Here is a 144,179-nt window from a genome sequence, read left to right as displayed (position 1 = left end):
ACAAGGGCCTTGAATTTCTTTTGAAATATAGGAATACACACAAATACACATCTTGCAAACAGCTTTATAAATTTAGGTGCAGAAAATCTCCGATGTAAAAACACCACACGTGAAAGCAACACTCAATTTCGAAAGGAATACAAGCAAAGAATAAACAAACAGATCCTTTTATTTCCCTATTTTATCACTCCCTGGTGTGTTTACTATTGTTATGGAATTACTGTGGAAAATCTCAGTTCTTTTAGAGAATATCCATGCTGCAGACCTGAAAAGCTTGCTTTGTGAGCCTTCATGAAAAGGGTATATATAAAGATGGCAAAGTGAGTTTCATCTGTTTAAAACGGTTCTCCAAAATCAACAGTGTACCCAAGAAGGATTTGACAAGTCTTCTCCTTTTCCCCATCTGTCTCTCCTTCCTACTCCCTACTCTTCCTCCTCCTTCTTTCTCCTAAACAAGCCAGCTTTCAGGGTCAAGAACTACGGCATGCAGTATCAATATTATCTTTTAGTGAATTTTTAGAGCAACAGGTATTAAAGACTACCCCCAACAAATTAGCTACTGGCAGAACTTTATTCCAATGAGAACATGCATTCTAAAATATACATGAAATATTCATCCTCTAGATATCCAGTGACAACTCAGCATTGTCAAACTCAGTACTAAATTGTTTTAATTTACTATTCCGTCTCATCCCCACAATAACCTTAATCTGGAACAGATTATTCGGATCCCTTTATAAAGATGAGGAAAGTGAGAATTTAGAGAATTTAACCCCATACTCAAAACCATGCTAACACAATGGAAAAGCCAAGAGTGTGAGGACAAGAATACAGATCTATCTGACTTTGAAGCTGGTGATGTTTGATGTTGTGCTACACTGAAATGCTTAGATGAAGCAGAGACAGTTTATCCATGTATAGAGTTTTATACACACACATACGTGTATGTGTGTGTCTCACCTTGAAATTTAAAAAAAATTTCTATTACAAGGAAAACATTTGTGGAAGTTAATTCTTTTGTTATTTTATCAAGTGTCATTTTTCTTTCCACAAAAAGACCAAACTGACATGTGTAGGTAAATTTGAATTTCCACATTACTTGTGCTTAGAGATTATTTCATAATATTCATAGTTTAGATTTTCAGAAACAGTGTTACAATAGTATAATGAAACCAATAAATTGCCATTTTCTCCACCAACATTTGTAGGTGTTTATTAAACAACCACCCTTTATGGGCATCACCGTACAACAAGAGGCTCATTTAAGAAGGTATAAGTCTCCACTTTTGCTTATAAGGTACACTAGAGGTGCTTAATAAATATTTTGACTGAACAAATGATAAACCATCTTTGAATATGGCAAGCATAGAGGATTTAGCTGCAGATGCTGATGGCAGCCATGAAATTAAAAGACGCTTGCTCCTTGGAAGGAAAGTTATGACCAACCTTGATAGTATATTAAAAAGCAGAGACATTCCTTTGCCAACCAAGGTCCGTCTAGTCAAGGGAATGGTTTTTCCCGTGGTCATGTATGGATGTGAGAGTTGGACTGTGAAGAAAGCTGATCGCCGAAGAATTGATGCTTTTGAACTGTGGTGTTGGAGAAGACTCTTGAGAGTCCCTTATACTGCAAGGAGATCCAACCAGTCCATTCTAAGGGAGATCAATCCTGGGTGTTCATTGGAAGGACTGATGCTAAAGCTGAAACTGCAATACTCTGGCTACCTCATGCGACGAGTTGACTCACTGGAAAAGACTCTGATGCTGGGAAGGGTTGGGGGCAGGAGGAGAAGGGGACGACGGAGAATGAGATGGCTGGATGGCATCACTGACTCTGTGGACATGAGTTTGAGTGAGTTCCGGGAGTTGGTGATGGACAGGGAGGCCTGGCATGCTGTGATTCATGGGGTCGCGGAGAGTCGGACATGACTGAGCAACTGAACTGAACTGAACTGAACTGAGAGGATTTAGCAGTAAAACAATATATCCAAGTTTAAACTTAATGTCTCTGCTATTTCTCGTAATGCTTAAATGTTAAAGGATAATGGGTTAAATCAGGCTTCCCTGGTAGCTAAGTGGTAAAGAACCCCACTGACCAATGCAGGAGATGTGGGTTCCATCCCTGAGTCAAAAAGATCCCTTGAAGAAAGAAATGGCAACCCACTCCAGGATTCTTACCTGGAAAATCCCACAGACAGAGGAGCCTGGCAGGATACAGTCCAAGCCTTGGCAGGTTGCCAAGAGTCAGACATTTCAGCAACTAAAATACAACAATCATGGGTTGAAAATGGTAAAACTAATAACCAGGCTCAGTAAGACAGCTTCACCAGTACACTGAACAAAAACTGAAAGGAAATAGTCCTCTCCCTCTTCCTTTTTTGCCCTAATTACATTTCATAGAAGAAACCATGTTTTATCAGGTTCAGTTTTATCTTTTCTGGTGGTCACCTTCAAAATTCTACGGAATAGGCTGCTATACTTGTTCCTTGACTAACAGCAGTAACCGTTTGCATGCTGACGATTTGTGCTAAGGGATAGTGCTAAGCACGTTGCCTATGTTGTCTCAATTAGTGCTCCCTGGAGAAGGAAATGACAACCCTCTCCAGTGTTCTTGCCTGGAGAATCCCAGGGATGGGGGAGCCTGGTGGGCTGCCGTCTATGGGGTCGCACAGAGTCGGACACGACTAAAGCGACTTAGCAGCAGCAACAGCAGCGGAGTAACAAACAGACAAAACAGTGACGTTGAGGGTGCAGCAGAGGAAATTCTGATAATATTATTCACCATGATAAACCAATTTTTCTTTCCATTAATTGATTTATATGGAAATAATTCTAGAAATAATTTATTAAAATTCAGCTGGGGGTCTTTAAGGGAAAAGATACTTTATTCTTTAAAAGAGACACAGAGTAAAGCATAGTCTCTTCCTCAATGGACATGCTTGTGGCATTCAGGTAATAGTTATGCTGCAGGCATACTATGACTACATGTGAGGGAAGGTTGCTCCCCCAGGGTGGCTTAGCTCCACTCCCCAAGGGTGGCGAAGTGATGGAAAGGGTATAAGTTTTTGAAAACATGAGGTGTTGAAATCAATTCATCCACCACTCTTGACAAGTTCATATCTAAGCATGTTCCCAAAAAATTCCATTTACTTTTTACTTATAATCAGCAAACAATAGGCTTCATATTACTCACAAGCTAATATGACTGGGTGAAAAAGATCCAAACTCTGGAGCTAACAACCTGGTTTACTGTACTCAAACATTTAAATTCTTTGTCATTTCCACTGCAATGTAAGTATATTGAAACAATGCTATGTAGCCTATGGAATTCTGTCACTTAGGAAGACAGTTTGGATTTCATAAAAATTAAAAATTGATAGCCTAGTACTACCATCAAGTAAGTACGTATTAGAAAGTTCACAGATTTAGAATCTGTAAGTTTTGACTTTATATTTCCAACTTTTACCTGATGGAATTTCTTGAAACAATAAAGAAGCCTCTCTAAGCCTATGTTTCCTTATGGTGATAAAACAGGTATTATAATATACATTTTATAGGATCAAAAGGGATAATGTACATAGAAATGTTTAATGGAATTTCATTCATTCATTCATTAAGGAATACTTATACTGTCTATATATATGTGTCAGGAGCTGTCCTAAGCTCTAGCCAAACAGTAAACAAAACACATCAATAGGTATAAAAGAATTCATTATTGACCCATGATTAGTTCTAATTTGGTTTATGAGTTATAAAAGCAAAATTAACCTTTTAGACATGAGTTGATGACATTGCACTATAAATATCTGGTATACAGAACTGAAATGTCACAAGAGAACATATTCTGAGTTCTTTTAAGTATATGGCCACAGAGATCAAGGATTAAAATTTACATTTTTTTAAAAAAATTGTCTACAGTAGCCTATACTTGTTTAATTGAACAATATAACAGTTGTGAAAGATTCTTGATGAATCAGCTGTGTTCTCATTTGCCCTCACTGCCAACAGCATACATTTTTAGAAAAGATTGCACACTTCTCTCAGTGTCCATAATACAAAAATTAGGAGAAAATGTGTGATCGTATTATTGAATTCTTGACTAATGTAACTAAGCTTTCCAGTTTCCATTGCATAGCTTCCTGGAAGTGCATAGCCCCTTTCCCAATTTATCCCTCCCACCTCAGAAACCTACCAGAATCTTTATAATTGCCCATTCTTGCTCTGAATTTTAGCTAAAGTGACAAAAAGATTATCTAGTTAAATCACACAGGGAGAAGTCTAGTTAGTCTTTAACATTCCCCTAGTTTTATTAAGCCATTTAATTCTGCTCTCCCTCTAACAACTCCAGTTCTAGAGCTTCAACCCTTTCTTCAGAGAAGGACATGCCCAATTGTATAGGCAAGCTGAAGTAGGATATAGTGGGCCTCTGGGCTGGACACTTGGTATTCGTCAAGTGAAGTAAAATTCAAGCTTTGTTCTCACCCAGACACTCCAAGGACAAGGTCTAGTTGTCAAAACTGAGTTCTGTTAAAGCAAAGAGATAAGGTACCCACTCCTGAGGTCAAGGAAGACTTCCCTGTCTGCACATGTGCAGGAACACTTCTTGGAGATCAAAAAGGGAAAGGACCTCACCCCATAAAATGTGTGGGCATGTACCGTTAGGCCTCTATAGAGGGATCCATCTTAGAAAAAAGTTGCACCTGTATCCTGGGGAGGGTCCATGGACCTTCAGGTGTGAAGAAATAAACAAAATAATTGGCCAATGGTAAACAAAGATCTGGAAGCACTGTCCTATATAAGTGATTTACATCACCTCCTACTGTACTCCCTACTTAGGATGCCTGTACTCCTCTCTGAGTGTGTATCTCTGCTTGGCTCCTGACTTACCACACTCCTCATTAGAGAGGATGCCCCCACCTTTTCTTTCTGGATGTGAATTTCTGCCCTGCATGTGAGTTGGATAAACAAACAGTTTTCCTTTGTGTTTTCCCATAGATTGTGCTGTGTCTCTAACAGTAAACTTTGTGCCTATTTTTGCCTCCTTGAAACATTCTTGCTTTCACACAGGGGCAAGAGCCAGGGCCACTTAGCTTCTCACCTCTAGCCCCTGGTGGTCCAGTGGCTAGGACTCTTGGTTTTCATCCAGGTTCAGTTCAGTTCAGTTCAGTCGCTTAGTCATGTCCGGCTCTTTGCGACCCCATGAACCACAGCACGCCAGGCCTCCCTGTCCATCACCAACTCCCAGAGTTCACTCAAACTCATGGGTTTAATTCCTGGACAGGGAATTAAGGTCTCTCTTCAGTACCATTCACTGCTGTCCCTCAGAGATCAAGGCTACTCAAAAGGGCTGTTCCCTTGCTCTCTGTATAACCCCTGCTTGACCAGTGCCTGCCTCACCTGCACCCCACTCACATTTACTATCTTTCCTACATTCTTGCCCCAGGCCCTAGCTAGCAATTGTTTTAGAGTTAGATCAGAACTCTCTCTCCACTATGTTTATCAAAGGGGTAGCGAGGAGTGTGCCCCTCTACTGGTAACCAATGAGGCAGCTTGCTGTCAATTCTCCCTATAATTGGCAATCTCCCCTTCCTACTCCCTGCACAGGAGTAAAGACTGCTACCTTGTGCTGCCCTGCACATGGTGGGATGTCACTCCAGGACCTTGCTTCAGATATATAAGTTCCTCCTACCCATTACACCACTGACGTCTCTGTCGCTGACTCTGGGCTCTTTATTCAGTCTTGAACCTGGTGTGCGTGGTGAAGACCAACTTTTACATGCAGTTATGTAAGTTGAGCCTTGTTCAGCAACTGCGAGCCAGAGTGAGAGATGAAGGTGAATCTAGACCTGTGCCCAGCCAGTCATGAACCTAGAACCTGAATTCTATTTTCTACCCAAATCCCATGTAATAGCGTTTACCTTCTCCTTCCTATATTTAAAAAGGAGAAAGGAAATATGTGTACATAGTTATTTTTACAAATCAGGTCAGAAAAGTGTTGAGTTGTTACCTATCACAAAATTCTGGCTAGCCAATAATGTGTTTCTGGATGTTTGCCTCCTGGGTAATATACCAACCTGAGGGCCTGGTTACTCAACTTGGGTAACATATCAACCTCAACTATTGCTCGTCAGATGGGAATCAAGGAAGGATTGAGATATGTTTATTTTTGCTGCCAGTTTAGCTTTGCAAACTAATTACAAGAGTTCCATAAATTCATTAAGTGTTATTTTCCTGGCCATGATTCAACTTGTCAGGATACAGAAATAGCTCTGTGCCATCTCATGCCAGGTGCAGCATTTTCTCTGCCTCTCTTTTGGCAAGACTGGCCTGGAAGAGCAGGGAATGTGTTCTCCCAGGACAGAACAAGAACTAGAAAAGCCCCGCCTCTAACTGTCATATTGATTTGCAGATAGTTTACCTTTCTGCCTTCATTTAATGGTTTAGGGGTTGGGGGTGAAAAGTGGGAGGGAATAGGAATAAAAAATAAATATAAGTAGATTTCAGTATTTTTCTTTTCAGTCTCTGCACTTAGAATTATTGAACTGAATTCAGAGAGAATGGCTCATAGTACAAGTAAGTGCCTGGCCCTTTGCCTAAAGCATTTTATAACAGTTGATTTAAAAGGTAAAGAACTTTGATCCGTGGAAGCAACCTGTGTCCACCGACAGGTGAATAAATAAATAAGGTGTGTTATATGAATATATATATATATATACACATATACCACATTGTGTGTGTGTGTGGTGTGTATATATATATATATATATATAATATTACTCAGCTATAAAAAAGAATGAAATAATGCCATTTGAGCAGCTTGAATAGGCCTAGAGAGTATTATACTAAGTGAAGTAAGTTAGAGAAAGGCAAATACCGTATGATATCACTTATATGTGGAATCTAAAACATGACTTATCTAAAAAATAGAAATAGACCGAAAGAAATAGAAAACAGAGTTATGGTTACTAAATGGGAAAGGTAAGGGAGTGATAATTAAGATTTGGGGATTAATAAGATATGCACTACTATCTATGAAATAGACAACAAGGATTTACTATATAGCACAGGCAATTAGATTCAATAACATGTAATAACCTACAATGAAAAAGAAACTGAAAAAGAATAATATATATGTATATTATCACTGAATCACTGTGCTGTATACCCAAAACTAATGCAACATTGTAAATCAACTATACAATTAAAATTAATTAAAAATAAATAAAAAGTAACTAGAAAGTTTTTAAAAAGAAATTCTGTTAGTCTGTGAGGAATTGTGTCATAGTTTGTATTTTCTGGGTCCTGGGGTACAATTACAGGGACATGTGCCAGTCCACAGAGTCAGAATTATCATTGATCTTTATTCTGGATTCCCCAAAATCATAGACTAACAATTAAATAGGTATTAATAAAATAAATCACAATATTAACAATAACAACAACATTCACTATCTCATGGAATACTCAACACAGCTCTGTGAGGTAGACACACTTATTGTGCCATTTTAAAGAGGAATAAACTGAAGCTGGGATAAACAAATACCCAAGATTTTACAACCAGAAAGAAAAGGAGTTGAGATTTGAGTTCAGATCAGAAATTGGTAGCTCAAACAGTAAAGAATCTTCCTGCAATGCAGGAGACCTGGATTCAATCCCTGGGTCAGCAAGATCCTCTGGAGAAGGAAATGGCTACCCACTCTAGTATTCTTGCCTGGAAAATTCTGTAGAAAGAGGAGCCTGGCAGGCTACAGTCCATGGGGTTGCAAAGAGTTGGACATGACTGAGCGACTAACACACACTCCCCCCCGCCCCGCCCAGAAACACAGGATTCATGGTTTCACCTATGTTTTTATATATGTTTTGGTAACAAAGAAAACAACAACAACAACAAAAAAACACAGGTAAAGAGATACCTCTGATATTTGGTAATAATTACCAAATTACTGAGTTTCCCAGGTGGCTCAGTGGGTAAAGAATCTGCATGCAATGCAGGAGACACAAGAGACGCAGGTTCAATCCCTGGGTCAGGAAGATCCCTTGGAGGAGAGCATGGCAATCCGCTCCAGTATTCTTGCCTGGGAAATCCCAGGGACAGAGGAGCCTGGCAGGCTACAGTCCATAAAGTCTCAAAGAGTCAGACATGACTCAAGAGACTGAGCACACAGCATAGCAAATTATTACCAGTGGTACACTCAATGTCTTGTACATTTCTACCTAGTGGACACCACAATTTGTTAACAAAGAAAAGGAAGTATATCTATTCACTTTAGAGAAGCTTATCTTCTTACCATTAAAAGCTTTCTAAGAGAGTTGGCTTTCCCCAGAGTCAATGTCACTGCTTTCCAAGGAGAATTTTAGAGTGCAATAAAAGGCTTTTAATTAAGCTGTGATATTATGTCTAGTATGCTTTATTTACACTGAACACTGTTGATGTGGCAGAATGTTTCTCTTTTCTTTTCCCTGCTAGCTTCTCAGTGAGAGTGAAAGCACACAGGGAAACAGAACACGAGTAAATAAAGAGATAGCTGCTTTTTGCCGGATTATATTCCCAGGATTCTAGTTCATGCAAATTGGAGGTGGCTTGAGTTGTCCCTCTGAGTTTCTTTATTTGCATCTTTCAAGGATCTGCTCTTTGCCCTTTGGTGCCCCTGTGGATACTCTAGCACACATCTGGTGGAATTACTCCCCTCTGCTCCAATGTGCTGACACCTACACAGACTTCCTCTGCTGACAGAAATGGCTTTTTAAAGAGTTCCACACTCTTGGTAATGAGTTTAAACACTGAATGTAAACAAGACTTACTCTATACAGATAAACTGTGCTTACTTATTCAAGAGGAATATTATAAATAACACTTTGTTTGTGTGCTCCAGAAACTAAGCCGTTTTTAGTTGTTGGACTAGGAATCCTTCTGCCTTAAGTTTACTGGAGAAAGGACAAACAACAGATCTCCAGTGACAAAGCTGTCTCTAGTCCCGGTCTGTTTCCTCACTCAGGGACTCTGAGAATTCTCTAAGTCCATGAAGTATATTTTAGAGTCAAAATAATAGTAATAATAATTTGAGGTTCTGAATTCCAGTGCTATCTCTATCATTTGTTAGCAATGTGAACTTCAGCAAATCATTGAAAATATTTTCTCTTCTGTAAATGTGGTCAAGTAACGTGTGTGTGTTTGTTATATGTGCGCACACTCAGTTGTGCCCAACTCTTTGTGACCCCATGGACTGTAGCCAGTCAGGCTCCTCTATCCATAGAATTTTCCAGGCAAGAATACTGGAGTGGGTTGCCATTTCCTACTCCAGTGGATCTTCCTGACCCGGGGATCAAACCCCTGTCTCTTACATATCCTGCATTGGCAGACAGATTCTTAACCACTGTGCCACCTGGGAAGTGGTCAAATAATAACTTGTCAGATAACCCTTGGGGGCCATTGAAGGTAACAAACAAGAACAATATGTGAAAATATTTCTAAACTATTATAATACATAAAAATATGAATTTGCTATTTGTTATCCAAAATATGTGCAAAAATGTGATGTGAGATTAAGAAGGAAATCCTGGACTTGTAAAGGAGGAGTGAATTGTGATACATAACCAATTTTGGCTCAAGTTTTAGGATCTTATAAATCTTATTCATTGGTGTGAGCAAAATAATCACCAGGGATAAGTTAATTATTCTAAAAGCTAAAGGGTTCAGTTCTAGTAGTCAGTATTGAGTAAAACTGGGGCAGTATAAATGTCAGAACAGAGTGCATGTAACTCCATTGCCAGTGCATGTTACCCCTAAGCATTCCATGTGCATTATAAAGGCTTTAATTAGTGGAGCTGAACGTACTGGTCAGCTGGGGTGATGAACTAATTAATATTTCTATAAAATTGGCTGAAGAGTGTAGAGAGTTTCATACCTGGTTGAGTTTGAGAACATGTTAGAAAACAGACTTTAGAATACTAACAGCTAACATCAGCTCTAGCTTCCAGAGTATTAAGAGCCTGTTAGGATGCCTAACAGACTGTTCGCCTAGTAACAACTTACATGTCCTTCTACTAATTGCTAAAGTACCCTTGACTTAATCAAACTCTATAGTACTATTTAAAATGGATTTGGAATTTAGTATTAATCATACTGTTTGTTTTGCCCCACAATCCAATCCAAATATTTAGCAGTAATAATTAGAAATTTTAATATAATAATTTAATAAAATGAATTACTGAGCACCCTTGTTCAAATTTAGACACTTAAAAAAACTGTCTTTAATGAAAATAACATACAGTTTATTCCTTTCCATTAGATAAACCACTGGATTACCTATTCAACAGCTTATTGTCTAAATCTTACTTTAAAATATCCAATAATCTATAGATAAGAGTTATCCAAGATATTTGTTAACAAAATAAGAGGAAAAATATTTTCTTTCTTTAATTCATGTCTTTAAAATGTACAAGGAGGTAGGTCAAATCAAATGTAATTGTCTGGGCCTCATTCTCTAATGGATAGACTTTTACACCTTAGACCTAATGTGTATACATAGGCCTCTGGGAAATAGCATGGTTTGTGAGCTAATGATGTGCGTTGTTAAATATTTTTACATCAGGGTGACATTTATAAATTATATTTTAATATTACAATTATTTTAGATGATTGCCCCCAAAGCCCTTTTATTTTTAGAAAATATAAAGCATCCTTGGCCCACAGACACTCAAAACCCAAGATGTTCCAAATTGGACTCATTATCTCTCCACCCCCCGCCCTAAAGCTGCTACTCCTCTGTGTTCTCTTGCTCCAGTAATGGGGCCACTCTCCTCCCAGTCACACAGCGAGCAAACTTCCATCATCTTTGGCTCCGACCTCTCCTGACCCTTTAAATCTAATCAACCAAGCCCTCTCAAATTTATCTTTGAAATGTCTTTGGAATTTGTCCTCTGTGCTTCATCCTCACCAATTCTTTTGTGATTCAGGCCCTGATTATCAAATGCCAGAAGTTATTCCAAGGGTCTATCTATGAAGCTCACAGGAACTAGTTCATTCCAGCTTCAAAATGCCCTCCATACATTGCTAGCATGATTCTTTTAAAATACAGATATGAAGATGTAACCACTTGGATGCTGGAAAACAGGTTCAGCAATAGCATTTTATAGACAATGGAATCTAAACTCCTTAGCAAGTCACCAATCCCTCCTTTTATTGCCCCATTGGGTTATTTTTCCCCACTACCTTATGTTCTAGCCCACCTACACTGTTGATCATCTCCAAATATTCTATATATTTCATTGACAATTTCCTTTGAATGAGTAACCATTGTTATCTTCTACTCATTAGGAACACCCAATTATTTTTAAATCACAAGTAATCTCCTTTGTGTCCTTGGGAAGAATTAATTACTTTTGTCTAGCAGTTTGCATATTTCTCTCTTATAATACTTACCACAATCTAAATAAGAGTTAAAATTTGTCAGACATGTATTAGTTAAAACCAGTAAGCAGAGAGCTCTTTGAATGCAGGGGCCTTATCTTTTTAATGGTTATATGCTTTATGCTGCCTTTTCCATAAGAAGTCCCAGTTACATGTTTATTATTAAACTTTCTAAATTGTTTTGCAAATTACTATTGATGTTGTTCATATTGCATCATGAAAATAGCATTTTCTGAGCAGCATATCTATGTTACCTTTGAAGAGATAATACAAATCAAGCCTTTGGAGAAAATACTCAAACCTTCTGATATGACATATAATATTTTTCATCATATCTTTGCATTAGGATAATCCTTACACTTTTAAAAAGCCAAAGGAGCATATACATGTTGCAAAAATATTATGTTTCCTCAAAAACCTAATGAGAAAAGATAGAGACAGATGGAGTTAAATTAGTTAATTTTCTGCCCAGCTGCCTAGATGAAAAATAAAGATGCACTGACCCTATGCTTCTGCATGCTAAACTGCTCAAATGTCATGTCTCTGTTAGTTAACCATTATGCCTAGGCTGAGTGGCCAGTATCTGGATTAGTGAGACTATTCAATTTACTGTTCCTTTTGTTCTCAGTTTTTAATGCAAAGGAATAGAAATCTAAAAATAATACAAACCCTTGAAACTGATTTGCATTTCTGAATATACAATTATATCACTGTAAAGTGACAAAATAATATCACATTTATTTGAAATGGCTCAAAAATAATAGATATATTTTTTAAGTTGCTTGTACTTTTTTTTCCCCTTCTAGCTCTTCCCAATCTTTAAAACTCAGCTGCAAAAAAAAAAAAAAAAAAGTGCCAATCTGCCCTTTAAAAACTAGGCAGCCTCAAGATTTTTCTCATGTTAAAGTGAAATGAGAACTCATTTCCATTTTCACAGGTAATTCAAGCCTCAAATGACAACTTCAATTCCATATCGTTTTAGTATTGTATGTGTGTGTGTGTGTGTCTACACACACATTTTGTGGAATTCCTTAACAGTATTTCTAGTGGCAATAATTTTTTGTGTGTGTGAGAGAAAACTTTCTTCTTTCTAACTTGCTCCTAAAATCATATTAAAAAGCCAGATCCTCCCAATCCCTCTGCTTTAATGGGTCATTTTTATGGGATGTCATTTACTCTCTTCTACCTGTTCTATGACTCTACATTCACCTATATGCTTCCTCATTTGTCTTTAGTAGATTAGAAAATTGTCAAATTTACAAAATATTTTGTGCACACTGTGATTTTTAAATGTTTCCAAAATATACCATTAAAAGATTCCACAGAAAACATCCCAGCTCCCATGAAAATCGGAATATCTAATAACATGCAGTCTACCAAGCAATTGTCAGTTGGAGTTAATGAGAAGTGTATCATTCAGGGGTGAGTCAGGAGAGAGGAATTACACTGTTCTTCACACAGGAAAAAAATTGATATAAAAATTATTAACTAGGCAAGGGTACATTATTAGGGGGCAAAGAGAAACCTAAAGCATATAAGAATAGCATCCAAAGGTGTTTAAGTTTAATTAGGTCTGAAAAAATGATAAAAATTAACTTACTTATAAAACAGAAACAGACAGACCTTGAAAACAAATTTATAGTTATCAAAGAGGAAACAATGTGGGGGGATAAATTAGGAGTTTGGGATTAACATATACACACTGCTTTATATAAAACTGATAACCAATAAGGACCTACTGTGTAGCACAGGGAACTCCATATTCTGTAATAATCTATATGGGAAAAGAATCTGAAAAAGAATAAATATATGTGTATATATACGCTGCTTCTGCTGCTGCTAAGTCACTTCAGTCTTGCCCGACTCTGTATGACCCCATAGACGGTTCCCCAGCCCACCAGGTTCCCCCATCCCTGGGATTCTCCAGGCAAGAACACTGGAATGGGTTGCCATTTCCTTCTCCAATGTGTGAAAGTGAAAAGTGAAAGTGAAGTCACTCAGTTGTGTCTGACTCTCAGCGACTCCATGGACTGCAGCCTACCAGGCTCCTCCATCCATGGGATTTTTCAGGCAAGAGTACTGGAGTGGCTTGCCATTGCATATGTATATATACATATATATATATAACTGAATCACTGGGTCATACACATAAAACTAACACAACATTGCAAATCAACAATACTTCAATAAAATTAAAAAAAAAATAACATTCATATGAATCAATCATTGACCGGGTGCTGAGGCAGATTTTACCCAGAGGAGAAACTTATCTGGACAAGAGCACCCTTACTTCCACGTGATTTTTCATTGGGGAGGGTGTGACCATGGCATACTGTGTGGGGAAGTTTGCTGAAGTGACAAGAAAGGGACTGGAAACAAAATAAACTGCCTGCAGGGCTGCCAGCAAGACTCACTAGAAAGCTGCCCAGTGGGCCGCCAGAAAAAGCTTGTTGGAGAATGGATTCCATTGAGTTCCTGCATACTGCTGGCTGTCACATTGCATGAGCAAGAAAAAATTTCCACACTAGAACCTGAAAGAGATACCTCTTCCTCTTACAGTGTTCCTTCAGTGACCCCTCCTATAAAGTTTAGCATCATGCCAGTTGGCAAAGGAGATAATGAGAACCAGCCCCAGGTTTTCTAGAACAAAGAAGGATGGATGTAAAGCTGAGATGTAAATACATTGGTAACGGGCATAGACCATGTACTATAATTGATCATAATTCCTCCTCTGATTCCTGCTGGCATTTGAGTTGATGGCCAATATTCCAAAATATGTAGCAGCTCAGAGAATATGCATTTCATGTCACACAGAAAGACTTTTAGAAACTGGAGACTGTGAGACTCGATTAGTAAACATATGGACTTACCAACAGTGCTGACAAGTACAATTTCACCTAAGATAAGGCAAAAATAGTACAGAAAACATGAACCTTCTATATATCGACCTAAAATTAATACCTTACCGTTGCATATGAAGATAACCAATGTGAAATAAATATATTAAAATGAAATATGCCTTTATGATCTGACCATAGTTCTATGTCATCTAGAAGGACACTGTCAACTCTTTCTGACATACTTGGACAGATTTCCAGAAAGTTTTTGAAGCTTGAATTTTTGTTTTAAAAGTTGTTTTAAATACCTTAATTAAAAATATTCATTTCATCTTTACTTCAGTTTGTTGCTATACCATTTGCTTACAAATCTTATCAAATGTTCCCTGGCACTGGTAAGGTATAAGAAATAAGAGTTTTTGATATTGCTTTCTCTTTCCTTGGAATCTTTGGATGAAAGGAGACACTAATTAAAATTGATATTTAAAAAGAATAACTGATTTTGGGGAACTGCTTTCGACCTTCAAGAAAATGAAATGTGAAGTCTTTGAAAATATTCTGAGGTGAAGGTTTTGCCTCTGGCTTCGAACCACTGTTTATAGACTTTTGAACGTAGGCAAGCAATGACCCTGTTTCTTCTGTATATTCAGAAAAGTTAACTGGATTGATTTTTAATAAATATTAACTTTTGCCTATGCCTCTAGAGAATCTTGCAGGTACTGATAACAACTTGGCAAGACATCTGTCATTTATACAGAGCAAGTCAAAATAATACCAGGGTATCATACTTTCCTAAAGAAAACTAAAATCTCTAAGGAAGTTAACTAAGATGTTTAACTCACAGCTACAGTCAATACTGACTTCTGACTGCCCTTTGACAGATTTAACATGTGAAGGAAGTGTTTTAATGAAGTAGAGATCCCAGGTGTAAGAATTTTTGTCCCGAAGTTAAATTTAAAATTTTATTTATTTCTCTTCCATTCCCTAAGTTGTATTGACACATACTAGATAAGTTCCTTCTGAAAGATAATATTTGTTTTATGCATTTATTTATGTATAATTTAAAATAATATATGTAATTATATATATGCATATAGTTTGCTTTTGTTTTTCTTTTAGACACACAGGATAATATCTGGAATGACTTTTCCTAAGTATCATTATACCAGCTTTGAAAGATGAAACACTGAAGCATTGAAAACTGTAAGTATATATGATAATCTCTGTTTTCTCTCATTTCTCAATGTAAGTGAGCTCTGAAAATATGTAGTGTCAGTAGCTCCTTATGAAAGAAAGCAGATATAATAAGAGCATTATTTTTTGTGAAAGAAAAATAATATATGTAGCTCTAAGAAATATACTCTGCAATATTCTCTACATGCTGTTGGGAACCTAGTGTTTTTAAGAGCATAAACAGGAGTATAAAAATATAACTAAACTTCAAAAGCCCTTGTGACAGCATGATTCGTATTGTATAATGTGAATAATAGCCTCCCTTGATCTCCTATTAATAAAGAATCATTTCTGCAAACCTTAGAGCTGAGAGCTTCAAGATATATATTTTAAAAGCATTTATTTTAATGAAAACTCTGAAAAAAAATGAAAGTGTTAAGGCTGACGGGAAATTTGGCTTATTTTGCACTCTGGTGCTAGAGTTGTAGGTTCCTACCATTGGATAAAGAGCATCTCTCAGGTATTTATTTAGTTAAAACATTCTAACCATTATTTAGCTCATTTATTAAGTATCTTAGAAGGTCTCTGGGGATGCATGAGACAATTTAAAAACTAATGTCACAGTAATGGTTGTCAATGGAAATTCAATGATTGAAGGAAGCTGCAGTGTAACATCCCTGAACCTCTTTAATGGGTTTCTTTGAGGACTTGTAAATCTCCCTTTGTATAAACTACTTGCATTAACCTATGAAGAGAAATGTTCATCTTGCATCACTCAAAAAAAGTTGTATGGAGGGCAAATTTAGATGCTGTTATAAATTGAGGTCATTCAGTTAGACAGATAATGATGTGGATATTATCATTTTGCAATTACTTGAGATTGTAAGGATTACTGAAAATAAAGAGATGAGAGAAAGAGAAATCAAGAGATGTTGCAGAAATGGTATCTGGTATGCAGGCTTCTTACTATTGGGTTTTTTTTTTTTCTTTTTTCTTTCCTTCAATTAGTTTACATCCAATTTTCTCTATATAAAATGCATAAACATAAAGAGTTACAATTTAGATATAGGCTATCCACTTGAGTTTATAAACCAGCTCTGTAGCAATCAGATTTAAACACATGTTTAGAAAATATGCTAAAACAGAAAAATATATTTTTATTTCAACATTTATAGATGTCCATTTAATATTCAATTTATTTTTCAACTGCAAATGTTAACTTGTCCAGTTTATATTGTTTAAAAAAGGTATAATAAATAGTAATATAAAATGAATGTCATTATACATTATTTAGTGTAGAAATGGAGTTTAATCCTATATGCAACTTAAAAACTTAATTAAAACATATATATTTTTTAGTATCTGTTTAAATCAGGATTTCTTAAAACCCTAAACTGAGCAAGTAAATTACATTTTCTCTCAAAATTTCCTCTATTAATGATTCTTAGTAAATAACCATAAAGGAGACTTCCTGTAACAGGCCAACAGTGAAAATGGACAGCAGATGGATTTAAAAGACCAATAAGAGCTTGACTATGAAAATCAAATATTTAGCAATTTTGCTTTTTCAGGCGCACTTAGATGGTGTGTCTATTTGCTTAACAGTTAGGCAAGGATTCCTGGTGGAATTCCCTGGTGGCTTCCCTGGTGGCTCAGAGGGTAAAGCATCTGCCTGCAACACGGGAGACCTGGGTTTGATCCCTGGAGAAGGAAGATCGCCTAGAGAAGGAAATGGTAACCCACTCCAGTACTCTTGCCTGGAAAATTCCATGGATGGAGGAGCCTGGTAGACTACAGTCCATGGGGTCCCAAAGAGTTGGACACGACTGAGCGACTTCACTTTCACTAGGCAAGGATTGAGCTGTGTGCTTTTGGGTGTGTTAGTGAATAAATATGTCTTATTAGGTTTGTGAAACCTTGTGTTTCCTATATATTTGACTTAACATATTGAGGTGGGTTCTACTCCGATACAATTGAACTATTGCTTAGTGTGAACTGACAGAATGTCATCTCTAGAACGTTTTATTTTAGCAACTAACCTGTAATGCTGTGTCTAAACTGTAATGAATACTCACAAATGCAACAACAAATAGACATATCAAAACAGCTGTTTTCCATTTTTAATGTTCTTTCACTTTGGTACTTCTTTAATTTATAAGAAGGAAGTGCTTTCAGATTCTTTCCAGTTATTATATTATCTGATTTTCTGAACTTTAAAAGTGTTTTCCATGGTGTTTTCAGTCATTTCAATAGTTTTATTAACTTCTATTCCCCTGTTTTTAATTCCTCCCAGCATGAAACACCTAGGGAGATTTCTGTCTTCCTGACAAAACCCCAACTTAATCAATTATTTTCAAGTAAAAATAATCCTTCAGTCATCAGATACTCCTAGAGTAATATGATTAATAAAATATTTATTCCACCCCATCTCTCTACCATCCCATCCCAGCTGGTAAAGAATCTACCTGCAGTGCAGGATAACCAGGTTGGATTCCTGGGTCAGGAATTTCCCCTCAAGGGTTAGGCTACCCATTCCTGTGTTCTTGGGCTTCCCTGGTGGCTAAGATAGTAAAGAATCCACCTGCAATGCAGAAGTCCTGGATTCGATCCCTAGGATGGGAAGATTCCCTGGAGGAGGGCATGGCAACCCACTCCAGTATTCTTGTCTAGATAATCCCATGGACAGAGGAGCCTGCTGGGCTACAGTCCATGAGGTCACAAAGAGTTGGACATGATGAGTGACTTAGCATAATAATTTATAAATACTATCCAAATTCACGAGAGCATTGATCATGCAATTTTTGTCTCAGATAATGCCAATACCACTACCTGCCCACTTCGCTTATTGCCTCTTATAAAATAAAAATCATATATCTTTAGTCTCATGTTAGTTTTGCCCCATGAACTTGCTTTTTCAGTACTATTTCCCATTCCTTTCTTTTACATATCTTATTCATGAGCCAATTTTAATGTTGAAGATTTACAATTCACAACAGCAGTGTTTAAAAATTTCAGTACCATTGTTTCTACCATTTATTCAACTGAAACTTTCATCTCAACTGCCAAAAGTCATCAACCATATCAAAAAGGGTTCCTCTCATATAATTTCCCAAAGTAGTTGCTCTATGGTTCTCATTTCACGTTTCCAGAAGTGACGAGAACTGTCCTTATTCCTTGTGTCCTCTGTTCTTATTCTGAGTTCTTATAGGACATATCATACACTTAAGTAATAATTGTTTTTTGTTTACCTTGTCTCCCTAAACCTGAATGCCTGGTACATAGTTAATGCTTAATCTGTTTTCATTGAAAGAATAAAACACAAATAAAGCAACATATGGCTGCCTCTGCTGCTTAGTCCCATCGATTGTGTCTGACTCTGTGAGACCCCATGGACTGTAGCCCTCCAGGCTCCTCTGCCCATGGAATTCTCCAGGCAAGAATACTGGGGTGGGTTGCTATGTCCTCCTCCAGGGGATCTTCCTAACCCAGGGATTGAACCCGGGTCTCCTGCATTGCAGTCAGATTCTTTACTGCTGAGCCACCTGGGAAGTCCAAACAACATACTAGATATAATTAGACCCAGCAATCCCACTGCTGGGCATACATATGGAGGAAACCAGAATTGAAACAGACACATGTACCCCAGTGTTCATCGCAGCACTGTTTATAATAGCCAGGACATGGAAGCAACCTAGATGTCCATCAGCAGATGAATGGATAAGAAAGCTGTGGTACGTATACACAATGCAATATTACTCAGCCATTAAAAAGAATACATTTGAATCAGTTCTAATGAGGTGGATGAAACTGGAGCCTATTATACAGAGTGAAGTAAGCCAGAAAGAAAAACATCAATACAGTATACTAACGCATATATATGGAATTTAGAAAGGTGGTAACGATAACCTTACATGTGAGACAGCAAAAGAGACACAGATGTATAGAACAGTCTTTTGGACTTTGTGGGAGAGGGTGAGGGTGGGATGATTTGGGAGAATGGCATTGAAACATGTATATTATCATATATGAAAAGGATCACCAGTCCAGGTTTGATGCATGAGACAGGGTGCTCAGGGCTGGTGCACTGGGATGACCCAGAGGGATGGGATGGGGATGGGGGTTCATGATGGGGAACACATGTAAACCCATGGCGGATCCATGTCAATGTATGGCAAAACCACTACAATACTGTTAAATAATTAGCCTCCAATTAAAATAAATAAAATTATATTTTAAAAAAATCTCAAATGCTTTAAAAACTTTAAAAAATCACTTTCAAATAAATATTTTCAAATGCTGGCTATTATAGAAAAATCAATTTTTAAATAATATAACTAATAACCATAAATTAAGGGACACCCTGCCAAGAGAAAACCAAGAGCTATGGAAAACTGAATCAAAAGAACTTAAAGTTATATCAGACTCTGACAGTAATAAAAGCTATCTCATAGTTAGAACTTAAACCCCAAATTTTCAAAAACAAAATAAGAAAAAAATGCTGGGAATCAGCAGAAAAAATAAAAAGCTACATTATAGCATCAAAAAATTTTGGCATTGAAATGTCAACTAAATGGTATACAACAAGCTTTATTTTATCATATACGAATTAAAAAAAAATTCAAAGCACCAAAAAGCATAAGATTTAAAAGTTGAAATGTTTACCATTCAGGCCCTAGTTAAGACATTCTAAATGATATGCATATATGGACATACTTAACTTATATGCAGAGTACATCATGCGAAATGCCAGGCTGGATTTAGCTGGAATCAAGATTGCCAGGAGAAATATCAATAACCTCAGATATGGAGGTGACACCACTCTCATGGCAGACAGTGAAGAAAAACTAAAGAGCCTCTTGATGAAAGTGAAAGAGAAGAGTGAGAAAGTTGGCTTAAAACTCAACATTCAAAAAACTATGATCATGGCATCCAGTCCCAACACTTCATGGCAAATAAATGGGGAAACAATGGAAATAGTGAAAGACTTTATTTTTGGGGGCTCCAAAATTACTGCAGATGGTGACTGCAGCCATGGAATTAAAATACTTGCTCCTTGGAAGAAAAGCTATGACCAACATAGACAGCATATTAAAAAGCGCAGGCATTACCTTGCCAACAAAAGTCCATCTAGTCAAAGCTATGGTTTTTCCAGTAGTCATGTATGAATATGAGAATTGGACTATAAAGAAAACTGAGTGTGGCAAAACTGATGCTTTTGAATGGTGGTGTTGGAGAAGATTCTTGAGATTCCCTTGGACTGCAAGAAGATCCAACCACTCCATCCTAAAGGAGATCAGTCCTGGGTGTTCACTGGAAGGACTGATGCTAAAGCTGAAACTCCAATACTCTGGCCACCTGATGCAAAGAACTGACTCACTGGAAAAGACCCTGATGCTGGGAAAGATTGAATGCGGGAGGAATAGGAGATGACAGAGAATGAGATGGTTGGATGGCATCACTGACTCAATGGACATGAGTTTGAATAAACTCTGGGAGTTGGTGATGGACAGAGAGACGGCATGCCGTAGTCCATGGGGTCACAGAGTCAGACACTACTGAGTGACTGAACTGACTGATTCAATGACTGTTTACAGAATAAATTTTAATCTGATCAAACTTCTATCAACTCTTTTACTTGTATTTGTGTATTTCAGTTTGTCCTTTTGGAATCTACTCCTTCTTTCTGATGTATATCATTTCAGTTCAGTTCAGTCACTCAGTCATGTGCAACTCTTTGCAACCCCATGGACTGCAGCACGCCAGGTTTCCCTATCCATCACAGATGCCAGTACTTTATTCAAATTCAAGTCCATAGAGTCGGCGATGCCATCCAACTATCTCATCCTCTGTCATCTCCTACTCCTCCTGCATTCAATCTTTCCCAGCATCAGGGTCTTTTCCAGTGAGTCAGTTCTTTGCATCAGGTGGCCAAAGTTTGGAGTTTCAGCTTCAATATCAGTCCTTTCCATGAACATTCAGGAATGATTTCATTTAGGATGTACTGGTTGGATCTCCTTGCAGTACAAGGGACTCTCAAGAGTCTTCTCCAATTCCACAGTTCAAAAGCATCAATTCTTTGGCTCTCAGTTTTCTTTATATCCCTACTCTCACATCCATACACGATTACTGGATAAAACATAGCTTTGACTAGACAAACTTTTGTTGGCAAAGTAGTGTCTCTGCTTTTTAATATGCTGTCTTAGTTGGTTATGGCCTTTCTTCCAAGGAGCAAGCATCTTTTAATTTCATGGCTGCAATCACCATCTGCAGTGATTTTGGAGCCCCCCAAAATAAAGTCTGTCACTGTTCCCACTGTTTCCCCATCTATTTACTATGAAATGATGGGACCGGATGCCATGATCTAGTTTTGTGAATGTTAAGCTTTAAGCCAACTTTTTCACTCTCCTCTTTCACTTTCATCAAGAGGCTTTCTAGTTCTTCTTCACTTCCTGCCATGAGGGTGGTGTCACCTGCATATCTGAGTTTATTCATATTTCTCCCAGCAATCTTGATTCCAGCTTGTGCTTCATCCAGTCCAGCATTTCTCATGATGTACTCTGCATGTAAGTTAAATAAGCAGACTGACAATATATGTTCTCCTTGACATACTCCTTTCCTGATTTGGAACCAGTCTGTTGTTCCATGTGCAGTTCTAACTGTTGCTTCTTGACCTGCCTACAGATTTCTCATGAGGCAGGTCAGGTAGTCTGGTATTCCCATCTTTTTAAGAATTTTCCATTTTGTTGTGATAGTCAAAGGCTTTGGCATACTCAATAAAGCAGAAGTAGATGTTTTTCTGGAACTCTCTTGCTTTTTTGATGATCCAACAGATGTTGGCAATTTGATCTTTGGTTCCTCTTCCTTTTCTAAGTCCAGCTTGAACATCTGGAAGTTCATGGTTCATGTACTGTTGATGACTGGCTTGGGGAATTTTGAGCATTAATTTACTAGCATATGAGATGAATAAGCAGTAGTAAAGCCTAATTTGAAGATAAATTTTTTAAATATATTAAAATTAAAATACCAGAAATAATGGTGTGTGCTTGATCTGTCACTTCAACCGTGTCCAACTCTGTGTGACCATAAGGACTCCAATATTCTTGCCTGGAGAATTTCGTGAACAGAGGAGCCTGGTGGGCTACAGTCCATGGGGTCGCAAACAGTAGTACATAACTGAGTGATTAACATTTCACTTTCTTTACCAGTAGTGCCACATAGGATGGAGAAGGCAATGGCACCCCACTCCAGTACTCTTGCCTGGAAAATCCCATGGACGGAGGCGCCTGGTAGGCTGCAGTCCTTGAGGTCACTAAGAGTCGGACACGACTGAGCATCTCCACTTTCACTTTCATGCATTGGAGAAAGAAATGGAAACCCACTCCAGTGTTCTTGCCTGGAGAATCCCGGAGATGGGGGAGTCTGATAGGCCGCTGTCTATGGGGTCGCACAGAGTCGGACATGATTGAAGCGACTTAGCAGCAGCAGCAGCAGCAGCCACATCGGAAGCCCCATAAACAATGGTACTCGAGACAAAAGAGTGGTCAGAATTCCCAAGAACACTTAGAGGAGAGATTTTTATTAATTTAAATGTATACATTTAAGTATGTTTATCAAAGTACAAAGAAAAGCCAATTAAAGAACTGAAAAGAATTAAGTGCATAAATTCCAAAACATCAGGGAAACACAGAATTAACAAAGCTATGAAAAGAGAAAAATAAAAGCATTGAAAATGTGATACTAATTTAATAAACCAAATTGGATGGTAGAAACAAACCCAAATCTATTAGTAATCACAATAAAATAAAAATAGACTGCACATACTCATACCAAACTAGTCGGAATAATTTTTTAAAATCTTATGTGATCTTTAAAGAGAAATATAGAAATATTAAAACACCAGGTTATAGAAAAGTGGTATCAGGACAATACTATACAAAATAAAGATGATTTAGCTCTGTCAATATCAGATATATTAGACTTTAAGACAATAATATAATAATGTCTAAAGAAAAGCAAAGTTGTTGTACAATGACTCCAAATATATCATGGTGGAAAAAAGACAGAAACAGGCTAATTTTCCAAGTATATCAGTAAAACGGGCACATTTTAAGACAAATTTTGGTTATTATTAAATTAGTCAAATTTAATAAAAAATATTTAAACAATGCAATTAATAAACATAATTTAGCTGATGAATATATAGCCCTTTGCACTGAAGAATATAATAAAGCATGTTTTCTCAGATGCATTCATAAAACAAGGATAAAAATTAAATAAATACCAGCCTCACCTAATTAGTATTATATTGTATCATATTATAGGCGATCAGGTTATATACACCTGGGAGGCATGTACATAGTGTTAGAAATGCAAAAATATATTTTCAAAATACATTTGGAAATGGAGTAAATAAATCTTACTGCCTGCAATCAATATTTAACTTGCCAATATTTTTTCCATTCTTTTTTTCAAATCCTTTTCCTATTTAGGATATTACAGAATATTGAACAGAGTTCCTGTTTTCATTATGTACATATTTATGTTGTCTTCTGTGGGAGCATGATCAGTATACTTCAATCCTCTGTTTAGATCATGACGCTAATATCAGGTCACTGCATTCACTTCCACTGGAAGTGACTCATTGCAAAGTACTTCATACGTAACAGTCACTCAATAAGTATATGTGATTGATGAGAAGAGGGAATCCACAAATAGCATGGGTTGGGTGAGACCCAAGACTCTAAATCTATTTCATAATCATGTATTTACCTGTAACCTAGGCCATTATAATTAGTTCTTAAATTCAAATTGTCCAAAAAATGCATCATTATTTTCCCCTTCATGCACGTTTCTCTCCTGCTTTTTTCTTCTCTGATACCAGTGAATAGTATTGTAAACTCCCAGTGAAAAATGATATCCAGCTTAGAAACTAGAGGGAGGCTTCATCTTCCTTTTCAATTTTCACCATTTAAATTTCCGGTTTAGATGTAATCTCTCATCATTTCTTATCTTGATTACTGCATTAGCAGCTAATAATTCTTTCTGACTTCTAGTTTGTTTTCTTCTAATACTTTCTCTATTATATAACCAAAATAATCTTTCAGGAGTACAAATCAAGGTATGACATACTCCTTAAATATTTCTTTTAATTCTCATCACTTGCAAGATAAATTCTAAACTCATTTGTGCAATATGTGAATCCTTTCAAGAGTTGACCCTTTCTCAATTTTCTAGCACTAAATCTTTCCTTTCACTCATAGTCATTCAGTTCAGTTCAGTCCAGTCGCTCAATTGTGTCCGACTCTTCCGTGACCCCATGAATCACAGCACGCCAGGCCTCCCTGTCCATCACCAACTCCTGGAGTTCACTTAAACTCATGTCCATAGAGTAGGTGATGCCATCCAGCCATCTCATTCTCTGTTGTCCCCTTCTCCTCCCGCCCCCAACCTTTCCCAGCATCAGAGTCTTTTCCAGTGAGTCAATTCGTTGCATGAGGTGGCCAAAGTATTGCAGTTTCAGCTTTAGCATCAGTCCTTCCAGTGAACACCCAGGATTGATCATAGTCATTAAATAAGCCTATAACACTACACATTTTTATACCATCCCTGTTGCAAAAGGCATTCTCCTGACTTAGGGCACCTAGTAAAAATGGTTACTTACAATCTGACTCTACCAAGATTAAGTCACTAGCAGCTGCAGTTGCTGACCTCCAACACACCCTCCATTATTTTAGGATGGAGATCAGGAATGAGGCATTCTGTGCTCTGGTAAAAACTAGCAGATTAGGTTTCAGATACTTAGATATTTCAGGAGAAGATGTTATAAGCCTAATTTCTTACATCTTCTCATATCTAGAACAGCACTAAAATCATTAACAGAGGCATCTGTTCCTCCTAACTGGTAGCGATGCTCTCATTACTAGCAGTAACCTTCTGCCAAAATGTGTGCCTGTACATGTATCTCCCTTCAACAATACCACATATATACTGACACCCCCCACCACCACCACCACAGAGCAGTTCCTTGGAAGTATCTGAGAGGCTGTTCCCAGGCCATAGTTCTTATTTTGCCCTAAATAAAACTTAGAACAATGCTAACATTGTGCAAATTTTCAATCAACATGGACCATTTATCAGATAGTCTCTTCTACTTGGAAACCATTCTTGCTTCTTATTCTACTCAACCTTGCTAATTTCTCCACCATGAGAGCTCGTCATCAATTTGAAGGAATGTGTTTGTAACTTCTAATTCAGGGTGTTTGCCTGTGCTATTTCAGCATTGTAGCCATAGTTCTACAGTAATTCTCATCCTTGGATTGATTATTTTCTCTTGCATATATTCACCTCTAGATTGCAAGCACTTTTAGCATAGAGACAGAGCTAGTCACATGTGTATCTTATCCCTGATGCTTATCATTAATTGGCATGTAGGACTCACACTTTTCCCAGCAAAAGTGTGGCGGAGGTAGAACAGAAAGGAATGAAGAGAGGAAGGAAGGATGAAAAGGAATGTGGAAAGGAGAGAAGTAGCTTCTGTTTATTTGTTATTTGAATAAAATGATTTGAATATATTACACTTAATACAATTATTTTATTGATGGACCAGTTGAGGCTTTTATCCATATATCCAAAAATTTCCCCAAATCCTGTAATGAACACCTTGAAAATAATATATTTATTTCTATCATACATAGCATCCATCCCTCTTTTATAATTTTAGTCATATTAAAAACATTATTCTCTCACTTGTAATAAGAAATAATAATGAATGATATTTCTGTTTCAAAGACAAGGAGCTGAGTTGCACACAACCTTCCTAAGTAGTTAAAACCAGATATTGCTTAATACACAGTTTTGCATTCTCTCAGCTCTCACTTTTTTCTTTCCTCTCCAACTTTCACCATAAAACCTCCCATTCTATGTAGTCACATTTATTTTATAGTAATAACATTAACAGAAAAAATAAAATTAACATGTACTGAGGACCCACTCTATCACAATCACAATACTAATTTCTTTGTAAGCATGACCTCATTAAAAAATACTCACAAAAATCCTATGAGATAAGTAGTATTATCAGTATTTGAGTAATGAGGGGAAATCTAATTACTGTGTTAACCACTCCAGAATTCCACTTATGAAGGCAACTTACTTTTAGGAAAAAAGAACTTAAGCTAAGAGACCCTAAGGGAATGGGTAGTGTCAGAAGCCCAGGTAACAATATCTTAGATAGAGTAGAACTTTTTCTCATAAGAGAAAGAAAGTGGTAATAATAAGTCCATTTGGGCTGTTATAAACAAACTCAGAGGCTTATAAATATCAGAAACATCTCTCACAGTTCTGGATGCTGGAAGTCTGCGATTGGGAAGCCAGCATTGTTGGGTAAATGCTCTCTTTCGTGTGTGTGTGTGTGTGTGTGTGTATGTGTGTGCACGTGTGTGTTTTGAATTGTTACCTGTTTAAACCACCTTGATAATCATTAGTGTTTTAAGAGGTACAAGTTTATTATAATTAATATATATTTGAAATTAAGGTTACTGACCTATTTTTATTGCTTATATACATATATATTTTTAAGATGACTGAGAAAAGAGAACCAGTTTATTATACAGAAGAGTTTCTGTGACGAAGGGCAAATGAAATCTAGCAGACTTGTGTTCTCCCAACATTTCTCAAAAAATCAATACATACATTCACACATTGTCACGAAATTCATGAGGACTCAAAAACTTTGGTAAATTAATAGGAATCAGTAAGACATGTCCACCAGACAAAAACTAACAAGGGAGGGGGGTTCAAGATAGGGAACACATGTACACCCGGGGCAGATTCATGTCAATGTATGGCAAAACCAATACAATAATGTAAAGTAGTTAGCCTCCAATTAAAATAAATACATTAAAATAAATAAATAAAGAAGTCACCCAGAAATGAACACAAATTTAGATATGCTTCAATAGATGAAGTCTTAGATCTTGCTTATATTTTTTATATGCCTTTCCTGTGGACTGAATTTTGTTCTCCCCAAATTCATAGGTTGAAGCCCTCATCTCCACAGTGATGGGTTTCCCAGATGGTGTAGAGATAAATAATCCATTTTCCAATGTAGGAGATGCAAGAGATGTGGGTTCCATTCCTGGGTCAGAAAGATCCCCTAGAAGAAGGAATGGCAACCCATTCCAGTATTCTTGCCTGGAAAATCCCATGGATAGAGGAGGTTGGTAGACTACCGTCCATGGGGTCACAAAGAGTAAGACACAACTGAGCATGCACACGCACACTCCAATATGATGCTATTTAAAGGTGGACTCTTTAGTGAAATTAATGATCTTATAAAACTCTCTCTCTCACACTTCCCTTTTCTCCTCCCCCACGAGGGGTAATGTGAACACATTACAAAAAGAAGGTCATCTTCAAATGAGCAACAAGATCCTTATAGACACCCAATCTATCAGCCTCTGGATCTTGGACTTCCTAGCCTGTAGAACTATGAGAAAGAGATATTTGTTCTTTAAATCACTCAGTCTATAGCAGTCTGATCTAAGATAGCCTTGATATATCAGGCATTTGTACAGATTCTACTCTTTAAATGCTTAGATTGACTCCAAAAATGCAATCCATTAAAATTAGACAATTGTGAGCTATGATTGTGCCTTTCCTGCTTTAGTCTTTAGTATTACATATCTTAAGAGAAAATAAAAATTTAAGTATTTTGAAAAATTCGTAGAGAGACAAGATGTGATATGCTTTAAAAAGAATGATCAAAAAATCAACTCAACAAAAATAAATATATGTACACTAAATAATAATCATAGGGCACTTAGTATTTCAAACAAGTTGGAGAAGTAAGATTATTTAAAGGTAAGGTAGGAACTCCCTAATGTGTAGCTGCTACAATCTACCATTATTATCTTATTGATTCCTATTGTAAAAAGGTTTTGTGTTTAATCTTGAACTATCTTTCACTGTCTTAACATTTTGGCTGAGGATGAGGATTCTTGCTGTTAATCAAGAATCTCCAGAGAAATGGGACCAATAGGTTTGGATCAGTTCAGTTCAGTTGCTCAGTTGTGTCTGACTCTTTGCAACCCTATGGACTGCAGCAAACCGGGCTTCCCTGTCCATCACCAACTCCTGGAGTTTACTGAAACTCATCTCCATTGAGTCAGTGATGCCATCCAACCATCTCATCCTCTGTTGCCCCTTCTCCTCCCGCCTTCAATCTTTCCAAGCATATAATATTATATACATATATATATATGTATATATTTCTAAATATATAAATAAAGAGATTGATCTTAAGAAATTAGCTAATGAGAATGTAGAGGCTAACAAGTCCAAAATCTTCAGGTTTGACTGGCTGGTTGAAGTTCCAGGAAAGAGCTGATGTTTTAAGTTCAAAGACTGTCTACTTTAGAATCCCCTCTTACTTGGAGGAGGTCATTCTTTTGTTCTATTCATGCCTTCAACTGACTGAATGAGGCCCACTCACTTTTTGGAGTGTGATTGGCTTTACTCAAAGTCCATCAGTTTAATGTAAATCTCATCTAAAAACATTTCACAGAAACATCCAGGGTAATGTTGGACCACATATCTGGACACTGTGGCCCAGCCTAAAGTGTTATTCACTCAGTGATGCTTGGCTCTTTAAGAACTCCATGGACTGTAGCCCACCAGGCTCCTCTATCCATGGAATTTTCCAGGCAAGAATACTGGAGTGGGTAGCCATTCCCTTCTCCAGGGGATCTTCCCAACCCTAGGATCAAACCTGGTCTCCTGCATTGCAGGGAAATTCTTTACCATGTGAGGTATCAGGGAAGCCCAGCCAAGCTGACACATAAAACTAAACTGCAAAGGTTGACACCATTTGTATAGTGACTCTTTTGTAAATTATAGTAAAACTGAAACACGAATTTACTAAATAATGATTTCTTGATATGTGTCAAGAAAACACAATTAGCCATATAGTAAACATGGCTAACTGTATTTTATGCTAATATAGGTGTTTCATTTGATTCACCTAATTAACTCTATAATATAATCCAGACATCATTTTCCTACAGAAATCATTTAGGAAGTCCTTTGAATAAACTTTGAGTGTCTAAGAGAGGCAAATGAATAACAAATAATTGAATACCAAGGAAATCAAAGAATTAGTTTTTTTTCTAGAATGAGAAATTTGTGATATTAAGATCAGCGATTCTATAATATTATCTATTTATTTACATGCATTCATGTGTATATTCTGCAGTCTTCCTAGGTGAACTAAATCATTGAAAGATATAATAACCATTAGATGGAAATGTATTGCCATGTCATAGACAAAGCAAGCAAAGTGTTTTATCAGTAGTTTATCACAAAGCAGATTGGATGGATCAATCAGTGACTCCTTAATAACCCAGTTGCTAGGATTTGGAGGGATAGGTTGTTTTGAAGTATTTGAAATTTCATTTTTTGAAACTTCTTGCTAGAATATTTCAAACACATATAAAGGTAAAAACTGGTATAATAAATCCCCATATATTCATTACCCAGATTCAACAGAATTCAAAAGACTGAGTTCATAATTAGTCTTATCTCAGCTATACCCTTCCTCCTTCTTTCATCAACTCAGACGTCGTACCATCCATAAGTACATCTCAAAAAGACAAAAATGGAGCAAAGAGATCATAATTCAATTATTGTAGTTAAAATTAACATTAATTCTCTAATATCTTCAAAAAAACAGTTCAACTTTCCATTTTCATCTTGTCTAGTTGTTTGTTTGATTGAATTAGGATCCAAACTCCTCAGTTTGCATTTGATTGACTTGCCTCTTAGGTCTTTTTTCATCTTCAGTTTCGCCTTTCTCTTCATTTTGCAACTTATTTGTTACACTGGCCATTTCTCCTGTAGAAATCTTATGTTCTCAAATTTGGTGCTTGAATCCCCATGATATTTAACTTCTTTTCATTCTTTATATTTTTGGTAATTGAATTTTAAGACTTGAACTGCTTCAGGTTCAGTGTTAGGCAAGAATATTTCATTGAAGATATTGTACACTTCCAACAGGAGGCTTATAATGCCTCCCCCCTTTTTTTTTCCTCCCTTGCGTTTTCTTGTGTTTGAAGCTACCGATGATCATGGACTGAATTCAGTATTTTCTTCGGGGCAAAGTATTCTGTTGATTTAACTTACCTCTACTCATAGGAGACTTAATTTTTATCTGCAAGCTCTTTTATCCATACTAGAAATCATATACTATTAAGATATGGTAACTTGTTCATTTATGAAACAAAATTCATTGAAATCTCACTAAATAGAGGGCACTGTGCTAAATATTGAGTTTACAGTCTCAGTTCTAAATTAGTCAGCAGGTTGACAAATGAACTGGACAACAAACAAATGTATGCAAATGTGATAATCATTGTTTTGATACATGTAAAAGGAGAAAGGGTGACTTAATGAAGCAGTAACCAAATGATAGGCAATTTTAGAGATTTTGCTCTGTATCCCAGACTCATTGGATGCTCTTTATTTCATTGCTCTTGTGGTTTATTTACTAAGTCCTGTCAAACTCTTTGTGACCCCATGGACTGTAGCCCACCAGGCTCCTTTGTCCATAGGATTTTCCAGGCAAGAATACTAGAGTGGGTTGCCATTTCATTCTTCAGGGAATCTTCCCAACCCATGGATAAAACTCATGTCTCTTGCTTAGCAGAGAAAAATAGTTTTAAATTTTCAAAAGTAATTTGTCCACATTATAAAAAAAAAATTATTTAAATGACTATATATTAGCCCGACAGTACAACTATTGTCATTTTATTGACTGTTTACTATATTTCTGTTTTTACACAATTAAAATCTTAATACATGTATTTTTATATCCATTTTCTCCAGAAAAAAATATTATTACCTCCTTCAAGGGGTATATTTAGCAATCGCAATGTAAATAACTAATTTATATTCATTTCAATGGGTTAATTATATTTTAATCAATATTTATTATTGGATATGTATGTTGATTCCAATCACTCAATTTTATAAATGATTTTTAAATTAATCATTGTACATTTCCATATGTAATTGTTTTTACATTTTATCATTTCCTTTTGAGAGATAACCAGCAAAAAACTCTTAAAGTGAATATTTTAAATTTTATTATATTTCATGATATATATTTCCATATAGATTTAGGAAAGTAAGTCTTTCTTTCATCACTGTCTTTTATCATTTCTTTCATCAATGTCAGTTTCACTTCAGTATATTTAGTTGCAGATACTATTATATTTCAAAGAATTTGCTAATTCAGAAGACAAGAACAGTATAAAAATAAATAAAAAATATTGTTCACTCAATTTCTACTGTGTTTTGGAGGAAAGCCTCCATGCCAGTGTTTCTCAAAGTAATTCCCTCTTTGAAATCCATTTCCTCTTTTAAAAAATACAAACAAAGAAAGTTGAAGTTCAACCATATCATCCTTTTGTTAAGGAAACACTACTACTGAGTTGAGAAAATATTTCTTGAATTGTACTGTCTGTTTATAGCATAAACATTTTTTATATTTCAAATATAAAATTCAAGTGTAATACTCAATTAGCTTTCTCAAGTAGTATTCACACAACTGCACACATATTTACTCCCAAGATAGAGCTTGGAGTTTTAACATGGCTTTTGATTTTTTTTTTTTAATATAGGCAACCTAATTTAAGTCTCAGTCTGCTACTTGATAAGGATTTGACCTTGAACAAATTGCTTAACATCATCAGTTTCTGAATCTGTAAAATGGAAATGACAATATACCTAATGTCTAGGTTTGTAAAAGCTAAATGAAACATTTTAAGTTGCCCAGCATATCTTGCACTGAATAAATGACAGCTTTTATTTTTCTAGAAGCAGAATCATTTGCTTTTTAAAGATAAAAATAAGAAAGGAAAAGGTTATAGTAAACTGCCTTAAAGTATAAAATCTTCTTCTATTGAAAATTTCTAACTCTGCTTCACTAACTCCGTCTACCAGCTATCTTTTAACATATATCTTCCTTTTCAGGATTATTTTTAGCGGGAAAGAAAATATGAGACACTAACCACTGTTGTATGTACAATTTGAGCCACCAAATATATTTTTACTTAATTTAATCCTACAACAACTTGGAGAAGGAATTATGTTTTATGACTTTTGACAAATAAGAAAGCTAGGATTCAGAGTTCACACAATTTGCGTGTTTCCCTGGTTAGTAAAACTAGATCCAGCCTATGTGACCAAAGGTCTTCTCATTTGCTCTGTCACTTCCCAGAATAATAATGGAATGGGATACAATTGATTGACCTGAGTAGACACTGAATAGGGCTGCATTAGGGGACAAGTGTTCAGACCACTTCTCTGGTTTATTGCTCTTAAGGGTGCTGTGCATGGCCTCTGTCTGGCTAGCATTCCTCTCTTCCAGTTTTAACTTAAATGCCCCTTTCTCAGTGAGGCCTCTCATTACCCAGACTTTCAACCCACACCTTCATGAGAATATGGTTCAACTCTGTTACACCCTTGCTTTATCTTTTCTAATTAGCACTGTCTATAATTAAACAACTATTTTAATGATTGTCTGTCTAAACTCCAATACTTTGGCCACCTCATGAGACGAGCTGACTCACTGGAAAAGACTCTGATGCTGGGAAGGATTGGGGGCAGGAGGAGAAGGGGACGACAGAGAATGAGATGGCTGGATGGCATCACCAACTCTATAGACATGAGTTTGAATGAACTCCAGGATTTGGTGATGGACAGGGAGGCCTGGCGTGCTGTGATTCATGGGGTCGCAAAGAGTCGGACACAACTGAGCGACTGAACTGAACTGAAAGCCTGTATCAACCACCAGATTATAAAATCCATGATAGAAGAGAGAATATCTACCTTCCTCTACCTTCCTTAGCACTGCATCCCTGTCCTTTGACTTGTGCTAGGTGAGATATATATAGATATATAGATATAGATATATAGATAGATATAGATATATATTTATATATATATAAAATTGTGGAATAAATATACACATAGATACAGAATTGCATACACTTTTTAAATTGTGCATTTTTTTTAATTGTGGGGAACTATTTGGTCACGAATGTCCTATAGTATTCACTTAGCTATACATAGTGGAGAAGGCAATGGCAACCCATTCCAGTACTCTTGCCTGGAAAATCCTATGGGTGGAGGAGCCTGGTAGGCTGCAGTCCATGGGGTCACTAAGAGTCGGACATGACTGAGCTTCACTTTCACGCATTGGAGATGGAAATGGCATCCCACTCCAGTGTTCTTGCCTGGAGAATCCCAGGGAGAGGGGAGCCTGCTGGGCTGCTGTCTATGGGGTCGCACAGGGTCGGATATGACTGAAGCGACTTAGCAGCAGCAGCAGCTATACATAGATTCTATGAAATAGATAATAGATGAAAGAAAATGAAAACTAAGGAGTAATAGCCCTAAATTGATCAACAGACTTGTTTTAGCAGTGCTTTAAGAATGCTGGTATTTTTTTTTCCATGTTCTTGATACTGTTAATGTGTTGTGAGTTAAATAAATTATGTTTTCTTTCTTCTTCTCATTGTTTGGTTTCAGAGCAGCTACAAAGCAGGGCCATAACCAGATTCAGTGTTATCTGTCTCATTTAAATCTGCGAAAGAAAAAAAAAAAAAAAGACTACCTCCCAATGGCTGGCGGGGGCTTCCCCGGTGGCCCTAGTCATCAAAAACCTGCTTGCCAATGCAGAAGACCTAAGAGAGATGGGTTTGATCCCTGGGTCCAGAAGATCCCCTGTAGGAGGGCATGGCAACTCACTCCAGTATTTTTGTTTGGAGAATCCCATGGACAGAGGTGACCGGCGGGCTACAGTTCATAAGGTCACACAGAGTCTAAAACAACTGAAGTAACTTAGCAGGCATTCAGTGGCTGATGAGGGGAAAATGTGAGCGAAAATAAAACATTCACTATTATCTGGCTTAGAAAGAAGCCACTTATTGACCTCCAAACATATCTCAGAATTTAACACATGGAAACACATGGGCATGGCACGTGGCATAGTAGTTTTAAAAATATTTAAACCCCTACGTTTATTTTGAAGTGTTTGGTATTGTCTCTAATAATATGCCCACTATTTTCCCTGAATTAATGAGTGAACTTTGATACCATAGGTTGTATATACTCTTAAGTGCACATCATTTGAAAAAAAAAACAACTTTACTAGTGAAAGCCCAACACAGTAGATTAAGCACTAGCCTATCATCCAGGAAATAAGGCTCTGATAGCCTACTGTGTACTTTGTAACTTCAGGCAAGTTTCTGACTTGGGCATCAGATTTCTTTTCCATTAAATGAGGAGTGTTGGCTTCTTAAGGACAAACACTTATAAGTTTGATGCAGTTCCAGTTCAAAAGTTGAAAACCGCATCCTCTGGGTCAAAATCAGTCTCCAAATGTGTTCTGTCTGACCTACACAGTATTTTCACCTGTTTGTTTTTTTGTTGTAACAGCTGCCAAGGAAGGATGTGTGGGGGTGGAGGGAGAACTGCTTATAAAAGTCTGGATTTAAGACTTCTTATGAAAACCCAAAAGACATAGCAACACTGAGTCAGCAGTCATATGGGTAACTGTAACTGAAACTGAGGACCTGAATAGCCCCCTTTTAGATGGGGCATTTGCTTTTGTCTCCACTAATCTCTATTTCCCTCCTGATACAAAATCCAAGTGTCAGGTAGCAATCATCAAACCACTTTTTCCTTTGTTTTATTGCTTTTCTTGGAAAACCCCCTGACTTCTAAACCATTAACATTGCTTACCTTTCAGTTTTCTACCCCTGTTTTAATTAAATGACTAAAGAACATAAAACAATCAAACTTGACTGGAAATATAATTCCATTTGCAGAGAAAAGCTAAGTTTTCCCCAGAGTATATACATTCATTGATAAAACATGTCTCTTTGCAATATCATCAATTTGTGTATACCTCAAACACTTTGAGACACAGAGTTCCTAAAGCTTCTTTTCCAAGTATTCAGTTCAGTTCAGTTCAGTTCAGTCGCTCAGTCGTGTCCGACTCTCCGTGACCCCATGAATCATAGCACGCCAGGCCTCCCTGTCCATCACCAACTCCCGGAGTTCACTCAAACTCATGTCCACAGAGTCAGTGATGCCATCCAGCCATCTCATTCTCCGTTACTAATGTCTATTTATCTGCACCACAGTACCCCTGATCAATCTTAACTCTTCATCCAAATCCTCTCTACTGGACTCCAGAACAGGGGTTCCCAGTTAGATGACTGAAAAAAAAAATGTATTTGCACTTTAGTACTGACCTTCCTTTGACTGTGTAGATCACAACAAGCTATGGAAAATTCTTAAAGAGAAGGAAATACCAGACTATATTACCTGTCTCCTGAGAAAACTGTACACAGTTCAGGAAGCAACAGTCAGAACCAAACTTGGAACAATGGACTGGTTCCAAATTAGGAAAGGAGTACATCAAGGCTGTATACTGTCACCCTGCTTATTTAACTTATATGCAGAGAACATCATGTGTGAAATACTGAGCTGGATGAAGCACAAGCTGGAATTAAGATTACTGGGAGAAGTATCAATAATCTCAGATACGCAGATGACACCACACTTATGCCAGAAAGTGAAGAGGAATTAAAGAGCCTCCTGATGAAGGTGAAAGAGGAGAGTGAAAAAGTTGGTTTAAAACTCAACAGTCAAAAAACAAAGATCATGGCATCCAGTCCCATCACTTCATGGTAAATAGATGGGGAAACAATGGAAACAGTGACATTTTATTGGTCTCCAAAATCACTATGGATGGTGACTGCAGCCATGAAATTAAAAGACGCTTGCTCCTTGGAAGAAAAGCTATGACAAACCTAGACAGCCTATAAAAAAGCAGAGACATAACATTATCTACAAAGGTACACATTGTCAAAGCTATGGTTTTTCCAGTAGTCATGTAAGGATGTGAGAGCTGGACAATAAAAAAGGCTGAATGCTGAAGAATTGATGCCTTTGAATTGTGGTGCTGTTGAAGACTCTTAAGAGTCCCTCGGATAGCAAAATCAAACCAATCAATCCTAAAGGAAATCAACCCTGAATATTCATTGGAAGGACTGATGCAGAAGCTGAAACTCCAATACTTTGGCCACCTGATGTAAAGAGCTAATTCATTGGAAAAGACTCTGGTGCTGGGAAAGATTGAAGGCAGGAGGATAAAGGGATGACAGAGGATGAGATGGTTTGATGGCATCACCAACTCAACGGACATAAGTTTGACCAAGCTCCAGGAGATGGTGAAGGACAAGGAAGTCTGGAATGCTGCAGTTCATGGGGTCGCAGAGAGTCGAACACAGCTAAGCAACTCAACAACAACAATTGACTTTCATAATAAGAATTCATCTTTCTAGTTTGACAAAACCAATAGCAGACCAACTTCAGGTTCAAGACCTACAGAAAAATGCTGCCATCTATGCATGAGAGAGTGATTCTAAAGCTGAAAACTTTTAAGTCTTTAGTGATTTATAGGTTTTAAGGGTGTATGTAGGCACATACCTCTTCTATTTAGATGTTGGGCTTTTTGTGTCTTTCAGTTCAGTTCAGTTCAGTCGCTCGGTCAGGTCTGACTCTTTGCGACCCCACGAACCACAGCACACCAGGCTTCCCTGTCCATCACCAACTGCCGGAGTCTACCCAAACCCATGTCCATTGAGTCGGTGATACCATCCAACCATCTCATTTTCTGTCATCCCCTTCTCCTCCTGCCCTCAATCTTTTCCAGCATCAGGGTCTTTTCAAATGAGTCAGCTTTTCCCATCAGGTGGCCAAAATATTGGAGTTTCAGCTTCAACATCAGTCCTTCCAATGAACACCCAGGATTGATCTCCTTTAGAATGGACTGGTTGGATCTCCTTGCAGTCCAAGGGACTCTCAAGAGTCTTCTCCAGCACCACAGTTCAAAAGCATCAATTCTTTGGTGCTCAGCTTTCTTTATAGTCAATTCTCACATCCATACATAACTACTGGAAAAACCATAGCCTTGACTAAACGGAGCTTTGTTGACAAAGTAATGTCTCTGCTTTTTTAATATGCTGTCTAGGTTGGTCATAACAATTCTTCCAAGGAGTAAGCGTCTTTTAATTTCATGGCTGCAATCAGCATCTGCAGTGATTTTGGAACCCCAAAAAATAAAGTCAGCCACTGTTTCCACTGTTTCGCCATCTATTTGCCATGAAGTGATGGGACCGAATGCCATGATCTTAGTTTTCTGAATGTTGAGCTTTAAGCCAACTTTTTCACTCTCCTCTTGTCTTTCAAGTGAAATGGAAAAGTGAGACAAAATATTTTGCTTGAAACATTTATATCATTGAGATGAGCAGTGCTGAATGGCCAGAATTATCTAAAGAAAGGAATCAATTCACTTCTTTGTATATTCATTGCTTTATAGAATGAAAGAACTATTGAATTGAAAGAGACACCTTAGATGCCGTCTGGCCAAGCCTCTCATTTTATAGATGAGGCAACTGGGGTTCACAGAGGTTAAGTGCTTTGCTGACAGTCACTTATTCTTGCAGAAACCAAGGTCCTGACTTCCTGCCTTGTGTCCCTTACATTATGCTACACAGCTTCTTAATGAATGTGAAGAAAGATGTACATAGTTTAATCATCTCTCCATTGACAGAGTGGCATCACGTAAAGAGAGAAGGCTGCACTGCACATTCTTGGTGGAGAGTCTGGCTCATGTATACCTTTAAAACGTGCTACCGTCAAGGGAAATATTGGTCACTTTGAAATTATAGTAGGAGATCTCATCTTACTCTACCTCTTCTTCCATTATTATAAATGAATGAGAACTTCAGATTAGTTTAATTCAGGTTTGCTTTAATTGAGTAAGAACAGGATTAAAGCTTACCCCTGCAAAGGAAAAAAAAAAAAAAACATTCTTTGGCAATTGCCCTGTGTTTTTCCTAGAGAATTCTGTTTCTTGCAGTTAATAAGAGGCAGGGAACTATTTTCCAGGACTAGTAACAGGAACAGATGTGCTTTTCAAGGTTAGTGCTTTCCTAAACTCTTCAAATAAAAGCTGAAAATTCATATGAATCTCATTAAGTGTAAATATGCTTGTCTTAAACAAACTTTCAGCTGTTACCTTGAAGTCAGAATAGACCTCTTAGGGCAACTAGTTAATAAGGGCTTGATTGGGATAACTTAGATTTTAATTCTAAGGTTATAAAAATGTGAAGTATCAGCTTCATATTTAATTGGATCCTTCAACATGCCCATGCTGACTAGTCTGCTATTTGATTCATTTTCTTTGAAAATCCATTGTATTTGGAGATGGATGTTTGGTTTTGTTGTTTTGCAGTGTGTCTTTCCTGTGTGTGTGTGTGTGTGTGTGTGTGTGTGTTTTAACCACCTTGCTTGTTTTATGCTATTAACATGGTGCAATACCATTCCTATTAGTGTTTGCAAGTTGAAGCACATGTCACAAATTCTGACAGTAAATAATTAAAGTATTTAATAAACTTGTGTATATGTTACAGTTCCTTATTTGAACAAATTTGTAGATCAAGATTTGAGATACCATTTCACACCAGTCAGAATGGCTGCTATCCAAAAGTCTACATGCAATAAGTGCTGGAGAGGGTGTGGAGAGAAGGGAACCCTCTTACACTGTTGGTGGGAATGCAAACTAGTACAGCCACTATGGAGAACAGTGTGGAGATTCCTCAGAAAACTGGAAATAGAACTGCCATATGATCCAGCGATCGCACTCCTGGGCATACACACCGAGGAAACCAGAATTGAAAGAGACACATGTACTCCAATGTTCATTGCAGCACTGTTTATAATAGCCAGGACATGGAAGAAACCTAGATGTCCATCTGCAGATGAATGGATAAGAAAGCTTTGGTACATATACACAATGGAGTATTTCTCAGCCATCAAAAAGAATGCATTTGAATCAGTTTTAATGAGGTGGATGAAATTGGAGCCAATTATACAGAGTGAAGTAAGCCAGAAAGAAGAACATCAATACCGTATATTAACGCATATATATGGAATTTAGAAAAATGGTAACCTGAACCCTGTATAAGAGACTGCAAAAGAGACATAGGCATTTAGAACAGTCTTTGGGACTCTGTGGGAGAGGGTGAAGGTGGAATGATTGGAGAGAATGGAATTGTAGCATGTATATTATCATAAGTGACCAGTCCAGGTTCGACACATAAATTTTCCTCTGTTCATTTCTTTGCATTTGTGCTTTTTTAATAAAATTCTTTTTTAGAAATAAAAAAAAAGAAAATAAAAAAAAAAAAGATTTTATACTTATCTATAATTATATCTGCCAGTGACTGGCATGATCCTTACTGAGTCAGATTAATTAACACATTAAGCAGCCATCTGTAGGAATTTTCGTAGTACCTTGTCTTCAGTGGTATATATCACATGGGAATTCTGAAAATACCCTGGCCATTAGGGAGCTTTTAATACCATGGTTGTAGACTTACAGCTATGAACAAATTGTTTCAGACATTTAAATTTAAATCTTCCTATTACAAGGTTGCCTAATGATCCAAAAAATGTGTACAACACTTTGGACTCTTAATGATAGAACAATTGATAAACTGAGACCATTCTTTTTATTTTCTTAAGGAAATGTCCTTGATCCTATGTTGAATAACTTAACAAGGATTATGGAGCAGAACAGAGTCACTATCATTTCCTTTTAAAAGTATAAATACCCTTGGTATTTGGACCATAGTTGCAAACTACACTGTAAATCTATCAGCATGCTTTCTTGAAGAGAAATAAAATGATACTCTGTTATTGCTATATAAGACTGATATAATAAAGGTAAATTTATCTTTATGTCTGCAACAGAGATGTTATAAAGAGGGTAAAAGGTTGTGTAGGGCACAGATTGTTAGTTTTTAAAATGTTACTTAAATTAAAAGCAACATCTATGCAAAAATTATTTAAAAATTAGAAGTGAACATTGCATTATTTTTAGTAATAGTTTATGAGACATTAAATAATTGGGAAAAACTAGCTCAAATTATTCAGTACCACTCAAATGTCACTGATTTAAAGTGCTCTTTAAATATAAAAACTTCAGCCTCTGTAGTGAACACTGGTTTCCTGCAAAGTTCATGGCTGAGGAACATATTTCAAATTTGTGATTTATTCATTCTTCCTTCAGTTAGAGACACTGTAACATATTTATAAATAAAGAGAGAAGGAAAGAACATACTGGGCAGAAAGTTCATTAATAGCACCACAAGGAAATAGTAATAATATTAACTGTTTAGTTGAGAGATATAATGGAGAAGGAAATGGCAACCCACTCCAGTATTCTTGCCTGGAGAATCCCAGGATGGGGGAGCCTGGTGGGCTTCTGTCTATGGGGTCACACAGAGGCGGACACGACTGAAGTGACGCAGCAGCAGCAGCAGCAGCAGTGAGAGATATAAAATACAGAATAGAGGGAATTAAAATTTTAACTTTTAAAATTTTACAGAGAGATTTCTCATTTGCATAATGCTCTTTCCTACAAATTCTTTCACTAAATGATCAACTCCAAGTACTTCCATAAAGAAATGATCAGTCTAACACAGAAAAGGGAACAAAAGGGTTCCCAAAGAAAAACACTTGGATGAAAAGACAGAACTCTCACAGAATGTCTCCACTACCTAATTTTACCAGAAGAGAATATGAGTAATAACATTTATCTGTACTTAGTCATGAATTGCTTTTACAATATATACCTTAATGATACCATAGCAGGTAGAAGTAAATACTTCTGATGATACAGATGATTCTTATTTCTCCTGGAGCACAGGTTGTTCAGATTCCAGAACAGTCTGCTCCATCACCACACTGGTTTTCTATATAGCTTTTCATGCCTCACAGGAGAAGCAGACACATAGAGCTGATTTTTTTGTAGTATCCATTTAATATTGGAAATAGATGTTGAACCTCAAGTAAATTGGCCTATTGATTAGTTATACCCAAGAAAACAAAATGTATGATTTTTTTTTTATATTTCATATACTGAGGGTCTTTCATATACTTGAAAGTCATCTGGTTCAGCTTATAAATTACTGATACAGAAGAAGCACAAAATAGAAATAAGGTCCATGATCTGTCAATGCTATATATACTCAAGTACATTTGAAATAAATTTTACTTTTCACTCTGTTTCAAGGTAGAATTAAGTCAAGTGAATTAATGTATTAATTAAACTTTGTTTGTAGGCACAAACAAAGTTTGTGCTTGGAAAGTATTATTTTCCAAAGTTTATTACTTGGAAAGCATCAGAATCTTGGTGAAATTAACCATTTTAAATAAGTAATAGTTTACAAGCAACAAATGTGAAATGTTGAGTAATTAAACCATGAACTTCATGTTGACTTATAGTCATTGTACTATTTTTCATTATATTCCCTATCCTCCAGGAAAATTGTTTCACTCTATGACATAGCTAAATTTAAGTAGTATGGAGGATGTCTCTATTCTTATTTAAAAAAAATAGATTTCCAATCTTAAAGCTGAAGAATTAAGTTTAAGTAATCCACCAGTATAATATGCTAATCAAATGAAGACATATATGTGGTCAATTTGGCCTGTTGAGTTCAAATAATTCTCTGGAACAGAGAAGAGAAAACCCAATAAGGCATTTGACTGCCTTCCCATATTAGAAAATGAAAATAATTCCTCATCATCATGGACAGGAGGAAAACCCCCTCTAAAGGACACAGATTTTCATCAATCTTTTCATTATATTTTCTCCTAGCACTGATAAAGTTCTTAGCAAAGTATAAAACATTCAAAGAAATAATAATACTGTGTTTGTATGATTTTATTTGTAATAGTGTGTGTTATATCTGTGTGTTGTTCTTTTGATCAGAGTGTAAATTGTGGTAAAGCTCTTGGGCATATTGATATATTCCTCTAGATTTTAAAGTAGACCTAGAAAAAAATGACAAGAAAACAAATGTGTAGAATCTAATATGATCTCTTCCTAAAACAGGTATTTGAGTTCAACAACTTAGGAATTTCACCAATAGCAGGTCAGAATAATATTTTAGAAAACAATATATATTCATATTTCTTATTTACTGCCACTATAAAAGCTTTTGGTACAACAGAAGTCCCAGATTTGCTAGTTATAAGATTTAGCTTAAATCTTTCAGATTTACCTTCAATGTTGGCTTAAATCCAACATTCAGAAAACTAAGATCATGGCATCCGGTCCCAACACTTCAAGGCAAATAGATGGGGAAAACAATGGAAACAGTGACAGACTTAATTTGGAGGGGGGGGGGTGATCCAAAATCACTGCAGATGGTGATTGCAGCCATGAAATTAAAAGACGCTTGTTCCTTGGAAGAAAAACTATGACCAACCTAGACAGCATATTAAAAAGCAGAGACATTACTTTGCCAACAAAGGTCCATCTAGTCAAAGCTATGGTTTTTCAAGTAAACATGTATGGATGTGAAAGTTGGACTATAAAGAGAGCTGAGCACCGAAGAATTGATGCTTTTGAACTGTGGTGTTGGAGAAGACTCTTGAGAGTACCTTGGACTGCAAGGAGATCCAACCAGTCCATTCTAAAGGAAATCAGTCCTGAATATTCATTGGAAGGACTGATGCTGAAGCTGAAACTCCAATACTTTGGCCACCTGATGCGAACAACTAACTCATTGGAAATGACCCTGATGCTGGGAAAGATTGAAGGTGGGAGGAGAAGAGGATGACAGAGGATGAGATCGTTGGATGGCACCACTGACACAATGGACACGAGTTTGAGTAGGCTCCAGGAGTTGGTGATGGACAGGGAAGCCTGGTGTGCTGCAGTCCATGGGGTCACAGAGTTGGACACAACTGAGTGATTGAACTGAACTGAACTGAAGATTTAGTGCCCAGAACAAAAGTAGGAAATGTGCTACAATTTTAGTGTGTAGCAGGTGTATTTATAATTTGCAACATTGTATCTACTTTCCTATACTTCCATATCCTTCCCTAGTGTCTCAGATGGTAAAGGATCTGCCTGCAATGAGGGAGAACTGGGTATGATCCCTGGGTCAGGAACAGCCTCTGGAGAAGGAAATGGCAACCCACTCAGACAGAGGGTTGACTGTCTGTCTCAGTCAAGAGATATGGAGAGAGGAGTCTGGCAGTATACAGTCCATGGGGCTACAAAAAGTCAGACAGGATGGAGTGACGTTCACTTCCTTTCCTATACAAGGTTGCTCCATTATAAATAATTAATCCTGGGCTTTATTTTACCAACTTGAAGTAATAATTTTATGAAAATTCAACAGATATTACATTTGATCAAAAGTTAGAAGTGGTTGCACAGTTTCATGCCCAAGAATTCATGGAGGATGGATAGAATCATGGGAGAATAAGAACATTGCAGTAACTATCCTAGTGAGTGAAAAAGGAGCAATGGCTATCTCCAGAATTTATACTCTCAAGATGGTAAAGATGCCATCTCTCTTCTCCAAACCATAAATAAATTCTAAAAAAAAAAAAGCACACACACAAAAAAACCAACAAAATTCTAGGGATATTTGTTTAATTGTGCTTAAAATTGAGGTTAAAAATCACAATGGGCAAAGGAGCCCCTACGATGGGGAAAACAAACATCACCAATAATAACCTGATGTTACATGACACCAAGAAGGATCTAGGACCAGCTATGTAAGCTTCTTAACATGAATGTTTAATTTGAATTAAATCACAAGACAACAATTAGACAAATATAAATATTATAACACAAAAGCAGCTAACTTGGATTCTTCAAAATTTTCATTATTGTAAAAGTTTTTTGTTTTTGTCTTTGTTTTAATGACTGGGCACTATTTTAGTTGAAATAAGACTAAAGAGTTATGGCATTTAACTATAATGTGTGATCTTTGAATCTTGGTTCAACACAACAAAATGGTTACAAAGGACATATTTGGGACAATTAAGGCCATTTGGTAATGGATTTTATATGAGGTAAGATTTTTATCTGTTAAAAATCTTTGAGAGTTATAGATATGTAATTTTCATGATTATACGAGAAAATATCCTCATTTTTTTAAAAAAATTCTAACTTTGAGAGCTACATACAGAAGTAGTTAGAGTCATGGTTTATGCAACTTATTTAAAAATGGCTCAACAAAAATGTGTGTGTGGGTGGGTGTGTAAGGAGAGTTAAAGTGGTAAAATATTAATCATTAGTAGATACAGCTGGAGAAATATGAGTTTTTATGTTTATATATATGTTCTGTTCTGTTCTGTTCTGTTCAGTCGCTCAGTCGTGTCCAACTCTTTGCGACACCATGGATTGTAGCCTACCAGGCTTTTCCATCCATGGGATATATCAGTTTTTCAACTTTGAGTGTTGGTTTGAAATTTCTCAAAACAGAAATTTGGGTAAAAAGAGAGTTTTTTCCATGCAACTGTAAATTGTGAGGTCAGTTCACCTCTAAGTTCTAATCTTTTTTCCAGAGAAGTATTATTGAACACATACATTCTTGAGCAATGTCTTCAGTGCCAACTATGAGTTTTAATTAATATCATATGACAAGATAGAGTCATTTACAATCAACTTGACCAGTTTTGAAGCTGTGCTCACTGCATCTCAAAGGTCAAGCTCTAGAGAATGCAGAAACAACATGGGAAACAAAGTATACAGAGAGCTTATGTGTTAGTAACAAACAAGGTGGAATAAATAAATCTTTTAAGGATTTGAGAATAGCAATAAAGGTGACATTACATGGTGTGACCATTGAGAAAAAGCAATAGATAGCACATGCTAAAGTGAAGATGCCAGAGAATAGTATTTCTGTTCAGTTAAAAATACTGAACAGACAGGTCTAACGTGTGAACTGACCCAAGTTAGAGTGCTATTCCTGGTACATAGCAAGTTGTCAGTTGGTGTTTCCTGAATACATTCAGTTCAGTTTAGTTCAGTTCAGTCGCTCAGTCGTGTCCGACTCTCCGCGACCCCATGAATCACAGCACGCCAGGCCTCCCTGTCCATCACCAACTCCCGGAGTTCACTCAAACTCATGTCCACAGAGTCGGTGATGCCATCCAGCCATCTCATTCTCTGTCGTCCCCTTCTCCTCCCGCCCCCAACCTTTCCCAGAATCAGAGTCTTTTCCAGTGAGTCAACTCGTCGCATGAGGTGGCCAAAGTATTGCAGTTTCAGCTTTAGCATCAGTCCTTCCAATGAACACCCAGGATTGATCTCCCTTAGAATGGACTGGTTGGATCTCCTTGCAGTCCAAGGGACTCTCAAGAGTCTTCTCCAGCACCACAGTTCAAAAGCATCAATTCTTCGGCGATCAGCTTTCTTCACAGTCCAACTCTCACATCCATACATGACCACGGGAAAAACCATTGCCTTGACTAGATGGACCTTGGTTGGCAAAGTAATGTCTCTGCTTTTTAATATATTATCAAGGTTGGTCATAACTTTCCTTCCAAGGAGCAAACGTCTTTTAATTTCATGGCTGCAATCAGCATCTGCAGTGATTTTGGAGCCCAAAAAAATAAAGTCTGACACTGTTTCCACTGTTTTTCCATCTATTTCCCATGAAGTGATGGGACCAGATGCCATGATCTTCGTTTTCTGAATCTTGAGCTTCAAGCCAACCTTTTCACTCTCCTCTTTCACTTTCATCAAGAGGCTTTTGAGTTCCTCTTCACTTTCTGCCATAAGGGTAGTGTCATCTGCATATCTGAGGTTATTGATATTTCTCCCAGCAATCTTGATTCCAGCTTGTGCTTCTTCCGGCCTAGCGTGCCTCATGATGTACTCTGCATATAAGTTAAATAAGCAAGGTGACAATATACAACCTTGATGTACACCTTTTCCCATTTGGAACCAGTCTGTTGTTCCACGTACAGTTCTGACTGTTGCTTCCTGACCTGCATACAGGTTTCTCAAGAGGCAGGTCAGGTGGTCTGGGATTCCCATCTCTTTCAGAATGTTCTACAGTTTATTGTGATCGACACAGTCAAAGGCTTTGGCATAGTCAATGAAGCAGAAATAGATGAATACATTAGTGACCCTCTAAAAGAAAATACAACAATTACACACCATCACTCTGAGTTACTGAGAACTATTAGTGTGGAGACTGTTGATTTCCCAGAGAAAAATAAGCATAAGGACACTTTATCAAGAGTTAGTAACTGTCAAGTCACTTCAATCATGTCTGACTCTGTGCGACCCTATGGACAGAGATACACCACCCTACCCATGTGGTAGCCCACCAGATTCCTCTGTCCATGGGATTCTCCAGGCAAGAATATGGGAGTGAGTTGCCATGTCCTCCTCCAACATTTTAGAATACCTACTATCAACTCAATCTGAACTGTACCAGGATGCTTTAGTATGTTTTCTTGGGTGAGGGAGAATTCCCTGAAAGAACAATATTGGGAGAATTGGTTCAAAATGGAACTGCTGTTACTTTCTTCATTAATCTCTAGCATATTGCTTTTATGTCCATTTATTCAAAACTTTCTGATGCTCAGATAAATAATTAATACAATATTCATTGTTAACTTTATAGCTATCAGATTTTTTCTTTGGTTTGGAATAAACAGAAAATATCTTGAGGAATAGATATTGAAAGTTTTGCAAAACTTTTACTGTAGTTTTATCAAGAGTTGTTCAAAATATTGAAATGGACAAAGTAATTAGAAGCAAAATATATAAATAAGCCAATATCATCTGACAGACCCATCAAAAGTGATTTCACAGGGAATTCAGTGAAAATGCCTGCTGTTGGATACTGCTGGCAACTGTGTTTTATACTATCTTGAAAGGAAATTCTGTAAACATAATTGAATTGCCTCTAAGTTGATATTTTGAGCTCTGTTACAATCAGGTGTCTTCTCCACTGACTGCAAATTATCAGGATGATATCTGTGTGTTTGCCTAACTTTTAATGAGCTGCTTAAGAAAAAAAAAAAAAATCCATTCCCACCAATTGCCATCTAATTCCAGGAAGGCATCAGAAAATATCCATAGAAATTTGTAGCTTAAAACATACTAGCAAATGATGTGGTTTATTTTCTTATTTTTCAGATATGAGGGTTTAGGCATAGAAAAGTAAAATGATTAGCCTAGGACCTAGCTAATGGCAGATTCAGGTCAAGTTTTTGGTAACTTAGTTCAATGCCTTTTTGGTGATTTAGTTGCTAAGTCGTGTCCCACTCTTGCAACCCCATGGACTATAGCCTGCCAGGCTCCTCTGTCCATGGGATTCTCCAGGCAAGAATACTAGAGTGGGTTGCCATTTCCTTCTCCAGGGGAATCTTTCACACCCAGGAATTGAACTTGGGTCTCCTGAATCACAGGCAGATTGTTGACCAACTGAGATATGAGGGAATTTAGAGCAGTGTTTCTCAACTACCAATGAGATTTGGAGCTAATAAATCTTTGTTTTGGGAAGTTGTCTGTCCATAGTAGGATGCTGAACAGCACTACTGCTCACTATGGCCTCTGCTCACTGGATATCAAAAATTTTGTGCTAGTTTTGACAATCAGAAAGACCCCCAGATGTTTCTTAGATATAAGCAAATCATCCCCAAGTTGAGATCCATTTGCACTGAGTGAAAATTAAAGCTTACACCTTGACTCTGCTTTCTAGGGAAATATCCATTTTACAGGCACACATACTGTGACTTACACACATCAACAAACATCTAGTAGTCAGTAGCATTAGTAATCTTTCTAAATTCTGTGTGGTCAGAAATTAAGTAATTTGTGAATGATAGAGGAAAGCAGTTAGTCAGAGGAAAGCAGTCTCCTAGTCAGTGCATTAAACTGTCTTGCATTAATACCTTTGCTCTCTGGAGGTCAAAATAACCCTCTTTTGCTAAAAAATGTTTTATTGCTTCAATCATTAAGTTTTCCAAGTACCAAAAAAGAGAGAGAGAGAGTATAAAATGATAAAATGTTACCACTGACTTTGATTAAGCAATGTGAGAGGAACCTTAGCAATGATGATTGCAGGGGAAAAAAATAAGGGGATTACCAATTATGGAAATTTCCAAGCATGCAATCAAGATGGAAAACTCAAATCTTAGTTTTAATAAGAAAAAGCATGAAGCAATATTAGCAGGTACACACTATCAGATTCTGGCAATACTCTGAAGGTGAAATGAGAGTCACTGATTAATTTTTAAAACACTTAACTCCCTCAGAGATGCTAATTTGGAAGCATTTCTAGTCAGAAAAAATCCTGGTATGAGTTAACAGGAAGTTTAGAGGGGTCCCTGAGTAGTCATACTCCAAGGCAAGTTGTGGAACAAAAATATAAAATGGGATACATAGTCTGTGACAATTTATTAGGCTAAAAAGAAAAAAAAAACCTCTAGAACCTAGCAACAAGTTTGGTGAATACCAAAAAAAAATTGTAGAACTAGTTTTTCTTTTACCAACTAGTATCTGAAGACCAAGTACTATGAATTTCTCTTCCTGATTTCTTGTAGATCCCACCATGCTCTTCGCAATGGTGTGTATGTTTATTTTACTTTTTTTTTTTGCACTTGACAATTTTCAAAAACATTGCATTTCATCTCACAACAAAATTGTATGCCAGTATCATTTGACAAGTAAAGGAATTGATTCTTGATAAGGTTAAATAATTAGTTTTAGGAAACATTGCTCATAAGTTAACAAAGCTGGAATTTAAAAACAACTATATTGAATCCAAGCCTGAGGGAATTCCTAGGTGATACAGAGGTTAGGGCTACATGCTTTCACTGCCAAGAGCCTGGGTTCAACTCCTGACCAAGGAACTATTGAGTTTGACAAAATTCTCCTTGGGGACCTGCACATGAGGTTGAGAAAAAACCCAAACGAAATTTTTGGCCAAGTCAGTAAGATCCCACAAGCTATGGCCAGTAAATAAATAAATAATAAAAAGAGTATCCAAGCCTGAGTAAATTTTTTCTTCTTATTCTCCCCACAGGGACACACTGTTCCAAACACAACACAACAGTCAGAATCCTTGTCCTTATAGAACTCCACTCTACTTCCAGAGCAAGTAATTGTGCTCATAGTAAGAGCTGAGATTCAAAGTAACCAGACTCAAGTGGACAATAGTTTCATAGCAAAGAAAGCAAGAGCGGTAGTTTGAACTAGACATAAATTAGAAAATGATCTATTTTTCCCTTAAATTCATTCAAGAAGGCAGATGAGAATTTGAAGTCCTCTCTCTTTCTCTCTCTTCCAAGGTAGAACTATAAAACATTTATCAGACATTAAAGAAATGACAATGCATATTTGTATAACCAGCAGTTATAAGAGAATATTTAAAATTTTAACTTGTGCATAATTTATTTTATACAGTTTCTATGTGGTTTTAAAATTAATATTAGAAATAAGAGGATAATGTCAGCTAATAGCACTCTTATCCAGTAATTCAAACAAGCTAGAGAAATGAGTCAGATCCTGGTCTTTATGACCAGATTAAACCAGTCCCACCCACAACTCCAGTGAAATTCATCTTAAAAGTCTTCACTCCAACAATTCACCTGTCCATAACTTATTGTCAAGGATCTCATCGTTTCATTCATCAAAAAAAAACCCAACTAATATCAAGACCCTCTTTGCAGCAATGTTCTAGGCACTTTGGGATACACTACTAAACAAAATAGAGGATCCCTACCTTAAATTCTAGCAAAGAAGGAGGACAATAAGCATAATTTAAAAAGTAGATTATATAATACATTAGACTGTAACGAATGCTTTGGAGTATAAAAGGAGAACAGGATGGAAGAGATTGTGAATCCTAGGTGGAAACAGATATTTCCAATTTTAAACAGGATGACCAAGAAAGTCCTGCATAAGAAGGTGACAGTTGAGCCAAGATTTAAAAGCAGTGAGGGAATCAACCTTGCATTTATGTAGCAAAGTCCTAGGATGGCAGCATATCTGGCATGTATGACGATCAGCAAGGCCAGTGGGGTTGGAATGTGACAGAAACATGTGTGCTACGGATTACAAGGATTTTACCCTGAATGATTTAGAGAATCAATTACAAGTGCTGAGCAGAAAAGTGACATGACCTGATTTGTTTCTTTTTTTAAAGAATAGCTTTGGCTGTTGTGGTGTTGTGATTATGAGAGTCAGTGATGAAGACAGTTAAGAATTTGTTGCAGAAATCTAAAATCTCATTGTTTATCTATAAAAATACATATTAGTAAGATTTAGCCGGTATGCCTTTCAGTTTATCCATCAGCCTGACATCAGTTACTTTCTAAACTACAGGCTTGACCATGTGACTGGCCTATTTCAAAATTTCAATGATTACTCCTTGCCTTTAAAATTATGTGCAACCTCTTCATACAAATCCCTTCAAAATCTGACCCCAATCTATTTTTCCAGATTAATCTTCAACTCCTTTCCCAACTCCTGACGGTTTTGCTTTAGTTATAAAAGGTCAGTTGCTATTTCCTGAACATGCCATGCTCCACCATGCCTCTGTGCCTATGTGCTTGTCATTCCCACTGGTAAGAAAATGCATTTCTTTTTTCTGCCTAGTGAACTTTAAATTTTCTTATTGAGATTCAACTCAAACCTGATCACTTCTGTGAAGACTTCCCTGACTCCATCACAAGGCTAACCTTCGTTCACTACAATTCATTGTCCTTCCCATTTGTCTCTCCTATAGCTCTATTACATCAAAGTTATTTCTTCATGTATTGAGCCTCCTGAATAGACCATGAGCTTTGCGAGGGTAGAGAATGACTTGGCTGAGTTATACTCTATGTCTTGAGTTACAACCCCTTAGAGATTAGAACTGCATAATTGCTTCCTTTTAAATAAGTAAGCAAATATCATTTATAACATGAGGTATACAATATTACAGATCACAAGCTTCATAGTTATTCAAATATAAAACTGCAGAGTTCAGCTCTAAAGAAATTTAGAGTGGCATTGTGGAAAACTGAATAGTTTACATTTTTATTTACTTTCATACATATTTGCTAAATCAAATTAAGTGAAAACCTATGCTCTTGGTAAATTATAAATTTTCTGTCAAGTTCTGGTTCAAATGGCATCTCTTTTTATAAATACTTCTCTGTTAGCTGGCCCATGCAATTACTATGGAAACAAAGATAAATTATATTGTCTGCCCATAAAAACTTCATAAACAAAAGGATCAGTCACACATAAAACAGCAACCTGGGTAACTGAGGGGTAGCATTGCAAATCACTTGGGGAAGGGTCCTTCAACAACTTGAATCTTGTTACAGAGACAACATCTCCACATGGGGAGGAATACTGTGCATGTGTTACAGTTTTCAGGCTCTTAGTGCAAGTAATTTCTATTTACTCCAGTATTTCTTTGTTGCAGAAACTAAGACGCCGGCTCCTGCGGCGAAGACGCGAGAGACGCCGGGGCGCAACTGACCACGCGCAGAAGCGTGCCAGAGAGGAGCTACCCCACGTACAAGGTAAGGTACAGCAGCTGTGCTTTGCTGGAGCAGCTGTGAAGAGATATTCCACGACCAAGGTAAGAGAAACCCAAATAAGACGGTAGGTATTGCGAGGGGGCATCAGAGGGAAGACACACTGAAATCATAATCACAGAAAACTAGTTGATCTGATCACATGGACCACAGCCCTGTGTAACTCAATGAAACTAAGCCATGCCGTGTGGGGCCACCCAAGACGGACGGGTCATGGTGGAGAGGTCTGACAAAATGTGGTCCACTGGAGAAGGGAATGGCAAACCACTTCAGTATACTTGCCTTGAGAACCCCATGAACAGTATCAAAAGGCAAAATATAGGATACTAAATGAGGAATTCCCCAAGTTGGTAGGTGCCCAGTATGCTACTGGAGATCAGTGGAGAAATAACTCCAGAAAGAATGAAGGGATAGAGCCAAAGCAAAACAAATACCCAGTTGTGGATGTGACTGCTGATAGAAGCAAGGTCCGATGCTGTAAAGAGCAATATTGCATAGGAACCTGGAATGTTAGGTCCATGAATCAAGGCAAATTGAAAGTGGTCAAACAGGAGATGGCAAGAGTGAACGTCGACATTCTAGGAATCAGTGAACTAAAATGGACTGGAATGGGTGAATTTAACTCAGATGACCATTATATCTACTACTGTGGGCAGGAATCCCTTAGAAGAAATGGAGTAGCCATCATGGTCAACAAAATAATACGAAATGCAGTACTTGGATGCAATCTTAAAAATGACAGAATGATTTCTGTTCGTTTCCAAGGCAAACCATTCCAGTAATCCAAGCCTATGCTCCAACCAGTAATGCTGAAGAAGCCGAAGTTGCACGGTTCTATGAAGACCTACAAGATCTTTTAGAACTAACACCCAAAAAAGATGTCCTTTCCATTATAGGGGACTGGAATACAAAATTAGGAAATCAAGAAACACCTGGAGTAACAGGCAAATTTGGCTTTGGAGCACGAAATGAAGCAGGGCAAAGGCTAATAGAGTTTTGCCAAGAGAACGCACTGGTGATAGCAAACATCCGCTTCCAACAACACAAGAGAAGACTCTACACATGGACATCACCAGATGGTCAACACTGAAATCAGATTGATTATATTCTTTGCAGCCAAAGATGGAGAAGCTCTATACAGTTAGCAAAAACAAGACCAGGAGCTGACTGTGGCTCAGATCATGAACTCCTTATTGCCAAATTCAGACTGAAATTGAAGAAAGTAGGAAAACCACTAGACCATGCAGATATGTCCTAAATCAAATCCCTTATGATTATACAGTGGAAGTAAGAAATAGATTTAAGGGACTAGATCTGATAGATAGAGTGACTGATGAACTCTGGACAGAGGTTCGTGACATTGTACGGGAGACAGGAACCAAGACCATCCCCATGGAAAAGAAATGCAAAAAAGCAAAATGGCTATCTGAGGAGGCCTTACAAATAGCTGTGAAAAGAAGAGAAGCGAAAAGTAAAGGAGAAAAGGAAAGATATAAGCATCTGAATGCAGAGTTCCAAAGAATAGCAAGGAGAGATAAGAAAGCCTTCCTCAGTGATCAATGCAAAGAAATAGAGGAAAACAACAGAACAGGAAAAACAAGAGGTCTCTTCAAGAAAATTAGAGATTTCAAGGAAAAGTTTCATGCAAAGATGGGCTCAATAAAGGACAGAAATGGTATGGACCTAACAGAAGCAGAAGATATTAAGAAGAGGTGGCAAGAATACATAGAAGAACTATACAAAAAAGATCTTCACGACCAAGATAATCATGATGGCGTGATCACTCACCTGGAGTCAGTCATCTTGGAATGTGAAGTCAAGTGGGCCTTAGAGAGCATCACTACGAACAAAGCTAGTGGAGGTAATGGAATTCCAGTTGAGCTACTTCAAATCCTGAAAGATGATGCTGTGAAAGTGCTGCACTCAATATGCCAGCAAATTTGGAAAACTCAGCCATGGCCACAGGAATGGAAAAGGTCAGTCTTCATTCCAATCCCAAAGAAAGGGAATGCCAAAGAATACTCAAACTACTGCACAATTACGCTCATCTCACACGCTAGTAAAGTCATGCTCAAAATTCTCCAAGCCAGGCTTCAGCAATATGTGAACCGTGAACTCCCAGATGTTCAAGCACGTTTCAGAAAAGGCAGAGGCACCAGAGATCAAATTGCCAACATCCGCTGGATCATGGAGAAAGCAAGAGAGTCCAGAAAACATCTATTTCTGCTTCATTGACTATGCCAAAGCCTTTGACTGTGTGGATCACAATAAACTGTGGAACATTCTGAAAGAGATGGAAATACCAGATCACCCGACCTGCCTCTTTAGAAACCTGTATGCAGGTCAGGAAGCAACAGTTAGAACTGGACATGGAACAACAGACTGGTTCCAAATAGGAAAAGGAGTACGTCAAGGTTGTATGTTGTCACCCTGCTTATTTAACTTATGTGCAGAGTACATCATGAGGAACGCTGGGCTGGAAGAAGCACAAGCTGGAATCAAGATTGCTGGGAGAAAAATCAATAACCTCAGATATGCAGATGACTCCACCCTTATGGAAGAAAGTGAAGAGGAACTAAATAACCTCTTGATGAAAGTGAAAGAGGAGAGTGAAAATGTTGGTTTAAAGCTTAACATTCAGAAAACAAAGATCATGGCATCTGGTCCCATCACTTCATGGGAAATAGATGGGGAAACAGTGGAAACAGTGTCAGACTTTATTTTTGGGGGCTCCAAAATCACTGCAGATGATGATTGTAGCCATGAAATTAAAAGACGCTTGCTCCTTGGAAGGAAAGTTATGACCAACCTAGATAGTATATTAAAAAGCAGAGACATTACTTTGCCAACCAAGGTCTGTCTAATCAAAGCTGTGGTTTTTCCATTGGTCATGTATGTTAGAGTTGGACTGTGAAGAAAGTTGATCGCCGAAGAATTGATGCTTTTGAACTGTGGTGCTGGAGAAGACTCTTGAGAGTCCCTTGGACTGCAAGGAGATCCAACCAGTCCATTCTAAAGGAGATCAATCCTGGGTGTTCATTGGAAGGACTGATGCTAAAGCTGAAACTGCAATATTTTGGCCACCTCATGTGACGAGTTGACTCACTGGAAAAACTCTGATGCTTGGAGGGATTGGGGGCAGGAGGAGAAGGGGATGACTAGGGGACCAGCCTCGATATGGCCCAGGGTATCCTCGGGATGAACGGCGTTGGCGTCAGAGAGAGAGAGAGAGAAAGAGAGAGACAGGAGCTGATGATTCCTTGGTTTACGCTGGAAACCAATAAAACCCCAGCACGGGGTTTGCTCTGTTTACGTAGGCCGCATGCGCCCTCTCGAATCACTGGAGGCACCCCACCAGTGCACCCCCTCGAGTGGGTCTTAGAAGCCCAGGCAGTTAAGTAAACGCAGAGGGCCCAGGGCTCCAAGGATCTCAACCAGAAAAAGGAGAATATAGAAAAGGATGGAAAAAGAGAAAGAACGACACGGGGAGACCAAGCTTCAGTGAGCAAGGCCCAAAACTTTATTTTCCAGTGCTGCTTTTATACCCTAAGTTATGCGCATAAGAAACAGAGAAAGGGAGGTATGGAGTCATGCCAAAATCAAGTGGGGTCAGCAGTCTTGATCCTTGTCAGGATCAGGGCTTATTTTTGTGTGTCTCGTGATAAAAGTTTTAGGTGGTTTACATCATCTTCTGGCCAGGGGGCCTGCTAACAGTTTTATGGCCCTCTCTCCTAACAATAGGTTAGTTAGCAAGTAAAAGGCTTATATTCTTTTAAGGTGACTTTCCTAAAGTTAGGTGCTAGACACATAACAAAGTTACATTCCTATAAGGCACCGGTCTAGTGAGCTGCAAGAAAGGAATTTATTAACTTAAGATCTGATGTGGTTAAATCAAAGGCTACTACTTATATTCTCTATATGTGATTAATGTATTTCCAAGGATACAATGGATAGAGGAAACTTTGCAGCAAGCATTGATTCAACAATGAAATCTTTTTTAGTACTATTCTAATGATTTTAACTTCTTCAACAGATTCCTGTATTTTAGAATATTAGGCTTTCTGTCCTTGCATGGCTGGGAGGCTATAAACAGTCACACTCATAGTTGTAAGAGCCCGGACCAACTTGTCATGCAAGTTAGAAAGCTATCAGAGGGGCTTGGATTGGAACACTCCTATTAAGCCGAGGAGAACTTTTAAACTACAGCTCTGAATTAATGTTTTCAGAGAAAGGTGGTTGGGGGGAAGCCCCCATAAGTATTAGAGGACTTGATAAGAGGCGTAAGATAGTAAAGCAGTCAGACTCCAGTTTTCTTTGGGGTAGATGCTCAGGTAAGTCCAGGGGGTTCCTCGAGTCCTGATTAGCCTTTGCCCGTCAGGCCTCTTCCCCAGTTGACCTTTGCCACAGGTAGGATTTCCCTCGCTGGCTCCCGGCAGATGACAGAGAATGAGATGGCTGGATGGCATCACTGACTCGATGGACATGAGTTTGAGTGAAGTCCAGGAGTTGGTGATGGACAGGGAGGCCTGGCGTGCTGTGATTCATGGGGTCGCAAAGAGCCGGACACGACTGAGCAACTGAAATGAACTGAACTGAACTGAATTGAACTCAAAGCAGAAAGATCTTAAATAAAAGTTTTACCTTATTAATATGAATTGTGGTTTTTTACATATGCAAGTATTATATTACATGTATTACACATTTTGTTACATTACTTAAACTCAGTGGACAGAGTTTCAGCAAATTCCAGGAGATAGTGAAACCTGGTGTGCTTCAGTTCAGGGAGTCTCAAAGAGTTGGATACTTCTGAGCAACTGAACAATAAGTATTTTATATAAGGTTATATACAAACACATCTATATACTATTTCAAGATATAGAAATATTAAAACAAAAATGGAGATGAGAAATGTACTCAACAAATCATGATTGTGATTGCCTCAAGAAAGAGGAAGGGACTAGAGCTGGACATGAGGGTTACTGTAAAAATCTAAGAGCATATCACTCCATTTCATTTAGAGTAAAGTCAAAGACTTAGGAAAGATTGCAAGACCTGAGTTACTAGTAATCTCTCTATCCTCTTTCCACTGTGTCTCTCTAGTGACCAGCTCTACTCTAGACACACTACCCTCCTCCCTGATCTTAGAATACACCCACCTCTGGCCAGCTCACTGGCTCTTTGTTCTTCCTGGAGTATTCTTCCAAATGATTTACATGGCCAGTTCTCTTACTTCATGGGCCCACCATCACTCTCTCCCCTCATTTAAAACAGCAGGCCAACTCGCACCCCGAATTCTCAATCCTTCTCTTTCTATCTGATAAGACTTAGACTTCTAGGATACTAGGTATGTGGTTATTACCCTATTGCTTATTTTTTGTCTCTCCTCACTAGAAATAGGTTCCAAAAAGAAAAGATTTTTGTCTATGCCATTCACATATGTAGCCTCAATACCCAGCACAGTGTCCTCCACTTGCATGCATGCATGCTCAATCACTCAGTCGTGTCCAACTCTGTGCCACCCCATGGACTGCAGCCCACCAGGCTCCTCTGTCCACAGGATTATCTAGGCAAGAATAATGGAGGGGGTTGCTATTTCCTACTCTAGGGGATCTTCCTGACTGATGGAGTGAACCCACATTTCTGGCATCTTCTTCACTGGCAGGGAGATTCTTTACCACCTGTGAAGAACTGGTGCTTAACAAATACCTCTTGAAGTGATATATCTATATATACATTTGTACATAATATTTATATTTATATTATATATATAATGCTTTACTAAAAGCATAAAGAAACTATGACACAATTTATGGTTGTTAATCCTAGATAGTCTGTATGTGAGTGATTATTTTTCATTGTATTTTCTAATATTTTTACTTTCAATAAAAGAACTAGATAAATATAAAACATTTGAAAACTATAAATTATGTAAATGAATTTATTTTCTATTGTTGGTGCTTAAATTATAAAAACAAAAGCCTAAAGTTATCTTAACAGAATATTAAATTGCTAAGCAGTTTTGTTTTGCTAACATGAAGGTCCAGCTAGCTTTCCTTTTTACTGAATTTATATATTATTTATGCTACACATTCTATTATGCAACTTACGGGTTTGAAAAATAGGAAAGTATATAAATTTTAGTAGAAAGTAATTTGGTTTTTTAACTTAGATATGCTCCCTTAACTTGATAACTTAAAGAATCATCTAAAATAAAAGCTCTAAAGAAATGTGTGTATTTTTTCTCTTCTCCTCCACTTAGAATGATTTTTGGATGAATAAATAGAGGGAAATAGTTATCTTCAATTTAAAGAATTAATGAAGTACCTGTATAACATATATAGTAGAGAATTCTTACCAGACTATCAATTCAGTTCAGTTCAGTTGCTCAGTTGTGTCCAAATCTTTGCAACCCCATGGACTACAGCACGCCAGGCCTCCTTGTCCATCACCAACTCCCAGAGTTTACTCAAACTCATGTCCATTGAGTCGGTGATACCATCCAACCATCTCATCCTCTGTTGTCCCCTTTTCCTCCCGCTTTCAATCTTTCCCAGCATCAGGGTCTTTTCCAATGAGTCAGTTCTTTGCATCAGGTGGCCAAAGTATTGGAGTTTCAGCTTCAGCATCAGTCCTTCCAATGAATATTCAGGACTGATTTCCTTTAGGATGGACTGGTGGGATCTTCTTGCAGTCCAAGGGACTCTCAAGAGTCTTCTCCAACACCGCAGTTCAAAGCATCAATTCATTTCAGTTCAGTTCAGTCGCTCAATCGTGTCTGACTCTTTGCGACCCCATGAATCACAGCACGCCAGGCCTCCCTGTCCATCACCAACTCCCGGAGCTCACTCAAACTCATGTCCACAGAGTCGGTGATGCCATCCAGCCATCTCATTCTCTGTCGCCCCCGTCTCCTCCCGCCCCCAATCCTTCCTAGCATCAGAGTCTTTTCCAGTGAGTCAACTCTTCTCATGAGGTGGCCAAAGTACTGGAGTTTCAGCGTTAGCATCAGTCCTTCCAATGAACACCCAGGACTGATCTCCTTTAGAATGGACTAGTTGGATCTCCTTGCAGTCCAAGGGACTCTCAAGAGTTTTCTCCAGCACCACAGTTCAAAAGCATCAATTCTTCGGCGATCAGCTTTCTTCACAGTCCAACTCTCACATCCATACATGACCACGGGAAAAACCATAATTATAACCGACAGAAAAAAAAAAAAAAAGAGGGATAAACCACAAAGTCAAACCAGTTTCCAGCAAAAAAAGTAACTTTTCTGAAAATTGCACTATGTCCCAACCTATTTGTGTGAACAAACTATAGATATGCACACTTCATTATGAGGCCTAGTATACAGATATATAACTTGAAAACTATGAACCACATTATAGCCACATCAGCAGGGAGGTTACTGGACTGGCTGCATGCAGAGTATTTATGAAAAACTAAGTGAGAAAATCTGGTCCCACTATGGGAATATTGGAAGGACAGGTTGAAAAATCTAAATTCAAACAACCAATAAGCCAGATGACTTAGAGGGGTATTTAATTGTTATACATAAAATTTAATATGGAACAGGCACTGTCAAGGTAGTTTCCTCTTTGAAACCCAGGCAAACCTCAATGATTGGGAATCTTGGGGTATTCCTGCATTTCAGGAGGAAAACTCCCATTGTTGAATTGACTGACTACTACATTGGAGGGATTGATGCTAAAGCTGAAACTGCAATACTTTGGCCACCTCATGCGACAAGTTGACTCACTGGAAAAGACTCTGATGCTGGGAAAGGTTGGGGGCGGGAGGAGAAGGGGACGACAGAGAATGAGATGGCTGGATGGCATCACCGACTCTGTGGACATGAGTTTGAGTGAACTCCAGGAGTTGGTGATGGACAGGGAGGCCTGGCGTGCTGTGATTCATGGGGTCGCAGAGAGTCGGACACGACTGAGCGACTGAACTGAACTGAAGGAAAAAAACAGAGAGAAAAAAGGCCATAAGAAAATAACAATATAAAATAAAGTGTAGAAAATAAAAGTTTATTTTATCCAGTTTTCACAACTGGATTTCCTATTATTTTATATCCACCTATTACTTCAATTCACTTTAATAATGGTTAGGGACTAAGTAAGAAATTTTATTAAAAGAGAAAACGAAGTGATATTCATCTGGATAATGGTAACCTTACTTTTTCTTTACTAACTATAATGTTGTTTAATATGTGAAATGAAGAAATTAACAGAGGTATGAAATTTGACTTTCTAAATGTTTCAGTCTCTTGAGGCAGTTGATACCAGTCACATTTAGCAATACAATAGGAAAATGCATAAACTTACTTTTAAAGAAATGCATTGCGGGGATGTGGGTAAACCTATGGCTGATTCATGTTGATGTTTGGTAGAAACCAACACAACACTGTAAAGCAATTATCCTTCAACTAAAAATAAAGTAAAAACAAAAAAACGAAATGCATTTACAGGTTTTAACATCACACAAATATTTGAAGAGGAACAACAAATGAGGTTCATTTACATTTTTATCCACAAATCTCTATGTGGAAGCCCCAGTCCTTGTGAATTGGGTGCAATATTGCATAAGCCACAAAAAATTCCTTTTGCTTAGACTGTTAAATGTCTATTCAGTTCAGTTCAGTTCAGTTCAGTCGCTCAGTCATGTCCGACTCTCCGCGACCCCATGAATCACAGCATGCCAGGCCTCCCTGTCCATCACCAACTCCCGGAATTCACTCAAACTCATGTCCATCAAGTCAGTAATGCCATCCAGCCATCTCATTCTCTGTCGTCCCCTTCTCCTCCTGCCCCCAATCCTTCCCAGCATCAAAAATAATGTGTTCCCTGGGCCCACAAGTTCTGCTTCACATTTGTCTTTCCTAGATTTCTCTCCAAAGACAATGAATCATAACACGAGGAAAATTAAGGTTTGGTCACTAGGGAAGTATGTCCTTTGAAAATAAGGCCTTCTGTCCTTCATGTACCCAAAACTCTGTGTCTGTGTCTGTGTGTGTGTGTGTGTGTGCACGCACGTGCACATGTTCATGCACCTTAGGGGGTGCAACCAAAATTTCTTTTTCTATTAAAGAAAGAATTACAGCTACTTACCATAAATAAATAATATAACAAGAACTGAAATTAACTTATGGGAGCCCCAAGAAGATCTTTTCTCTCCTCTCAACCCTTCTAACAACTTCCCTCTCAAATACGCTCCCATCCAAGATTTCCCAGGTCCATATCTTTGGATAAATGTAACAAAAAATTTCAAGATGGTTATCTGAAATATGTGCTACTGTTTAAAGCTACAAGACAATTCAATTTTCCAGTACTCTTGCCTAGAAAATCCCATGGATGGAGGAGCCTGGTAGGCTGCAGTCCGTGGGGTCGTTAAGGGTCGGACACGACTGAGCGACTTTGCTTTCACTTTTCACTTTCACACATTGGAGAAGGAAATGGCAACCCACTCCAGTGTTCTTGCCTGGAGAATCCCAGGGACGGGGGAGCCTGGTGGGCTTCCGTCTATGGGGTCACACAGAGTTGGACACGACTGAAGTGACTTAGCAGCAGCAGCAGCAGATGGTATATATTGTTCTCAACCTCTTTGAGCTTAGTAACCCACCTGCTTCCATTTGTTTCCAAAGTATTTTAAAGAGATGCATGAAATACATAGACTCATGACTACAATTCTCAAAATTTGTATTATCTAAAAGCCATTTACGTCCATTCTTTTTTTGTGTTCTCAATGTGCATGAGTTTACAGAGATCATGAAAGTAGGAGTTAATACTTTTTTTAAAAAAGCAATAGAGAGAAGTGCTTTATGCAAGCTATTCAGTCATTGACCAGGACATGTCCACCCAGAACCACAGTCCCTTGGATATGCCCACCTCATCTTTTCAGAAGCTGCTGCTGCTGCTGCTAAGTCGCTTCAGTCGTGTTAGACTCTGTGCGACCCCATAGATGGCAGCCCACCAGGCTCCCCCATCCCTGGAATTCTCCAGGCAAGAATACTGGAGTGGGTTGCCATTTCCTTCTCCAATGTATGAAACTGAAAAACGAAAGTGAAGTAGCTCAGTCATGTCTGACTCTTAGCGACCCCATGGACTGCAGCCCCCCAGGGTCCTCTGTCCATGGTATTTTCCAGGCAAGAGTACTGGAGTGGGGTGTCATTGCCTTCTCTGGCAGGAGCTGCCTTATTTAATTATTGACCCATAAGAGTTCCAGCAGCCACCCCAGCCTGCAATGAGACGTGTAGATAAAGCTGCCCCATTCATTTTATTCATAAGCTTTTTAAAGAATTAGGGACAGGTTTCTTTGGGGAACAGTGCAAATGAGCAGAATTCTTGGCCTATCTTGAGTAGGTTTAATTTTCCTTAGAAAGAATGGAAAGATACAGAATATGTAATCCAATCCATATCCAACCCCCAACAAAGCCCACTCTTTTACACAATCACATATTATGTTAACGTAGACTGCATTACAAGGTAAGGAAATGACAGCATAGAAACTTCATAATATATCATAATATAGTAATTTCATAACTATCTGTTATTATTAAGATAGCCTTTTCATACTGTTCCTATCGGAGAAGGCAATGACAAGCCACTCCAGTACTCTTGCCTAGAAAATCCCATGGATGGAGGAGCCTGGTAGGCTGCAGTCCGTGGGGTCGCTAAGGGTCGGACATGACTGAGTGACTTCACTTTCACTTTCACACATTGGAGAAGGAAATGGCAACCCACTCCAGTGTTCTTGCCTGGAGAATCCCAGGGATGGGGGAGCCTGGTAGGCTTCCGTCTACGGGGTCACACAGAGTTGGACACGACTGAAGTGACTTAGCAGCAGCAGCAGCAACTGTTCCTATACAAGTAGCATAAAGTCCATATTTCTATACCAGACATTATTTTTTTGGTGAGTTGAAAGTGAAGAGAAATGTTAAATAAGGACTTGTAAGTTACTCCGATGTGTAAAGTTATTCTCCATACTCCAAATAAAAAATTTACTTTCACTTGATGCTCCTCTCATATAATTATATTCAGGCAAATTAAAGAAAAAGAAAACAGAGAACTTGGGATATTTGAATAACAAGTGTCCAAGGAGTATATATTTGAAGAAGTAAAACATTCTTAAGTTAATTGCAATAAAGAACACAAATAATTGGAACCATAAAACATGTTGAGAGGACTCAGTGAATACAACTGAAATGTGAGCCACTGAAGACTGATTTTTTTTTTCACCAGTTGGTGTTAATTGCCTTAATTTTAGAAAGAGTCATCTTAGAGTGGACATGACTAAACCCAGGATTGGGCAAAACAGCAAAACATAAGACAACTAGGAGTTAAAGAAAAAATAGACTGAACTTTCTACCAGAGACAATTTTGTTAACCCTATCCAAGCTCCCTAAGTCCTGAAAGATGTATTAATGTCAGGTGGTATAGTGATAAAGAATCTGCCTACCAGTGTTTAGATGCTAAGACATGTGGGTTCAGTCACTGGGTTGGGAAGATCCCCTGCAGTAAGAAATGGCAACTCACTCCAGTATTCTTGCCTGGAAAATTCCATGAACAGAAGAGTCTGGTGTGCTATAGTCTATGACATTGCAAAGAGTCAGACATGACTGAGCACATGGTAAGGTCAATAGTTAACAAACCATTTTAAGGTGAGCAAGAAAATAACCACTTTATGTGCTAAGTAGCTTCAGTCATGTCTGTGTCTTTGCGACCCGATGGACTGTAGCCTGCCAGTTTTCTCTCTCCATGGGATTTTCAAGGCTACAATACTGGAGTGGGTTGCCATTTCCTTCTCCAGGGGGTCTTCCTGACCCAGGGATCAAACCTGAGTCTCTTATGTCTCTTGCACTGGCAAGCAGGTTCTTTACCACTAGTGCCACCTGGGAAACATCAACTTTATCTCTACTGGACATAATTTAGTTCTTGAGCACTTAACCTGCTGGATAGTGATGAACAAAATAAGAACTTAAATTGTCAAAAAAGATTAGGTCTAGTACTTCAGGTTCATATAAGTCCCTTACGGTAGATTCTATCTTTTATTGGTAAAAGTTTAGTCTTTCAAGATGGTTTCCTAACCTACTCCAATCTATCTAAGATGTCAGAGAACAAAAAAAGTGATGTCATGCAGACTTTGGTTGTGGAACTTCAAGTTCACGGCCATTTACCTCGTATGCATCATGAGTTTATTCATCTGGACCAAAAAAAGATACTAGTTGTCTGAGCCTCCCACAACCTCTACATAGAAATCCTAAACATGTGGGTCATGAAAAAATATTAATGCCTCCTTTGATCACTTACCTAAAGGTACCAAATCTTTTGCAAATTCTTTGCTATGGGAAATATGTATTAATCAGTTCAATTCGTTCAGTCACTCAGTCGTGTCCGACTCTTTGCGACCCAAAGGACCGTAATACGGCAGGCCTCCCTGTCCATCACCAAATCCCAGAGTTTACCCAAATTCATATCCATTGAGTCGGTGATGCTATTTAACCATCACATCCTCTGTCATCCCCTTCTCCTCCTGCCTTCAATCTTTCCCAGAATCAGGGTCTTTTCAAATGAGTCAGCTCTTCACTTCAGGTGGCCAAAGTACTGGAGTTTCAGCTTTGACATCAGTCCTTCCAATGAACACTCAGGACTGGTTTCCTTTAGGATGGACTGGTTGGATCTCCTTGCAGTCCAAGAGATTCTCAAGGGTCTTCTCCAACACCACAGTTCAAAAGCATCAATTCTTCAGTGCTCAGAATTCTTTATAATCAAACTCTCACATCCATACTTGACTACCGGAAAAAACATAGCCTTGACTAGAGGGACCTTTGTTGACAAAGTAATGTCTCTGCTTTTTAATATGCTGTCTAGGTTGGTCATAACTTTTCTTCCAAGGAGTAAGCGTCTTTTAGTATAATGGCTGCAGTCACCATCTACAGTGATTTTGGAGCCCAAAAAATTAAAGTCTGTCACTGTTTTCATTGCTTCCCCATCTATGTGCAATTAAGTGATGGGACCAGATGCCATGATCTTGGTTTTCTCAATGTTGAGCTTTAAGCCAACTTTTTCACTCTCCTCTTTCACTTTCATCAAGAGGCTATTTAGTACGACTTCAATTTCTGCCATAAGGATGGTATCATCTGCATATCTGAGGTTATTGATTCCCGGCAAACTTGATTCCAGCTTGTACTTCATCCAGCAGAGCATTTCTCATGATGTACTCTGCATATAAGTAAAATAAGCAGGGTGAAAATATACAGCCTTGATGTACTCTTTTTCATATTTGGAACCAATCTGTTGTTCCATGTCCAGTTCTAACTGTTGTTTCCTGACCTGCATACAGATTTCTCAGGAGGCAGGTCAGGTGGTCTGATATACCCATCTCTTTCAGAATTTTCCAGTTTGTTGTGATCAACACATAAGAGGCATTGGCATAGTCAATAAAGCAGAAATAGATGTTTTTCTGGAACTCTCTTTCTTTTTCAATGATCCAGTGAATGTTGGCAATTTGATCTCTGGTTCCTCTGCCTTTTGAGGAACCAAAACCAGCTTGAACATCTAGAAGCTCACAGTTCACGTATTGCTGACGCCTGGCTTGGAGAATTTTGACCATTACTTTATTAGCGTGTCAGTTCAGTTCAGTTGCTCAGTTGTGTCTGACTCTCCACGACCCCGTGAATCACAGCACGCCAGGCCTCCCTATCCATCACCAACTCCTGGAGTTCACTCAAACTCATGTCCATCGAGTCGGTGATGCCATCCAGCCATCTCATTCTCTGTCGTCTCCTTCTCCTCCTGCCCCCAATCACTCCCAGCGTCAGAGTCTTTTCCAGTGAGTCAACTCGTCGCATGAGGTGGCCAAAGTATTGCAGTTTCAGCTTAAGCATCAGTACTTCCAATGAACACCAAGGTTTGATCTCCTTTAGAATGAACTGGTTGGATCTCCTTGAAGTCCAAGGGACTCTCAAGAGTCTTATCCAGTACCACAGTTCAAAAGCATCAATTCTTCGGCGATCAACTTTCTTCACAGTCCAACTCTCACATCCATTCATGACCACGGGAAAAACCATAGCCCTGACTAGATAGGCCTTTGTTGACAAAGTAATGTCTCTGCTTTTTAATGTGCTATCAAGATTGGTCATAACTTTCCTTCCAAGGAGTAAGCATCTTTTAATTTCATGGCTGTAATCAGCATCCACAGTGATTTTGGAGCCCAAAAAATAAAGTCTGACACTGTTTCCACTGTTTCTTCATCCATTTCCCAAGAAATGATGGGACAAGATGCCATGATCTTTGTTTTCTGAATGTTGAGCTTCAATCCAACCTTTTCACTCTCCTCTGAGTCCCGTTGTGTGGTATTTTGAGCATTCTTTGGCATTGTCTTTCTTTATGATTGGAATGAAAACTGACCTGTCCTGTGGCCACTGCTGAGTTTTCCAAATGTGCTGACATATTGAGTGCAGCACTTTCACAGCATCATCATTTAGAATTTGAAATGACTCAACTGGAATTCCATCACCTCCACTAGGTTTGTTCATAGCGATGCTTCCTAAGGACCACTTGACTTCGCATTCCAGGATGTCTGGCTTCAGGTGAGTGATCACACCATTGTGATTATCAGGGTTTTGAAAATTTTTTGTACAGTTCTTCTTTGCATTCTTGCCACCTCTTCTTAATATCTTCTGCTTCTGTTAGGTACATACCATTTCTGTACTTTATTGAGCCCATCTTTGCATGAAATGTTCCCTTGGTATTTCTAATTTTCTTGAAGAGATCTCTAGTCTTTCCCATTCTATTGCTTTTCTCTATTTCTTTGCACTGATCGCTGAGAAAGGCCTTATCTCTCCTTACTATTCTTTGGAACTCTGCATTCAAATGTGTATATCTTTCTTTTTCTCCTTTGCTTTTCACTTCTCTTTTTTTCACAGCTGTTTGTAAGGCCTCCTCAGACAGCCATTTTGCTTTTTTTTTACATTTCTTTTTCTTGGGGATGGTCTTCATCCTGTCTCCTGTACAATGTCATGAACCTCTGTCCATAGTTCATCAGGCACTCTATCAGATTTAGTCCCTTAAATCTATTTCTCACTTCCACTGTATAATCATAAGGGATTTGATTTAGGTCATATCTGAATGGTCTAGTGGTTTTCCATACTTTCTTCAATTTAAGTCTGAATTTGGCAATAAGGAGTTCAAGATCTGAGCCACAGTCATCTCCCAGTCTTGTTTTTGCTGACTGTATAGAACTTCTTCATCTTCGGCTGCAAAGAATATAATCCATCTGATTTTGGTATTGACTGTCTGGTGACGTCCATGTGTAGAGTCTTCTCTTGTGTTGCTAGAAGAGGGTGTTAGCTATGACCAATGCCTTCTCTTGGCAGAACTCTATTAGCCTTTGCCCTGCTTTATTCTGTACTCCAAGGCCAAATTTTTGTGTTATTCCAAGTGTTTCTTGAATTCCTACTTTGCATTCCAGTCACCTATCATGAAAAGGACATCATTTTTGGCTGTTAGTTCTAAAAGATCTTGTAGGTCTTCATAGAACCATTAAACTTCAGCTTCTTCAGCATTACTGGTCGGGGTGTAGACGTGGATACCATAACACTGAATGGTTTGCCTTGGAAAGTGTGGAGATCATTCTGTTTTTTTTTTTTTTGAGATTGCATCCAAGTGCTGCATTTCGGACTCTTTTGTTGACCATGATGGCTAGTCCACTTCTTCTAAGGCATTCTTGCCCACAGTAGTAGATATAATGGTCATCTGAGTTAAATTCACCCATTCCAGTCCATTTTAGTTCTGATTCTTAAAATTTCAATGTTCACTCTTGCCATCTCCTGTTTGACCACTTCCAGTTTGCCTTGATTCATGGACCTAACATTCCAGGTTCCTGTACAATACTGCTCTTTACAGCATCTGACCTTACTTGTATCACCAGTCACATCCACAAATGGGTGTTGTTTTTGCTTTGGTCCCATCCCTTCATTCTTTCTGGAGTTATTTCTCCACTGATCTCCAGTAGCATATTGGGCACCTACCGACCTGGAGAGTTCATCTTTCAGTGTCCTATCTTTTTGCCTTTTCATACAGTTCATGGGGTTCTCAAGGAAAGAATTATTATTATTATTAGCTGAACAGCATGTGGGATCTTAGTTCCCCAACCAGGGACTTAGTTTCTCCTTCAGTGGAAACTCTGAGTCCCAACCACTGGAGCAGATCACCGTCAGGGAGTTCCCTTTGTAGGATATGGTGCCAAAACAAGGCAACTACTGAAGGAGGGTTTTGCCCTTTGTTAGGTTCCCCATCTTAATCAAGATACTTCTTTCTTGTACCACCTTGAGAATTCCCTTATAAAGCAAAATGATAATGTGGCACCTCCTTTCTTTCACTAAAACTTTCTCCAGGAATTTCTTTCACTTTGAATTCACATAACTTACCACATCCTCCTTTATCAGGTAGGGTTTCTATTTTATCATATCCTGAATTCTCTCTTTGTGACTCAGGGAAAAAAAAACAAAAAACAACAACTGACTATTCAAGCTTGACTCTATCAGAATTGGTTCTTGATATGTTAATGGAAGCTTAAGGAATTTAGAAAATCCTTTTCTCTCTCAATGATCCCTAGCTTTAGAGAATATTGTGTCACAAAATACTGAGAAATTCTTTGTAACTAATTTGACAGTCAAAACCTAGTAATGCCTTTATTGCTCTAATTGGTATATCCATTTTCCCGAAGGTTAAGCCTCTTGTCTTGCCCTTAAGAGACTACTACCAGGGAAAATTCTTTTTAAAAAAATAACAAAATAAATCAAGTTAATATTTTCCAAATATTACCCCATTACAGGATAGAAGAATTGACAATAAAAACTAAATTTCATATTATAATATCTGTAACTTTGGTAAATACATACATGCTTATGCTATTGAGTAAATGTATTAATAATTTCCATTTCCTAAATTTAAAACAGTATCATTTTTGTAAAATTCTACTCCCTTTCATTACTATTATAAATGAGAGGCTACAGAATGTTTACCCTACATTGTCTTAAATATGCTTAAGCCATATAGAACTACAGATTTCTTTCACCTTTTGAAAAAGTCAGAAACTAGGTATATTCAACCTTGTGTTTCCTTGTGGAACAATTAGTTGGAGCTGAGTAGTGGCTGGCAGCTTTCCCTGGCATTGTCCCCTTGGATTATCTTAGTCCTCTCCTTTTGCTCCTTTCTGTCTGACGCAGTAATCGTTTTATTTATTAATGATAATTGCATGGCCTCTACAGGCCGATGAGTCTTCTAAAGATATTTGGTCTATATTCACAAACCTAATATGGCCCTATTTGGATTGGATCGCCTCTGGATTATGTTCGCAATCAACAATCTAGAGCCCAGAGCATACAAAACCCATAAGCAACACCTTTTGCCGGATGCCACTTGCCAGGCTTATTTCTGTCCAGGTGTGTCGCCATGTACAAGCTGCACTGGCACTGATGGTGGTCCATTAGCTCAACTTGGAATTCTAGCACTTCTCACATTGCTTTCCTTAACCCAGAACCAAGTTGTTTAGAGTCTCTGATTTCCCTATGCCCGTTAGAAGGTCAATAGGGGTGTTCCAAGGCAGTAAGAGTCATATGGATCTCTGGTGTCAGATGGAAATGGGAAAAATTGGTAGAGAACAAACAACAAATGGCATCCACATGAGACAACAAGGACAGAGTTGCAAAAGCATGTCTGTTTAAGGTTCTAGAAAGCAAGATATTTAAAAGAGCCAAGAAAGCATCAAAAGTCAGGATAGAAGAGAGAGTATAAAGCAACAGGATAGACCAGGCTCTAGATGTGCACGGCATGATTCTGACCTCTTGCAGATATCTGACAGATAGGCTGAACCTATGCTGAAGGCACCATGGTGAAACTGACTGAATTGGAATCTGAAATTTGGTTTGGCACAGGAATGAGGCAGATAAGGTGCTCCTTCTGACTTTTCTCCATTTGTGGGGCAACTGCAACAATACAGACGAGTTTAGAAAATCTGTGTAATAGAGAAAAGCAATAAGATGCAAACATTTAAAGTATATGAGGTTTATAATCTGCATAATCTGAGTGCATCAAGTTATAGACTTCTGCCAAAAACAACTGCATATACGTGGTTGTGTATTTTCATGCAGCTAGTGCTTTCTAAGAATTTTAAATTGTGTCAGATACAAAGGATCAAAATAAAGAGTATTTTTAAGGGCATAGGAAGAGTTTCCCTTTAAGAAATTTGTAACCACCTTTTCAAAAACAAGATATACTTTCTGTTTAGGGTAATTTGAAGCCGAAAGTAACAATATGCTATTATCACAGCCCTTCTTTTAAGTGCCAAGCACGGTGTTCAAAGTGAAATATCTTATTCAGCCCTCAAGGTAACTAAAAGAGGCATCATTTCCATAAAACAAATAAGGGGGATAAAAATGTTTTGCTTGGATTATCTTGATAGCTTTTCCAAAACTCAATTTCAAGTTACCTATAGCCTTTGTCCAGTGCATTCTTCAAGCTATTTTCAAGTTTACATTTCAAAAACTTAAACTTATTCTACCATTCAAATTATTGAAATATCTTTATCAATACACTATTTCAATAGTGATCACCTGTATGTTTTTTCCTTTAAGGACCCTATATTCCAATATATTACAGAACTTTCTTCTGCCCTAACAGGTTGAACTTCCAGTAACTGAATATTTGTACCACTTTTATCCATCTAAGGAATGCCCTTTTTCTCTCTTCATAATAACAAAGATTACAGATTCTCCAAGTTGAAAACAAATGAAATAACAATTTTTTATAAAACCTTTCCTAGTTTATCCAGTCTTGAGTAATCTATATCTACCCTGAACAATGATCTCTACTGTGAGCTCTTCTAAACTTAACCCACTGTACTTTAGTAGTATTGGTTTTGTGGCTGGAAGAGGTATTATATATATATACATATATATGTGTATATGTATATATATATATATATATACATATATACAGAGAGAGATTGGAAAATGAAACTGTTGGGAAGGGCACCTGAAAGCAGGCATTGGAATCACAGGGAAATTCAGGAAAGAGTGATTAATATCACTTAATCTTCTCTGTGTTCAAAATTATAAAATCTTACTGGGATGACCCAGGATAACCCTGATCTAGGTCTAAAAAATGGTCAGAACAACATGGCACTTAAGATAAAACCGTTAGGGAGTACCTGAACTTTATCTAGAAGTTATACTGTTAAAAATGTCATGGTAGTTCTGAATCTGTGAGAGAGGAGGTTTTCTTTCTGGTAAATGCAAATGTGTATGTAAACATGGAAAGATACTATGTTGGAAGTACATTTTGGGACATTTAGGTCTAAACATCCTTTTCTGAGGTAACATAGACTGTGGTTTGTCTTTCCTTTGCAACTTGAACAAGTTTTTCAGTAAAATAGGCAACAACCAGGACAAGCAGTTCAATCCCATCTACCTTGCAAAGACTTAATTCAATTGTCAAGCCATGGAAATCAAAGAAACTCAGGGCGGCCAGATTGTTATTGAAGGAGTCCTCGCACCTAGAAAAGAAGATAACGACCTCAAGGGCCCTTGCTGAACCACCTGACTTCCAGGATGACAAAACTGAACTTTAAGTCCCACCCCGATACTCCGGGGAGATTGCATCAGCCGGGGACCCTCCACCTCTGGCCTGGGACTCCCCACCCCTGTTCATCCGTCTGACAAATCTTCCCATATCGCTTCTGCAAACCTTCCCCTAAAATATGAAGCCTCCCTGATCCCGCGCGCTCAGCCTGGTCGTTAAACCGACTGTCACCCCTCCTTGCCTGAATAGAGGTAACCTGTCTCCGTTGAGATCGTCTTCCTTTCTTCCTTGCCTCGTCTCGAACTGTACCTTACAGTTATAACTACAGGTGTTCGGTGTTACTGGAGGACAGCTCTTTTGGAAGGTATTATAGAAACACTGTAACCTCAACAAGGTACAACTCAGTTCTAAAGCCAGCAAACATGTTGAAAATAGCAGTGAGAAATGACCTTTGCACAATGACTAAACTGTTTGGAAAGTTCTCAGAATCTCAAGAGAAAGGGTATATCAGGAACAGGAACTGGACTTTACATTAATTTATGCAACTATGTTCTTGATGGGGAATATTCTTGGGAATGGCATCCAACATTCCAAGGAATGTCTATTTTTATTTCTCAGTCCTGGTAAACTGTAAAAATAGTCTGTAATTCCTTCCATACCTACTTTTCTGCCCTAGTAATTGCAGTTCCTTCCACTAACAAAAGAATCTGGTTGGCCATTTAACTTGTGTTGACCAATAATAGCACACTAGTAAATGTGATACCAGTAGAAGCTTGTAAAGTGCTTAACACTGGAGTTTTCTTGCTTTTTTCCCCTTGGAACACTTTAGCTCTCTATTTATGTGAAAAAGCCTGAGCTAGCCATCTAGAAGACAAGACATCTTGTGGATAAGAACTGAGGTCTTCGGCTAAAGCAAACCACAGATGCATGAATGATCCTTGATCTAGAACAGCTGAACCTAGCCCGTAAATGTCAATTCCTGAAATTTTAAGTATTAGTAAATGGCTACTGTTCTAAGCCGGGGCTTCCTAGGTGGTGCTAGTGGTAAAGAACCAGCCTGCCAATGCAGGAGACATAAAAGAGATGTGGGTTGGATCCCTGGATTAGGAAGACCCCCTGTAGGAGAGCATGGCAATCCTGCCTGAAGAATCCCGAGGACAGAGGAGACTGGCAGGCTACAGTTCATAGGGTTGCAAAGAGTCGGACATGCAACTTAACAGGCATTCACACTGTTTTTAAGTCACTATGCTTGAGTGTGATTTATTACAGAACAAAAGCTACCTAATAATGGAAGTTTTTGAAACCAAACATTTTAATCACACAATTATTTATACATGTACTTCATCTCCACTTCTAGACAGTAAGGCTCTTGTGGCCAGGGTTCATATCATACAATCTTCTTTTTTTCCATAAGAATAAGCAATGTGATTTGAAGCTTAGGGTAGAATCTCAGGAATCAAAATGTATGGTTCAGATAAGTGTTATATGGGACAGAAAAGACAGAAATTCTGCTAGGCAGATGTTTAAACAAGAGTATTAGGTTCTATATTTGGCTCTGATGTTACTCCAGAAGTATTTACACATCAATCTGAATCCGTGCAAATCTTCATCTACACAAATCTACACCCTTCTGATAAGAAATGTCTAGCAAACTCTTCAATGTCTCTTCCATAATCTACCTCCTACAACCTTAAGAATTTTAGGAAGAGGTGTTTCTTCTTAAATGAAAGGATGTTTCTTCTTCTCGGTTGACATAGAAAATCCATGACTCCCCCTAGTGTTGACTACTTTTTGGAATGTCTGAACATAGGGTGATGGTCAATTTTATGTGTTGGCTTACCTGGACTAAGGGATACCTAAATAGGGAAGAGTGAAATATTATTTACGGGTGTGTCTGTGATGTATCTCTGAAAGAGATTAGTATTTGAATCTGGAGACTAAGTAAAGACTACCCTTACCATTGTAGGTGAGGATCATTCAAGAGGGCATGAATAGAACTTTTGCTTTCTTCCCTTTTGGGAAGAGGAAGAAGGAATTTGCTGTTTGGCTTGAGGGCATCTTCTTTTGCCCTCTGACATCTGCACTCCTGGTTCCCAGGCTTTTGGACCTGGCCCAAATGGCACACTGACTTTTCTAGTTCTCCAGCTTGCAGAAGGCAGGTGGATCCATTGTTGGATTTCTTGGCCTCCAAAAATATGTCAGCCAATTCCTATAATAAATCAGTCTCTCTTTCCCTCTCTCTCTCTCTCTATCCCTCAATGTATACTAATGCTTCTGTTTTGCTGGGAACCCTAACATAAGAGTTTTGCAGAGCAATTGTTTCTTTACTTGACCCATGAGCCGTCAGTATTCCACGGTTTTACCTTCCTGTGTGGTGTCTTTATTGCCTGCCCAAACCAGTAAAGCCATTTGAAGTTCTCTTCCTGTTAGGCCCCTGAGGAAGAGACTTGACAGAGGGAAACAAAGTTTGTCAAAATAAACTGAGGATTGCTGACCTGTTTCCTTCATTAAGATAATCTCTCTTCAGCCCTTCTCTCTCTTGGTCGGCACAGCACATACATGTGTATCCACACAGCTTATGTGTTTTGCTTTTTAGGCCTGTTCGTCTTATTGGTTCTGCATATTTTTTCCTTTTAACATAATGTAAACCTACAGTATGTTTAGATCTGACTACTTCTAGGGATTAAAATGGAAATATTTTATAAATGCTGAAATCTATGCTGTACTAACATGCTTGCTGTTTTTGGAAAACAGCTCACTAGGCTCTAAAAATGGCATGATGTTGTTTTCTAAAATGTATTATTTAAATGACTATTAATAATACCATGACAAGATAATTAACACCTGCATAGCATTTTTCATTTTAAGAATACTTAGAAATATTAATTGTATAACCTCTTCAAAACCCCACTTTACAACTAGAAAAACCAAAGCAGAGGTTAAGTGATTGCTCAAAAGTAAAAATATCCTGCATAAAATTTAGCACCATGCCCCTGATGGCCCTGCCATAACCTTAGACCAAAAAGTGACCTCTCGTTTGCCTTCATATCTAGGATCAGGAAACTGTACACGGAATTAATATAATATGCTACTACCAACCATGATAATAGTCGAGTCCACCTACTGGATTATATTCAGTCACTTTCTGAAAATAAGGAAAACCTAATGGCATCTGGTCCCATCACTTCATGGGAAATAGATGGAAAAACAGTGGAAACAGTGTCAGACTTTATTTTTTGGGGCTCCAAAATCACTGCAGATGCTGATTGCAGCCAGGAAATTAAAAGACGCTTACTCCTTGGAAGGAAAGTTATGACCAACCTTGATAGTATATTAAAAAGCAGAGACATTACTTTGCCAACAAAGGTCCATCTAGTCAAGGCTATGGTTTTTCCCGTGGTCATGTATGGATGTGAGAGTTGGACTGTGAAGAAAGCTGATCGCCGAAGAATTGATGCTTTTGAACTGTGGTGCTAGAGAAGACTCTTGAGAGTCCCTTGGACTGCAAGGAGATCCAACCAGTCCATTCGAAAGGAGATCAATCCTGGGTGTTCATTGGAAGGACTGATGCTAAAGCTGAAACTCCAATACTTTGGCCACCTAATGCGAAGAGTTGACTCACTGGAAAAGACTCTGATGCTGGGAAAGGTTGGGGGTGGGAGGAGAAGGGGATGACAGAGAATGAGATGGCTGGATGGCATCACCGACTCGATGGACATGAGTTTGAGTGAAGTCCGGGAGTTGGTGATGTACAGGGAGGCCTGGTGTGCTGTGATTCATGGGGTCACGGAGAGTCGGACACGACTAGCGACTGAACTGAACTGAACTGAACTGAATGAGAAGTCAGCCAGCAATATAATAAGTTAAAATCTGAGTCTTCAGTTCATTTCCAATTTATAAGTACAGAAGAAATTCTGAATATTTTTGTTGGTAGCAGATGCTGCTGCTGCTGCTGCTGCTAAGCCGCTTCAGTAGTGTCCGACTCTGTACGACCCCATAGACGGCAACCCACCAGGCTTCCCCATCCCTGGGATTCACCAGGGAACAACACTGGAGTTGGTTGCCATTTCCTTCTCCAATGCATGAAAGTGAAAAGTGAAAGTGAAGTCGCCCAGCCGTGTCCAACTCTTTGTGACCCCAGGGACTGCAACCTACCAGGCTCCTCCGTTCATGGAATTTTCCAGGCAAGAGTACTGAAGTGGGATGCCATCGCCTTCTCTGGGTAGCAGATGCTACTGCCTTTTAACTCAGTGCAAAGGGGAATAACAGTCAATAGTGTTAGGATGGGAAGGCAAGGATATGGACAAGGACAACCCAGGATCTGCAGACCTCATAGATATGATTATAGGCCAACTGAGGGACAGAACTGATGCAAACTCTCAAGTGATGTCATTCTGCAGACAGGCACTGAGTGAGCTATATTTGCAATTCATTTAACTATTATCTCTTCCTTTGGATAATATTTGAGAACAGTATTCTGTTCAATAGAGTTAGCAATACTCAAGTTTGGCTAATACCTAGCTTGTAATGCAAAATATAAACTCTAGACCACAAATAATCCCACAAAAGAACACTGTGCACTTTTGGTGGGAATACAAATTCATTCAGCCACTCTGAAAAAGAGTACAAAGGTTCATGAAGAAACTAAAAATAGAACTACTATGTGCTTAGTAGCTCAGTCGTGTCCGACTCTTTGTGACCCCATGGACTATGGGGATTCTCCAGGCAAGAATACTGGAGTGGGTTGCCATGCCCTCCTCCAGGGAATCTTCCCAACCCAGGGATCAAACCCAGGTCTTCCACACTGCAGGTGGATTCTTTACCATCTGAGCCACCAGGGAAGCCCATGAATACTGAAGTGGGTAGCCTATCCCTTCTCCAGTGGATTGTTCCAACACAGGAATTGAAGTGGGGTCTCCTGCATTGCAGGCAAATTCTTTACCTGCAGAGCTAACCAGGGAAGCAATGATGTGATTTAGCAATATGATCATTGCTCTATGATCTAGCAATTCTACTCCTGGATATATATCTGAAGAAAATGAAAACTCTAATTCAGAAAGGTTAGTGGATTCCAATGCTTATGGCAAGATTACTTAACAATAGCCAAGATATGGATTCAGCCTAACTATCCATCAATAGACAATTGAATTAAGATTTGGTGTGTGTGTGTGTGTATATAATGAAATATTATACCTCAATAAAATATGAAATTTTGCCATTAGCAATAACATAGGTAAACTTGGAAGGTATTATGCTTAGTAAAATGTCAGAGAAAGACAAATACTCTTTAATATCACTTATATGTAAAATCTAACAACTAAAATAAACCAGTGCTTAAAACAAAAAAGAAATAGACTCACAGGTATAGAAAAAAAAGAAGAAGAACTAGTGATTACCAGTAGGGACAGGGTAGAGGGAGGTGCAAGATAGTGGTAGGCATATAAAAGGCATGATTACTGTGTATAAAATAAATAAACTACAAGGATATACTGTAGACCACAGGAGATGTAATCAACATTTTGTAATCACTATAAATGGAGTATAACCATTAAAGACTGGGAATCATTATAGTGTGCACTTAAAACTTATACATTGCTAATTAACTATACATATATAGTTGACATATATATATATAAATAATTCAGATCTTGGGAATGACTGTGAAATTAGTCCTATTTAATATTAATAAAAGTAGCATAAGCCAGGACTTCCCTGGTGGTCCAATGGTTAAGACTCCACACTCCCAATGCAGGGGGCCTGGGATTGATCCCTAGTCAGGGAACTAGACGGAGAAGGCAATGGCAAGCCACTCCAGTACTCTTGCCTAGAAAATCCCATGGATGGAGGAGCCTGGTAGGCTGTAGTCTGTGGGGTCGCTAAGGGTCAGACACGACTGAGCGACTTCACTTTCACACATTGGAGAAGGAAATGGCAACCCACTCCAGTGTTCTTGCCTGGAGAGTCCCAGGGACGGGGGAGCCTGGTGGGCTTCCATCTATGGGGTTACGCAGAGTCAGACACGACTGAAGTGACTTAGCAGTAGCAGTAGCAGGGAACTAGATCCCACATATCACAACTAAAGATCCTTCATGCCACAACTAAGGCCTGACACAACCAAATAAATAGTCCCTAAGTCATGCCCAACTCTGCAAACCTGTGGACTGCAGCCCATCAAGCTCCCTGTCCATGGGATTTTCCAGGCGAGGATACTGGAGTGATTTGCCATTTCCTTCTTCAGGGGATCTTCCCAACCCAGGCATTGAACTCAGATCTCCTGAACTGAGGGCAAATTCTTTACCCACTGAGTTACTAGGGAAGCCCCCACCAAATAAATAAATAAGAACTTTTTAAAAAGTAGCATAGGGTGGTGATGTGGTTTTTGCCGTATTGTATTAAAACTCAACATTCAAAAACGAAGATCACGGCATCCAGTCCCATCACTTCATGGCAAATAGACGGGGAAAGAGTGGAAGCAGTGAAAGAGTGCTTAAAAGCAGTGAAAGCAAATTAACTAGTCAACACGAGTGAGAATTGCCAAACATAACTGTAATCAACGTGAAGATGACTAGAACTCCCTTGAAGGAAAATTGTGCTGCCCACCTGCAAGATTTGAAGTGGACAGCTTCTTCAGGATTTATTTCAGCCTCAGAGAGTAGCCTTGTTCAAAGCCACGTTCTTCCTGAGGCAGCTTGCCTCTGGTGAGGGTGTGAAGGCTCAACCATTTCTTCCCATGATGACTCCCATGGACAGTATCTGCTCTTAGTCCCTCATCATGAGCTGATGTTTCGTGTGGAGTGTGCACTACAGTTTGATTGCTTCTCCCCATTTTTCACAGGAAGTGACCCTGCATAAATATTTTACACCTCAAACTCAACCCCAGCCTCTGCTTTCAGAGAATCCAATGTGTAACAAACAGCAGAATCAAACTGTCAATGACTGAGAATATTGAAGTCATCAAATACAGAATACACGATAAATAGGTTTTAATAGGTTTTAAAAGATAAGTTAAGACATCAACAAGGAAAACAGACTAATCAAAAGAACCAAATAGAGTTTCTAGAAATGAGCAGTAACAGAGTTGAAATTAAAAAAAAACTCTGTGAATGAATGAAGTGGCAAAATAAACAGAGCTGAAGAGACAGTGAACTTGAAAATAGATTTGAATAAATTATCAGAAACACAGCCCTGAGATGGAAATTAGCAACAATATGAAAGAGAAATTAGACAAGAAAGAGGCTAAAACAGCAGAATTGTTGAAATAAACCAATCCTCAGATTCAGAAAGTCCTAAAATCTCAAGCCTGATGAATGAAAAGAATCCTCCTCCTATTTAACACAGTGACACTCTATAACACAAACTAAAAGAGAAGATTTTTGAAGGAAACAAAAGATAGAACAGAAATTAGACTTAACATATAATGACAAGGTTGGGATGTGGGCTAATGAAAAATAAATGTCACCTGAGAATATTATGCCCAGTGACAGTACATTTAAAGACTGATGAAGAAATAAGGACATTTACAAATGGAAAAGAGAGCTTACCAACAGTCCCACACCAAAGACAATTACAGAACATATATTTTAGATACATAGAAAATGATTTCAGATGAAAGATCTTACAAGAATGAGTGAGTGAAGATATTGTAAATATTTAAATAAAGCAAATTTAAGTAACTCTAAACTTAATCCTTAAATTTTGCAAATTAAAATTGCTGGAATAAACCCCAAGAACCTAGAAATAGAATGGAAATCTATACGCTAAAGAATAATGGGTAATAAAAAAACAAAACAAAATATTAAACAAATCTAAAATTAAAAATTTGGAAAACCAAGTTTAACAAAGTATTAAAATACTCATATACTGGGTGAGCAGTTTGGATTTATTTCAGAATCAAAGATGTGTTTATAGTAAAAATGATAAATTTATAAATCTAATAAATTAAGACCAAACTATCCCACTATTTATATAAATAATATCTCATTAACATTCAGTTATGAAAAAGCTGTCAACCAATTAGAGATTAGAGATAGACACATTTGTTCAGCATGATAGAAAACTGAATGAAAGATTAATATAAAAAGAGAAATAAAATATTATTTGTTGAAGATGATGCCACTTTCTGTGTAGAAAGCCAAAAATATCTACAGATAAATTATGAGCATCAAAGACAAAAGTCAGCAAGATCACAAAATACAATGGTCAAATTATAAGAGTCAATTGAATTTATATATATTTGTAGTAATTGGAGTATGTTATTTAAAGTATATACATTTGTTTATGTTTATATATAGATATACCATTTGAAGTAGCAATGGTAAATATTTAGGACTATATCTCAAAAAAATATGAAGCTATTTTATGTGTGACTTCAGATTGTTCCTATTATCCCTGATTCTCAATTTCCTCATCTTTAAAATAGAGATAAGAATACTTAACTCGTATGGTGAAATGAGGATTAAATTAAATCATGGACAGCAACTGGCTAGCACAGAGCTCAACACACAATAAGGGATAATTCCATTTAGGGGTGTATTGCTATCATCAGTAAGTATCTTAGTAGTACCTTGTAGAGATTTTGTAATATATCACCTTGGTCAGGCTGAGCTTCATTTTCCAAAAGTCCCTTTCCTGTTTCTGGTTAAGGCAGGATACAAGAGAGATTCTTGTGGGAGATCTGGGAGGTAGAAGTTATTTCCGTTCCGTTCAGTCGCTCAGTCGTGTCCGACTCTTTGCGACCCCGTGGACTGTAGCCTACCAGGCTTCTCCGTCCATGGGATTCTCCCGGCAAGAATACTGGAGTAGGTTACCATTTCCTTCTCCAGGGGATCTTCCCGACCCAGGGAGTGAACCCGGGTCTCCCGCATTGGAGGCAGACGCTTTAACCTCTGAGCCACCAGGGAAGCAAGCAGCCATACTGTGACACATGTCTATTTGTTCAACTCGGTATCACCCAAAAACTAAACCCCTATTTTCCTGCTCCACCTTTTTTATAGCTTCCCTAACTTCTGGGCCAGGTACATGTTTTTTGATCCATAATGAAGGGTCCCTACTTCTGCAGGACATCCGTATTCTCAAGAGGCAATAAGACTGACAGTGTTTTAATTCATCCCAAGCCAGCCTGTGCTTGTGGGCTTTAGCTTGTTCTTGCTGTCCCCCCCTTTACATTCATCTTCCCTTTCTACTGCCTGCCTTGTGGACATTCAGCTTTAGAAAAGCTGTGATGAAAAGACTATGGAGACTGCTCACACAATGGTACAAGGTAAAATCCTTGCAACAAAATCCTTTGAGCGCAAGTGTATCCATATACACATGGCCATACACACATATACAAATAACATATGCATGTGTGCATGTAAGCTCAGTACTGTTCAACTTCTTTGCAACCCTATGGACTGTAGCCCACCAGGCTCCTCTGTCTATGTAATTTTCCAGGCAAGATCCTGGAGTGGGTTGCCATTTCCTACTTCAGGGAATCTTCCTGACCCAGGCATCAAAACTGTGTCTCTTGTATCTCCTGCGTTGGCTGGCAGATTCTTTACCGCTGCTCCACCTGGGAAGCAGTTTATTTAAATAAACAACTAAGATATATAATGTGTATCTGTATATCAGTACTTCTCTTGTTCACTTCTGACTGATATATACGTTATTTTCACAATTTTCACAACTTATGAATAATTGTTTTTATTTGCACAGCAATTACTTTTGTAAAACTCAGTCCATCCCATTAAAAAGTTACAGAGAAGAGCCATGGAAATTTTGAGTAAAGAGCAGAGTTCTGGTGGGGTCCAACAAGCACCCAGGGCTCCACTTTTATGATGAGGGGAGCACGTACACACATGGTTGAGGATTTAAATTATGAAAGGTTCACACTGTTAATCAGTCTGCTTTCGGTCCCAAAGTCATATCATCTTCAAGTATCCTTTTTACATTTGAAGTTATCTTTTAAGACATGTTCACCGTTTATACAAGATTCGCATTGTGATTTCCATCAGCATCTTCCGTTTTCAGTTATGTTCCTCCTGCTCACTTTCAGCCATTCTCCCTGGAGAGAACAGGGAATGAGAAGATGGAAGTTTTGGAAATCCAGTCTGTTTTTCATTCAGAAAAGGGATCTGTGTCTCAAAGCTAACTTCCTCTTCTATGCTCACCACAAATGAAACCTGGAAAATCTGGTGACCTGGCATTGAATTATATGAATTAAGGCTCTAATTCTATTGCTGTTGTGTAGTATATATTATGTAGCCTTAGACCTGATCAGGGTCATAAAACTAGCTTAATATCACCTGTTCATGATACAGTTGAGGAAACTATGGCTTAAAAGGCATAACTATTTAGTGGCAAGTTCCTAAGGAAAATGTACTTCTTGTGCAAACCAGTTGTCCAATGAGTTTTTGTTAATCCCTTAGAGTCACAAGGCAATTTTCGGACGGCCAGGCTTTTCAGATTTCTTAACAGAATATGATCAACAAAGAGTATGAAGCTATACATAAGACTATGAGTTAATACATTTATTCCATTTTCATGAAATAAGTAACATTGATCTTGAACTTTTTGGACATTCCAACAGCATTCAAGATGGAGAAGAAAAGCATGGAAATTTTGAAATAACCGTGTTCCTATTTTGAAAGTTCATATAGTTTCATTGATTCTATTTGCCATGTTTGTGGTGGTAAACCTGTGGAAACTGGCAGGAAATCAATGTTGCCTTTTGTCTGGCTCTCTGTGTTCAGAGAAATCTCCCTCTAGATGGTTGAGGATTTAATAATATCAATAAAGGCTTTTATAGTCTCTGAATATTTCATCATTTTTTATAGCTTGAGTCAAACTATGTTTGCTTGTTAGGAATATTTCTCAATCTTTAAATTGTAAATTCAGTTGGGAAAATGCTAACGAGATTATGATTGCAAGTATCATTCCCATCTGGGATGATACTGTTTTCCACAACCAAAGACTGAACTCCAAGCTTTCAAATCGTGTAAAAATTAAAAATCTCTGAGGTACATTTAAGGATGAATCATAGTGGATTGATTCTTTTTACTGGAGAAAAATATACACCCTCCATTTTCATGTCTCACCACAAATTGCCCACGGCCCTCCCCTCCCCTCCCCGCAGTGGCTGCACATGACTCACAAAGGCCCACACAAGCTCACTTGTTATCCAACCCTATTGTCAGGAGAAAATATTGAGAATATTGCTTCACAGCCTTGGTAGTAATGGTTAAGAGCATAAAATGTGAACCTGGTTAGAATGGAGTTCAAATTCTTGCTGATAAATGTACAAGCTCTGTGATCATAAGCAAGTTACTTAAGCTAAGCATCAGTTTAGGTTTAGAATGGGAATAATAATAATTCATCATGGAATTGAAGTGAGATTTAAATAAGGTAGTACCCATTTAGCATAGGGCATAATGCCTTCTGTGGGCCAGCCAATAAATTCTGTTTAATATAACATATCTTGAGAAATAAGTAATATCTTGTCCAAGATTTAAAACTTCTATTTCCTTAATGGCTCTTCTTCAACTATTTCTACTCCTTTAGTAAACTGACATAGATTAATTTATAGGTTTGCCTCGGGGATGATTTTGAGATTTTTTACAAAGAATGGTTTAAAAAAATAAAAGCACCCTTTTGCTAGATTTCTTACTTATTTGATCCCTTTATCAATGAAATGGAAGCATGAGAATAAATTATTTCCCATTTCTTTAATGCTGTGAAACGTCTTTTTTTAGAATAGTCTATGACTATTCTAAAAGGGATTTCCCTGGTAGCTCAGGCGGTAAAGAATCCACCTACAAATTGGGAGACCTGGGTTCAATCCCTGGGTTGGGAAGATCCTCTAGAGAAGGGAACGGCTACCCACTCCAGTATTCTGGCCTGGAGAATTCCACAGACTGCATAGGCCATAGGGTCACAAAGAGTCTGACATGACTGAATGACTTTCACCTATAAGTGAAAGTCAGATTAAAATCTGACTAACTTCAGATTAAATATTAAATCTATATACCCAGCTTCTGTGTTTGTCTCTTGATGCATATGATTTTCTAGAAGACTGAAAAATCTTACAGTGTTATTTGTTTTTCTTTCTACATAACTATTTATTATCTTGTTGAATTTCTTCATTGTTTGCTTTTTATTAGGAACAGGTAGGCTGCAGTCCATGAGGTCACTAAGAGTCGGACACGACTGAGCAACTTCACTTTCACTTTTCACTTTCATGCTTTGGAGAAGGAAATGGCAACCCACTCCAGTGTTCTTGCCTGGAGAATCCCAGGGACGGGGGAGCCTGGTGGGCTGCCGTCTATGGGGTCCCTCAGAGTCAGACACAACTGAAGTGACTTAGCAGCAGCAACACCTCTAAAGGAAAGTCACTTTGTTGTACTAATGACTATACTAATGTAATGTACTCTTGTACAACTACTTTTGCTTTATTGACTATGCCAAAGCCTTTTACTGTGTGGATCACAACAAATTATGGAAAATTCTTCAAGAAATGGGAATACCAGGCCACCTTACCTGCCTCCTGAGAAATCGGTATGCAGGTCAAGAAGCAACAGTTAGAACTGGGCAGTTTGTTCTAAAGACTGGTTCCAAATCAGAAAGGAGTACATCAAGGCTGTATATTGTCACCCTGCTAATTTAACTTATATGCAGAATGCATCATGAGAAATGTCAGGCTGGATGAAGTACAAGCTGAAATCAAGCTTGCCTGGAAAAATATCAATAACCTCAGATATGCAGATGACACCACCCTTATGACAGAAAGCAAAGAACTAAAGAGCTTCCTGATGAAAGTGAAAGAGGAGAATGAAAAAGTTGGCTTAAAGCTCAACATTCAGAAAACTAAGATCAAGGCATCTAGTCCCATCACTTCATGGCAAATAGATGGAGTAACAGGGGAAACAGTGACAGACTTTATTTTGCGGGGCTCCAAAATCACTTCAAATGGTGACTGCAGCCATGAAATTCAAAAACACTTTCTCCTTGGAAGAAAAGCTATGACCAACCTAGATAGATATTAAAAACAGAGACATTACTTTGCCAACAAAGGTCCGTCTAGTCAAAGCTATGGTTTTTCCAGTAGTCATGTATGGATAAGATAGTTGGACTATAAAGAAAGCTGACCACTGAAGAATTGATGCTTTTGAACTGTGGTGTTGGAGAAGACTCTTGAGAGTCTCTTGGACTGCAAGGAGATCCAAGTAGTCCATCCTAAAGGAGATCAGTCCTGAATATTCATTGGAAGGACTGATGCTGAAGCTGAAACTCCAATACTTTGGCCACCTGATGCGAACAACTGACTCATTGGAAAAGACCCTGATGCTGGGAAAGATTGAAGGTGGGAGGAGAAGGGGATGACAGGATAAGAGGGTTGGATGGCATCACTGACTCAATGGACATGAGTTTGAGCAATCCCCAGGATTTGGTGATAGACAGGGAAGCCTGGCATGCTGCAGTTCATGGTGTCACAAACAGTCAGACACAACTGAGCAACTGAACTGAACTGAACTGAATGACTGTACCTAGATATCATTCCTAGGCTCCAAACACAGAAAGAAAACAATATCACTTATTTTAATAAAAATATTTCAAAATAAAAATTGAAAATGAAAATTCAAAAAAAGAAAACTAAGGTATCCCTTAGCTAACAATTTCAGGAACTTGACATTATTTATGGAGCTGGGATAACAAACAAAGGGATCAACATTATTAAAACATACAATGTAGAATAGAGGTCCCACAGCACTGTAATATCGGCCTCTGGGAGGGGGTTCACCTGGAACTGATATCTCTGAGCTTAGAATTAAGGGCTGAAGGGTCTAGAACCCAAATATCTGATGAGGGAGTAACACCAGCTACTGCTGGTCTGATTCTTCACATGTTGGAAAAAGTTGCAAGCTGAAATCAACCACTTTTACTAGGGTGAAGAAGTGTTGCTGGAGTGACACTAACAAGAGTAAGAAATAGACACAGGCAAAGGCAGCAGGCAGAAAGGACAGTGTTCTTCCTCGAGCTTTGCTGTCTCCCTTTCAGCACCCCTTCTTGATAGAGTGTTAAGGGACCCTACTAGAAAACAAAAATATTTTTTCTGAATTTCAACATCATAAAGCAGAATACAGACGGGTGGGTTTTAAGCTGAAAGATTATAGCTTAATATCTGGCACAATGCAGGAAACAAGAATACAAAATAAAAGACTATTAAATTTACCTTGAAGCAAAGTTTTCAGACCCTCTTTTCTTCTAAACTTGTTTTCTACAGATGTAGGCTTTCAAGCTGACTCTAAACTCTTTCAACCCTACTTTGACCAACTGCAGACCAGCACTCTTTCTCAGAGCTACACCTTACTGAGTGGCTTTTGGAGAAAGCCTGTTCATATTACAGCTAATTGGAGAATTATGTGGACATAGATCACAATCAGAGAAATAAATAATGTCAGGATCCAAAGAACAGAAGATATCACTAACGCTCGCTTTTACTCCTTAGGCAATTTGGGGACATAACTCCCTGCGTCTAAATTTAAATTATCTGCAAACATCTGGAAAATGATGGATAAGTACGTCAAGGCTGTATATTGTCACCCTGCTTATTTAACTTATATGCAGAGTACATCATGAGGAACGCTGGGCTGGAAGAAGCACAGGCTGGAATCAAGACTGCCGGGAGAAATATCAATAACCTCAGATATGCAGATGACACCACCCTTATGGCAGAAAGTGAAGAGGAACTCAAAAGCCTCTTGATGAAAATGAAAGAGGAGAGTGAAAATGTTGGCTTGAAGCTCAACATTCAGAAAACAAAGATCATGGCATCTGGTCCCATCACTTCATGGGAAATAGATGGAAAAACAGTGGAAACTGTGTCAGACTTTATTTTGGGGGGCTCTAAAATCACTGCGGATGCTGATTGCAGCCATGAAATTAAAAGACGCTTACTCCTTGGAAGGAAAGTTATGACCAACCTTGATAGCATATTAAAAAGCAGAGACATTAATTTGCCAACAAAGGTCCATCTAGTCAAGGTTATGGTTTTTCCAGTGGTCATGTATGGATGTGAGAGTTGGACTGTGAAGAAAGCTGAGTGCAAAAGAATTGATGCTTTTGAACTGTGGTGTTGGAGAAGACTCTTGAGAGTCCCTTGGACTGCAAGGAGATCCAACTAGTCCATTCTAAAGGGGAACTCATGTACACCCAGGGCGGATTCATGTCAATATATGGCAAAACCAACCAATATAATATTGTAAAATAATTAGCCTCCAATAAAAAAAAAACAAAAAAACTTTTACATTGATACTAAAAAAATAAATAAATAGAGGAGATCAGTCCTGGGTGTTCATTGGAAGGACTGATGCTAAAGCTGAAGCTCCAATACTTTGGCCACCTCATGGGAAGAGTTGATTCACTGGAAAAGACTCTGATGCTGGGAGGGATTGGGGGCAGGAGGAGAAGGGGACGACAGAGAATGAGATGGCTGGATGGCATCACCGACTTGATGGACATTAGTTTGAGTGAACTCTGGGAGTTGGTGATGGACAGGGAGGCCTGGCATGCTGCGATTCATGGGGTCACAAAGAGTCAGACACAACTGAGCAACTGAACTGAACTGAACTGAATGTTAATGCAAATAAGTTGACCCACTAGTCTTCTTTCGAGTTCCCATTTCTTTACAACCTCACCACTGGGTATTAGAATATATTTTATTTGTTTACTTTGGATTTATTTGGAAATGGTGCTATGTGATTTGCATTTTTTTAGCATCTTATGATAGGGTCATTGGCAAATTGGATGATCTAACTCTTGATCTGATCAATATCATGACTATTTACTTCTAGGTAACATCTCATTAGAATCTTGTCATGCTCAGTGATAACTTGATAGATTGCTATTGTATATCTTTTATTGCCAATTATGAGTGGTCTAAATACTAGTGTTTGCAACAATTCTGCCAATTTCTTACTGAAAGAACACTTTCAGTTAAAATATAACCTCAGTGTGGATTATTCCATAGGTTTTTGGTGGTGGTGGTTTAGTTACTCAGTCGTGTCCAACTCCTGCAGTCCCATGGGCTGTAGCATGCCAGGCTTCTCTGTTCATGGGATTTCCCAGGCAAGAGTACTGGAGTGGCTGACCATTTCCTTCTCCAAGGTATCCTCCTAACTCACGTATCAAAACTGGGTTTCCTACATTGCAAGAGGTCTCCTGCATTGCAGGAAGATTCTTTATAAACTGAGCCACCAAGAAAGCCCCCTGTAGATCTACAGAGTTAATTAAAGAAAAAATTACTTAAGTCCATTTAAAATTTCAATCTTGTTTTATTAAATGGAAGTCTTTTGCTAGTGGAAGGCTAGAAAATAAAGAATGAGCATTTCTATTGCTCTCTATTAAGAAACTAGCTTTATTTAATGACTAGTAATCATTGTCTTCTTACCTCCAATTTAGACAGAATAAAAAGTGACCATTTCCATATTAAATACCTTAAACTCCTTAATAGTGATATCTCCATTCAAATACAAAAATGAAGTAAGGATCTCCAGGATTCCATAGGTAACAATATGATTTTAAAAAAATACCACTACACTCTGACTGGAAAATTGTTCTGTTTATTATATAGCCACAAAATAGAAAATGGTAGTAGTCCAATAATATGGGGACAGTAGATTGATCAGCCTATCTTTAGGCTCAAAAAACTTTTCCCAGAAGTTCAACGACATTATAAAATTAAAGAAAAAAATTCAATTACAATACAAAGGAAATCACATAGATGTTGATTAAATGCAAACTGCCGAATAAAATTACTTTTTAAAAGTGTTTTTTTATTTCAATGGGAAGTTTTGAGATTTTCAAGGCTAACAATAATTACATATTTTGGCATAGCTATTCCTCACATAATTTTATGAGAGAAATTAGAAAAATCCCAATTAATTGAGCTAAATCTGAAAATTATCATTTTTTATTTAATGTTCCCTTTTCTTATAGAATTCAGATTTATTTTCCTCTTGGGTATAGAAACTCTACCTACCATAAACATTTAGTCAGTCAGTTTAGGCTAAATAACTATCATAAGAAGAACATCAACTCCCAAATTCCCTAAAATTTTTCTTGCTCAGCAAATTCTAGTCTTTCTCAGACTATTTTTCCTAAATAATTCTTCTGTCCTCTTCCTTTAGCCTAGACAATAAACTCATAACGTAGCTTATCCCACCTTGAACATAGCAATCTTATTTTATCCTCAAATATAGACTCATGAGTTTTCTGGATTTTCTTAAAATGCTACATCAACTGGGTCATGTCTCTCAACCTCATGTCTTAGATTTAGGACATTGTAGTAAGCACGTTCACATTACTGACCATCCTGCACTCTTCATCTGACTAAGTTTACAATAATATAAGACCTCTCTGAGCATTCAATGGTCTTTGATTAGAATTTGACTCCATAGATATTTGTCAAAATCATCTACAATTTCTAATTATAATCACAGATGCTTCGAGTAGTATCAGTGTGTACCATATTTTATAGTTTCCAGAGATGGCCCAGTGGGTAAAGAATCCACCTGTAATGCAGGAGATGTGAGTTGGATCCCTGGGTTGGAAAGATTTCCTGGAGGAGGGCATGGCAACCCACCCCCATATCCTTGCCTGGAGAATCCCAGGGACAGAGGAGCCTGGTGGACTGAAGTCCATAGGGTTGCAAAGAACTGGACATGACTGAAGCAACTGAGCATGCACCATGTTTTCATCTTCCTATCAGCTTCTTCTGCAACAGGCAAGAAGCAAGCAGGAATTTCCTTCAGGCCAAAGTATTGATCTCAGTGTAGAACCTTGAATCTGTATGCTTGTCTGATTTCCTGTACCTTAATACAATATTATGTCAGAAGAAGGGTGAAAAGAGTCTCTGAACTAATCAAATTCTAATTCTAAATGGTTTGGAAAATGGCTTATGTTGTGGCCCCTTTTCTCTTTAACTTACATTTAAATAGCTTGATTCTGGTTTTAGATGAGTTGGATGAAAGCCCACTTGCCATACCAAAAGAAAGAAAATTATCCTCTTCTATAGTGTTGACATGTTTTTATATCAGGAGCTAAGAGCAACCTCAAGAAGCAATAAAATCTTTGGGCTAATTACTGTCAGACAAAACAACTTTATGTCAACTCCACTGAAGCTAAAGTTGTCTTTGGCAGGAGTTCTCAGCTGTTAAAATAGACACTATGAAATAACTCCATCCTGCAAGTCAGTTCATCTTAGAAGAGTACTCTGTAGCCAACTCCCTGTCGGCCAATCAGTTTATAGCACCACTTAAAATTTGGAGCTATTCTGATCCAACACTGAATTTCTCTTATGGAGAAGACATGTATGCTTTCAAGATATTTCATGTCCAGATAAATTATTTTTTACACGGAACTCCATGCTGATTGAATTGTGATTCAAGCTTCTGTATTAAAATCTCTTTCTGGAAAGCATCACAGATTCTAATGCAGTAGTAAGGTGACCATCCTTTTATGAGTCCTAATGTGTACAAGGAAAGTTCAGGGTTGCTGTCAGATGTTTGAATATCTCATGGGGATGGATCTTTCTGCAAACAATAGTACAAAATCTATAATTTGATCACCAGGCATGAAATTCAGTCTTATATCCTCTAAATAAGGTTATTAGACACCAACATCCTTAAAATCTCTTAGCTTGACTTTGTTTAATGATGCCTTCATTGTGTTATGATTCAATGTTTTGCCTTGATTTTAGTCTAAAGGTAACATAAATAATAACTACACAAAAATATTTCTAATCTTTGGCCAAATCATTGTTGGAAATATTGTCTATTAGAGTGTTTATATATACTGAGCACTCTAATAGACAATGTTTCCATTCCAGACTATATGTGCTACCCCTAGACTTGATATACAGATTTTTCCAAAAGCCTCTTAACTCCTTGAATTCACTCTCCTTTCTCCTCCTCCAATATCATTAGCCCTGCCTTTCCACATGTTTTCTCCTTTCCTTCTCTAACACACATCTGATCATTTTGCTAACCATTTTCTTTGTTGTCAATATCCTCCCATACAATTTGTCTAGCCTCAGTCTGATGCTCAGAATCACCAAAATGAACATCTTCTCTTCAGAAAGACTCATTTCATAATGCCTCTGCCGCCCTCCTGGCACTGTGCTTTAGTGCCTCTGTGGCTGGCCCAAACCTACGTATATTTGAAATTTCAGTATAAATTCTGGCACCCCAGAGACATTTGTTTACTACCCTAATCTCACTAACAGCCCTTTCTTTAAAGATCTATAGCATTTTGTGCCTGCAACTTATGATACTGTGCTTAGTTAAGGCCATCAGTTTTTCTACAGTAGCCTCTAGTATAAGCTAGTGAAAAAAGCATACAAAGTTAACTGACTATAATAAATAGTTCTAGTGAACTTCAATCATTCTTTTAGAGTCATCATTTGCAGCATCTTGCAAATGTTATTATTCTTTCATGAGTGTGGTCTTTGCCTTGTTCTACATTATGCCCCCAGCATAGAGTTAGCACTTAGTAGGTATTCAATATCTGTTGAATGAGAGAAAATCTTCACTGGCACCATGTTCCTTAGATCCATTATTCTCAATCTTCCATGGAAGTAGTAATAAATTTCATATGCTTAAAAATTGAGAATCCAAAATACCAACTTGGAGTGACCGGTAATCGGGATGTCCATTACAGAGACTGTGAATATGATTGTTAAAATAAAAATTCCAGGAGATTCTGATAGAAGAGACTCAAAATTGAAGAAAATGTGCTCTATAAAATGAAGTTCTTTTCCTTTATGGAATCTCCCTCTCAAATTTGCCTTTAAAAGTTATTATCCACTGTCCTCTTTCCATACAACACACACTAAACAGAACTACGTATTGCTGTTTGTGAAGGACCATTTTAGCACTAAATCACTTTGAACCTCAAATCTTCCCTACTCACACTCAGGTTCTTACCTTCAGAGGCCAAATAAAAGGCAACCTCTTCCTGAAATCCTTCCTTTATTACCAGTTCCCTCTCTGCCTTCCCTCCCAGCACATCCTTTTGCCACCAACTTGTTCCCTCATCGATGATCCTAACAACTTAGTGCCAAGGTTATTAGTACATCTGATATTTTTTCTCCTATTTTAGACTGTCAGTTATTAAAGATAGTTCTATGTCTAAGTCATCTTTAATCCCCTGTTGTGCTTGTCATAAAGTATATGTAAATTTTTTGCTCGGTAAATAGTAAGTAACTTTAAGAAGCAAGTAGATGTTGATACAGAAGCAGAAGATATTAAGAAGAGGTGGCAAGAATACACAGAAGAACTGTACAAAAAAGATCTTCACGACCAAGATAGTCACGATAACGTGATCACTGACCTAGAGCCAGACATCTTGGAATGTGAAGTCAAGTGGGCCTTAGAAAGCATCACTACTAACAAAGCTAGTGGAGGTGATGGAATTCCAGTTGAGCTATTTCAAGTCTTGAAAGATGATGCTGTGAAAGTGCTGCACTCAATATGCCAGCAGATTTGGAAAACTCAGCAGTGGCCACAGGACTGGAAGAGGTCAGTCTTCATTCCAATCCCAAGAAAGGCAATGCCAAAGAATGCTCAAACTACTGCACAATTGCACTCATCTCACACCCTAGTAAAGTCATGCTCAAAATTCTCCAAGCCAGGCTTCAGCAGTATGTAAACCGTGAACTCCCAGATGTTCAAGCAGGTTTTAGAAAAGGCAGAGGCACCAGAGATCAAATTGCCAACATCTGCTGGATCATGGAGAAAGCAAGAGAGTTCCAGAAAAACATCTATTTCTGCTTCATTGACTATGCCAAAGCCTTTGACTGCCTGGATCACAATAAACTGTGGAACATTCTGAAAGAGATGGGAATCCCAGACCACCTGACCTGCCTCTTGAGAAACCTGTATGCAGGTCAGGAAGCAACAGTTAGAACAGTACATGGAACAACAGACTGGTTCCAAATAGGAAAAGGTGTACGTCAAGGTTGTATATTGTCACCTTGCTTATTTAACTTATATGCAGAGTATATCATGAGGAGTGCTGGGCTGGAAGAAGCACAAGCTGGAATCAAGATTGCTGGGAGAAATATCAATAACCTCAGATATGTAGATGACACTACCCTTATGGCAGAAAGTGAAGAGGAACTCAAAAGCCTCTTGATGAAAGTGAAAGAGGAGAGTGAAAAGGTTGGCTTGAAGCTCAACATTCAGAAAACAAAGATCATGGCATCTGGTCCCATCACTTCATGGGAAATAGATGGGAAAACAGTGGGAACAGTGTCAGACTTTATTTTTGGGGGCTCCAAAATCACTGCAGATGCTGATTGCAGCCATGAAATTAAAAGACGCTTGCTCCTTGGAAGGAAAGTTATGACCAACCTTGATAGTATATTAAAAAGCAGAGACTTTACTTTGCCAACCAAGGTCCGTCTAGTCAAGGCAATGGTTTTTCCCGTGGTCATGTATGGATGTGAGAGTTGGACTGTGAAGAAAGCTGATCGCCGAAGAATCGATGCTTTTGAACTGTGGTGTTGGAGAAGACTCTTGAGAGTCCCTTATACTGCAAGGAGATCCAACCAGTCCATTCTAAAGGAGATCAATCCTGGATGTTCATTGGAGGGACTGATGCTAAAGCTGAAACTGCAATACTTTGGCCACCTCATGAGACGAGTTGACTCACTGGAAAAGACTCTGATGCTGGGAAAGGTTGGGGGCGGGAGGAGAAGGGGATGACAGAGAATGAGATGGCTGGATGGCATCACCGACTCTGTGGACATGAGTTTGAGTGTACTCCGGGAGTTGGTGATGCCTAGCGTGCAGTGATTCATGGGGTCGCGGAGAGTTGGACACGACTGAGCGACTGAACTGAACTGAACTGAGGTGTTGATATTCCTGCATAGCTTCTTTTTACTTCAATACCCTTGTCTCCTCTCTTGCACCCCATCAGTGACTCTCTGCCCTAGGTGACTTGGGATATGAAGTGGTTACACACTCACATCTCAAGCCCCTTTCTTCAGATGTATTTTTAATTTTGTTACATAGAACATGACAAGGCACCCCTCAACAGGAGGGAGATCTGTTTTTTGTTGTCTCCAACAAGGAAGTGCTACTTCCACCCTGGAGATCAGCTCACTTCTTCCTTTCACTGCAGTGTGGGAGAAAGAACACAGACACAGAACAGACTGAAAAGAAAAATTGCAGGGCCAGCGTAAAGACAAAAAACAGCTTCTCTCTCAGTTAACAAGCGAAGCAGGCAGCCAGCAGTTTTTTTCTGAGCATTTTGGAAAGGAACAAGACTTCCTTACTGACTGAATTTAAAGTTCCCATTGTGGATTTGCATTGCAAAGCCCCCCAAACCAAATGGCACATAGGGATGAGGTCAGAAAAAGCAGAGAAAACAATCTGCAAAACAACCCAAAAGAAGTCAGTTCAGACGCTTCTACATTGATAACAGTCTTCACTAGATGCTCAGGGTGGAGAAAATGAAAGTTAACATAAGCACTTCACTGCCTTTATTTTGAGATTATTGCATATATTATGGTTAAATACAGAAAATTTTCTATTCTCATTAAAAATCTCTTTAGAAAAAAAAAAAAAAATCTCTTTAGAGGCTGTCTTAAGTCCAGAGCTATCAGACCCTGAAATAGAAGGACAGAGAGGGTATTACACAAGTATAGTATTTCAACTTCTGATTGCCCAGGAAAAAGAAAGAAAGAAAGAAAGCGACCTAAATGAGTAGCATCCTTAGAGAATGTTGTCTATAAAACATTGAATTAAGTCCAAGAATGCTACTCTTTGTCTGCGATTAGCTGACTTTTTTTTTTTTTTAACTTTTCGGTCCATTGAGGGTATCCACAATGAACATCCCTATGACTCAATTTCTCCTTTTATTGGTAAAATAATACTGATTTCCTTTTATTCCATAAAGTGAAGTGAGAGCAGTAAAGCAAGAAAAACAGTAACTCTGTTCCATTTTCCATAGATATTTCAATTACTTTTCACTTACAAATGAATAGACACAATTTCTCTGACATCAACTTTTCCTCCCTTCTTCTCAGTTTAGGCACTACCTATATTTGGAATCTGTTAGGTCTACATAGTATAACCTTTTCTATAGTAACATTAACCACGTATTGTTTCCTTTTTTTACAAGTGCTAACTCACTGACTGGAAAACTAAATGAAACACTCACCCTGGCACCGCTACCTGCCTTTTGTTGCTTTGAGCTGATAGGTAATGTACCATGAATGTTTTGTTACCACCTCTGGATTACTGGGCTTTAGCCGTCACTGTTGTGAACTTCCTATGAGTGAAAGTAGCTCTAAGCCTTGCTACATTGGTGTTAGTTTTCAATAACTGGAACTGAGGAGAGCCTGGCATATTCCTCCAATGCAAATACCAGGAAATTTCTTTGATATTCACACATTCAGAGTCGCATTGATAAATAACACTCTGGCTCAGGCAAACATTATCCAAAACAGCCTACACCATGACCAAATGAAGGTTGCAGAGTCACTGAAATATTAAATATGAAAAACCTCTAAGATATCTTTTCAGCATTCTACAGAACAGATTTATTAGTGAGTCCTATCTTTATGGTAAATGATGCAAAAGCGATGGTAAAGGTATATAGAAAACATATGAAAACTCACAGAGAGAGAGTACATTGGGGGAGAGGCGACTTTTCTAAAGGTGAATGGTTTTGCTGGCTTGTTTTGAGTATATCTTCCTGTGATGGATGCAAAATCAACGTTTTAGAATTTCCAGGAAATGAAAGAGAATGGTTCTCTAACAAACAGAGCTTCTGGTTTTTATATGTCGAAAGATATCATTTTTCAATTTCAAGGGAAGGGACACTCAGTTCAAAGCCCCCCTCTGGAGTTCTTGCTTTTGCCTATGAAGACCGAACTCATTTATGTCCAAAGGGAATAATCCCCTCACCAGTTTACACAGCCTTAGTCTGTTTCTGTATAGAGGAATGATGATTCCAAGTCATTATAAAAATAATACTGTAACCAGAACAAGTATATCAAGCAAGCATCCACCGGCCCCCTACTTCGTTCTGTATTATGCTTTTATGCTATTTCCAAAGGGGTTTGAATAGAATATTCAGGGGAAAAAAATGTTTCTTCTTCAGAAGCAGAAAGGTCCTTTCTGATAAAGTCCCCTGTAGATCATCTGTTCACTGGAGGTGATCTCTGCAGCTTGACAAGGAGCTGTGTGTGACATTACAAAGCAGGGTGAGGAGCAATGTGCAGCCCGCCTAGTGTCAGCAGAGCTGGCACATGCTGAAAAGTCATTTGCCTGTTTGTCCTTTTTTCTTTCAGTATCTCTTTCCTTTGGCTTGTAATTACTTCCACAATATACAATTTTGTTTTCAGTTTGTAATTTTCTGCTGCAGTGATTTCAAAGTTTCAGAATAATCAATTATTGCAAGGATGATAACATATATATGTGTGTGTGTATGAGTTGACTTACCTGAAAGTTAAGTTTCACATCACATTATTCAGTCTCCTAAAAATCTTTCCACAGAGCAGTGAAGCAAGATGCTCTGGTCTGGCCATGACAGACAAGTTCTACTTTCCTCCATTTGGGCCACTCCACTGTTTTGAACTAGGCTTAAGGCAGTTTGCATTTTTTAAAAAAAAATTCAATAATCATTCTGAATTGTTCTCCATAAAGCTAAATTGCCAAGGAAAAATCATCAAGTTATTGTTTTCATGACTTGAGGGAGAAAACTTTTATTTTCTTAAATGTAAGACAAAGTTGAACGTGATTTTCAATAATGACTCTCAAAGCTGGTATTAAGTACCTGAACAGATAAGACCATGATAAGGTCAAGAAAGGGGATATTTAAACATCTGTAGGCTTTTTCTCCTGTTTCTTTTTTCTTTTTAAACTTAAGCTTTTAAATCTTGAAAGTTCATGTCCAGTGCCTTGATCAGAGATGATAAATGAACTACTGAATTGGAAGAAGATGCTGCTATTATTTTAACCAGTAAACTAACTCAGGGTTAATCTGGGTGTTATTTAACCTATTGAAAGTGTTTTGAGTGAACATATGGTTTCTATTGTGAAATCAAGGCACAGTTTTAAGTATGAATATAGATAATTACCCTTTGGACTTTAAACATTTATATGTGCCACGTTGTGTCAGAGCATTTTTCATGGTCAATAGGTTGAAAGGTTATAAAGTTGAAAATGAAAATCAGTACTTTTGAGTAAAACTATATAGCCAGCACAAAGAATGTGATTCACTACTGCTCTCTCTTGGAAAGAGCTAGGAATAACATACAGAAAACAATCACTACTAAAGTAGTAGCCTAGATAGTGACTGCAAAACAGGCCCCCTTAGAAATTAAGCCTGTATATTTATAATGCTTCAATGATTATTTCATCAGCTGAATTACAGACAGATTTTTTTCCCTTAGTGTAATGGAAAGAAAAGGAGAACATTTTAACGTTATTTTAAAACTTCAAATAAAATGTGTCTACTGCAGCTCTGTTTTGAACTTTTAATAGAAGTGTAATTTTTGAACAGATATGGAACTTTTACAGCGAGGTACAAATTTCATGAATTACTCAGTGTGATCTCAATACTTTTGGTCTAAAAAAACCAACAAAATAGAATCGGACAATACTGCATATACACACATGCCTTGTGAATAGCTGAGTGTCATACTATCTCAAAAGAGCATGACCTCTTTTACAACATAGTAACAGCAAATTTTCAAACCAGAGAGAGAGAGATTTTAATATGCTTCTTGCAAATTCCTATTTTTTGAATGAATTAACTTCAAAGTTACAGTACCCATTTGCACTTGTTAGTTATGTTAGGCCTATCTTACAGTGGTTGGCTTATTACAAACAAAAAAAGACTAAGGCAATTGCTCCTTCTATCCTCTTACTTTCAGATGACACATTTCCTGGGACAAAGACAGTGTCGTGAATATCTTTGGTTTTACCAGGAAGGGAAGGCACATGCATTATGTCTGACATGAGCTTGTTTTGCTCAAATTGCTTGGAACCATTGACATCAGATGCCTTTGTCTTTTTATTTTTTTTTTTTTTTTCACGTTTTTTTAAAGATCTCATTCAGTTTAGTTGAGTAACTCAGTCCTGTCTGACTCTTTGTGACCCCATGGACTACAGCACGCTAAGCTTCCCTGTCCATCACCAACTCCCGGAGCTTGCTCAAACTCATGTCGATCGAGTCAGTGGTGCCATCCAACCATCTCATTCTCTGTCATCCACGTCTCCTCCCAACCTCAATCTTTCCCAGCATCAGAGTCTTTACCAATGAGTCAGTTCTTCACATCAGGTAGCTTTGACTATACAGACCTTGGAGGAAAATGGAGGAGGGCATGGCAACCCTGTCCAATACTCTTGCCTGGATAATCCCCTCAGACAGAGGAGCCTGGCGGGCTACAGTCATGGGATCGCAAAGAGTCCATGGGGTTGCAAAAAGTCAAACATAACTAAGCATGTATGCACACACACAATTTTAAATAAAATAATTTTCACATCATTCTGTATTTAAATGTTACTTTTGTTTTTATAGAAGTAATGTTTATATTAAGTCCTCAAAGTGCCCATCTTCCTTTTTTCTTATATTCATAAACTATTTAAAGTATTTTTAGCTAATATTTCTCTTCTTGAATGAACAAATAAATGAAAAGAACATAAAAGTTTAGCTCAGGCAGAAGGAAATATTTCCTCACAAAACTGTAAGCTATTGAAATTGCTATAAGAAAATTGATTATGCAGTTTTCCCTTGAATTTATTACTATTGTTATTAATTATTAGACTCTATTAATTAATGAATATATTTGCACACTCTAACAGACTTATGCTTGAAACACAGTGTATGGTCAGTATGTCTTAACTGTTATTATTTACTCATTAATTTATTTATTCAATAAATATGTGTAGAACTCCTACTGTGATATTCAGTGGTAAACTAGAGCAATATCATTTCTCTTCATGGATTTTGTAATCTATAATGTACTGTCAACTTGATGTTAACATATTTCTATTTTAGGACAGATTATCCTATTTCTGGGGTAGCTCAGGAGAGTGGTGCAAAGTAATGGAGGAATATATCCAATGTCCTCTCCAGACCCTTCCATTCAAAACTCTTCACAAGTTCTAATGAACCACTTTCAAATGCAAAGTCACTCACTTCACATTTCACCCAAAGCTGGTCACCACAACTCTGTGCTGTTTAAGTCAACCAGGGCTCCAATCAGAGTTCAGAAGGAAAACATACCAGAAGTTGGTCTCAAGCAGTAGTTGAAATACTTTACCCCATTCCTACTTCTAACACATGATAAGTTGATTGATAAAGTCTTTTCCATAAAGCTTATAAGCTGCTTGGAAATGCAATGATGGTAAAATACTACATATTGTAAGCAATATTTTAGTATTCTAATATCTGTTTACAATGTTGACCCCATCGTTTAGGCTCAGAGACCCAGTTAAATGATATTCCCTGTGCTTGCTTTCCTTGGGGAGGGAAGTGACAAAGTTGACTTTTAAAAGAGTCCTTATTACTATTTTGATGAATATTGAAACATTTATTAAGAATTCATAAAAAAAATTAACTGAACTTAAGAAAATTCCTGAAAAAGACTTACACCTGTGAAAACACATAAAGCACCCATGACCATGGTTCACAGTCAGCATTTTATTTTACCACTTTTAATAACTTTTGCTGCACCATATTACATCATAATCTGCCTGTGGCTTGTCCCATGAGGCCAAGAATAAGAATAAAGAAATGGGACAATATTAAGGGCATTATACAAAAGCATGATTACTATTGATAAAATTATTTTATTTTTTTAAAAAATAAAGGGCATTGTCTGGATTTCTTCACAGTCCTAGATGTCATCATAATAGTGTTAGAATCATTTTGGGAGAAAAGAAATTAAAAGTATTGATGTTAGTTAGTACTGAGATTTTTTTTTCTTTCTTTTGAAATAAAATTGAAGTGAATGTAATTAGAATTGTTATTCCAGAAGGCATGATTAATTTCAAAATTAGACTCAGACGACCAGAGGTGTCTTTCCTATGATATTGTCACCATACCTTGGAGAAAGCATCCATCTTCTAATTTACTTATTCTTTTTCAAATGTATTAATGATTGAAAGGAAGTGACACTCATTAACACTTCACATAGATTTCAACCTATCCTGCTTCCAAAACTAATGTGTGATTTTTCCACAACACATTTCTCCAACATTTCTAGCAGGAGGTGCTACTCAACTGAAAGTTGATGCTTATCTGTAAAGCCCTTTACCCATTCCATGCACTAAGCATAGAAAGAAAGACCTATGAATAATATGAAATCATCTTGCAACTGAGCAGGACCATATGGGGCCTTCCTGGGACAGGGCATTCCTTCTCCTGTCCTCCAATTGCCTCTTACTTCTAGGAAAACTTTAGTCTCCTAGGCCTTCCCCAAATTCCAAAGGTTAAATTTAATCAGAGATTTGAGAAACTACAGAAAGAAAGGAAAATTGTCAAGCAAGATAAAATAATTGTAGTTTAGCCACTAAAAAGTTTAAAGACCTTTAGTCCCTTCTTAAAGGTTCTAAATAATATTTTGAGCCATATCGTTTTAGACATTTTGCAGATACTAAAACCCTCACCAGTGGAAGAGGTTAACTACATGATGACCAGGCTGTAGCCATGACGTGTATTTCTCCATCTTGCACAATCTAAGAACTAACCTCAAGGAAATAGGAACAAAAAAACCCCTGTATTATAAGATTAACTGTACTTAATCAAGATAATGATCAGGCCACCACATGGCGAGTTTTAAGATTGTTGGAGCTGACTGTACTGTTCTGCATATAGATGCCCACCCCACCCCACCTATGCAACCCTGAAACTCCCTTTTAAAAGCTCTCGTCTCCTGACTGACAGAGGAGTATGTTCTTGGGACCCGAGTCCACTTTCTTTGCAGGATTTCTGGCTTCCTCAATCAAATTATCTTTCTTTTTACCCAACACTTGTCTCTCAGTTTGGGATTCTTGAGCAATGAGCAGCTGAACCTGAGTTCAGTAACAATCTTGTTCATTCAATCCCTGATTTTACTCAGAAAGGGGCAGTTCATAAATTGGGTTTAGAAAATGCTTAAAGACAATTCTTTATCTATCTATCTCAATTATTTACAAAATATCTGCAAGTCATTTATTGAAAAGTGGTGACATTAATCATTTGTCCAATTTTCAATTCCAGTGCTGAAGTTTTATCAGCTACGCAGCCTTAGGCAAATGACTTCACCTCTCTGATCTTCACTTTTCTCATTTGAAAAATGATGGTAATATAATCTTTCTCAAATGCGTGATATGATGACTATTGCATAGAATCATCTCATCATGTCTGCTTACACAATTGTAGTATCCCCATTTTATGGGAATTGTAGTGTCACTATTAATGATATACCACATCTACTGCTCAACCAAATGCTGTTTTTTGGGGTTTTTTCTTAAGTCCTTACATTTAAAAAGTGCTTGCACACATTGTTTGCTTAAGCTAAATGAAATTCTATTCCAGGTAGCCTGAAATTAGTTTAGAGCATCAAACTCAAGCTTGAAGGTGTATTTTAAATATGTCAAAAGCCATCCTCTGCATCAATCACTACTTTTACTCATTTGAATTTCCTGCCCGGTTACCTTAGTTGAAATTGAAAAAGTAAGTGTTCATGACACTGTTAAATTAAAATCAGAAATGCAGCCATGTCAACTGGTCTGCAAATTGTGTGAAACACATTGTCATTTTTGATCTCAAAAAAGTGTTCACTCTACGAAGGATGGTAGCCCTTCATACTGTTTCTAAAGTGAGTGGAAAGAACAGGATTTATACCACATATAGATGCTAAATTATGCATGGGAAATGTTTTTTAATTATAAAAGAAGAGCATATCTATAAAAAATGCATAGCTAGTGCCTAAATGCCCAATTTGTTTTTATTATTACAAGAATATGCACATAAACTAATTTTGCAGGTGGACTCATTGCACCTGTTTTTCAAATGACAGTCCTTAATGAACTGTCTTATTCAGAAATATGTGTAGTCATAAATATGTAGGACTTGTGTCAATTTCAAGACAACTGGCCATGTCCTACTTAAATATTGAAGTAGAGATTCAGGTCTCCTTCACCTGTATTTAGTATACTCAAGTAGTTTGTCAGGACTTAATGACAGCAAGGGAGTATAGCCCACTAAAAAACTAAATCTTTACAAATACATTTTTCTCCCATTACTTTCACTAAAATTTTTACATGAAACAGATGAATGGGATAAATTACTATCCATTGCAATTTCTAGTCTTTACCCAAAATCCATGAGCCTTAGAATTTTTCTTTCTTAAACTCTGCTTTACTTAATGCCCCACTGCTTTATTTTTTACAGGTGAGAAGACATACCGACAGAAATTGATTCTTCCTACAACACACAAATAACAAGTGACCTGTGTGCCTGACTTTCTAGATATTCAGCCAAGATGTTTTGTTTTTAATAATTACAGCTGTAGGTTTACCTGTCTAGAAGTTTGTGTGTATGTTTTTTCCCCACAAAACCAGAATCTCCCATGTTTTACTTAACATTAAGATTTCCTAATTTATAATAAATTTTATTATCTTTTTCAGAAATTTAATTCTTAAAATATGCTTTAGCATGCTGTGAAAGAATATATTTTTATAAGTGTGTGCCACTTAACTCCTGTTAATTTTCTATAACAGATGGTATAGGTATTTGATTTATGCATTCACCTTCATGTGGCCTGCTGACTGTTAGCTTTTTTTAAATCTGAGAACACTTTTTTGTTCATCACTGAAACCTTACCTACCTTTTCCACTACATAAAATATTATTTCTAGGGAGAAAAAAAGTAAGAGAAATTTTCATGTTACTGAAATTGAGCACAATTTGGTGATTAATTGCATTGTTCTCATTATGTTCTATGCCTGATGTTCAGGGCTCATTACTGCAATGTGAATTCAATGGAACAGAGATCTTAACCAGGTGTAGGTTATTAAAGCAACATTGCCCAATTTGAAATTGTTAAAGGAGGTGTATCAAAGTTGATATGCTTAACTATGTTCTTCTAAAAAGAAAAGTGGTGCTTGCTCAGGAAAATCACTCACATCCATCATGTGACAAGAAGATTCAAAACTCTTCTTTCCTTGGATAGAACAGGAAGGACCATCATATCTGTAGTATATTCCAGCTGCATCAAAACTAATATGAGAATATAGTTTATTAAAAATTATATCTTTTGTATTTATAAAATCATTTATTTCTCACCTCTTACAAAGTGGATGTTTTCCTTCACTTAGAACAAAATAAATAGCATAGACTGAAAGAGCACATGAAATATTAATAACAATAAATTTATATTATAAAAAATATTATTAAAATATTTTCAAGCTAACTAGCCTAAAGATGAATTAACTTCTTCAGAGACATAGAAGTGTTCTCAAAAACCAATTGAAAGTGCAGTTTCATTAAATCTTCATATCTTTTATAGATCCACTATAGCAATATCAATGTAGGCTTAAGTGATAGCTTTGGGGATTACAATGATGCAAAGTCATGTCAGCTACACATTAGAGAGGTCCCCATAATCATCTGGTGGTAATTTCTGCCTCTTACTGTTAGATCAACAGTAAGTTTGCTGTAAGTCACAAAACTAAAATAGATGGATATAATCTGAGAGTTTGGGGAAAGGGATAGACATTGCATAGACTCTGATAGTTTATAAAACAATTCACAATCCAATCCTACACAAATTATTTTTAAGTTGAGTACAATGGTTTCCATTTTACACATGAACAAACTCAAGTTCAAAAAATACATTTCTTGCACCAGATTTCATATTATTAATGATAGAATGTGGATCACCACATTTTCTTCTGAATTTGTCCATTGCCCCTACATGGATTGCTCATAATTTTGCAAAATATATACTGATTGAAAAAAACATAATTGCTTGAGTATGTAATTGACATATGTGCTATCTTACCATCTCTAACTTGTGTATTGAGAGATAGTGAAAGACCAAATGATGATTTGTTGTGATTTCTCAGCAATTGGAAAATGGCAAAGGAAACCAGTCAGTGGCTCTATTACTAGGAAAGACTCAAAGGAGAAAACCAATAAGGCTTAACCAGAATAAAATTTGGAAAGGCTTTAGTTTTTATTGCTTTTTGTACAAATTAACTTGTTTTTACTATTGATCATACAAATCTAGGTAAATTGATAATGGAAATCTTATATTCGTTAAAAATTGAATACATTCTGCTGAAAAGGAACTAAGATTTAAAATGGTCTTAATTATATTTGATTAGATAAGTTCATATCACAATAGTTTGGCTCAACAATCAAACACAGAAGGAATAAAATGGGAAGATTACCAAGTAATGGTAGAGAACGGGAGCCATTTAACCTTTTTGTACATAATAAAAATATAACAAGCAACTTCTTTATGCATAGCTGAATAATCTTATTTGAAATTTACAGTATTTTTATATCAAAAGCAGTTGAGTATTAATCCATTTCACATGACTCAAATTTCCAGAAGATGCAGAGGCCATGTATCTCAGGCTCTGGATATCTGATCCTGAGAGCCGTTGTAAACACATGTCACAGCTACATCCCTCATAAACTATGGAAACAGATGTTTTATTTAACTTTTGAACCTTAGTTTCTTTGCCGACAAAGTGAGTACAGGAGTAGAATCTCCATCAAAGCTTCTTGGCAGGAAGACAAGGAGTATATACATCAAACATTTAGCACCATGCCTGGTAGATATCAATGACTCAATACATCCTAACTACTATTAACATAAGTCCATGTATATATTAAGAGTCTATAGGACAGTTGAGAGGGAAAAAATATGTATGATCCAGAATCAAATGCTAATTGGGTAATTGTTATTACAAATATAGAGAAAGGAGTTAAGAGCTAAAATATATTGGGTACAGGAAGCGATGGAAGAATTCAGGAAGAATGAATGATGGAAGAATTCTCGCTAACCTCTTCATTAGTGAGATAGCCCAAAGCCAAACTTGAGCCTTCAAAAACTTGTAGGATCTGGAGTAGGCAAGGGCAGCCTGGGGCAGATGACTCCAGTTAACACAACAGCAGGTATGCCATAAATACTGCATTTGACAGCTGGCAAATTTTCTGTCTGAAGAGATAGGCATAAAATTGTAGCTAAAAGGAAGTATATATTGAGCATAAACTTCAGTCTAACTGTTCTAAGTGCTTTATCACTTATCAAATCAAATATTTGTAACCACCTTATGAGGTAGGTAGTATTGTTATCCCCATTCTACAGATGCAAAAAACAAAGAGCAGACAGATTGTGGAAATTGCCTAAGACTGTATACTCAACTAGGGAGTGGCAAAGCTGGGAAAAAGCTCCAAGTTCACATTCTTAATCAATAAACCACATGTTGCTTTGTGTTTCTGTAATCTGCTACTTCCTATGAGAGGTAGGGAATATGGCATTATTTGGTTAAAAACTTCTAGTCTGATGTCTGGGAGAGTAATAGCTTTCAGCAACAGGAAAAATGGATATCAGCTACCCAGAATTCCAATTTGTCACCTCCATCTTGTTCTTTAGAAGGAAAAATGTGGCATTTGCTCAGATATAACTTGACTAAACTAACAAAGGATTAAAAAAATTGAGTTTATAAAAATTTAGTTACACTGTCATGGCATTACATAAGTCTGTGGATGCCAAATTATGTTTTCTTTCTACAGAATAATAACAACATGGAAACTTGGGTGTCAGAATTTAGCTTCATCTGAAAATGGATTTTATATTGTGGCTAAATCTATTTGCTTCACCATTCACACTTCATTCCAACTAGGAATTATTTCTAGTTCATTTATTTTACATGGAAAACTTACACTAAAACGATAGGTTAAATATAAAGTGTGGTTCAAATATAGGAGAACTGCAAAGTTCTGTTGAGTTCTCAAATAACTCCTTATTTTCCAGATGCAATTTATTCAATTTGCCCTTATTATCCTCATTTTATTCCTCCAACAAGAGGTCTTTAGGCCATTTTACAGTCCTATGGATATTAGCACTTCTAATAGGGTTGGATAAAAAAGTGAGAGAAGGTGAAATTTAAATCAGCTCATTTGCTTCTACTTTATTAGTTTTAAACTGAATCTTTTGAAAATTAGTAGCTCTAATGGAAGTCTGATTTATTTTTGATGTAACATATCCAATTTTTGCCCTTTCTTTATTCAGCTATGTCAAAAGAGTTAATTTGGTCCCATGGTACCTTCTAGCTGCCTATGCTTGGGCATGTTCTAGGAAGTGTTATATGAGTTTATAATAAAGAAATCTGTGCTTTTGATTGTTTTGTTCAGTTATATATAAGGCTGCCACTCACAAATGGCTTATGTAACTTCAGATCAGCAACTATTTCTATCCAGAGGCATGTGACAACTCTTTTGTCTTGTGATTGTATTCGTTTACATTTTTCTGCCTCTCCATTTCTCAACCTTCTCCAATATCCCATATCTTCCTTCTCACATTATCACGTCTTTGGGCATTCGGCTCTCTCCATTTGTACTGCCCTGTCACACCCTTATTCTCAGACTGACATACACTCATATTTCTGTCAATTGTCTGCTCAAACAATTCCTTTTCTAAATAGCCAGGATATTGTCTGGTCTCCCTTTGTGCTCCCATAGGATTTTATCCATACTATCCATTATTTATCATATTTGTCTGTCTCCTGCATTAGCTTATGAGTTCCTTGAAAACTTAAAATGTGCCATATGGTATTTCAGTGGCTGGCACAGAGTAAAAACCCACTTCAAGTTTTTTGAATAAAAGTTAACATAGCTAACATGTTTGAGTGTTTCCTGTGTCAGTGTCAGTCAGACAACTTATACACATTACTCACGTACTGCTCAGTTTGTCTCTATGCGTTAGATACTATTAGTATCCCTATTTTCAGATGAGAAAACTGAGACTCAGGAAGTTGGAATAAATTTCCCACGATCACTCAGTGAACAACTTGCAAAGGCAGGATGTTCAGCCATAGTAGTGACTTCAGAGCCTTCATTCACTGTGTATGGCCATTCTGAATGGATGAAAAATGCATGAATCACTCAATGATGTAATTGTATGTTTAGACCCTACTTATGCATACACGAAAATTTGGTAGCCCTACTTATTTACCAAGAATATATCGTATGCTATATACAGGAGACAGGTCTCCTGCATTGCAGGTGGATTCTCTACCAGCTGAGCCCCCAGGGAAACCCATAGAAGACACAGCCATTACCTTAAAAAAAAACTCAAAGAACGAATAGATGTTATCTTGCTTCTGCTGCTGCTACTGCTGCTGCTAAGTCGCTTCAGTCATGTCCGACTCTGTGCGACCCATAGAGAAGCCCACCAGGCTCCCCCGTCCCTGGGTTTCTCCAGGCAAGAACACTGGAGTGGGTTGCCATTTCCTTCTCCAATGCGTGAAAGTGAAAAGTGAAAGTGAAGTCGCTCAGTCGTGTCCGACTCTTAGCGACCCCATGGACTGCAACCTACCAGGCTCCTCTGTCCATGGGATTTTCCAGGCAAGAGCACTGGAGTGGATTGCCATTGCCCTCTCCAAGACATTATCTTAATAATGGGTAAAAAACTGTCATAGATATTCTTATACCAAAATTAATTGGGACACAACACTGAGGGGTTAATGGTACATGATTTGGAATGGTAAACACTTTACTGGCTTCCCTGGTGGCTCAGATGATAAAGAATCAACCTGTGATGCAGGAGACTGGGTTCAATCCCTGGGTTGGGAAGATCCCCTCGAGGAAGGCATTGCAACCCACTCCAGTATTCTTGCCTGGAGAATCCCCATAGACAGAGGAGTCTGGTGAGCTGCAGTTCATGGGGTCACAAAGAGTCAGACACAACTGAGTCACTAAGCACAGCAAATGCGTTACGGTTGACACTAAAGTCTTTAAAAGATGAGAAGTTTTTACCAAGTGAGAAACAAAAGGGAAGATAAGGAATAGGGTCTACAAGAATGAAACATCAATATTCGCATCAGTCTAACAAAAATATAAATAAAAATAAGCATGACTGTTAAAATTATTTACTGTAGTTTTGTTATCTGTAAAGATACACCCACCATTCACATTTATCCTATTTCATTATATACATACATATATATAATATGATATACATCGATTTGTTAATGTAGTGCATCACATTGACTGATTTGCATGTATTGAAGAATCTTGACATCTGTGGGATAAACACCACTTCATCATGGTGTATAATTCTCCCTCTATTTTTTTAATTTATTTTTTAATTGAAGGATAATTGTTTTACAGAATTTTGTTGTTTTCTGTCAAATCTCAACGTAACTCAGCCATAGGTATACATATATTGCCTCCCTTTTGAACTTCCCTCCCATCTCACTCCCAATCCCATCCCTCTAGGTTGGTACAGAACCCCTGTTTGAGTTCTCTGAGCCATAAGCAAATTCCCGTTGGCTATCTATTTTACATATGGTAATGTAAGTTTCCATGTTACCCTTTCCATACTCTCACCCTCTCCTCCCCTCTCCCCATGTCCATAAGTCTATTCTTTATGTCTGTTTCTCCACTGCTGCCCTGTAAATAAATTCTTCAGTACCATTTCTCTAGATTCCATATATATGTGTTAGAATATATTTATCTTCCTTTTTCTGACTTACTTCACTCTGTATAATAGGTTCTATGTTCATCCACCTCATTAGAACTGACTTCAATGTATTCCTTTTTATAGCAGAGTAATATCCCATTGTGTATATGTACCAAAACTTCTTTATCCATTCATATGTCAATGGCCATCTAAGTTGCTTCCATGTTCTAGCTATTGTAAATAGTGCTGCAATGAACAATGGTATACATGCATCCTTTTCAGTATTGGTTTCCTCAGGGCATATGTCTAGGAGTGGGATTGCTGGGTCATTTGGTGGTTTTGGTCCTAGTTTTTTAATGAATTTCCATACTACCTTCCATAGTGGCTGTATCAATTTATGTACCCACCAACAGTGCAAGAGCATTCCTTTTTCTCCACATCCTCTCCAGAATTAACTGTAGACTTTTTGATGATGGCCATTCTGACTGGTGTGAGGTGATATCTCATTGTAGTTTTGATTTTCATTTCTCTAATAATGAGCAGTGTTGAGCATCTTCTCATGTGTTTGTTAGCCATCTGTATGTCTTCTTTGGAGAAATGTCTGTTTAGGTATTTTTCCCACTTTTTGATTGGGTTGTTTGTTTTTCTGGTATTGAGTTGTATGAGCTGCTTGTATATTTTGGAAATTAATCCTTTGTCAGTTGTTTTATTTGCTAATATTTTCTCCCATTCTGAGGGTTGTCTTTTCACCCTGCTTATAGTTTCCTTTGCTATGCAAAAGTTTTTAAGTTTAATCAGGTCCCACTTGTTTACTTTTGTTTTTATTTCCATTACTCTAGGAGGTGGGTCACAGAGGATCTTGCTTTGATTTATGGCTATTGTTCTGCCTACATTTTCTTCTAAGAGTTTTATAGTTTCTGGTCTTACATTTATATCTTTAATCCACCCTGAGTTTATCTTTGTGTATGGTGTTAGGAAGTATTCTAATTTAATTTTTTTACATGTAGCTGTCCAGTTTTCCCAGCACCATATATTGAAGAGGCTGTCTTTGCTCCATTGTATATTCTTGCTGCCTTTGTCAAAAATAAAGTACCCGTAGGACCATGGGTTTATTTCTAGGCTTTCTATCTTGTTCCATTGGCCTGTATTTCTGTTTTTGTGCCAGTACCATACTGTCTTGATGACTGTAGCTTTGTAGTATAATCAGTAGTCAGAAACATTGATTCCTCCAGCTCCATTCTTCTTTCTCAAGACTGTTTTGGGTATTCATGGTCTTTTGTATTTCCATATGAATTGTGAATTTTTTGTTCTAGTTCTGAGAAAAATGCCATTAGTAATCTGATAGGGATCACATTGAATCTGTAGATTGCATTTGATAGTATGATCATTTTCACAATATTGATTCTTCCTACCCAGGAACATGCGACGAGTTGACTCACTGGAAAAGACTCTGATGCTGGGAAAGGTTGGGGGCGGGAGGAGAAGGGGATGACAGAGAATGAGATGGCTGGATGGCATCACCGACTCTGTGGACATGAGTTTGAGTGAACTCCGGGAGTTGGTGATGGACAGGGGGGCCTGGCGTGCTGTGATTCATGGGGTCGCAAAGAGTCGGACAAGACTGAGCAACTGAACTGAACTGAACTGAACCCAGGAACATGGAATATCTCTCCATCTGAATATGTCGTCTTTTATTTCTTTCATTAATGTCTTATAATTTTCTATGTATAGTTCTTTTGTCTCCTTGAGTAAGTTTATTCCTAGATATTTAATTATTTTTGTTTCAATGGTGAATGGGATTGATTCCTTAATTTCTCTTTCCGATTTTTCATTGTTAGGGTATAGAATTGTAAGTGACTTCTGTGTATTGATTTTGTATACTTTAATCTTGCTAATTTTCTGATACTATCTTTAGGGTTTTCTATGTACAGTATCATGTTATCTGCAAACAGTGAGAGCTATATTTCTTCTTTTTCAATCTGGATTTCAATCTGGATTTCTTTCTTTTACTTCTCGGATTGCTGTAGCTAGGTTTTCCACAACTATGCTGAATAATTACCCTGATGTCAAAACCAGAGAAAAACAACACACAAAAAAAGAAAACTACAGGCCAATATCACTGATGAACATAGATGCAAAATTCCTTAACAAAATTTTAGCAAACAGAATTCAACAACACATCAAAAAGCTCATACACCATGATCAAGTTAGGTTTATTCCAGGGATGCAAGGATTCTTCAATGTATGCAAATCAATCAATGTGATACACCATATTAACAAATTGAAAGTTAAAAGCCATATGATAATCTCAATAGATGCAGAAAAAGCCTCTGACAAAATTCAGCACCCATGATTAAAACTCTTCAAAAAATGGGCATAGAAGGAACCTACCTCAGTATAGTAAAGACCAAACATGATAAGCGCACAGCAAACATTCTTAATGGTGAAAAAAAGAAAGCTTTCCCAATAAGATCAGGAACAAGACAAGGGTATCCACTTTCACCACTATTATTCAACATAATTCTGCATAATTCAATTAATGTGTTGTTGGATTCAGTTTGTTCGATTTGGTTTGCTGGTATTGTGTTAAGGATATTTGCATCCATGTTCATTGATGATATTGGTCTATAACTTTGTATCAGGGTAATGGTGGCATCATAGAATGAGTTCAGGAGTGCTCCTGTATCTACAATATTTTGGAAGAGTTTGAGAAGGATAACTGCTAGCTCTTCTCTAGATGTTTGACAAAATTATTCTGGTTTTGGACTTTTGTTTGTTCAGTTCAGTTCAGTCACTCAGTCATTTCCGACTCTCTGTGACCCCATGAATTACAGCATGCCAGGCCTCCCTGTCCATCACCAACTCCCGAAGCTCACCCAAACTCATGTCCATAGAGTCGGTGATGCCATCCAGCCATCTCATTCTCTGTCGTCCCCTTCTCCTCCTGCCCCCAGTCACTCCCAGCGTGAGTCTTTTCCAGTGAGTCATCTCGTCGCATGAGGTGGCCAAAGTATTGGAGTTTCAGATTTAGCATCAGTCCTTCCAATGAACACCCAGGATTGATCTCCTTTAGAATGGACTGGTTGGATCTCCTTGCAGTCCAAGGGACTCTCAAGAGTCTTCTCCAGCACCACAGTTCAAAAGCATCAATTCTTCGGTGATCAGCTTTCTTTATAGTCCAACTCTCACATCCATACATGACCACGGGAAAAACCATAGCCTTCACTGGACAGACCTTGTTTGGCAAAGTAATGTCTCTGCTTTTTAATATGCTGTCTAGGTTGGTCATAACTTTCCTTCCAAGGAGTAAGCGTCTTTTAATTTCATGGCTGCAATCAGCATCCGCAGTGATTTTGGAGCCAAAAAAAAAAAAGTCTGACACTGTTTCCACTGTTTTTCCATCTATTTCCCATGAAGTGATGGGACCAGATGCCATGATCTTCGTTTTCTGAATGTTGAGCTTCAAGCCAACTTTTTCACTCTCCTCTTTCACTTTCATCAAGAGGCTTTTGAGTTCCTCTTCACTTTCTGCCAAAGGGTCGTGTCATCTGCATATCTGAGGTGATTGATATTTCTCCCAGCAATCTTGATTCCAGCTTGTGCTTCTTCCAGCCCAGCGTTCCTCATGATGTACTCTGCATAGAAGTTAAATAAGCAGGGTGACACTGTACAGCCTTGACGGACTCCTTTTCCTATTTGGAACCGGTCTGTTGTTCCATGTCCAGTTCTAATTGGTGCTTCCTGACCTGCATATAGGTTTCTCAAGAGGCAGGTCAGGTGGTCTGGTTTTCCCATCTCTTTCAGATTTTCCACAGTTTATTGTGATCCACACAGTCAAAGGCTTTGGCATAGTCATGAAGCAGAAATAGATGTTTTTCTGGAACTCTCTTGCTTTTTTGATGATCCAATGGATGTTGGCAATTTGATCTCCTGTTCCTCTGCCTTTTCCAAAACCAGCTTGAACATTTGGAAGTCTATGGTTCACATATTGCTGAAGCCTGGCTTGCAGAATTTTGAGCATGACTTTACTAGGGTTTGAGATGAGTGCAGCTGTGTGGTAGTTTGAGCATTCTTTGGCATTGCTTTTCTTTGGGCTTGATATGAAAACTGACCTTTTCCAGTCCTGTGGCCACTGCTGAGTTTTCCAAATTTGCTGGCATATTGAGTGCAGCACTTTCACAGCATCATCTTTCAGGATGTGAAATAGCTCAACTGGAATTCCATCACCTCCACTAGCTTTGTTCATAGTGATGCTTTCTAAGGCCCACTTGACTTCATATTTCAAGATGTCTGGCTCTAGGGTTCCCTTGTTATCTCTAATTCTCTTGAAGAGATCTCTTGTCTTTCCTATTATGTTGTTTTCCTCTATTTCCTTGCTTTGATTGCTGAGGAAGGCTTTCTCATCTCTCCTTGCTAATCTTTGGAACTCTGCATTCATATGCTTGTATCATTCCTTTTCTCCTTTGCCTTTCGCTTCTCTTCTTTTCACAGCTATTTGTAAGGCCTCCCCAGATAGCCATTTTGCTTTCTTGCATATCTTTTCCAGTGGATGGTCTTGATCCCTTGTCTCCTGTACAATGTCACAACCATCCATAGTTCATCAGGCACTCTATCTATCAGATCTAGTCCCTTAAATCTATTTCTCATTTCTACTGTATAATCATAAGGGATTTGATTTAAGTCTTACCTGAATGATCTAGTGGTTTTCCCTACTTCAGTTTAAATCTGAATTTGGTAATAAGGAGTTCATGATCTGAGCCACAGTCAGCTCCTGGCCTTGTTTTTGCTAACTGTATAGAGTCTCTCCATCTTTGGCTGCAAAGAATATAATCAATCTCATTTCGGTGTTGACTATCTGGTGATGTCCATGTGTAGAGTCTCCTGTTGTTGAAAGAGAGTCTTGCTATGACCAGTGCATTCTTTTGGCAAAACTCTATTAGCCTTTGCCCTGCTTCATTCCGTGCTCCAAGGCCAAATTTGCCTGTTACTCCATGTGTTTCTTGACTTCCTTCTTTGTCATTCCATTCCCCTATAATGAAAAGGACATCTTTTTTGGGTGTTAGTTCTAAAAGGTCTTGTAGGTCTTCATAGAACCGTTCAACTTCGGCTTCTTCAGCGTGACTGGTTGGAGCATAGGCTTGGATTACTGTAATACTGAATGGTTTGCCTTGGAAACAAACAGAGATCATTCTGTCGTTTTTGAGATTGCATCCAAGTACTGCATTTCGGACTCTTTTGTTGACCATGATGGCTACTCCATTTCTTCTAAGGGATTCCTGCCCACAGTAGTAGATATAATGGTCATCTGAGTTAAATTCACCCATTCCAGTCCATTTTAGTTCACTGATTCCTAGAATGTCGACGTTCACTCTTGCCATCTCCTGTTTGACCACTTCCAATTTGCCTTGATTCATGGACCTAACATTCCAGGTTCCTATTCAATATTGTTCTTCACAGCATCGGACCTTGCTTATATCACCAGTCACCTCCACAACTGGGTATTGTTTTTGCTTTTGCTCCATCCCTTCATTTTTTCTGGATTTATTTCTCCACTGATCTTTAGTAGCATATTGGGCACCTACCGACCTGGGGAATTCCTCATTCAGTATCCTATCATTTGCCTTTCATACTGTTCATGGGGTTCTCAAGGCAAGTATACTGAAGTGGTTTGCCATTCCCTTCTCCAGTGGTTCACATTCTATCAGACCTCTCCACCATGACCTGCTTGTCTTGGGTAGCCCCACATGGCATGGCTTAATTTCACTGAATTAGTCAAGGGTGTGGTCCGTGTGATCAGGTCGACTAGTTTTCTATGATTATGATTTCAGTGTGTCTGTCCTCAGATGCCCTCTCACAATACCTACCATCTTATTCTTGCAGCTTTATTTTCATTGCTTGTAATTAGTCAAGTTCATATTTTATATTTCTTCCTGGTTCACTCTTGGAAAGTTGTATGTTATTTGTCAATTTTCCTTTGCCTTTAATACTTTTTCTTTGTATTTTACTTTTGTTGGTTTGATTAATATGTGTCTTGGCATGTTTCTCCTTGTGTTTGTCCTTATGGGACTCTCTGTGCTTCCTGGACTTGGTTGACTTTCCTTTCCCATTTAGAGAAGCCTGGAAGGCTACAGTTCATGGGGTCACAAAGAGTCGTACACAACTGAGTTATACAGGACAGATGAGCCCTGTAGTGAATTGGATATCTTTAAACTCCTATATTCTTTGTTCTGGGATATGGATAAGTTACCTGGGAATAGTTTGCTCTCTCCTGCTCTTGTTTTTTAAAGTTTTCTATGTAGTATCAACGGAGAAGGCAACGGCAAGCCACTCCAGTACTATTGCCTAGAAAATCCCATGGACGGAGGAGCCTGGTAGGCTGCAGTCCATGTGGTCGCTACGAGTCAGACATGACTGAGCGACTTCACTTTCCCTTTTCACTTTCACACATTGGAGAAGGAAATGGCAACCCACTCCAGTGTTCTTGCCTGTAGAATCCCAGGGACGGGGGAGCCTGATGGGCTGCCATCTATGGGGTCACACAGAGTCGGACACGACTGAAGTGACTTAGCAGCAGCAGCAGCAGCATGTAGTATCAATGACATTCAGCTTAGGCATGATTATTCCCTAATGCTGAGGCAAAATCCTTGGGGTACCTGCGCAATACCTAGTAAATTACATATTTTTCCAGCATTGCTGATGCAAAAAGACACTTTCCAGATTTACGTGAATGCTAGATTCTCTTCTTGCTAATACTTTTTTGTCAGTTCTTTCCCTCATCTTGGGTAGTTTCCACATATGCATATGAAAATCAGTACTCTACCAAACTCAAGGGTCTTCCTCAGCAGATCTTTGGAGTTCCCCTGTTGCATAGCTATATTTTCTCCAATAATCTATTCTGAGAATTCCAGGAACCATGGTCTTTCAGGTTTCTTAGCAAAGGCACTTCTACTCAGGAAGTCTACTAAGCTCTCCCTAGAGTACTCTTTCCTCCTGGGAATATTATAAAGTTCATGCCATTTATATGGTTCTCAGGTACACTGTTCTTTGTTGTCTGATATTTCATGTCTTAAAAATCATTGATTCATATATTGTGCTGTTTTTGAGTTTCTTTAGGCAGATTCAGAAGTTGGGTTATTATTTCCTCCTCCAGAAGATTGTCCCAACCCAGGGACTGAACCCACATCTTGTGCAATAGCAGGTGGACTCTTTATCACTAAGCCATGTGGAAAGCCCAGAAGAAAACACAGAAGAAAATTTTTCTGATCCTAAGCAATTCTAGCTAAATTGTTAGTCACTCAGTTGTGTCCAACTCTTTGCAAAACATGATCTGTAGCCTGCCAGGCTCCTCTGTCCATAGGATTCTCCAGGCAAGAATACTGGGATGGGTAGCCATTACCTTTTCCAGGGGATCTTCTTGACTCAGGGATCCAACAGGGGTCTCCTGCATTGTAGGCAGATTCTTTACCATCTGAGTCACCAGAGAAGACTTTCTTAATAATATCTTTTGTTAAATAGCATTTCTTGATTTCATTATAGGCCAGTATACTAATTTTCAAAAATAATTTGTGTTTTTTGTGTCCTGCTTAAGAAAAAACTTTCCTCTTCCAAGGTTACAAAAGACTATGTATTTTCTCTTTAAATGTACGTTTTACTATTCATATTTATGATAATTATTAATCTAGAATGGATAATTTGGTAGAGTCTGAGGTAAGGATCAAAATTTTTTTTAATCAGTTATAGATATGGAGTTGATCCAAAGCCATTGAAAGAATCACTCTTTTTTTTTACTACACATTGGTATTGTTTTTATTATAAATGAAGTGACTACACATGCATGGAATTTCTGTCTCATCTAATTGTTCTTTTTGTCTATTCTTATACCAGTACCAATTTGTTATAATCATCAGAGTGTCATAACAGTCATCAATGTCTGTGTTATAAGAAATCCATATTTTACTACTTAACAGTGTTATTTTTATTCTTTCATTTCTATTTATCTTTAGAATTGAGATTAAATGATATAGTGAAATTATGCTGCCTGCCTTTTCAAATATCAAATTTGTGATTACGTAAACATGTAATAATTTAATTATAAAAATTGAGAAATAAAGAATACAAATATTTTAAAATATTCATTCATATCACTGTTAAAATTTGCCATATCCATTGACAGATTTTAAATGAAGTTTTTATAGTTTCATCATTGGAAGGACTGATGCTAAAGCTGAAACTCCAATACTTTGGCCACCTCATGCGACAAGTTGACTCACTGGAAAAGACTCTGATGCTGGGAAGGATTGGGGGCGGGAGGAGAAGGGGATGACAGAGAATGAGATGGCTGGATGACATCACTGACTCGATGGACATGAGTTTGAGTGAACTCTGGGAGCTGGTGATGGACAGGGAGGCCTGGCGTGCTGTGATTCGTGGGGTCGCAAAGAGTCGGACACGACTGAGCGACTGAACTGAACTGAAGATGACATAGTAATTTTTAAACATTCTGAAACAAAACTTCACATATCATAGAAGAAATGAAACTGCACTCATGATAGAAAATATACTCAGCTGAAGGGTTTATGGGCTTTTCAAAATTAAAAAATGTGTGGCTCAATTTTTAAGAGTTTTAGTGATAACAAAAGTTATCTTTCATGTTCCTTGAAAATGAAAATTATGGTTTTCAAATCTACTTTTTTTTCTAGAATTTAATTAAAGGAGAAAGAAAGTATTTGAGGTTAATTCTTCTCCCATAGTTCTATAATCAAGTAAATTGTTTATTCATTGAAATGATTACTGGATTGTGCTGTGCTTGGTCACTCAGTCATGTCCAATTCTTTGCGGCCCCATGGACTGCAGCCCACCAGACTCCTCAGTCCATGGGGATTCTCCAGGCAAGAATGCTGGAGTGGATTGCCATGTCCTTCTCCAGGGGATCTTCCCAACCCAGGGATGGAACCCAGGTTTCCTGCATTGCAGGTGAATTCTTTACCATCTGAGCCACCAGGGAAGCCCACAAATACCAGAGTGGGTAGCCTATCCCTTTCCAGGGGATCTTCCTTAGCCAGAAATTGAACCGGGGTCTCCGGCATTGCAGGTGGATTGTTTATCAGCTGATCTACCAGATTACTGAATTAGGATACTGTTACCATCACTTCATGGGAAATAGATGGAAATACAGTGGAAACAGTGTCAGACTTTATTTTTTGGGGCTCCAAAATCACTGCAGATGCTGATTGCAGCCAGGAAATTAAAAGACGCTTGCTCCTTGGAAGGAAAGTTATGACCAACCTTGATAGTATATTGAAAAGCAGAGACATTACTTTGCCAACCAAGGTCCGTCTAGTCAAGGCAATGGTTTTTCCCGTGGTCATGTATGGATGTGAGAGTTGGACTGTGAAGAAAGCTGATCGCCGAAGAATCGATGCTTTTGAACTGTGGTGTTGGAGAAGACTCTTGAGAGTCCCTTATACTGCAAGGAGATCCAACCAGTCCATTCTAAAGGAGATCAATCCTGGGTGTTCATTGGAAGGACTGATACTGAAGCTGAAACTGCAATACTTTGGCCACCTCATGGGACGAGTTGACTCACTGGAAAAGACTCTGATGCTGGGAAAGGTTGGGGGCGGGAGGAGAAGGGGACGACCGAGAATGAGATGGCTGGATGGCATCACCAACTCTGTGGACATGAGTTTGAGTGAACTCCGGGAGTTGGTGATGGACAGGGAGGCCTGGCATGCTGTAATTCATGGGGTCGCGGAGAGTCGGACACGACTGAGCGACTGAACTGATGCAGTGCTGTGTGCTTAGTTGCTCAGTTGTATCCTACTCTTTGCAACCCCATGGCCTGTAGCTCCCCAGGGTCCTCTGTCCACTGGGGATTCTCCAGGCAAGAATACTGGAGTGGGTTGCCATGCCCTCCTCCAAGGTATCTTCCCAAACCAGGGATCGAACACAGGTCTTCTGCACTGCAGGTGGATTCGTTACCATTTGAGCCACCAGGGAAGCCCAAGAACACTGGAGTGGGTATCCTATCCCATTTGCAGGGGCTCTTCCCAACTCTGGAATCAAACCACGGTCTCCTGCATTTCAAGCAGATTCTTTACCAGTTGAGCTACCAGGGAAGCCCAGTAACCAGCATACTAACTCAGGTTTTGGTTCTTCAAAATAAAGACAGATGAAAAAGGAGGGAAATCTTATTTTATCATCTCTTTTCATTCATATATTCAGGTGATAGTTATGCAAATAAAAATAGAAGTAAATATTTTGAGAAAATATAAGATAATTTAATAATCAGTAAAAGAATTAATTTATGAAATTCACTTTAATGAATGGATATTCTTATTTTAAAGATCACTTGCTAGTTTCTGGTGCTTACTATTTTGCAACTTTCTTTTTAAAGATCCCTTTTGTAACTAAGAATTATCATTACCATGAAACACAAAAAGCATTTCTAAAAAAAAAAAAAAAACAGCATTTGGAGCACATCTGTTTCAATGATATGCTTTAAAGAAATTTGCAACTATTTGAATCTGAGGGCTTGTTTGTGTGTTGTTTTGAGAAAGTGCTCTTCATGACTCAAAATTAGCCTGTGTATCAAGAGAGATGGGTGTTACCATGGAAAGTACACATTTTTTAATTGAATAGCAAACTAATAGGCACATAAAACCCACATGACTTGTTGACACATAAATTGCCTCTCCTGGGGCCACAATTAAACATCTTCCTGTTCTAAGACATGTTGCTATTTTTTTTTCTGTGTTTTGTTTAGTTAGTAGAGTCACATATCTCCTTTTATAACCTGAAACCTTTCTTTTCTCAGCTACCCAGTCTTATTCTCTCTTTCACTGATGGAATTTTCCCACTGCAAGGAAGAACTGTTTTGTGTACAAAGAACTGCTTTGTGTATTAAGATGTTAAAAGTTATGCAAATCCATGCTCCTATTTCTAATAAATATCCAGAATATTTGATCTAAAACATTTTGGTGGCTTAGTCACTAAGTCATATCCAACTCTTGCAACCCCATGAACCGTAGGCTCCTCTGTCCATGGGATTCTCCAGGCAAGAATACTGGAGTGGGTTGCCATTTCCTTTCTTCAGGAGATCTTCCCAACCCAGGAAGCAAACCCAGGTTTCCGGCATTGCAGGCAGATTCTTTGCTGACTGAACTATGAGGGAAGCTCAAAACATTATAGGGAAACAATATAAAATATGACTTAACAAATTATTCCTTTTCATTCTAGACTTCCCAGGAAAACAGAGATTCCTGTATAAAATAATTAAAAAATGAACGTCTTCAGATTTTTCTAGATAAAAGTTATTAACTAAACTTTTAAACTTAGAACTACCTTGCTCACTCAGAAGCCTGATAGTTATTAGTCTTAGCGTCTTCCTCTGCTTTCTTACACCCCACCTCCACCGCATCCAACCCAATTTATCTGTTCCTTTCATTGAGAAAGCAGTAACTGCTTTTGGCCTTTTATTATTTTTTTCTTCAATTGCATATTATGGACTCACATTTCCTTATTCATCCTTTGCTTCAAAAAGGAAAGCCCTTTCATGGCATTTCACAGGTGATATAGCAATTTGTAGGATGCTGCTCTGCCTCCCTCTCCCATTTTAAAGATTATTTTTCCTGGTTTTACTTTAATCACAATGAAGCATGCAGAGAGGACAGTCATTTGGACTCCGATCCAGGTTATTTTTGGAAACACATTGACAAAATTTTAAGTAGACATTGTATTTTACAAAGAATACTCTTCTGAGATCACTCTGGCTTGAACAATAAGAAAATTCAAGACTACGGGAGGCGAGCACAACAGGATATCCATAAGTAACAACGCCTACTTATCAACAAGGGGGAGCTTAACAGACTTATTCCTGACTGTGACAAACAGTGAGCAGAATTTTGAGAGACGCTGTAAGCAGAGAATGAACACAAAAGATAACTCTGGAAAAGATTTGGTGTAGTGCCCTAAGATAGCTTCCCAGTGCAAATCAAGAGCGATTCAGAACAATGGTGACTGATCAGTTTCAGCAGCTGCCTGGACTTTTATTCTATTGCCTTGTAGAGTTCACCCACCTTTGTTTTCTCACTTTAATTCCAGAGTTCATTTTTCATGATGCTCATTTTTTATAATGAAAGTGGACCTGTCTTGAAGGAATAAATGAATAGTGCCTTGTGGGTTCAAAGACAGCTTCAATGGCTTGGAACAAAAGGAAATTATTATACAGATCAAGAGACTACATGGAAATGTTTTTACAGATTTTAAATAAAATATAAACAGCTGTTGAGAGAAGCATGGCACAGTAACGGTTGTTACCAATCCATTAATAATCTGAACAAAAATTCGATCCTGTTCATTTTGTGTAACAAACATTCTTCTATGGGGAAATGAGTCAGATTTGAATATGTAAAAAATGAATTCAACAGCAAATCAGAACAAATATTGAGAAAGGAAATGGTGGATCAAGTCTGAATTTATTATGTAATTTTCTTGAAAACCAAGTAATCAATATTTTCTAGCTAGGTAATGAGTAGTACTGATAGTGATAGCCTGCTTTTATCGGCTGCCATTCAAGGGACTGTCAGTTAAGTGATGAAACAGTCCAAGGAAATTGTTCCCCCTGCTCTCTTATATTTCCCATGCTAGTAAAGTGTGGTCTTAGTTTCTAATCAAGAGCATTCAGTCTTTCTGGATAGTTGCTTATTAAAGCAGAAGTATTCCTCATTTCTCTTATAATTCACATGTCTAAACTTGCTATGCCAACCAAGGTCCGTCTAGTGAAGGCTTTGGTTTTTCCCGTGGTCATGTATGAATGTGAGAGTTGGACTGTGAAGAAAGCTGATCACCGAAGAATTGATGATTTTGAACTGTGGTGCTGGAGAAAACTCTTGAGAGTCCCTTGGACTGCAAGGAGATCCAACCAGTCCATTCTAAAGGAGATCGATCCTGGGTGTTCATTGGAAGGACTGATGCTAAAACTGAAACTCCAATACTTTGGCCACCTCATGCAACGAGTTGACTCACTGGAAAAGAGTCTGATGCTGGGAGGGCTTGGGAGTGGGAGGAGAAGGGGGCGATAGAGAATGAGATGGCTGGATGGCATCACCGACTCGATGGACATGAGTTTGAGTGAATTCTGGGAGTTGGTGATGGACAGGGAGGCCTGGCGTGCTGTGATTCGTGGGGTCGCAAAGAGTCGGACATGACTGAGCAACTGAACTGAACTGAACTGAAACTTGCTATGAGACTTAAATTCTCTTCATAATATATCTTACTAAATCTCTCAAGGTCTCTTTGATGTGAACAATCTATAGGTTGAAAATACGTGATAGATTGTGAAAGTCTTTTTAAACAACTTATTTAATTGTGAGATACAGAGCCCAAACAGGATGAGATTATGTTCTGCTTAGTAGTAAAAGACCTAAAAGTAACAAAAAGATTTCATCCAGGCAACTTCATTACTCTCGTTTGTATTTGTACTGGTGTCACATGATGTAATAGAAACCAAAACAACCAGAAAGACTACATCAACTTTTTTTTTTCCCCCTAAAGTTGATGCACAGAGACTATCATCCAATTTTAATAGTATAGGAAATGAAGTTGCATAGGGAAGTGGGAATGTTTCTCCTTCCAAACAACTGACCTGTCTGTTGGGTAGTCTTACAGACTTAGACAAGGTAAGACAATCCTTTCTTCTTTAGTGTTCCACAGTGCAGCCATTCTAAGTTAATTAAACAAGGAGGCCTTTTGGCTGAGGTGGTTCGAATGCCTTAGCAGACTATGTGCTGCTGCTGCTGCTGCTAAGTCACTTCAGTCGTGTCCGACTCTGTGCGATCCCATAGATGGCAGCCCACCAGGCTCCCCCATCCCTGGGATTCTCCAGGCAAGAACACTGGAGTGGGTTGCCATTTCCTTCTCCAATGCATTCAAGGGAAAAGGGAAAGTGAAGTCGCTCAGTCGTGTCAGACTCTTAGCGACCCCATGGACTGCAGCCTACCAGGCTCCTCTGTCCATGGGATTTTCCAGGCAAGAGTACCGGAGTGGGGTGCCATTGCCTTCTCCGTGCAGACTATGTAAGCAATCTTAAAACCTGTCTTTACGCCTCAAGGTTAAAAAATCAAAACCTAAGGATGACCAGTCATAAACAGTCAAATAAGGCAACCACTTAAGCTATAGCCAAATAATTTTCTTGCTTTGCTTCTGCCTTTCCTTTATAAGAGTCCTTCCTCTCACTCCTATTGGTGGATCTCCCTAGCCCCTTTGTTTTGGCACTGGCCAGTTGAAACCCGTTTTTGTTCAAACAAACTCAGTATTTTTAATATGCCTTGATCTGTCTTTTAACATCTATCAGCATGAAAACAACATTTGCTGTAACTATGGTGTGCTGGATGGGTTTCCTAACAAAAAGTGTTTCTCAAATTATACTCCCCTGGACCACAGTTTGAGAAGCATTAAGAAATATCGCATCCCATCCAACAAAAAGTCATTTAAGTTGTATGTGCTCCCTCCCAGAAATATAATGTGTTCCTAAAGAATCCTAATTGATGTAGGAAATCCATGAAACTCTAGGAAAAACAAGCGATATTATTTCTTGAATAAATGCAGAAAGTTGGCTCAAATGTATTTATTGAAAGAAATGCATTATGCTTATAAAAATGTTAAAGGATGTAAGTATTAATAACTCTTCTTCCTTACCTATTGAATAGAGAAAAAAAAAATCTGTGATCTTACTGAAATGTTCATATATTTTCCCATGCTGTATTTTAAAGTTCTTTCCTCTTCACAATTCAATCTTTCTAATGTCTTGATCAGTGCATAGGAAAAAATAAGAATAATAAAATGGCTTTTAAACAGAAAATCTCTGGCTTAAAAAGTAAATTAATGACTCCATTTTGTAAGTGAAATGCGTCTGTGGTATGTTCAGAGGTGACCTAGCACATAATGAAGGAAGAAGCATATTTAATAAGCTCATTAGTGGTATTTATTAGCACACTTATGCAAGAAAGGCATGATCATACAGGAATAACATTTTCATCAGGCAAAGTACCCCCTGGAGAGCCTTACTGTCCCCGGGAAGTCCAAACGTGAGCCATGTTAACATCTGAACAATGGTATTTTTAAACAAAGTAATTAACAGGCATATGTGTCCTGATGATCTAGACATCAAAGGACAAAAATTCCACATCAAAATCAGACAATAAAACATCAAATAGGAAAGGGTAACTTTTGTTGTTCTAGCAAATCTGGCCTGATGCATTTTTAAAGTATAGTTAGAAACGGTTGTACTGTGACAATATTTGTTTTGTTTTGTTTCTGCCTATGATTTTCATTTCAAATTTTCTGTTTACAAGTCAGAGACGATTTTTCTCAATTTTTATGTTACATGATCAGCCTTGGATTTGGAACTTAAACTGCATTCTCACCGTCTCTTTTCCTGGCTATTGATAAAGATCTGTAATTACAACGAGGCCAAAGATTTTCTTGATGATGTCAAGTACCAGAACACAATCTCCCCTGACCTTTCCTAAACACATTACTCCGCTATGCCACCTGTCCAGGTTTTCAAGTCAGTAAAGCAAAAGGCAGAGCTGGGAGGAATAGAAATCATCAGAATGCTTCTCCCCCTAGTGCATAGCACTGCCAAACTGCACAACCTTTATTGTGCTCTGAAAGAAAAAACTCCTTTGCTTGGTAGGCTTTGCTCTGATTCCCAGAGTAAAATTCCAGCTTGGGGCCAAATTCCAGATCAGAGCCCATCTGTTTACCAAAGGCAATAAAGTTGGCCTAACTGATTTTGATTATTTATGAGTGAAACTTTGTCACACTCCCTTTCCCCCTCATTGTCAGAGACCCCTCCCTCTGTGCAAGAGATGCAGTGTGGAGTAGTGGTGAATGCCATGACCTCTGGGGCTGGACTGCAGGATCCATTGTTTGGTCTTGCTATTCAGCAGCTTTGTAATTTGGGATAACTAACTCTTACACTTCATTTTTCTGTAAAACGTGGATGAGTATTTATATCTGCAAGGTGCTTTTAAGGATTGTATGCCTAAAACAGCTAGAAGGGCTTAGGGCAAGGCTTTGCACACAAGGAGTGCTATATGTACGAAAACCTGTGGTGTTGTTATTACTGTTATTGTTATTTGATATTATCTGTAGCAGACACTGATACTTGACTCACTTAGCATATTGTCCAATCTTCTTTTCTTTTTCTTTACCATATTTAGGCTGGAAACTAAAATCAAATTTTCTTGATCTCTATCCCATGAATCTGCAGGCCTGTGATCAGTTTCTTCCAGTCAATCCACCTGTATAATGTGATAGCCAGTCAAAAGAAAATCAGATGATCTGGACAGCATAGTGGAATATTGGCATTCAGGCCAGCCATAGTTTCCTAAGAATGGGTAAAACTTCATGACTGTTTACCCTAGAAGTGTGCCTGATGTGGTGAAGCATTTTCCCGTTTCAGGCATTTTCCCTGTTTCAGACATTTTCCCTGTTGTGTTTCAGAGAACACACAAATCTTGTTCTCTGATTTTCCCAATGTTCCATAAACTTAACTATGCCTTAGTAAATCTATTCCTACTTAAACTAGCTGCAACACACTAGTAAAGACCCCTGGCTGTCACACAGTATCATTTAAGATTCCAGGGAGCAGTATAGAGCTATCTTGTCAGCTTGACTACAGTGTAGCAAGGTTGGGCCTCTCACAGAGAAGAGACCATTCATGCATGTAGCAAATCTTCCTCTGTACAATGGTCAAATAGATGTATCCCATTCCTGCAATTCTTTACGCTACTTTCAGCTTCAATTTCTCTAGAATTAGGGACATTAGCTGCAAGGATTACAATGTGTCCATGGCTCTCCCCATGTACTTTATGCTGTTTCCATTGCCTGCCTATTACCACATGGTCAGCAAAGCAATCCAGTGCCCATTTTTTACTCTCCAATGCTACTGCTGCTGCTGCTAAGTCACTTCAGTCGTGTCCGACTCTGTGTGACCCCATAGACGGAAGCCCACCAGGCTCCTCCGTCCCTGGGATTCTCCAGGCAAGAACACTGGAGTGGGTTGCCATTAGAGAGTAAAGAAATTTCAGTGTAAATAACGTAGACAAAAGTCAGTAGATCTCTAGTTTATAGATGATCTTAAACTTTCCAGAAATTTTCTGGTTCCATTTATAACTCCACCTTTTTTTGAATAGCACTTCAAGGGTGGTGTTAATTTTCTGTCCACTTAATCACTAAGGAGTCAAGATCGTTCTCAAGGAATCACGAATTAAAACTGCCTAGTCAGATAAAAGCAGACTTCAGAATGAAACAGATCTTCTAGTTTCTTGTCCAGAACTGTTTTTACTACTCTTTACTACAAATTTTAGTCAGACCAGGAGTTATCCTCAGTTCAGACATAATCTGGCTGGGGAAAATAGTGCAGCATGCTCCAGACTCTTTATGTTGCAGAGACAATATTTTAATTGAAAGCTTTTTAGTAAACTTGTCATGGTCATTGACTATCATTACTATCATAACTCTCATCTTGATACCACAGATAGTAGTCTAAGTGACTGTTACCACTCTGATTAACTTAATCTGATTAAATCATTATCATTTAAAAAATTAAAAATGGTTAAGAATGTGCCTTTCATTGCAGGTGACATGAGTTTGATCTCTGGTCAGGTAACTAAGATCCCACATGCAGAGGAAATACTGAGTCCATGCTCTCCAGAACCTTTGCACCACAGCTGGAGAGTCTGTGCACCATAAGGAAAGATCCCAGATGCTGCAACTAAGACCCATGTGGCCAAATAAATAAATATTTCTTAAATTAAAGATACATTTACTCATACTATATTGAATGAATATTAGGAATGGAAGCTCGGTATTTTAATTCACATTATATTTAGAGCAATTACACTTAATATCAATTGATCCCTCAGGGTGATTTAGTTGTGCTTTGTGATGCCAAATTAGAAAAGTTGTCTGTTAGTACCACAAATGCATCCAAAAATTTAACAAGTAATTCGCTCGTAAGAGTCTCCAAGCAAGAGTCTCTTTGGCATTCTCTGTCTGCAGTGCCCTTCCTCATTCCCAAGCCTTCCTTTTCTACATTCTATCATTTCTCTCACTCCTCAAGTGGAAGATATCCTCTGCTCCATCTAATTGTTCCTCATCACCTCAGTTCTATTCTCCTAACAGCACATATGGAATGTATTGAATATGGCTGTATGCTGCCATTTGCTGTCTACTTAATTTTGTTTCCCCATCCATGCACTAGCCAGATACAAAGAAACATTTATCAAGGTTGATACTTTTATTCTTGAGTCCCTCAAAAATATCCGGGGCTCTTTATAGAGACCATAAATACATGATAAATAAAGAGGGTCATGACCTCAACCACCTGAAGGGAGTGTCCAGTCAACATCACTATCACCAAGTATGATAAAAGGAATGTGAGTGTTAGTCACTTTGTGCTAGGACCTAGAAGAAAGCTGCCTACTCACATAGCCACCAAAACTCTCTATGGTCTTAATGAAAGCAAAACAAGGCACATCCAGAGATCAAAGTAAGCCCAGTGCATGCCAGTTGTGTCTTTAGAATAAAATACTGGTCAGCTTCCTTCCCTATAGAAAGTAGCCCAGATCCTTAAACCATTTATCTTAGGGATTAATTTTGTTTCCCCTCTTATTTCAAGTGAGAAGGAGGTGTGTGGAGAGTGGAGGCAGTCATACTCAGCAGGTATTCAATGATTTGCTTTTATTAAAATAAATGTCACAGTATTACAGGTTTATATCTTACAAAATGACTTCACTTATATTGCATAAACACATCCTTTTTCATGTATAAGAAAAATCAAGACTAGAGAGAGTTAAATAGCTTGCCCAAGTTCATACAGGACCAAATGTGTTAGATATCTCATTAAACTCAGAATATCCGATGCCTGTTTCAGGGCTTTTTGCCCAAGCACTGGCAACCCACTCCAGTACTCTTGCCTGGAAAATCCCATGGACGGAGGAGTCTAGTAGGCTGCAGTTCATGGGGTCGCTAAGTGTCGGACACGACTGAGTGACTTCACTTTCCCTTTTCCCTTGAATGCATTGGAGAAGGGAATGGCAACCCACTCCAGTGTTCTTGCCTGGAGAATCCCAGGGATGGGGGAGCCTGGTGGGCTGCAGTCTATGGGGTCGCACAGAGTTGGACACAACTGCTCAGCACCAGAATACTGTTGGGATCTAACGTGCCCAGGCTCACTACAGAAGTGAGAGGTTGCTCTCACTGAACAAGAACTGAATTATCTAGGGTTTGAATTTTCTTTACCTTTTTGTCTATTTTGTAAATTTTTTTGACATGTTAGATTCAGCATAGTATTATATGCTTCTTTTCCATGTAATGATGTGCTATTTTCCATCTATATGTGCATGTTTGCAAATGAAAGCAATTGCATCCTCAAGACTTTCTCCACTTTACAATGCTTATCCTAAATTCAAAGACATAGAAATACACACAAACACACACACTAAAATCTACCTTGCAGAATAATGTTTGTTGTTGTTATTGTTTAGTCACTAAGTCACACCCAACTCTTTTGTGACCCCATGGACTGTCACCTGCCAGGATACTGGAGTAGGTTGCCATTTCCTTCTGCAGGGGATCTTCCCAGTCCAGAGATTGAACCCATGTTTCCTGCTTGACAGGCAGATTCCTTATCACTGAGCCATTGGGAAAGCCCACCAATGTTGACTTCAAATAACTAGCAGCCAAATTGAAAATTCAAAATTGCATCTGGAGCTAATGAAAAATAAAATTATCTATGATAACATCAGCAATAACCAATAAAATCTGTGCCATTCAAGGAGTGATATGCAGGTGGTTTCCTCTGATTTGTAGGTTTTGAAGGTTGGTCTGCCAATCCACTGGAGAAGGCAATGGCAATCCACTCCAATACTCTTGCCTGGAAAATCCCATGGACGGAGGAGTCTAGTAGGCTGCAGTCCATGGGGTCACAAAGAGTCGGACACGACTGAGTGACTTCACTTTCACTTTTCGCTTTCATGCATTGGAGAAGGAAATGTCAACTCACTCCAGTGTTCTTGCCTGGAGAATCCCAGAGACGGCAGAGCCTGGTGGGCTGCCATCTATGGGTTGCAAAGAGTTGGACATGAGTGAAGTGACTTAGCAGTGACTTAGAGCTGCCAATCCACCTTCAGCTTTTTATGGACTCATGCTAACTTTTTGACATAGGAAAGCAGTCACTGCTTTCCACCCATTCTCTCTATCACTCTATTTGTTGAAAAGTTACATGGGCAAGACTCCTCAAAATCTAACTTGCCAAGGAACTGAGAGTGACTTTCACAAGTCATGACTCAGAATGACTGAAAGTATAAATATGTTCCCCTAGAGGGTCAGTTCAGTTCAGTTCAGTCGCTCAGTCGTGTCCGACTCTCTGCAACCCCATGAATCACAGCACGCCAGGCCTCCATGTCCATCACCAGCTCCCAGAGTTCACTCAAACTCATGTCCACAGAGTCAGTGATGCCATCCAGCCATCTCATTCTCAGTCGTCCCCCTCTCCTCCCACCCCCAACCTTTCCCAGCATCAGAGTCTTTTCCAGTGAGTCAACTCGTCGCATGAGGTAGCCAAAGTATTGCAGTTTCAGCTTTAGCATCAGTCCTTCCAATGAACACCCAGGATTGATCTCCTTTAGAGTGGACTGGTTGGATCTCCTTGCAGTCTAAGGGACTCTCAAGAGTCTTCTCCAGCACCACAGTTCAAAAGCATCAATTCTTCGGCAATCAGCTTTCTTGACAGTCCAACTCTCACATCCATACATGACCACGGGAAAAACCATAGCCTTGACTAGACCGACCTTGGTTGGCAAAGTAATGTCTCTGCTTTTTAATATACTATCAAGGTTGGTCATAACTTTCCTTCCAAGGAGTAAGCGTCTTTTAATTTCATGGCTGCAATCAGCATCCGCAGTGATTTTGGAGCCCAAAAAAATAAAGTCTGACACTGTTTCCACTGTTTTTCCATCTATTTCCCATGAAGTGATGGGACCAGATGCCATGATCTTTGTTTTCTGAATGTTGAGTTTCAAGCCAACCTTTCCACTCTCCTCTTTCACTTTCATCAAGAGGCTTTTGAGTTCCTCTTCACTTTCTGCCATAAGGGTAGTGTCATCTGCATATCTGAGGTTATTGATATTTCTCCCAGCAATCTTGATTCCAGCTTGTGCTTCTTCCGGCCCAGCGTTCCTCATGATGTACTCTGCATATAAGTTAAATAAGCAAGGTGACAATATGCAGCCTTGACGTACTCCTTTTCCTATTTGGAACCAGTCTGTTGTTCCATGTACAGTTCTGACTGTTGCTTCCTGACCTGCATACAGGTTTCTCAAGAGGCAGGTAAGGTGGTCTTGTATTCAGTCTTGTTGAAACAGAAAGAGAAAGAGAGGAGAGTGTGGTGGGATGGGAAGAGGAAGCTGGGGCAAGATGGGCGAAGGACAAAGCTCTAGTTTCCCCAAGCGTCTTCTGCAGTGAATCACGAACACTGGATATTGGTTTCAGTCCATGAAAAAGCAGGAAGGGTGGGAGGAAAGCTATGAGGGAAGAGGAGTGTAGTGAGCTGTTGCTACTCACACAGTTTCTACGAGTGTTCATAACAATTTCATCACTCAAAAGGTAGTCATTTCGTGATTTTGATTTGCTACCTGTTGACAGTTATACATCTGTCAGTCCTGAAATCTGAAACAATAGAAGAATGGAAGGAAAGTAAAGCCAAGAAGGGAGGGAAGAGGAAGGAAGGAAATAAAAGAAAAAAAATTGTTTGCCTTGTCTACTAGGTGTCCAAAACCACAGAAGATGGTGACTGCAGTCATGAAATTAAAAGATGCTTGTTCATTGGAAGAAAAGTTATGACCAACCTAGACAGCACATTAAAAAGCAGAGACATTCTTTGACTACAAAGGTCTGTATAGGCAAAGCTATGGTTTTTCCAGTAGTCATACATGGATGTGAGAGTTGGACACCATAAAGAACACCGAGTGCTGAAGAACTGATGCTTCGAGATGGGGTGTTAGAGAAGACTCTTGAGAGTCCCCTGGACTGCAAGGAGATTAAACCAGTCAATCCTAAAGGAAATCAGTTCTGAATATTCATTGGAGGGACTGATGCTGCAGCTGAAACTCCAATACTTTGGCCACTTGATGTGAAAAACTGACTCATTGGAAAAAACCCTGATGCTGGGAAAGATTGAAGGCAAGAGGCAAAGGGAACAACAGAGGATGAGATGGTTGGATGGCATCAACATCTGATGGACATGACTTTGAGCAAGCTTCTGGAGTTGGTGAAGTACAGGGAAGCCTGTTGTGCTGCAGTCCATGGGCTCATAAAGAGTTGGATACGACGAAGCGACTGAACAACAACAAAAAATAGGTTGAAAGTATGACGCTCTTTTTGCCATTTGTAATAGGGAGTTGGTGATGGACAGGCAGGCCTGGCATGCTGTGATTCATGGGGTCGCAGAGAGTCGGACACGACTGAGCGATTGAACTGAACTGAACTGAACTGAATAGAAATTTTAGGAAACCAGGGAAAGTTCTTACATGAAGGTCATCTTTGGCTCTCAAACAGGAATTCCACTGGTAAAATTATTTGGGGAGAGAGCAAATTATTTATTAAAGGATAGAACTAGGGAAGTGACTGGAAAGTTCATGATATGTAGTGGGAAAGAAAGATCAATTTAAAAATTGAGTTTACAAAACATAGGTGTATGTATTAATTTGGAGGCTCAGAAGAGAACATGATATATTGCATCTTGGAATACTCCTTCCTAACTGGGTAAAATATGAATTTTGGGAACTAGAGTCCTATGAAATAAATGCTTTAATCAAAGCTGAACCAAGGTGCTCTGTTGATCCATTTAACCCAAGCAGAAAGAAAACACAGATGGAAACAAGATTTTACATCAATACTACAGCTAATCACTTTATAATTTCTTCACCTAAACTGAGGTTCCTTTTAACCACTGTCACACTTACTTCTGCATCATGTACCATCCCTATGGTGAAGAAGGAAGCCCTAATGCACACATCAGTTCATATTGTTACTTATAGAAACTTTCTCCACATTTGCTCAACATGCACTTGGTTCCAAAAGACTTAAACACACAATTTTCTTGTTTACTTTAGACTTTATTTTTATTGTCCATATCTGATGCTTGTTTACATTTTTCCCTTCAATCTTGCCAACTGTAGAAATAAAGAGTATTCTGTTTTTACTATATCTCTTGGTTTTTTAGCTTAATAGAACACTGATATCCACACTTTGAGGACAAGCCACTGCTAAGCCATCAATTTGACTTCATGATCTTTGACCTCTTCCCTTCTGGTCCTCACATTAAATGTCTAATGAGAAGCAGTGAGGAGTGTCAAACCCTAAAAATTGATTTAAATTTTGTAATCCTTTGAGTGTAGAGTTTAATTCACATATATTCCGTTGCAAGTGAATATGAGTTTTGGCCCTTGATTCTGATGGAAACTGCATTTGACAAGGGCACTAATGATCTGTATTTTCAAATCCAATTGAAATCTCTTTGTTTTTTCTGAATATTCAGCAACATTTGACATGATGTCTTAAGTTTCACAGACTTCCTGCAACTTGAGATTGACGGTAGGATTTAGATTTAAGCAACCCATATCTTTTCTTATGAATTGGGAGGCAAAACCAAGACAAAGGGAGAACCCCTGCTCTTTTGCTGCTTCTACCGGGTGAGAATGATATTCATGGAGTTTGCTTTTTCTGGGGAATCACTGCTACTATTTGTAGTGGCCAATCATTACATTCATGGGTTCAAGAGTGATTTATCAATTTAGCCTTTGAAGTTTATGGCAGGGAGGTCTTTGGATCTGGCAGCAGTGCTAAGCACATCAGTGGCAATAGAATTCTGTAGTCACTGTTATCTAATCATAGTTCCCATGGTGGCCAGGTTATATGCTGTACTTGACATTCATTTCTGAAATTTCAAACTTAAAATCCTTTCTCAGTGCTTCAAAAAATTCTTAATGCTCTGTATAAAAGCCTTTCTATCCTTGAAGCCATCAGTTCTTCCAAATTTTCTCTCACTTTCTGTCTTTGTCTCTCTAGATAGGTAGGTAGATGATAGATAAATAGAGGGCAAATTATCTACATAAATTATTTGGAATTTTTTTGCATGGAGGTTTGTCTGTTAACCTTCACTCAAATAAGCATTCAACCTTTTGTTAATGTCAGTATGAGATAAGAGTTATTTATATTATGCTTTGATTTAATACAACCAAAGTATAAATTATTTTGTTGTAATCCAGACATACTTTATTTTCTTTCTCAAATTATTTCCATTTTGGCCACTGGGAATCCTTTAGTTGCCTCCTTCATTATCCCTTTGACATAGTCCCAGTATTAAGGATTTTCTTTTATTACTTCCCTACTTTCTGTCACTACAAAAATGCTCCAGGCTTGGCTTATCTTGTATATTTCCTCACCCATTTCTAAGGTCAACCATTTCTCCAAGCATCCCTGATTCCTCTGATTGTAAAGTAGTATTAGATATCAAGATCTGGGCAGAGGTGTGCTTATCATTACTTGGTTATTGTTGCTTTAGGCCTTCTCTGTTGACAGAACAAGAAGCTGTATGCATACTAACTAATCCATATGTGCATATCTATAAATATTTATTTTTGTAGCTATCTGTATTATCTATGTTAAGTTCATTCTGATGTCTCCAACTCCAGTCCATTACTATGTAAATCATTTTAGTCCCCTCTCCCTACTGCTATCTAATTTCCCAACATCTGCTATCAAATTAATGAGCTATTCAATTCCAGTTTCATGTATCATGGTATCAGAATTCTTAAACTTGTAACTCTATAGGGAGTAATTTCATTAACTAGAGTGTAGCTTTCATTTACAAATTTTTGTTTGTTTGTCTTTTATCTCACAGATACCACATTTTCAGAATCATTTACATCGATATATTTTTCTACCTTTTTCAGTGAGACTGATTCTTACATTTATAATATGATTACATTTTGTTACATTCTGTTTTCCATCCACAAATGCCATGATCTCCTAAATGATTTTTTTTTAATTTGTTGCATAAAGATTTACCCTCGGTGCTCTAAATTTCTATGAATTTTGACAAATGCATGGCAACATGTGTCTATGATTACAGTGTCACATGGAATAGTTTGCTGTCCTCAAATATCTTCTGTACTTTACCTATTTAAAATTCCTCATAACAAACCCCTGGCAACCATTGATGTATTTATTGTCCTTATATTTTGCTTTCCAAAAATGTCTCATAACTGAGTTGCAATCAACCAGTATGAAACCTTTTCAAACTAGCTTCTTCCACTTAGCAACATACAGCTACGCTTTTCTGTGGTTTGCTAACAGCTCATTTCTTTATTATCACTGAATAATATTTCATTATATGGATATACCACCATTTGTTCCTCCATTCACCTATTAAGGGGCATCTTGTTTACTTTCAGTTTTTGGTAGTTATGAAAGGCTACTATTCATGTGCGTGCTTTGTGTAGACATAAGGCAATTCCCAAGATAACCATCAGGGTGGAAGGAAAAATCTCTTTTGCTTATCAAACAAGTTCTGTAGCATTTACTTTCTAAAAATCCAAGCTTTAGGTGAAGCGTGTATATATATCTACTGTTCAACTGCATGCATATACATAAATATATATATATATTTGATACAACATCACCACATATTGAGCAATTTTTATTGAAGTATGGTTGACTTACAATATGGTGTATTAAAAAAAATTCTGCTTTTTAGCACAGTGATTCAGTTATACATATACCTTATTTTCTGCATTCTTTTCTGTGTATGGTTTATCACAGAATATTGAATACAGTTCTCTGTGCTATACAGTAGGACCTTGTTGTTTATCCATTCTATATATAAAAGTTTGTATGGAACAACTTGTAAACAGAAATAGAATCTTGCCTTTTTCCTGTCTTGTCATTGAATATAACCTACACATTTTTCTCCTTTCATATACCTATATAGTTCTTAAACAGAAAAAAAAGAAAACAGTACTTATTCAAGCAGAGGACATGGGAAGATTTTTCCTGAAAATGTGACTATCACATATTGGTCTTAAGCTGAATACAGATGCTGTTATAAACAACTTCTCAATGATCTTGGCTAATTGTTACTGACATGTAAAAAGCATGAAGGAAATACTTTCTTGATAATTTTTGATGGTTTTTGCTTTACATAGCTAAGGAAAATACCTTTATCAAGCTGGTTTTATGAACCGTTTCATTGGAACGCATATGGTCCCCTTGTTAAGACACTATTCACCCATATGAACATTCACTGATATATTCCCTGCCAAAAGTCTGTGGGAGTTTTAACTGTCATGTATCTGGCAGTGCACTGTAGTACTTCACTCTTAAAACTGAAAGTCATTTAGCATTCTTGGAGAATACAAGTTAGCAGAAGATAGCAATGCAAGACCAGAAATGTAGTGATGCTTAGTAGCATTTTCTGTTCTCATTTATTACATGGTCTTCAAAATGAATGTGTGGGTGGAAGAGATGTAGATTACTCATTAAAATACATTCACATATCCCAAATTAGGAAAATTGAAACTACAAAGCCAAATTTATATACTTTATGCCTATGTGATTCACAGATAGAATAAAGACACATGAATCAAATCTTGTTACATAGAAAAGTGAAATAGAAAATAAAAGTATATTTAGGAAGATAGGAAAGGCCATATATTGTATATAAAGAGAGGAACTATGAGAAATATTGATAAAAATGTCACTGAACAATACATGTGGAAGATTTCATAACAGAGCTGGATATTACTTGCTGGTAAATTATATCATTGTAAAATCAATTCACATATTGTTCTCTGCCATATGGTAAGATCATTCATCTTGTAACACTTTCCTTTCTGAAGTCACACTTACATGAGTGGGCAATGAAATGGAAAGTTAGGTGAGGTGGATAGTTTAGACAATTATATAATAATTTGCATTGAAGATATTTCCTTCACTTTGAAAATATTTTTAGGTACAGTGAAAAGACTTTTAAATCTTTATACACTCTTCAGTTCTTGTATTTGAAAATAATTCCTCCAAGAACTGTTGCTGACACCCTCAATGGAAATGGATATTTCTTCTCCAAATGTTCTCTTAGTATCTGTAAATATCCTAACATTTTCACCAACTGTAATTGCCTTTTTACAAGTTAAAGTCCATAATAAAGAGTAAGTTCTCACAGTAGGCATTTTGATAGATATTTGCTGATTCAATAAACTTGTGGCTTAGCATTGAAGAGACATGGAATTATAAAGATTAACTCTGTGGATACTTGAAAATCTTATATGAGCTATATTAGTCTCTGTTTCTTCATCTTTAGAAGAGAGTAGTAAAGAATAAAGTTGTACATAATCTAAAAAGGAGAATGTCTGGCACATAGCAGGTGCTCAATATATTTCTCTAATGTCATTTTTCTGATAGCTGTATAATCACCTAATTTAAATTGTGGGAATAAATACATCCATTGAGAAAAAACATTTTTAAAACTCCACAGCCTATTCTGTTTTTTTTTTTTTTTTTTTTTTTTTTGCCTTAAGACTCTGATGCTGGGAGGGATTGGGGGCGGGAGGAGAAGGGGACGACAGAGAATGAGATGGCTGGATGGCATCACCGACTCAATGGACGTGAGTTTGAGTGAATTCCGGGAGTTGGTAATGGACAGGGAGGCCTGGCGTGCTGTGATTCATGGGGTCGCAGAGAGTCAGACACGACTGAACTGAACTGAACTGAACTGAAGGCATTCTCCTACCTACCTGAGTCCACCGCTTTTCAGGGATTTCCTGATTTCTCAATTTCTTCTCCTGGATGCTTCAGGTAGCTTTGTGTTTCCTTTTAAACCAGCAAGAGATTTGAGGTACAGAGACCTGGGTATACCATTTTCACATTTCAAACCTTAGAGAGACCACTTTCCCTGTCTGAATTTCAACTTACTCATCTGTGAAACAAAACTGTTTCTACTTTGACAGCATTTGCTTGGCCTTGGCATCTCTCAGTCAACATAGACATTTCAGGAAAAGACAGTCATGAGCCCAGTTAGCCTGGAACTTAGGCATTAAATTAACATTTGCACAAGTTATTTTCAATAAGCAAAAAGTAGAATAAATACCATGTGCCAACTGAACAGAAACAACTATGCATACACATGAACAACCACATATATATGCATACATACCTATTATACATACACATATATACATATATGTAACATATATAAAATACATTGCCCAATCTCAAAAGTAGAGAATAACAAGCAAAAGTGTTTTAGAAATTGCCAAATCTATATAAATGTAATATATGAGTATTAGTAATAGTTCAGTTCAGTTCAGTCACTCAGTCGTGTCCGACTCTCCGCGACCCCATGAATCACAGCACGCCAGGCCTCCCTGTCCATCACTAACTCCTGGAGTTCACTCAAACTCATGTCCACAGAGTCGGTGATGCCATCCAGCCATCTCATTCTCAGTCGTCCCCTTCTCCTCCCGCCCCCAACCTTTCCCAGCATCAGTCTTTTCCAGTGAGTCAACTCTTTGCATGAGGTGGCCAAAGTATTGGAGTTTCAGCTTTAGCATCAGTCCTTCCAATGAAATCTCCTCATTTCATTTCTTCCCTTATAGCTCCAATAAAAATTCTTTAGTTTTGTTTATCAGTCTCCATCTCTCTATAAATATTTGTTAATATTCATTAAGGAATAAAGCCTCTTTAATACAAAATGGAGTAAGAGGCCATGCCATTAAAGACTAGAATTGCTTAGTATCATATGCTGGAACAGCGTCTCTCTTTGAGAATATTCCAATTAAGTAAATACTTATTGGTTCCACAGGGCTTCCCAGGTGGCACTAGTGATAAAGAACCCACCTGCCAGTGTAGGAGTTGTAAGACAGATGCATTCAACCCCTGGGTCATGAAGATCCTCTGGAGGAGGGCACAGAAACCCATTCCAGAATCCCATGGATAGGGGAGCCTGGCGGGCTATAGTCCATAGGGTCACATAGAGTTGGACACAACTGGAGCAACTTAGCACATAGGTTTGATCACTCTTTGGTTTTTCCTGATCAGTGTGTTAACTTTCAAAGACTGCCTACTCCTTCTCAACCTTGACAGCCAGATTTTCTTTTTCTACCCACCTACAAGTTTGCACACGCATGACTGAGCGACTGAACTGAGCTGAACTGAACTGAACATGAGCTCACTCTCAGTTTTTCACTGTCCACCTGGTTCTCAGCCCAATTCCAAGCAATGGGAATTGGGCTGAACATGAATTCTTGAACATGATTCAGTACCACTTCTATATCTTTTATATGCCAGGTATTCTTCCTGTATGGCTAATCCCCATACTACTACCAATTTTTGCATTAGTCGTCTTGGATAGAATTTTTTATTTAGTGAAGACTATTTTGAAGGTTGGAACTTAATTCTGTCATTCAGCTTGCCATTCCAAATGTATCTGAAAAGTGAAGCTATTCTATCACCTATATATGAGTACCTGAGAAGAGGTACCTTGCTGCCATACTTCAGATTCAACTTTGGTGCCTCTTCTTTAAATAAAGAAAACAGAAGACTTCACAGAAAAGACTTCTTTTTAATCTAGAAAAAAATCTCCAGATCATTCAAGACTATGGACACTTAAAGCATTCAGATGAACAAAGCAATAAAATTTCTTCAGATTAGTTTTATAATAAAACATGAGAACTGATGAATTAATGGTTAAGCATTAATGTAACTGTAAAAAACACATGCCCCATGTTATCCGAATTAACGTATGATTTCATATTCTTGTCTTACTTTATTGGACTTGCACATCCTTCTCCCTTCCCCCCTAATGAACCATTTTAGGGACTTAACACAGTGCTTTTCTGTTTGCTCAGAATGTTGCTCCAACCACACATAATTTGTTCTTTGCTCTGCCTTAGCCTCCTAATGCCTGACACACAGTAGGTACTCAATAAATAATTGTTAAATGAAAAAGCATATCATTAATGTATAAGCAAGGAAGCAGACTCAGAAATGTTCTCAAGCTCTCAGAGCAAGTAAATGGTAGCACCCAAACCCAGCTTTTTTTCACATTAGATTATTTATTCCTTTTTTTCTGTACCTCATTGATTGGTTGTCATGATTCTTAATTCTAAATGGTATTTTACAAGGAAACATTTAGGGTCCCTAGAATTCTAGAACTTCAGACTTTTATACTAATGCTGAGGAGTAATAAAAATTAATACATTTATCAATATTTATATATTATTTTTACAAAATGAGAATCATATGTGCCTAATTTTTGCACTAGACTATACAGAAGAAATATTTTCCAAATTTGGAAATATTCTTCTATAATATGATTTTAGTGATTAGAAAATATTACTCCATACAAATATATCATATTTTGTCAAAATATCAATTATTGGGCACTAAAATGTTTCTGAATTTTTGCTATTATAAAATGCACTGAAAAATATTCTTGAGCGTAGATTTTTTTCCTCTACCTCAGATACTTCTAAAGTATATTTTAGAAAGTAAATTATATCAAAATATTAACTTTAAAGTATTTATGACATTTTACTAAAATTACATATTACTAAATTGCCTAACAAAGAGTTTCGCCATTTCCCTCCTAGTATATTTTAAATTCCTTTAGCTGGAAAGTTTGGAAAGGCAAAAAGGCCCAGATCTGAATTTTCCTCGTTCATTGCCAAGTCTTCAGTATCCAGTAAAAAGTTAGTCATATATAAGTTGTGCAATATATATTTGGATGAATTATTGAGATAGTCAATGAATAAACGAATGAATGATGAGTAAGAGAATAACTCTTTCTAAAAGAAAACAAATGTTTTCAAAAAATGTGTTATAATCAGTTACTTTATCCATAAATGAGGGGAACATTGGTGATTGCTTCAGTTCAGTTCAGTCGCTCAATCATGTCCGACTCTTTGCGACCCCATGAATCACAGCACGCCAGGCCTCCCTGTCCATTACCAACTCCCGGAGTTCACTCAAACTCATGTCCATTGAGTCGGTGATGACATTCAGCCATCTCACTCTCTGTCGTCCCCTTCTCCTCCCGCCCCCAGTCTTTCCCAGCATCAGAGTCTTTTCCAGTGGTTGCTTAGGTGATACAAAATTTCTATCAAAACATGGGTATTTTGTTTCATCTAATTTGTTGATATGTAACATATTTATGGATCATTAACTTATTCAAATTTATCAATGATTTCCCCCTAAATTGTTTCTTCTCCAGTATCCGAGCGACTGAACTGAACTGAACCAGTGTTTTTGTTTTGAATTTATGGTTTTTAAAATTGTAGTGCAGATGACATACAATATTATATATTTCAGTTGTACAACATGGTGATTCAGTATTTTTATTGATTAGATTTCATTAAAAATTATCATCAAAAATTGGCTATATTCCCTGTGCTATGCTACAATATAGCCTTGTAGTTTATTCATTTTCAGTTCAGTTCAGTTCAGTCGCTCAGTCGTGTCCAACTCTTTGCGACCCCATGAATCTCAGCACGCCAGGCCTCCCTGTCCATCACCAACTCCCGGAGTTCACTCAAACTCATGTCCATCGAGTCGGTGATGCCATCCAGCCATCTCATTCTCTGTCATCCCCGTCTCCTCCCACCCCCAATCCCTCCTAGCATCAGACTCTTTTCCAGTGAGTCAACTCGTCGCATGCGGTGGCCAAAGTATTGGAGTTTCAGCTTTAGCATCTTATTCATTTTACACCTAGTAGTTTGTATCTCTTAATCCCCTACCTCTATCTTGCCCCTCACTCTTCTTTCTCCTCCTTGGAGAGTTTGTTCTCTACATCTGTGTGTCTATTTTTGTTTTCTTATATTAATTTGCTTACTTTGTTTTTCAGATTCCACATATGAGTGATAATATATAGTATTTATATGTCTCCGTATGACTTGTTTCACTAAGCATAATACCGTCCAGTTCCAACTTCTTTGTTTCAAATAGCAAAATTTCATTTTTTATGGCTGATTAATTAATATTCCATTATACATAAGTATATGAATAATGTATATATGCATTATACATATATATGCATATATAATGTATGCAAGTATGGAGATGTTTATACACACACACATAGCTGCTGATGAACATCTAGGTTGCTTCCATATCTTAACTATTGTAAACAATGCTGCTATGAATATTGGGGTGTATATATCTTTTTGAAGTAGTGTTTTTGTTTTCTTCAAATATATATTCAGAAGTAGAATTGCTGAGTCATATGGTAGATGCAATTCTAGTTTTGTTTTGCTTTGTTTTAGTCAATAAATGGCACCACTCTGCCTAATTACACAGATTCCAAATACAGAAGTCATTCTATAAACCATCCATCCCATTTCTATTTTCAATTAATTGTTCAATCCTATCAACTTTACCTATCACATGTCTCTGATCTCTGTAATTTTCTCCATTTTTACTCCCACTGAGCTCTACAGGTGAATCTCTGAATTACAGAAATTCAGCCTTTTCTGTTAGTCTTCTTTACTCACCCTTCTCATTTTCAATACAGAACAACCTTCACGTTACATCCAAACAATCTTTCTGACATGAAAATATGGCTATGTCCATCTTTGTTTAAAACCCTTTTATGTCTTCTTATTGTTCTTGTAAAAAAAAGAAGACTCTTGAGAGTCCCTTATACTGCAAGGAGATCCAACCAGTCCATTCTAAAGGAGATCAATCCTGGGTGTTCATTGAAGGACTGATGCTAAAGCTGAAACTGCAATACTTTGGCCACCTCATGAGACGAGTTGACTCACTGGAAAAGACTCTGATGCTGGGAAAGGTTGGGGGCGGTAGGAGAAGGGGACGACGGAGAATGAGATGGCTGGATGGCATCACCGACTCTGTGGACATGAGTTTGAGTGAACTCCAGGAGTTGGTGATGGACAGGGAGGCCTGGCGTGCTGTGATTCATGGGGTCGTGGAGAGTCGGACACGACTGAGCGACTGAACTGAACTGAACCTTTGCATACTATCAGGAAGCTCTCCAGACATTGTGCTCCATTATCTTATCCTCCTGAGACTCTGGCCTTCTTCAAGGCATCTGCTTCAGGATATTTGCAAATGCTGCTTTCTATGCACACAGCACTATTTCCACTAACTTCTTCCCTCTTATTTATTCATGCCCATCCATCCTTTAGAGATCAGCTGAATCTAGTGTTTGAAGGAAACATTGTCTAACCCCCAGACTATTAGACACCTTCAGTTACTATCTCACCAAACTTTATCTTTCTTGTTATCTGCTAGCTCAATTGTACCTTTATATAATTAGTGTTTTCTTGATGTGCTCCGTTTGGATGTGAGCTTCAAGAGGACAGAAACGGAGTCATTTTTTGTTCCTATATCTCCAGCTCTAACTTACATAGTTGAAGCTCAATAATCGTATATTTAATGAAAGAAAGAATGAATAAATGATGAACAAGTGGGAGAAATTGATAAAGAAGTCTTTGTGAGTGATTACGATCAGTTTTTGATTGCGATCAATCAAGTTTTTAAAAATAACAAGCAGTTTCAGGTAGACAAACAGAAAAGACATCACTTTTAGTTATCACAGTTATGATCCTCTGTCAGTCTCCAGGGCATATCTCGTATTAGCAGACTTCTTACCAAAGAAGCAGCTTTTTCTAAACTGAATTTTGAGCACAGATACAAACTTGCTGTTGATACTGCAAATTATTCCATTCTAACCCTAAGCTTTTGGATTCTAAGTGATATCCACTCCGGATGCCTTGAAACATGGCTGGAACATTGCTTGCACATCACCTGATGACCTTTGCTCAGTCAGTAAATTGAAGTTATATGTCCCCAGCGTTAAGTTGGAATAAACTTGAAAATACAGTTTTCTTCACTATTAGTTCTAACCTAGCTAATCTTCTTGCTCAAGGGATTCACCTCAGCTCAATTATTGCATCCAGAAGAAGATATAAGTCTTACCTATTTGTTCATCGGCTAGCAGTTTCCAATGAGGTCATTGATACACACCAGTCAGGGCCATTGACCACTCTATCTTGCCAGGAATCAAAGGATTATAAAATAATATGAGGTGTGAAGTGCCTTTTCATGTTCTGAAGTTAACTTTCCTAGGCCTCTCAAATGATGTTGCCACGGCAGTTGACAAAGTGGATTGATACTTTTATCTAAGGAATGTAGTATAATTTTTACTGTCTCAGATCATATTCAGATCACATTTTCACTATGTCCATACCCATCTAGAAACTAGTCAAAATAAGATAGACTCATTGGCCACTAAAGAGATTGAAACTATGTCAAGGTTTGACATAGTTTTAGCATAAAGAGAACTTTTTGTAGTATAGTTGATTCACAATATTGTGTTAGTTTCAGGTGTACAGCATAATGATTTCATGTTTGTTCAGATTATACTCCATTATAGGTTATTACGAGATAATGGCTATAATTCCCTGTGCTACACAGTGTGTACATGTTACTTATCTGTTTTAGACATAGTAGTTTGTATCTGCTAATCCTATACCCCTAATTTGCTCCTCCCAAGAAATTGTTTTCACTATTAGTCAAAATAAATTCAGTCAACAGGTTTTTTAAAAATTTGAATTTATCCAGTAACCATATAATAGAGTCTGTTTCCAAACTACATGTCAGAACTATTTCATATATAATCATCACATTTATAGCTTACTTTTGTTTTCCTATGAGTAATTCTCAAACAGAGTTCAGGCACTATCCTGTGGTCCATCTCTGCTCCGAGAGTCATCATGTGAGCAAGCCTATTTGATAAAGGTATTGTGAAGAATTCAGCAGCAAACAAGGAAGTAAACAGAAAAGGGGCCAAGTGAGATAGAAAATCACTCTTCCTCCAGCCCCAGACTACAAGTAGCTTGTAGTCTACTTGTATGAGAACATGTTTCTCATATCCTAAATCAGCAGGGTATACAACAAAACATCAAACTTGGGAAACAAATATCTTATACCTATTAAAGCATAAAGAGAAGCATTTTCATGTAATCCATTAAATCTTCACTATAATAAAATACAAAACCTTCATTACCTTGGTTCAATTGTACATCTCTTTTATTATTTTTTTTTCTTTTCTTGAAATGATCTGTTCTTTCCATTCAGTAAGTAACCTCCTTGTTAACAGAAGCAGGATTTACAAACCCAGCACTCAGAACAGTATTAGGTAAATATTAGATGCTCAGTGAATATTGGAATAATGATTTTTTTGGTCTTAGATTTGATACTATTCTATCTGCTTAGAATCCTTGTCTGGCACTCTTTCATTTGGCCAGCTCCCTAGCCAAACTTCAAGTTCGACTCAGTGTAACCTCCTTCATATAAAGTCTTCCTTGATATCCACAAGGTGAAGGTAGTATGCTAAACTTTATGTCCCTGTAATACCTTAAACATTAATCTTTTAGTATTTACCAACAAAATAAAAAGTATTTATTAGTAATCTTTCTTCACTCAAGACTATAGATCTACTGGATAGAGAGGTATACATTTTTTCATCTTGGAACTTAAGAAAAAAAAAAAACAACTAATGTTGGAAATAAATTTTTAAAAAGAGTCAAGAAAAGGGGTTCCCAGGTGGCTCAGTGGTAAAGAACCTGCCTGCAAATGCGGGAGACACGGGTTCAATCCCTGAGTCAGGAATATCCCCTGGAGAAAGAAATGGCAACCCACTTCAGTTTTCTTGCCTGGGAAATCTTTTGGACAGAGAAGAGATTGGGGTCTCAAAGAGAGTCAGACATGACTTAGGGACTAAACTAACAAAAAACACCAACAAATCAAGAAAGGGATATGATAACACCTTTTACATAATTTCCATTAATTATAGGCATTCTTTTTCTTCTCCCTTTTGTTTTCATTTTAAAACTCCATTTTAAAACTCTTTAAATG

This window comes from Moschus berezovskii, chromosome 4 (assembly GCF_049115385.1).
Source record: "Moschus berezovskii isolate FMDL1 chromosome 4, NW_MosBer_1.0, whole genome shotgun sequence".
NCBI classification, from domain to species: domain Eukaryota; kingdom Metazoa; phylum Chordata; class Mammalia; order Artiodactyla; family Moschidae; genus Moschus; species Moschus berezovskii.
This window is presented reverse-complemented; position numbering follows the sequence as displayed.